We start from the raw sequence: 143,009 nt of genomic DNA, 5'->3' as shown, positions 1-143,009 counted from the left end.
ATTGCAAAAAAGTGCAATAAACTACAAAACAATTGAAAATCGTTTTTGTTTTTTTAACATATATTTCTAGTTAGAGAAATTTAAGAGGCTTATCCCTCAAAACTGTAAATACAAAAAAGTTACACAAACTAGTTTCCCACCACAGGAAATTTATTTTGAGTGTCTTCATAGTTTTATTTTTGAAATACACCAATTTTTATATACTGCAGGAAAAACGAAAATAAATATTATAGTGCAAATTTGCAAAATAACAGCATATGCATCAAAATAAACTATTTCCAGCAGTGCAATAGGAGTCCTAAGCATCCCAGAAACGACACAGAAAGTCATAAACTCAAACATAACTTTTTAAAACACATAACAAGTAAAACACAAGCTCATAAGGCCCCGATCGTAAAAAACTACATTTCCGCAAAATGACGTCACTTCCGGTTTCGGGCAGGTCATGCGGTCATGTGATAGTTCGCGCTGATGGACGTAGGAAGTGTTACAAACAGCTGATGGATCGGCGAAGCGTGTTTCTGGAATATCATGTTTTTGTTGCTGCAAGTGATTTTTATGCAGTTTTTGCAAAGCTATATGTGGAAGGAAACTGTGACCTAGGACAAGCTGATGGCATAAGATGTAAGTACAACTCCTCCAGTTTCATATGCAAAAAAAATTATTGCGCTAGCTTACTTGGTTGCAGAGCTACCGGGATTTAAAAATAGTTACGCAAAACAGAGCGTGCCCGCTCCGATCGGCTGTAAAGGGTTAATACCCTGAGGACTATATCATTTGGCAATACGAGGAGTTTTTCTTCTTTGCATGTTTTGTAATTAACTTCTAATATCCTGTCACTTTTTAGAGCATCTGAACAGCAAAGCGGGCGCACAACAGGAAGAACAATGAAAGAAAGACTGAATTGGACAAAGAAGAAAATGTCAGAGTCACAGGATGTACTCTAATTGTTTTTGGCTAAATGAAAACTATCTTACCTTCAAGGATGACTTCTTTCCCGGTTTTTTTTAACGCTTGCACAGCCTCGTCATGCGTGGCCTCTCGTAAGTCGTAACCATTGACAGAGAGTATGGCATCACCAACATAAAGGGCCTCGGTCTGGTCAGCAGCCAGGCCTTTAAAAATTTTGGAGATGAGGATTGGCATCTTGTTTTCCTTGCCACCTGCATGATCAGACAAGAAAATCAAGTTAAAAATCATGTGGAAAAATCCAACTTTTACCACTAATTAGCTTCACAAAGCAGTTTGGTAGTTCCTATTTGAACGGCCTATTGGCAGTATATAAAGCAAATCAAATTATATGTTTTCTTGGACGCTGGTAAATAAAGCACTGATAAAAATGCCCTTAAATTCACTGTGACTTCACACCAGAAGGTATAAGTTAGAGCTGAGTCATAAAACTAAAAAAGTGTGTGGCTGGTTGGTAGTTATAAATATGAAATAAACAGTTTCTGTCCCTTATCACCTTAACATTAGTCACCTAAACTGCAGTTAAACGAGCACATAAAAACTGATGGAGACAGTGATCGGCCTACTGTACTATGGTCTGTGTCTCCGACTCTCCCTCCCTTTGTCTCTTTGTCACACAATGAAGGTCAACTAGTAAGCTGATGGATGCGCTGTAACTCTTGTGGTGGGCTTCCGCACTTCATGTGAAATATCATCGTTAATGTCAGCTTAAAGCTGGACTTTGGCCTTCAGGCTAGTGAGAAATAGTCTTAAAGACGATAAAATGCTTTTTGTGTTTTGGTTTTTTTTGCTATTTCTTCTGGGTGATCCCTCTGCGAGGATTTTTATCATGCAAATTTCTTTGGACACCCAATGTAGTATTCTTAAAAATATCAAAACTTCTACACACGCCACCAGGACGATGAACTTATCCACTATTCTGAGCACCATAGCATCATATAGATGTATAATCAGAGGCAATATGTGGCCCTCACTGACTCAGTCACTGAATTAACGAGGGTGTTCCAGAAAGCTTATAGAAAAGATAAGTTAATGTGGGTTTTAAAGCTTTGTTGGTGATGCTATCTTTTATGTATATCATCAAATGTTTAATAAAAAAACAACTAAACTTATAAACTTGAGTAATGACTTTAAATCTTAAAAAAAGATATGGGAATTTGTCACAGGACAGTTAAGTAACATGCATGACTATCAATACTGCTAGGTATATTTTTTAAGGTTTGTGTTTAATTAATGCCATTTTGAAAAGGAGCTGAAGAACCAACAACAAATACAGAAGCCAAAGTAGATGGATACCATGTTATCTGCCTATAAGCCTATAAGAGTCATTCTAAGAGAGCATTTTGTGGTTGTAAGTAGATACAACTAACTGGTAGAAATGATAGACTTCACTATACTACAATACAAAAAAAATCTGCAGTTCTTTCTTTAGTGGGTGACATTGTAAATGGATATTGCATATTGTATATGGAGTGTGAGAGAATTCTACTATCAACGTTGGAGATCTACAGGCCACAGTCAACAGGACCAGGAAGGTGCAGGAGATGTAACCTGGGACAGTGTACACTGAGAGACACAACCAAGTGGCTGGGATAGTGTGCAAGCACAGCTGTGCCTCATATGGGTTAGAAGTACCCAACTCCCAAATGGAGGACACCACAGAAGGTGGTTGAGAACAACAAGGCTAAGGTCCTGTGGGACTTCAAGCAGCTGCTGGCCAGCCAACCACACATAGTGGTGGTTGACACGGAGCAGAAGACCACAGTGGTCGTAGATGTGGCAGTCCCAGGGGACAGCAACATGAGAAAAGGGAGCACAAGAAAACAGAGAAGTAGCAGGGAACAACTGGAGCAGATGTGGAAGGTAAAGCCCATAATAGTCCCAGTGGTAACAGGAGCATTAGGAGATGTAACTGGAAGAGTGGCTCCAGCAGATTACAGGCACAACATTAGGGGTCTAAGTCCAGTGCAGTCCTAGGAACAGCTAAGATTCTGTGCAGTACCTCAGACTTTTGCAGAAGACCCAAGGAGGAACACACACACACACACATATCATGGCCTAGCATGTTATATACCACTAAATTAACATTTTATTCATGAGGTAACAGGCACAAGATAGCCCCAACTCATTACATTCTTTAAATAAGTAACTACACTCTTGTACAAAACTGAATAATAACAGTAAATAAGCTAATCCAACCACATAATTAATACTGGAAGATCTAACAGAATTGCTGTGAATGGACAGAGTTGCAACAACGACTGCAGACAATATGAGTGAACATACAATAAGGCTTCATTAAAGCTGATATGGATTGATATAGCTCAAGATGACACAGTGCATATAACAGAGGATTCAAATGTAGTACAGCAGTTGCACAGTAGGCAAGAGAGTTTCTAGGATATAGTGATACTGGTTTCTAAAGCCATTTTCAGACATGATGAATGTAACATTAATGGCTTCATTAGTCTGTTAAAGTGGCGGCATTCAAATATAGGTCACTATCACTTTAATGTTCCACACAGGTTCATTCAGACATGCCCAAGGCAATGACGGAGCCAGTGCTTTCTACCATAAAAAAAGGAGACAAGCATTGTCAGCATAAGCTCTACTCAAGTGTGGCAACACTTTTGAACATGCCATTGTCTACAAGAGCAACGTCTCAGTGTGTGCTGCTCAGCATACCAGCATGTGAGAGACAGCAGTGGCTGCAGTTCAAACTTGTGTCGTTAATAAAGTTATATTTAAATGTTACTCGGCCTGGCCTAGAAAGATAGAGATCATGACTTTTACAAAAAAAAGTGAAGCTCGTTTAGACATAAGGCCAACAAGTTTGGAGGTCATCGGTTTTATGGTAAAGAGTGTGAGTCTGAAAAAGGGCTAAAGTATCCAGGGGATGATGAGGAGGGTGTCAGAAACACTTAGCGTTGGCAGAGAAAAGGATGGGGGCACGTTTAGAGAGTAGACATTTGAATCAATGAGGAGACAAAACCTTTAAGGAACAGTTAAAAATATTTTTTTCCCACTTTCTTTACATTATAAAGCCTGACCTTGGAGGAGAGAGGAAATTCCCAAGAGAGTCTGAAGTTTCCCTCAAGTCTGAAATACCACTTACTGGAATGATTGCAGAATAAACATTTTTTGACATATTGTTCTAAAAAATAACCATTAATATGTCTGCCACTCCCACACAAACCTTTATTTCCTTCCTACCATTCTTGCAGGTGCATTTCATGTCAAATACAGTTCAGCACCTACAGCTGGGAATCTGTCAATCAAATATAAGGTGGGTGGCAGTGGTACAGACAGGGTGGAGCCACAGAAGCTTCTTATGGCAGATTAGTAAATGGTATAATAGTGCTGTGTATCTAATTTATTTATTATAATGCTTCTTCATCATCAAAAAATCTGCACGTCTGCACTTCAACTGTCATCAGCTTAATTCACACAATGCTGGAACAATATATAGAGTCAAAACAAAACTTCAAAGTATTGTGGATTCATATTCCTAATGCAATTTTATTAATATTTTTGTTATGCAATGTTGCACTTGAGTCTTGCTGACTGACAAAAATAATGTCTGGAAAAAGTATGAGTTGGTCTGTTATAAGAGTTTCAGGAACCAAAACATGGTTTCATAATATTTGGCCCACCCAACTGGAATTCAACACATAGGGACTATTCAAACAAAGTCTGGGATGGTTTTAAAGTGAAATAATTGTTTTATGGTACTGTTCACCAACTGCCTTCTCTCAAAGTAGCATTCCCTCTGACTGTCATTGTGGTTATATGCACGGACCGTGCACCTCAGTGGCTCCAAAGAAGGAAAAATGTCTGCAGAGACACGCAAACTTTTACCATTCTGCCTGTCCAGAGACCTGGAGTCTAGATTCCATGCCTCCCCTCTTAAATTTAGACGTGAGTTAAAGTTGCCTCCGTACTCTTCCTCAAGCTGGGGTGGGCTCCCTAAAATTAACACTAGTGGAGTACTCCACTCCCAGCCACATAGCTTTCATCTTTAGCCAATGACAACTGACTGCTGTGAGCTGCTTCTCTCAGCTGTTCGCAATGCGGTGTCAACTAGCCTACAAGTTTTTCTCTGTTCTTTCATTTGTTTCCCCCTGCGTTTCTGACACTTTTTTCTTCCTGCTTCTTTTTTCTTTTTACTCTTTTCACCTCTTTGACCTCTTGTCCCATATACCATTTCATGTTTGGCCTGCTCTTTCTGCCTGCACCTTTCACTTTCAATCTTGTATACCCTTCCTCCCAAAACTGCCTCTGAACATCCAGCATCGCAACAATGTCAAGCCAAAAGGCTTCTAGCTAGGATTTGGTTTTAATAACATGCTGTCTGATTTTCAAACCCACCCATTTCCACAGATGGACATCACAGTTATGTCATTAGGGTTTGGCTTTGTTTTGTTGTTGTTCGGAATTGCGGGGGGACTAAAAATTAAGATGTCACCAGCAGCTACAATGATGAGCCATCTTTGCAACATGACAATAATGCAAGTTTACAATTATCTATCAACTCGACACTTTACATCAACCAATCGCCAAGTGATTACCTGGGAAGACAAACTTGCCAGGAGGAAGCTACAGCTCACACACATGCAATTATACCCACACATGCTGCTTATAGATCCATGCCCGTTATTTATTACACCTTTTACTGCCTTGGCAGCCCATGCTTTACAACACAAGGTGACTTAAGGTTGTGAACTGACAATAATTCATTGATATGATACATGTCATCACACAGGGGTTATGATTAAAAAATATAATTAGATTTATTGAGACTGTGCAAGAAACCTAATGAGATTTTTATTTGTATATGTAATTCTAGGAAAACTCTTCCAGTACATATTTACAACACACCACCAGGAAAATCTGAATTTAGAAAGCTGACTTTTTAGGCGAGAATTGTGGGGTCTGCATTTGCATTTATCACGACCCAAGCAAAATAAGAAACACAGTATGTAATACATCAGTGTGCAACAAACAGTGTTTATTTAAGTTGCACAAAAGAATCATAAGTTCACCACAATAACCTCAAACAATTCTAGTTAAAGCCAAGGCGGCGGAACCCCACTGTGTGTGGCAAGAATATGAAAATGACCACCTAATTACTGTTTCAATTATAAAGACAATGTAAAGACACAAAGCAAGCTGTGTAAAAAGAAAAAGTGTAAATCTATCAGTTGCTACTAAATTTCAAGAACAAAAGCTGTAATATTTGTCCGTCTATAAAATATAATAATATCCAAAACATTCCTAAAACTTTGTTATCACATTCCTGTCCGTTTTATCTTTTATATTTACATAGCATCCCACTGCTCAACCTTCCTAATCATCTTCAGTTTGAGATCCCCACAGAGATAGGCTATTTTTGTGGAAGCAGGACAAGGAAAAGTCTTTTATCAGCTGCTGCAAAACACATGGCAGGTATGCAGGCTTTGCTGGTAAAATATGGAGAGATTACAACCTTTCTTCATTGAGAAGTCCCTGTAGAAACAATATTCTTGTGGCCACTATGTGCAGTAGAGGTCTCTGTGTCCATGTCTACTCCAGATTGCTTATTCAAAAGCAAAGTTCCACAGCCAAAAAGGTCTTTGAACCACCTAAAATACTCTGTAGAGCGTGGATTTTACTCTGTCACATATATTTATTGGTGTTACAGCTTCATAATCAGAAGTTAGATCTAATAAAACTAATGACACATTTGTGTATGTGAGTGTTGGTTGATAACGCATAATATTCAGGTTTATAACCTGCTTTGTTTGGTGTCTGTAGTCCATAAATAAATATGTTTAAATGAACTGCTGGTGTCGACACTGCTGGGTAATAAGCATCTACGGAAAGTATTCGGGGATTTGTGGAAACTTTTTAAAACCCAAATCGAGTTAAACAGAATCACGTGCCATTTCCTGATTTCTCTCAATTCAATTATCCAAGTTATTTAAACACGGTGGAACCCAACGTTACATGACAGTAGCGAACTAATTACCGTCTCCGGTGACTGTGGTGCACTGAAATGGTTCCCTGTTGAGGAGAGAAACAGCTTGAGAAAATCACAGCTGTCGTTTTTTCTGCGCTAACATCGGACCTATACGTGTGAGTTATAACACGAGCGGATATTTGTCATAGAGCAAATCGCGGAAAAGTTGCATTTTACGCACGTTTCTGAGAATTGTTGCACATTGTTGAAGTTAGGCAAGTTAACTGGCCGCTGTTTTCGCGGTGGGTGACAGAAGGTACGCTGTAGTCAAAACTTGTGTTAACTGACAGTAACTCGCCGTTCATGCAGTTAGCTATCTTTAAGATACTTTCGTAAACTACCTTACCTTTGATACTGATTCCGAGCCCGCCAACATCTTGCTTGGTAACTCGCACCGTGCGCTTCACGTTGGTGATGGTTTCCGGGACCGGGGACGAGCTGAGGTTCGGGGGGTCTCCGTTGATAGCACCGGCAGGACTCGGGTTTGGCTTCGCGGGTTCTTCGGTGCCCTCGCCGGGGTTTAACGTGAGACTATCTTCGGTAAGTGTAGCCAATACCCGGATCCAGCGGTCCACGGTCACTCGAAGTTCCAGCAGTCCCGTTTTCTGCGCCTTCATCGCGGCAGCCATGTTCAACGCATTCCTGGAATAACTCTAGACGGGCTGGCAGTCCTGTAAGAGGGGGTAGAGGGCTGTGGTAGGGGGCATGCAGACACACACATTGAACCCCCCTCCCTCTATTTTCTCCTCCTCCTCCAAAAGAGGTTTATCCAGTAGTAGGCTAAGTAAAGTTAATTGAGGGCGATGCGATTAGCAGCGGTGTTGACACACACTCAAAGTTCAAAGAGCTTCTTGTTCAGCCCATTCGTTAATCAGCAATGTGAGGTTGAGCCACGCATAATTAAGTTTTTGATTCATTATTTATTTCGAGTGTATTTCAACACCCAGCCTCAGATCACAGATCTCATTTCCAGTGTGCCCGAAACGCGCAAAATCACTGCGCATATATATATATATATATATATATATATATATATATATATATATATATATATATATATATATATATATATATATAAGTTCTGCAATAAGGAAAACAAAATCGATATGCTTTCAAGGCCAGAAACGTATTTCTAGTGAAGAGAGCTTATATCAGGAATGACACCCACTAAGCATCTTCGGCTTGAATTCTGCTGACAGAAAACAGTGGGTGTGATGTTACCATGAAGAAGCCTGCACGTTAATCAGAACAATTATATTTATTAGCTCTTATTCAAAATGGGTTTCAGGACAACAGGAACTGAAAGAGGCCATAATGCCCCTCAGTACCATGACACCGATGCCCTGTTGCAGCAGCTGAGGCATAGTTAAAGTTGGTCAGTAACCAAATAACCAAATAACCAGTAAATGTTGTTAAAACCAGACACGTGACCAGTAAGATGTTGTACAAAGCATGATTAGCCCAAAGCTCTTCTCCAGTAGGTACCAAATGAGTTGGCAGCGTGGTGTTTGAGCATCGCAAAGGATGAATCAATACTGGATACAGACCAAGACCAAACGACCTCATCTCCCAGACTGGGAATTCCATGACAGTGAAGAAATGGGCTAAAAAAATACATGAAAACTTTGTTGTTTGTGTTTGAAATTTTCTGCAGATAGAAGGTAGAATCGTGGTTTAGATTAGTAAACTGATTCCACCGGGGCTACTGCCAAAAATGCAAACCCATGGTGTTTCAGTTAAAAACCCAAAACAATCCTGCGTATGCTGAAGATGAGTGCCAGTAAGTGGAATTTCAGTTCTTTTCAGTCCACAATTTTCATGTTTAAATTTCCAGTTCAAACTAAAATATTTTTCAGATTTAATTTATTTCCTTCCTCATTTCTTCAGTTCAAACTGTTTAGCAATGCTTTCCATTTCTTTTGTAATTTGCAGAAATCTACTCTGGCTGTCAGTTTTCTTTTTCATTTAGTAATGAGTAGTAAATATGTAATGAAAAATGTGAAAAAAAAAATGCAATAACTATTTTGAACTATTTCCTCATATGCCATGATTTCAGGAGTAATAAGCCAAGCCGTTCAGTCTCGGTCTTGACAGAAACTCAACGTGGATAAGTACTGGACTGTTGTGGTGACTCAGCAGAGGTGCACTTAATTGTGCAGCATAGACATTAAGACCATGCAGGAGTCACTGAAACAAGCTGATGAAGCAGTCCTCATTTCCTATGCTCTGTTGCATCGGCAAGGTATCTGTCAGCCCTTCAGCTGTGTGTGTGGCAGCCTGTGTTGCATCTGCTTCACAGCAGGTGAAATAGCAAAGAAGTCCCAGCACTCAGGGTTGGAAAACACTCTTCTGGGTGGGCTGTTTAGAGGCAGTTGCTCCCTTAATGAAAACAAGTTTGGAGCTTTGACTGAAAATTCCTCTAAACCCACACAGATGCTCTAAATATTCTCATCTGTCAACAACATTTCTTTATAATTCTAAAGTAGCTAATCAACTCAAATATCAACGCTTACTTTATTCTAATTGGTTCATGTTTACTGTAGTGAATATTGATGTAACAACTTTATTTCTAACAACTTGTTTTTTAAGTCATAGACCATGGCTCAGCTTCACACTAAATATTCAACAGGGAATTTCAAAGCTTAGATTCAAATCTTTTGTCTCCCTCTAGTGATTAAATGGCTCTATTACCTCTACACTGGAAACCTAATCTGTTTAAATAACAAAGATTTCCCACATGTCCTATAGAGTACTTTAAAAAAAATCTAGGAACAGCTTCTGATTGTTATGCGATGAGGTTTTCACTGTGATAGAAATAAAATAAACAGTAAAAACAGCTGAATTAAGAGAAACTATTTCAGACTTTACTACAGTCTTGTTAAAGAAAACACATTTTGCAGTTATAAAGTATAGGCCATATGTATAAGGTTAAAATGCAATTACTGCGTCATTAACTGATATTAAACAAGCACAGCCTGTCCCAGGATTACCCTTTGATTATTTAGTTCATATCCAACCATATGTCTATTAGTATTCATGGATTTGTAGGCAATTAATGCCATATGGTACTCAAAGAGCAAAATAAATAAATACATTTAGATAATATAAACAAATATTGGACCAATCACAACTATCATTTGGACATTTCAGTTGCCCGGGGTGACACTTTAAAGTAAAGACAAAGGGTTTACTTGGAAATACTAAAGATACAACAATTATACTGTTTATGAACATACAAGATGGAGCTTGTTTTTATTGGCATCGTATCCATTAATATTATATAGATGTGATGGGGAACATAGTCTTGCAGTTAAAAATGTGGATTTTCAAATTTAAAGTGAAGTCAGATGATTCCTGTGTTTCCAAATAAGTCATACAAACTCAGCTATCACATCAACCCTGTTGTTTTCAGCAACAGCAAGCAACTGTTTTTTTTAAAAAAAGACACAACTATGATGAAACCACTCTATGGCAAGTGTACAATGTGGCATTTAATTAATTAATGGTTAATGAACGAATGGATTTATTGGCCAGTTGCTATGATTTTGTGAGGTAGAAATAAGGTCCAGTATCGGAGCTTGTTTTAGCCAAGCGGCAGTGTCCTGTTCTGTTCAACCTATGAGCGCACAAAAGAACAGCACCTGTAGCTCACCTGCACAGCAAAATCTCCAGTGTTAAATTAACACTAGAGAGTGTCTATATGGGTCCACACCTCTGAGTGTTAAATACAACACTGTTGAGTGTTAAATTAACACTTTTGACAGTGTTATATGTTTAAAAGTAACCTAGTCAGTTTTGAAGATTAACAATGGCTAACACTGAGCAGTGCTGATTTTCTAACACTGGAAAATAACTCAAAATGTTAGAAATATTCCAGTGTTAGCAAAACAGCACTGCTCAGTGTTAGCCATTGTTAATCTTCAAAACTGACTAGGTTACTTTTAAACATATAACACTGTCAAAAGTGTTAATTTAACACTCAACAGTGTTGTATTTAACACTCAGAGGTGTGGACCCATATAGACACTCTCTAGTGTTAATTTAACACTGGAGATTTTGCTGTGTGTCAGAGTGTGTACCGCATGTAGAAAAGTCTGTCCTCAGCTCAGAGGCCTGGGTTTGGTTCTGTTCCAGCTCACGTGTGCAGGTATGTAGGATTGTCATCCCAATCTTCCTGTTCTAGAAGGCGGAAAATCCCCAAAACAATAAACATGTCGCCTAAAGGAAATGGCTATTCAGTTTCTCCAGTAAGTATATTTTAAACCTGTTTTTCCAACATCTAAAATTAGCACCCCATTCAAAATCACAGTGAATTACAGATCCACCTGCCTAACCAAACTAGTTGGTGCTGGCATTAGGTAAAAATTACCCATCTTTTATACATAGCCAGTGTGGTTTGAGGTTCAGTTACCCTTGCTACATTTAACATAATTAATGAAACAAATAATTTATATGAAGTTTATTGTCACTTTTTCTCATTCCACCCATAAACCTTATCCTCCTTTGTCCACACTTTTGTTTAGAAAAGGATACGTCCTTGTACTAATTAGCACATGTATAGAAGCACACATATAAATAGCACAGCAAAAATGAATGGGAGACTTCAACAACAGTGCTTGACTTAAGAAGTGGGTCTACATGGTGATGTTTAGCATTATGACAAGTGGTTGGCCATCTGACCTCCAGTCTATGCATCTGTTGGTCTATTTGGGATGTGAGTGGCAGGTGGCCGGCCTCTCTTTCACAGTAGCACAGCTTAATATATTTGCAAAGCTTAGCTGAATGGAAGAGCAGGATTTGTAAGGATCTCTCACACACAAAAAACAAAACTGATTGGATTGTTTGGAGTGGATCTAGTCATCTATAGTATTAAAATTGTGCACATTAAAGTAGTGACTTGTTTGCTAGTGTGCTTGCATTTACAGTAGTGTAGGATGACATCATATTTCACCATTGTCCTTGCAGGATTTAACCAATACTGAGCACCGTCAAATTACACTAGAGCTTAAGTCAGCAAGAAGTCAAGGACCTGAAATTAAATCTGTTTTCTGTTGTGTACAGGAAAAACAACCAAAACGGTGAATGATGATTTGCACTAATAGAGTGCGTTGCGTGAATGTATGTCATTGCTGATAAACCTAATAGCAGTAAAAATCAAGAATGAATGAATAAAGGATATAAAACACAAGATTTTCATTTAAATATTAAAAAAAACCTTATTTAAATGCTTAAAATGACTATATGATATATTAAAAAACAAAAACAATATTAACTTTATCTATGATGGCTGTATGTGTAGTTGACAATGTATTTAATTTTATCTTTGCTAACATAAATTTAAAAAAACAAAAACAAACTAATATATAAATATATATGACTAAATGTAAGTTGAATAAAAGTTTAACATGTTAATGATCTATAAACGTCATTTCTGTCTAGGTCAAGGCAGACTGGTTTTCTGCTATGCTGAAGACAACTAACATTACCCTATACCACTTCTCAACAACATCAGACTGCTATTGTATCTCTTGTTGTTGTTTAAGTAATAAGACAATACGTTTGAATAATAATGACAACAAACTACAAACACAATTTGTATATACAGAACACATGTGCTCTGCCTCTCACCCAACGCCAGCTGGGACAGAATGCAGCCCCCTTCCCATGTCCACAGTTGGATAAACGGTTAAGAAAATGAATGGATGGATGTACACACACACTCAAGCAGACAAACAGACTACAACCCCCCAACTTATCATCTCTGCACCCTTAGTTCAGTCAGTCACATATATGCATATCTCAACTCCCCAAAGACAGTGGACAGTTGGGGAGCCCTACTGATTAGTTTCAACGTCCCCCTGCATCCTTCTGCCTTCTCCTGCCATCCTCCAAGCATCTTTGCTTCCCTCCCCTACTCTGCTAAGGGCAACAGCTCCAGAGGTCTACCATATGGACTAGTGTCTGAGCGGCTGACAGCCTGCCTCCCTGCAGCTTGCATGTGTGTGTGTTTTGTGTATGTGTTCATTTCAACCCTGTGCTGACTGTTTAGTCTGCCCCACCTGTTCCTCTGTAACAACAGACCAGACCTCTCATCAAGCCATCCATGACGGGCTGCTGGATGGATGGATGGATGGATGGATGGATGGATGGATGGATGGATGGATGGATGGATAGATAGATAGATAGATAGATAGATAGATAGATAGATAGATAGATAGATAGATAGATAGATAGATAGATAGATAGATAGATAGATAGATAGATAGAAATAAATAAATGGTAAATGGCCTGTATTTATATAGCGCTTTACTAGTCCCTAAGGACCCCAAAGCGCTTTACATATCCAGTCATCCACCCATTCACACACACATTCACACACTCATTCACACAGATAGATAGATAGATATCCTATCCTATCCTAAGGATATCTATATAGATAGACGAGTGATGATTGTGGCATTTTCATCTAGCAGAGCAACTGGGAATTATGTTATTTTTAAGCACCTGAAAGTCATTGAAAATGTTCTTAAATGAGCAAAAAAAGGAGAAAGGTTAAAAAAAATGGGGCAAAAGGCAGGAAAACAGATGGATAAGCTGAAGCAGACAGACAGATGAGGGGATAATAATAGATTAAAAATATGGAATAATTTATTCTTAAAAATGAATGACAGACTGTGCTGTGAACAGACAACAGTAGACAGACATACCGCCCTGCTTCCCGAACACCCAAGGACACAGGATAACAATGAATGAATTTGGGGGTGATAATGAGAGGTCAAACAGAAGAATAAGTCTCAGGCTTGTACACCTGTGGCCCACCTTCTGCCATCTAAACAACCCAGCAACCACAATCACCGCAATATTTAGTTACTCTCATTAAAACCTCCTGAATAATGTAAAGGTATATATGGATGAGACATTCATGCGGAGGAGAGGAGACCACACTGAGGGTTAGACGGATCTACATAATAGGAATATATCTCTCTCCATCTGCTCGTGTGTTTATAATCTTCCCCTCCTCCTTCTTAATGCTGATCTATCTATTTGATACCCCCACCCCATTCCCCCAATCAGCTTCTCTAACATCATGGTCTATATAGAGCCTGCCTTATTTTGCGTACTGAATGCGGTGCATGTGTGTCTATGCAAATGCATGTCTGTTTGTCTTTATCTGTGTATTTCAGTGTCTGTATGAGTTGACACAAGCACTTTGTGGTCTCAGAGGAATTAACCAAGCGTCTGCCACCTGACCCCGTTGACTCTGACCATCCTGGGCTCAGCTGATACGCGTGCCTTGTGGCCCTGACATGTGGATGACAAAAAAGCATGAAGAGTGGGAGGAGGCCAAGGACAGAAGGACCGGCAGGCAATGAATGATTATGATGACTAGGGCCATCTTGCTTGCCTCTGCAGCCTCCCCTCCACACCCCAGTAGAAATCCTGGACTTGGCCCTGGCTCTGGCTTACACATGGACAAGTGATCTGGCTTGGGTCGGCGTGGGTGAAGAGTCACCACCAGGCAGGGTCTGGCCTGTCAGCTGTCAGGGATGACAGGAGGAGACTAGAGGAGGTGTGTAAATAATAGAGGAAAATTGGTAAAGGTAAATAATCGCAAAAAGAAAATAGCTGAGGAGGGTGGATTTGTAAAAAGAAAGCTGAGGGAACAGACAAAAAAAGGAGATAATTTTGGAGGAGCTGACTAAAACAATGGATGAAAGGGAACAGGTTTTGCGGAGGTGTCATATCTGCCAGGCCTTATGCAACCTACAGTGCTCACACAGATGGCACGACTGCTGAGAAAGTAGGGTAAACAGTACCAGCTAATGACTTGCCCCCTCTTGACTTTGTACAGTGAGCTGAGAAAGCACATTATTGGAAAAAAGGGCAATCTCTCATGTGGATTAAGAATCTGTCAGGTCAACCATTGTACAGTGAAGAGTGAATAGGTAAATATGGGGGCTGGTGTAGTAATGGTCAAAGCTGGTTATAACTGAGCTCCACAGAGTTTGGAGAAGCCGTACCCAAAGGCTCGAGAATACTATGTCTCAACACTGAGAAGAAAAACACAAAAACCTCTAATCATTACCATGTCACAAAAATCAGATAAGAGCCAAATATCCTTGAGCAAAATATTAACCCCATGTTGCCCTCCAATGCATCCATCGGAGTGTGAATGCGAGTGAATGTTAGAAGCCCTAAAAACCTTAGATAAAGTGTTTGTGTGAATGGGCATGATTGGGTAAATGCACAAGTTGTATAAAGCGCTTTGAGTGCTCAGTGAGAGTAGAAAAGCGTTATATAAGAACCAGTCCACTTACCATTCTCTTTATACTTAAAAATGAAAATGCTCATGCATTAGGTCGCATGCTAATATTAGTCCTACAGTTTAACAGGGAGGGGGTTTACATATTGCTAAAACCTTGTAACAGCTCCAAATACATTTGGCTAGTCATCCAGTCAGCTCATAGTTCAGGTCAGTGTATTTGCTGTGTAACAGTCTTGGTTTGATTAAAGAGGCTGTGACAAAGAGGCTGAAAGAGGTTCAAGGGGGAGCAATGGCCAGCTGTCACATTGAGGGACCACAATGGCCACTGAAAATCCTACCACCATCTAAGCCTGTTTCTTCATTGACTCCAGTCTCCCGCCAACTGACTACTCACTTCTTTGTTAACCTGTCACAGGGCTAGTTGACAAGATGAGTTAGGACATTGTTGTCACTGTCAAAGATATTGTTTAAACTTATACATTTAAAGGGTGACTCACTGAATTAGTACTAGATTAGATCACAGTGACTGATGGAGTTCCCTACTGAAATAATAACAGATGTACTACAATACAGGGGCATTACAGTATTTCAGTGAAGCCTGTCTGAAGTAGTACTGCTAAGTAGTTAAGGTGTGCGCACAAGTGGTTTACAATTTGGGGTGTTTATTTTAAGTTTACAACCGCTGTCCAACTTAAACAATGAGTTGACTCATATAAATAGATTTGAATTCAATTCAATTTTATTTATATAGTGCCAAATCACAACAACAGTCACCTCAAGGCGCTCTATATTGTACAGTAGATCGTACAATAATAGATTTTTTGCATGCTCATGCGTGCTTATTTTTTGCATACTTCTTATATTGTTCAGTGCTGTGTTTAACTGTATGTTTTCCACGCCTGTCAGGCATAAAACCAACCCTATTTACCGGAACTATAAATAGGCTTCTTATGTTATTATAAAGAAAGTTAAAACTGTGTTACTCTCCTATAAGTGTAACTTAACTATTGAAAAATGCTATCTGAATGTGAACAGTAAGTGCTCTAGTGAGTGGCAAATGCAACTCTTGTAAAATCTGAAGATTCTGAACAGTTTTATCTTAAATAATAAGGAATGTGTTGTGAATGTGTATTCTTTCATTGTTATGTTGCTTGTGAGAACAGCACAGTCAATAACACCTGACTTGCACAGACACTGACTGACACAGCATATTGGCTCATGTGTCCCCAAACTGTAACTCCCCCTGATCTCCTGCTTCTCATTAAAACGATTAGTGTCCCTTACCCCTTCTTTGCACATGAAGGGGGGAGGCACACAGCGCCGGTAGCTGATAGCTCTTCAAGTCTTCCATGGCAGGAGTAGTAGGTAATGACTCCTGCCTGCCACGGTGGACCTTAATTTGTCATTGTAGCACAGCAGCTGTGCAGCATGCTGCAGAGAGCAGGTGGCAGCCTGGCAGGAGTGGAGGATGGGGAAGGGGGGGCGGTTGCTGGAAGGGAGAAGAGGCGGAGGAGGTGGTGGTGTGGGGTGGACAGGAGCGTGTGGCATATGTGGATGGGTGCGGGAGGGGTGGATGGAGAGCTGATGGTGGCTGGGTGTGTATATGCGTGTCTCGGGGGTGGTACAGTTGACAGCCTTCTCAGCCAGCATCCAAATATTATGCTGGTAAAGAAAAAAATAACACGTGAGACTCTGGATGCAATCCAAAACAATTTGTGGCTTCGACTCAACAGATGACACACAAAATATTCAACTTTGTTTTAACTTGCGTGCAAGTTTATTGTTCAAAGTTCAACATTAATTCATCCCTAAAGGGTAAATATCCACCATAGTTCTCTCGTCTTTGCTCGTTTCAGTGACAATTTGTGAAAGCTTTCCGAGCGATAGATTTAGGCTATGAAAAACAAAATCAATACACCAACAAGTTGAGGTCGTAAACGACTTTGCTCAAGGCAATGGAAGTGTGTCTGTCTGCTGTGAGGATTATGCGAGCTGAACTGGTGTCCTATTGTTGCCGCTGGGAGTTAATCATTACTGTTTCCCTGCTGCAAACGAGCGTTATTGGCTTTCTGCTTAAATGCTTACAATTAGTACCGCCCACTCAGATATTCTCTGTTGCGTTTGAGAAAACATACCTGATGCCTGGCGTTGGACTGGATCGATTGTCTCCGGCACATCGTGCTTCATTGTTTCTTCATTATTCTTAAGTGTTTAGAAGGTTTTTGGTTTGGAGGAAGGTCTGCCAAAAAATAAGCGAGAGAAAGTGCTTGAAAAGAAGCGCCAACCAACATTCCGCCAAGAGCAAGAAAACTCATAAAGACGAAGGGCATGGTCGGAATGCCGAGTGCTTTAACTTGTAAGTGAACCTTTAATGCATTTATTCCATATTGAAATGCATCCTGTGTGACTATGCGATCTTTTATCTGATATAGTGAATATTTACAGGTGTGTTCCTGATTTTTTTGCACCTGCGCTTTTATGCATACTGTTGAACAAATGGCCGGTATGTCCTATTCTCGCGTTACATAATTAAGAATCCAGGATCTCAGTTAAAGAGACGTCTTTGCCTCCTAATGAAAATAAAGCAGAACTTTATTTACTTAATATGTGAGGGAAAGAGTATTGTTATCAGAGTTTCTCTCAGAGGGGAGGCTGAGTCTTCGGAAAAACACCTTTTGAACGTGTTACTTCACATTACATCAAATCATTATGATGAGCAAACAAAAACTCGGTTATCCTTTTGTCTGGTAAGATCTTACGCTCATTACGATCCATTAAAGAGAGTGAATAAACTATGCATAACACATACTCTGTTGGATGCATTATCCCTTATATAGCCCCCACAACAAGGCTATTATGCTCCCATTTGATTGAATAGCAGCTTGTGGTCTATGTGTCTTTTCAGTGGAGGATTTGGAGCCCTTAATCCACCAGACTAAGTTTTTTTCCTCTCTTTCCACCATCTGGAGTTTACAGCTTTTCAAGACAAAAACACCAGGCGGTGTGAAGCCAGGCTGGAACTCCTGCTTTATGCCAGGAGGAGTTTTTTTTCCTCTTTGTCTGTAGTTTCTTCCTGCTGTACTGCTGACACTGAGGGTCAATAGTACAGCCATGCAAGGCAGCTTGACTGTGGTGTGACTGGATCCCACTTATGTGTGCTGCTAAGTGTGGATTTGATGGGAATGGATGTGTTTAAACGCTGGATTTATAGCATCACTTAGTTGTTCAGTAGTCCACATGTGAGAACCACAATAAAGAGTCTGGCATCTTCTGTTGAAACAATTGTGACCAACATATGATGCAAGTGGGGTCAGCAGAGCCTGAAGGCTTGACTCTGGACATGTGTTTCTGTGACCCCCTGCGAGGACTCCATTTGGCCTCTTTCTCACCACAGAATAACAGATAATCAGATGACAAACACATCAACTTAATAAGATGCTGATGTTTTGGTGGTGAGAGTGGTAATGATGATGACAGAGTTACAACGGCCACCAGGGAGCAGCAGAGTGTGTACTGTAATGCAAAACTACATACATGATGGATGCTGGATTTGAAAGTGATTATTGTTTTGGAAAATTTGGTTCCACTCTTAAATCAGAAAGGATAAAATGTGGGTACTCTTCTGTTTTACCGTAATTGCTGTTTAGTTAGAGTAATTTGATGCTATGCAGAAAGCTAAAAAGCCCTCTGGGAAGGATGGATGTTCTAAGTTCACTGGGAAAAAATGTACTGAAGAGCATTTGTTTCAACATTGCTACACCATAGTTGATCATTTCCATTCTCTCTTGATTTAATTAACTCTACTTGAAAACATATGGATAATCTTCAACTCAGATTATTCTCCTCCTTCTCTTGTTCTCTTTGGGCTGGGGTACAGAGTCAGATTCCAATCCTCTGACATTAAAAAAGGAAATAAACGACAAAGGGGCCCTGCAGGTTTGAATTAGAGACTTTTAATTGGTTTTGGCTTGAGTGGGTTGTTAGCATTGCCAGACGTGGGCCCTTAGTGTTTTGCCATGTGGGAGAATTTCCCCATCCTGGAGGTAGAGAAAGGTGCCTGCAGAGCTTTCGAGTCACCCCTGCACTGTTTCTTGTTCGTGTAGACTGATAGCTTACATGCAGTTGTGTCTGCATTATGTGTTATGTATCTTGTAATGTGTGAAAATATTTTTTTCCCAGTGTGTTATAAATGCTTGTAGCTTGTAAGGGTGTGTGTCATGCATGTGGTTGGCTGTGTTTTCATATAATGCATGTACTTGGGTGTGCGTGTGTGTTTTGTGTGTCAGGCTGTGAGCCCAGTATCCTTCTCACTCCCTCTGGTCTCTGCGTGGGTCTTTTCAACCAGCACTACCACCTGTTAGTGTTTTACTCAGGCCCCAAGGCTACAATGACTGCAGAACCTTGCAGATTTGCTCATCAAGCCCATCAGATCGACTCCATTGCCTTAAATCTGGCTCCCATTTCCTATCACAGGGCCGTTCTGAGCTGGATTGCTTGCGGTTCAGCTGAGTCAAGACTGTGGACAATTAAACAAGTTTGAGTTTAGTTGAGATTGATTAATTACTTGTGAGCGACAACATTTTATTCAGCATGTTCCACTGCTGGATCACACTGGAGTGTTTGCTAAGTGTGGTTTTAGTGGTTAAAGAGATGTTTAAAGTCTGCATTTATCGGGTTACTTTGTAGCCCGATTTGGCAAATGTGTCATACACAGCAAAGATTCTGGCACCATCTGTCTGAGTAATAATCTGAAAAGACAATTTGAATAGACTTTAATTGCAAGTGCCATATATCTAGTGCTAATCGTCATTTACAGTGAAAATTGTAGTCAAAGATGGAAATGAACTCTGACTGTAATAAACAGAATTTACTCCCTTCTTACAGGAAATGAAAATATATCATCTCTGCAGCCTAAACCGCTGCAAACTGCATCATCAGTCCATTTAAACAGATGGGATTTGTCATGTTTTATGTTTCGTGAGACCTCTGAGCTTTTCCGTCCCATTGTCTGTTTCCAATTCAATCCTCTGTGATCCCATGTCTATTACTTCAGACAGTGTGGCAACCTGAAGCAAAGGTTTGAAAAAAAAGGGGGGAAAGACAGAAGTGACCTAACAGTTAAAGGAACAAAACAGTGAGAGAATGGGAGTAGAAAGAGATTAACTGTCAGGGAGAATGTGAGGCTAATTGAAGCCAGTTTTGCACAGCTGTTTCTTGTTGCTGTGCGGTACTGCACAGAGCGGCGGAGACAATAGGATCCAGATGTGATCTTGCACTGAGGATCACCCGGCAATAACAATCCTCAGAAATAGAAGGCGTACAGGAGACGGGAGATATTAAGAGTGTCCGTGCTCGTCTACTCTTTTAACAAAACATCACTTCTCCACCTTTGAAAGATAACCCAGCTGTGCCTTTCAGTCTTGATTGCAGGTCTCAGCTTGGTTTCTGAGTGTTGTTAATACTCTCATTTTGTTATACTGCCAACCACCGCCATGACCTGTGTACTCAGGTGTCACTGGTAGCGTAAACATCGCTTTGACACATTTGACTATTCCAAAAAGGCGGCTTGCAGGATTTGAGAGTGGTTTTGCATACTTGTCATATGGCTTTTTAAGGACTCGGCCAAAAGGGACTAAAGCCTCTTTCCCTTTTGTGTGTTCATCTGTTAACAGTCTTTCCTTTAAATTGTCGTGTGAAAAAAAAAAACTCAACAAAAAAACCAAGCATCCTTTATCATTTTTGAGGAAGAAATGCAAGTCCTGCGGTTGTGCGCAGGCATTTATTTGTTTGTCGACTTTAAGTGGAGGGACACTGGCTAGGAACAAAAGTGTCCAGTCACTTCAGAGCAATTTGGCCGAGAAAAAAAAGAAAAAGCAAGTGAAAGAAATGGATTACCACATTATGCTTTCTTAATGCCTGTCTCTCTGTTCCCACTTCTCATGCCTTTCACCCCCTTCCATCATTTCCCACTTGGCTCAGACAAAGAGGAGTTAGCATTGGTTACCCTTTTCTCCACGCCTCCTTTCTCACCCCCTGTTTCTGTCTCATGTTTCTCTCTCCTTCCATCCATCCTTTCTTTGTTCCCTCTCTTCCCTCCCTATGTTTCTGTCCCCTTTTCCTCTATTTATTTGACCTTTTTTCCCCTCTTTCCATCCGCACTCATCTGTCTGGTCTACTGTGTTGAGTCCAGCTAAACACAGCTGCAGCTTGCCTGTCACTGGCCAGAAGAAAGCTGACATCCAGCTGTGTATGAGTTATTATTGAAGACTCATGTGAGAAAACACAGTGCAGGGTCTGACAAGATGAAAAAGCAATATCGCAGCTTTAAAACCAATCTCCTTTCCCCCTGTTGAATTTGTCACTTCTGAAACATTTTTTTAACATAAATAAATTCCTTAAGTCTTGTTTTGTTTGTTTGTATATTCAAGTAATACATCAAAATAATCATTAATTGTCAGCTGTAACATGTGTAGTGTTTATGGTAAGCATGTGCAACAAGCACAGCTTGTGTCTGACCCAGTATATCACTTCTTCCCATGACAAACAGTTGAATGGAGATGATGTAAAGCCTTGGCCCGATATTATTTTCATATTTGACGCACACACACGCATGCAGTGAATGCAACACTGAATGTGTGATTTTTGCCAAAGTCAATATAACTCTCAAGCTGTTCTTTTCCTCTGTGAATTTTATGAATTTTGTCAAGTTCACGTCATGTGTCCTCACTCTGATTCCTTGCCTGCTAATCGTAGACACATACACAAGCTTGCATTGTAGACTGCCTGTGCTTGCTCTCAACATGTTCTCGGTGCAACTGTTTATTATCTTGTCCTCAGCTGGTGTCTCTGCTTATTGTCTTTGCTTGTTTGTCCCAGCAGAGTACTGTAGCAAGATGTCATACCCGCAGTGAGTATGCAAAGCAACGGCAAAGCAGGTGATGCCACAGTCCCCTATTGTTCGCCGGGATATTTAGGGGACTTGGCTCACAAGATTAAGCATGACGGTTGGGAAAGCAGGAGGAGGTTTGGCTTTGTTTGTTATATCTTTAAAAGAAAAGGAATCACACCGAGCAAAACTGTAAATACTACCGTCATTCTATTAGTCTTCAGCAGACACATCTGAAAATTATACTGCAACATTGACAAGTCCAAACATCCCTGAGGCTTAACCTAGGGAAATGCCAACACATGCCCCTGAATGTGTGCGTGGGTGTGTGTTAGCAAAGCCAGCCGTTATCTTCCCTCAGCTTTAATTGAGCCCTTCAGAAATCCCAAACACTATTACGCACACACAAACACACACTGAAAGTAAAGCCTGGAGGCTCTATCTCAGCCAGGCCAGGTGTTCCCGGCTCCACTGCCAGATGAACCACCTGCAGATCACAGGTGTGGCCATCGCCAGGGAAGAGAACAACACAGCTGCTCCTGCAGCCTCGGGGAGAGAAAGAGAGATATAAGGTTCATAGAGAATGACCTGCTGGTAGCAGGGAACTTCACACATCAGGTACAAAAACAGTCTAAAGTAACATTGAATCATAGGTGTTGTTGTCATCATATTCCTTATAGAAAAAAACAACTGTTCAGCTCAGCTCACGGCAGTGTGCGTTTAACTGAATCAGTGATAGCACTGACGTGTGGGACTACTATACTGAAAACAGAGTGATAGTCATGCTATTTCTAGAGCTCAGTGAAATTGAGAGAAGGTTGCTAAAACTAAACCTTTGGACATTTTAATTCATCAAAAGAAAATCTTCTGTTATGACAGGTTTTTTTTGTGTATTAATGAGCAGAGAAGATGAACGGTTTGGAGGTTCAAGTTTGTCATCTTAAAGTGACGTCCTTTGCAAAGAAATAATTCCGTATTATATAAATTATGAATTTCAGATGTGGAAAAAACAAAACTTTTCTGTTATTCGTTCCCTGCTTTAAACAAAACTGCCACTAAAGTATATCCTGTTGTCCTTAAAGGAATGTGCAGAATGTAGTTACTCACTGTATATGTTACATCTGTGTGTGGGCTTGTCCAAGTTTTAGCAAGCACGCACTCTTTTAACACAAAACGTCTCCCAAACATGGAGTTGTTTATGAGAGCTATTCATGTTTATGTGCCGACAATTGGGTGAGGCTGGCAACGCAGAGCGACTTCTGATCTGCGGTATCATTTTCCAATTAGCAAAATTGCTGCATTTAAAGATTTAACTATAAGCGCCATAGATGGATATCCCCGACAGGGAATCTGCTACATAAGTTAAACAAGAGAGCAGCTGGAGAGACTTTGAAAAGTGTGTGGTTGTTGAATATCGTTTAAGCGGCGTTATTGGTGAGAAGGGTTTGGCGTCTGGCTATGCATTTGGCTTTGCTGTGTGGAAACTTTAGGAAGATGCAGCCAAGCGAGCGTGTGACCCGCCGCTCATAAATTTCAAGCACACATGCAGCCACTCTCTCACTCTCCCTCATACCAACACACAAGCGCTTTCTCACTTACTTTCCCTCTCGCTCATAAACACACACTTATGCATGAATCTCCCACTTCTTACACTTTCTCGTCTCTGTTCGTCTCCATCTTGTTTTGCTCTCTTAAACACACTTGTCGCACCCAAAGAGCAGCTTTGTGTCTCCCCTCCGTGCGTGGAGTGTAATAGGAGATGTGATGGTTTTCCGTGGGTGAGCAGGCGGGTCAGGCCTTACTTAAACTAATGGCTCCCAGCAGTGTTGAATAGCCAGACACAGTGGAGCCGAGGCCTGAGGTTTTGGAATGCCACTGCCGGCTCAATGCCTGCCTTTCATCGGCACTGAGTGAAGGAGAGAAAGAGAGCGAGTTAGAGAAAGGAAAAAAATAAAAGAAAGCGGGGGGAGAAGAGGAGGGGAAAGAAGAAAATACGGGGCTCATTTGTTATGGGTGATATGAGGATGACTGAAAAGGAGGGCACAATAGTCTTTGAATGGAAGGACAGAGTGGGGTGAGGGCAGGTCCGTAGACCGGGGGAAGAGGTGAAGGGAGAGGCGTGTTTGAGCTTGTGGGATGTCAGGAGGGGGTAAAGTACCAGTCGCTAGTTGTTTTGTGTAAGAGCAACGTGGGACCCCTCCTGACCAGTCACCCGTTTGTTCTTAATGTCTTGATGGATGAGCTTTGAACAAGTCTTGAGGGAGTCGGTATAGCCTTGTTCAAACTAATGCAGATAATTTAAACATTTCTCTTCTCTTTTGCCTTTCATCCCAACTGTGTGACCATAACTGACCGACAAATACATCCCGTTGGAAATTCCCTAAAAACTCAATACATTTGAAATGCAGACAATGTGTATGTCATATCTCATATGTTCAGACTGATTTGTTCCTATATTATGCTGTAAATGCACTCAGCATTTCACTCTTTACCACTTTAAACAATGCAGCATTTTTTAAAAGTTCACATTTTGTGGTTGTTCTCCTTCTTTATCAGGCAAAAAAGTCTGTAAAACTGTATCTGTGATGTAAGGAGCTAGGAAAGAAAAGTTGCTGGACATATTTAAGTCTCTAAGACTGGACTTAAAGTAGTCCAGTTGCTTTGTGTTTTCTTTCCAAGCTCCTTGGACAGACACCTCTTACACAGACGTACTGTATCTGTGCTTTGCATGTCTGCACATGATGCATCAGATAATTCGCTAAAGGGGTTCCCCTTTGTGCTGAAATATGACAGAGAGGGAGTTCTTGAGCAAGTTTCAGTAATGCCATGAGTTGGGAGTGAAAATCTGTTGGTACGGGAAGTTTTGAAGGGAACAGCTCTGTACGCAAACGCATCTGCAGCTCAGTCTAACTGAGCCATCTGTGTGCATAGCTTTTTTTGCAAGAGAGCCAGAGAGCATGCATGTGCCTTCCTTTCAGTGTGAGTTCAATTTAGTGTTAAATTTGAGCATTTACAGTTAGGAAAGACTTCCTGCTATCACTACCCAAAATTTAAGTCAATAGAATTATAAAACTGTCTCGTAGTAAAGTATTTATTAAGTCATGTTTGACGTTTTAGGTGGTAATGATTAAAGCATGATAAAGAAACACATCACTTACGCCTTCTTTTCTGAGGTTTAAGGGCCATACAATACTGCTGCGCAAATCAGACTACGTAATTTCTGGACAAATTGCAGTCAGACTGTTGCTTGGCCACAGGTGGCCCCAATAAAATGGTCAAGCTTAGATAACTGATTCACAAACAGTCGGGGACACCAACAGAAGGATAGATAAGTTTAGATAGGTTGGAAATGTGTACAGATTAGCCATTTGTCCAATTTTCTGAGAAGGAGACAAGGGACATATGGTAATATTCAAATGAATCAGTTCATCAACTGTCAATAGCTTGCACCTCAGCAGTTGGCTACTATGGGGATGGCATGTGTCTGTGTAACCAGAGAGGTCTGTGTAAAATTTCTCTCAGCTCTGCTGTTCAAGAAAAAGCTTATAAATTCAGAACCACAAGTTGTATCAACATGATTTAAAAAACCATAAGAGTCACAAGAAGTTGCTGTTTTTTGTGTTCCTAGTCTTAAAAATGTGGTAAGGGAAGTAAAATGGAAAAATAAAAAGCAGCTTGTTTATGCTTTTCCCCTAAACTCCTTGACTGAATCATAATGGGAGTCAATTTGGCATTTACATAGCCCTTCTCTTACTCAAATACATCTAAATCAAAGCGTGTACATGCGTTAGCTTGGAGGAATGCATTGTTTGAAAGAAGATAAATTTCCCTATGATCTGGTGTAAAATGATGCTTGTAAAGTGATCATTGTGGGTTTATTAGTAGATTGAAGACACATTTTTCATTAAAAATGAGTCCTTTTTAGCCTTCTAATTCACTTGAACAGGGAAGGATTTGAGGGATTTTGTGGAAATTTTCAGTTATTTGAAACTCAAAACATCAAGAAAGCCAAAAAACATCATCTCACTGCAGGGTGAGTCAGTTTGGTGTGTGAATGACCTTTCTGTGACAAACAAGGAAGAGATCAGCTTAACATAAACTGGCACTCTTTGGTTTGCAACCTTTGCACTTTGCACTTTTCGGGTGGCATCAGTTGTTAATTTTTGGTGAAAAAGTGTCTAATTATCATTCATCAACATTGCTTACAAGACACAGCTTTTAGATTGTGAACTTCCATTTAACTAATAATGGAAGAAAATAATGACTTCAGTGTTTTATTCAGTTTCCATAAAAATTAAGGACATTAAAACAGAAGTAAGAGTTTGTGTTTGGAAGATTCTGGGAATCTTACCATCCTCCAATACTTTCCCACCGTCAATAACCAACACATACGGTAAAAAGGAGCTTTGCACTGTCTGTTTTTTGTTTGCATGACCTATTGTTTATCTGATCCCAAAGACAGAGAGAAAATAGCCCTCACTTTACCCTTGATTACTACCGAGAAGCATCTTATTTGATCTCTATTTTTTGCCTCTATCTGTATTTTTTTCTTTTTTTTATTACAGTAAATGGTCCATCAGATAGCAGTAGACCTTAGATAAATGTGGTGTAGACAATGTAATGGAAAATGCATTCTTTCAAGATCAGACAGGGAAATCTATGGCTGTGTCAAATTAGCCAACATCAGGATTCTGAACAGTGATCAGATGGAGGTATAGAGGGAAAGGAAACCGAGGGGGGCTGGTCCATGCTGGTAAGATGCGTAAAGAGAAGAGGGGCAGCAATGATGAGATTTAGCGGGAAAAATAGCAACAATATGGAAAATTACCCATAATTCTTATCAGCTAGCCTGGCAACTACCTCCTTTCTTTGCTGGCCTGACTAGCCTGATTTACAAAAAGAGACATTTGAGTATGCCCGCACGAACTAACCGAGATCCACAGAGCAAGAGGAACTGTTTTTACATGATTTTAGGATAATGTCTAGTGAATTAGGTTACATGATTGCTGCCCTTTTCATGTTTCTGACATGAACACAGCAGGAGATGGTCAAATGGCATGTCACTGTGGGAAATAATCTATTTGGTTTAGGTGAAGCTTCTGCCTGGGTAGAGGTTGAAGCAGGCAAGTACAACAGACTGGAGTGCTGAGAGGTTAAAGGAGGTTAATGTAAGATATGACTGTGCCAGACTTTTGCATTTTCATATACACCTCACTGAAGCAGTGTTTAAGAAAGTTCAGGTCTGAGGTACATACGTAAAAATTACAAAATCTATATCTGCTAGGAAACTGATGGTGGAAATATTAAACATTTAGTGGGATTTCAATAAAAAGTTTTCATAATGAATATGGAATTCAGTGTGTGTGGGACCAGAATTATTATTATCTTGTAGTGTTGAATAGGGATGGGTATTGTTTAGGTTTTATCCGATACCAGTACCAAACCGGTACTTTTGAAACAGTGCCGGTGCTTAAACAGTGCTCGAACCGGTGCTTAAAGAATGGAGAACACAAAATTGGTCCAAAAACCTCTCATGTTTAGCTGTTTTTTTTGTAAAAAGATAACAATGTTAGCCTTTTCTGCAGCTATAGGGGATTTATGGCATCACTCTTGGCTGGAAGCAGTGCTTAAACAATGGAAAAAACACAAACTTTGTCCAAAAACCTCTCATGTTTAGCTGTTTTCCACTTTTTCTTTTGTCATTTTAGCCTTTTTGGCCAGGGTGAAGGGAGTATCTGCCATGACACAAGAAGACAGCCGCATGTAACTACGACGGTGTTTGCTAGTTCACCTTACATGCATTAATGTAATAATGTGGTTAGCCTACTCAACGCAAATTACACACGAACAACATTAAGCTACTCATGCAGAGTAGATGATGCTGCGGCCATCATCATCATTTCTGCTACACTGGCAGGGCTAGGGGCCAGGACTCTCCTCTTCGGGTTTTTGGGGGATGTTGCTAACTCCGGGTCCGATAACAGGCACCACACCCGCAGTAGATGTGTTCGGTGTGAGCTCTTGCAGCAAGCTATCAAATACGGCGCATTTCTCGGCTTTTAAGAAAACGCTATGCGTCGCCAGGTGTTTCATCAGATTCGAGGTGTTACCTCCTTTGCACAGTATCAGCTTAAAGCACTTGTTGCAGGCTGCTGAGTTTGCATCTTTTGCTGTGAAGTACAGCCAGACTTTGAACGCTTCGCCTTGGGCATTTTTAATCTGTAGCTCTGCTCTAAAAGAACGTACGTACCTGGGCCCGCCTACTACGCTTGCAAAGGTAAAATGATTGGCTGGCCTCAACATACAGTTGAAGTTCCTTAAACATTCAGCCACGTTACCCAGTAAATTATTTGCATGCACAATCAACATATGAGTAGCCTCTAGAACCACTAGTATATTTGGATTAATTCAATTTTGTTAATGTGTCGGATTATTATTTTCTTTACGTGAGGCATCATACTGGCAGATTCCATTGTTGTTGTATTTCTGCATTCCTGTTTTTTGTATGAGGACCAGCTATGTGAGTGTAAAAACACGGTATTCTACTTTCTGTACTTGCGCCACTTGTATATGCTGTAGAGCTATAAACGTATCTGTCATCACAATAATGACCCATTAGAAAACAGTTTTCACTAGAAACACATGCATTCAGTGATCCAACCGTGTAAAACTGTGTTAAAAATGATTGGATGGAATTAATTTCGGATTGGTCTCAAGTACTCAGCAGGGTATAATAAAGCAATCCAAATGAAGGGATAGACACATGATACGCTCAACTTTTTTTCTGTTCTTTCCCATCAACATTCAGCGGTCCTGAATGTGTACACACACACACAGGCACACACAGAGGACCTAATGTTCTGTCTTGTTTACCCAATCACCATATTCCCATATATTTCCCCTTTTCATCCATCTTCCACTAATTTTTTTCTGGCCTTTCTAAAAAATGTTGTTTACTTTTTCTAAAAGTAGAAGTTTGGCTCGGGAGCGTGTGAACAGTAACAGATGCTGCACAGTCTCTGGTTCTGTCTCTGTCTCACTCTTTATCTCTCACACATACACACAATGACAAACAGCTGCAAGAGGCTTGAGCAGCTACAGTAAAAAGAACGCATAAAATATATACATGCACCATGATAAGTTTTTATAGAACTAATACAGGCTAACGTAGAATATATTGTTTTCCTTATTTGGGACCCTTCTGGAAAGAGTTTTTGTGTAGTGAGTGTAGTGATCTCAAAATCTCAGCAGAGGGTTTGTTGTAAAAAGAAAAGTTGAACCATCACAGTGTGTAACAATGCATTTGACACTGTTATGTAAAACTTTTGAAGAGAGAAATGAAATTTAGGCACAATAAATACATTATAGGTGAACCTTTCAATGGTTGATTCAACAAAATAAAAATAAAGCACGTCTAAAAAGTGAACATAAAACAGAAATCCAAAAGGAGGTACTTGAGAAGAACTAGACAAAGATGGAGCTGGTTACAGAATATATACATATACACATATGCAGGGATGATTTGTGATTAGGCACTGGAGGTGGAAACAATCAAACGCAGGTGAAACTAAGGGGCGGGGCAGACGATAAGGATGGAAAGAAACAATATCAGTCAATCAAAACTTTATTTATAAATTTTGGATAAAACTAAGATCAGGTATAATAGATAGATAGATAGATAGATAGATAGATAGATAGATAGATAGATAGATAGATAGGACAGGGACATGGTTTCTTTCCAGTTGTCTGTCCAAAAACTGCATAAAGGGGATTGTGTGAGAACCACTTTCTAAAATGACACATTATAGTCTTGTTAAGCCTTCCTGTGCCACCATCCATACATCCATCCATGTAATCAATAGAATGGATGTATTCGCCTGTTTCATCTTCTGCCTACCTTACTTCTCCAAAGAGCTTTTTGGGTAATGTAGCACGCAGCTTTGTATATTTAGTATTTATATGCAAATCATTTATCCTTCAAATGTCCTATTATGCTCATTTTCAGCTCTGTATTTTTATTATACAACAGCTCAAATTAATAATTTTTCTTGCACTGAAACAAATCATTTCGCCTCTATTACTTTTAAGAACACTCTCACCTGAAGATAGCTGTCTTTTATTTGGCGAACCCTAGAAAAAGAATGTTTATAAAGCAAATGGCATACACTGACCAAGCTTTGGCTGTGTGTATTAACCTTAACATAACCTTTTTCTGAAAATATTTATGTTGGTCAAATGTGACGTTGCTTAAATTTGGGCTTTCAATGAGGACTTTCAAGCCAATATTGGTGGAAAAGACTAAAGACCATGCTTGTACATGTAAATCAGTTAGTATCTGATATCTATCACTGGCGTTAGCTCCTCCAGTATGTGCTGCCATCACGTACTGGTAACAGTATAGCTTCATATGCTTGGGCTTCCTAATTTCCCCACCTTTTCACCCCCTCTCTCTCCCTTTCTCACAACCACCTGGTCTTTCCTCTGAGCCTGCTGACTGACCAGATGCACCCTGAATAGAGCAGGCCTTCTACAACAGAGGAGCAGAGAAAGAGGTTATTAAGGGAGAATATTCAGTACAATTTAGGTTTTGACAGCCCACAGCAACATCAACACCCCCAGTGAAGTCTTTTATGACTGTATAGTTTACTATAGGTACATTTCTTTTCTGTGTTTACTTGATCTTAACAGAAACAACTGTGGATGATTGCTGTGTAATAATGTGGCTATATTAAAACTGGCTCTTGTGGCTGGTTTTGACTGCTATGTGTTTGTAGCAATTCTTTGATTCGAAAACTTCACAACAACTTCAATCAAAAAGCCTTAAAAATCTAACATTTGAACCATGTTTCACTGAGAACATTAAAATTTGTCCTTCAGGGTCCTGTTCACTCTTCTGTGGACCAGATAGATTGCAAATTGTTCTATATTTAGAAGTTGTTTGGGGAAAGTTTGGGGATAGTTCTATTAGAGTTCAACACATATTGTCTTTCTTTGTGTATGTGTGAACATCCTTGGCTGGATCGTTATGTTCACCTGTCTGGTTTAAATGCACATTCTCATTATTTTGCCTTGTCAAATTGATCCAAAACCCATAGAGTGGTTTAAAGTGGTCTCGAAAACAGAAGGTAGAGGATGTGTCTTTAGTTACATTAAAAGAGCACATTGATGAGCACCAGTTTTATGCTCATTACACTGACTTCCAGAACATTTTAGAATTCATTTTAAAATCTTAGTACTGATTTTTAAAGCTTTGAATTGTGACACTCCTCTCTATATTTCTGATCTTTTAGAACCTCACACTCAGCCTGAGATCATCTAATCAAAGGCTGTTGGTAGTCCCCCGAACACGTTTTAAAACCAGAGGTGATAGATCTTTTACAGCGATGGCCCCCAGGTTGTGGAATTCTCTCCCTCCATCTTTACGTTGCCTGGATTGTATTTATTCCTTTAAACATCATCTTAAGACTCATTTATTTAGACTAGCTTTTAACTAGATTTGTGCTGTATGTTTGATTGTGCTGTGTTATGTTTATCAGTTTTATATTATTGTGAAGCACTTTGTGGTTTTCATCCTGTGAAGAGTGCTATATAAATCAATCAAAGTACAGTAAAGTAAACAAAAACAAACAAACTTGATCTTTTATTTAACTGATCATAGTATTTCTGATCATAGTATTTCACATGAGAAAAAAAAATATTAAAATGAACTGAATCCAGGTCATATTTTCTCTGGGTATGTGTAGACTGCCCAGCCTCAGCTAGGCACAAATATCTTAACCTGCTACTTGTCTCGTGCATAAATCAGGCAGTGATTTAAGTTTAACTCAGTCAAAATGGAGAGCAGAGGACAAGAGAGTAGAAGAGGAAAGAAGAATAACTCATTCATGCTCATCAAGTGCTCCTCAGTCCATTTGCTGGCAAGGCGAGTTGAGCTGGCTGCATTAAGGAACTGAAGAAAAAAAAAAGAGGGCTACACCGAAAGGGTTGAAAAGGGGAGGGAGGGTTGTTAGTATAAAAACATTTTAAGGGGAGATCCCCACTCTCTTGAGGGGGTGGGAGAGAGTGTGCCCCCCACTTCTACACATACACACATGCATGTACTTTTGTCTTGCTTGGCACAGTCTCTTGTTTAGCCTTTAGGTGCCAAAGCAATTAGTTATGTTAATTGCAAGGTCCATTGCACTGAATGCAGGTTGAATGGGGCCAGTCAGCAGTGGATGATTGGCCAGGATCCACAGGGGAAGGGGAGTGGGGTTCGGGGAGTGGGGGTTGTGACGTTGCTGGAACACTCGACCCATGAAAACAGAGGATGGGACAGTGTGTGGGAAAATAGGGGAGGAGCTAGAGCTGGAAAAGAGAGATTGAGAGGGTGGGAGACAGAGCTTGAGAGAGCAAGCGTGAGAGAGGACGGAAATTCAGTCAGCAAAAGAGAGAGAATTAAGTAAAGCAGCCGTGGCGGAGTCGGTAGCAGAGATAGTAAGAGTGATAGAGAGAGCTTCACATGAGCGAAATAAAAGTAAGTAAGAGTGCGTGTAGTGCAGTGTTCGCTGGTCTGCTCGGTTATCTGTCTCCATCTGGGTGCCATCTGTGTCTTTGGCTCTGGCCTTCACCACACTGGGGCTCACATATGTGGGAATGCAAACACATGCCTGACATATGAAGGTGCGGAGTCACAAGAAGGGACAAAAAGCAAAGGATAAGAAAGCAAAACCCCAATACTGCAGCTGAGTTTCTCAAAGGACTGAGTGGACTCTACACTAGAGTGGAGGTAGGACTGAGCGTGTTCCATTATCAGTTTGTGTTTTTGGAGGATTTTTGTGTTTGTGTGTGAAAAATGCCTTGTTTTCACGAGTGAGTGAGTGTGGCAGATAGTCCACTTTATGTGCCTAGTTTGTGTGTTTCTGTGTGTGTTCCATCCTAAATCCCAGAGCTGCTCTGTGCTGTACAGATGGTGCCTCATCCTTATCTCTTCATCCTTGTTGAGTGAGGTAGAAGCCTCTTTTACCTGTGCACAGAAAATGTCTCCTGCCATATGGGCAAAATATTAATTGCCTTTTAAAAAATACTAATTTGTACTTATGTTTAGAAATATTTTAACATTTAACCAAGACTGTGTGGTTTGACTTTTCTTAGAGAAACTACAATAAACAGAACATTTTTGCTCTTCTGTTTCACATTCACCATTCTCTTTCCTTACCTTATTAGTGAAATGTATGTTTGTCCTATAGTTGCTTGTCTCAGTATGCAGGAAAAAAAAGATAACTACTATGAGAAAAAAGTTGCAGCATTCCCCAAAATTGGTGCAAAGGAGCCAAATGTGTTCTTCCACAAAGTTTAATCTAGCTGGATTGGCTGTGATATCTGGAGCATACTTTTTTTTTCCTCTGTGGGATTCATGTGTGAACAGCCAAAACGGCAACCTCAACCAGATTTCTTTTTAAAAAACTGAGCAATTAGAGTGACTTTGTGTGTGAAAGGGGCTTATCTCTCTCAGCTGTCATTTCCTCAGATAGTAATCAGTTTTTCCACATGGCAAGCAGAGCAGAAGAAACTAGGTAAAGAAGACGTGTGCATCTGCTGTACAGTATCCCAGACATATGGGAAGAGGAGGGAAACTGCTGTGTCTGTCTTTCACGCTGTGCCTGCATGTTACACTCTGACATCAGTGGAGACGTTGATACTAGTGCAAATGTCACATTGTTGCATTGCTGTATATTTTGTCTGAGTTGGCCTTTTACAGTGCCATGCAGGGGATGTGTTCATGTTTCTTGTGCGCGGGGAGGATCTGACTGGAGACGCAGAAAGAGAAAAGGCAGAGAGACCTGGCCAGTGTCACACCAGACCAGGCCAGTTCATCGGGGAGATAGGAGCGACTAATTGTCGGCTGCACAGACTCAAACCAGAGACCCTTGTCTCGTCTGCTGGACTGTGTCATATTCCTGACAACAGGCACCGTGCTGTATCTGTGAGTTAGTGTATGTGTTTGTGCAGAGGACATTCAAGCTTCTTTTATTCAGAAATTTGATCCCACTTACATTCATTCCTGTTGAGCAGTTATAGTTTTTGTCTTAAATTTATGTGGCTTTGAAGTTTTCGATTGCACACTTCACAAGCGTACAGTATTTTTGAGTCTAAGGAAGTGAACGTGTCTCCATGTGCGTGCCAGGTGTCTTGCAGACATTGTGTCTGCTGAACTACAAGGTTGCTTGCCTTACAGCTTTCTGAAGCTTTTTTTCTTCTGACCTCAAACCCAGCTGAGTTTCTCTGCCAGAAGCAAAGTAATACATAGAGAAACAGACCACCATGACCCTTGCGTACTACAGAGAATACCCCCTGTTTCACCATGCGTATATACACACAGAACAGAGCAGCTGCTTCAAGAGTTTGCTGCAGGAAGTGCTCTATTAGTTCCAGTGGCGAGGTCTGTGATATCTGGCCCCAGGGGTTCAGTGAGACCGTGTGCTTATGAATGAATTTGAATGTTCTTGCTTATATGTTTACGTGTGTGGACACGAAAGGGTCACATCATTTAATCAAGCGAGACTATGCAGTCAATACAAGTAACAACCCGGAGTGTTAGTGGGTATCGAGAGACATTTTAGCATCAGTAGGCACCCCCACTCTGGCCGTTCTTCCTGTTGCAGGCCAGTGATATTGTAACTTGTCTCACCTTGCAAAGTGCGTTATTAAGAGCTCTCCTCCAGTGGTTCACTGACCTGAGAAACCCAGTCGGTGACCCATGACAAAACCTTTATTCACTGGGCTGATGTGGAGAAGAAGTATCAACATATAATTAATACGCTGTAAAATTGCTTAAGTAGTAGTTTTGGGTTGATATATAGTGACTTTGAAAATAGAAGATTAACACTTGTATTTTCAGAGTTGATGAAAGAGGTGGCATGTTACCAATAGTCTGTACGTAGTGCAGAGGACTAAATCACTTGGCTCAACGTGACTAAAATAGGTGCCAGGTCAGGGTATGGCACAGACCTTGTTTTTTGTTCAGCAGCATTACCTTCCTTCTCACATTGCATTAAGTCATTTCAGTGTTAAGCTGAAATGTCCAAGACTTAAGCATGAGGGCACACAGACGGACACCACTTTTCTACCCGCCCTAAAAAAACGGCATTTAACTTGTGCAAATTTTATGGAAAGATTGTGTAATTTTCCAATTCTAAACCCAAAAGTCAAAAAGTGATACTCAAGAGAAAAAGAAGAAGAAATGCATTTGCTGTTTTGTTAGGTGTGTGGGTGGACAAGCAATGGGTGGCGTTGCCTCTCTCCATGAATTGTCTGTCATAGTCATTATTTTCTCCTTTCTCTGGCTTTCCACCCCCCATCTTTGCCTCAGTCTGAAGAAGTGTGGATGTAAATGAGAACATTTCACTAACAAAAACAGTCTTTTGCCTATTGCGATTTGGTTGAGACTTTAAATCACTCTAATCTACATTTTCCTTCCACAGCATTTTCTGTTGCAGCTACAGTACGCTGCGTATTTTCCCAAGATATATAATAAGGAATACATTGTGTTCTTACCCGTATGTTTGCTAAAACCATACAGTACTCATACACAACAATAACACTCATCAAAACACACCTCAGCTCACACGTTTACCCATCCTCCATTACTATCATTGTCTCATTCTCCACATTGTTTTGAGCACAGCCGGCCTCTTTGTTTGACTTATCTGTCTCTCTCAGCGGCTGTTGAGCTCTGGTCTTTTATACAGCTGGGCAAAGCCTGCCCACAGCTCCGTGTTGTTGTTGTTTTTCTTTTATGGTACTCAGCTTTGAGTGATTGGATCACCAAAATCCGAGTGTGACAGATTAGTCATCTTCATAGTCAAGGTTTAGAAAAAAGTAGATTTTTACTACAGTTGTGCTGCTTTCAAGCATGAACTCCAGAAAATGTTAAGAGAGTCAGGTTGGGACATGGTCCAGAGTTGTCCTTTCTCACATGTCCCACATTCACTAGCTGAGAAATCAGTGCACGGATACAATGTTAGCTTTGTTTTCTTGTGTCTAGAGCTTGTATTTTTGTTTTATGGATTACTGTAACTTACTAGTTCAATGTGTGCTTTATTGTGCACACGTGTGTGAATGTATGTTAATATGGATTTGAGATCTTCATCATGAAACATGTACAGCGGGTGAGAAAATGGGGGCTACGCAACTTAATTTTTATACTGTCATGCTTCCATGAATATTGCCACTGATTATATTCCACTTGCTGGTTTTGAGTTTGAAGACTCATCAGTCTCTTGATGATTGATGGGCAGGCTAACCAATTAGTTACAGAGAGGTGAGAAGGGTTGTAACCAGATAGGCAGATAATCCACTGGGCTCAGAGAAGGCTGGTGTGTGTGTGTGTGTGTGTGTGTGTGTGTGTGTGTGTGTGTGTGTGTGTGTGTGTGTGTGTGTGTGTGATTGACAGATATGAACTGTCCTTGTAGTGCCATTGTTGTTATTTGTGTGGCCATGTTTATATGCGCCCTGGGCAGGCAACACCTGGTGAACAGGGCTAATACGCACACACAACGCACGGACAGGATGACACAAATACACTTAGAGCTCTATACTTTGGCCCAGATGTGTGTCACATTCATTTAACCTATTGATTATGGAACAAAGCTCGGTGTGAGTCTTTCCCAGATATATTAGTATTACCCTTCATGCAAGAATCTTAAAGCAAAAATAACAATATTTGCATTCATTAGTGTCTTCAGTGTCTGAAATACCTGGGCATTAAATATTTGGGCTTTCTAAAAGAACTTAACACCAGTATAGGTTGAAGTAAATTATATTGCTCTGTAAAAGGTGTTTGCACCACATTAAGTCAAAGGAGCTTGGAAAGAAAAGCGTCTGGACTTCTTTAAGTTGCTTGAAGACGTTTCACCTCTCATCCGAGAAGCTTCTTCAGTTCTAAGGTCAAATGGTGGAGAGTCCCAGATTTACCAGAACCTTCACAGTCATATGCACCACATTAAGTTTCTGCCTTTCTGATCCACTGCTATGTTTTAAAAAAAATCTAACAGCAATCAGTGACTGCAATGTGGTGTGTGGTGTTTTCAAGTGTTTTTAAGGTCAGCAACTTCAGATCCCATCCAGTCAGTCTTCTCCCTGCGGTCTGACCTCATACACATGGACACTGTGCATATTGTTATCCAGCCTCTGCCAAACCGCCTCTGCTTCCAGCATCACGTCACTGTACCTCTTTTTACTGCTCATTCTTAGTTTTTATAGACAACTTCTGTCTGCCTTGCTGTCCCCTCTTTTTCGTTTTCCTTTTCAGTTTGCCACTAAGTATATTTCCATCCCAGAGTTCCTTTTTTCACTATGTGGCACGCTGGATTACGGTGGTGTTTTTGCAATTATCTCTCTGAGTGATGAGGATATGCGAGGGCTTCTCTCACCATCAGCCTGTCATAGGGACATGTGATAAATTCACTTCGGAGACATGTCTGTGCTTCTTCATATGTGAGAACGAGAGTACTTTTTTGTCCAAAGTCATACCTCTTCCTTCTCCTTACGTCTACAGCTTTCTTTGCTTTTTCCCTGTACTGTCAACCTTGCCACCTTCCTATCGTTCCCCTTCCTAGCAGAGTTGGAAGCAGAGTGTTGACATTGGGTTTTATCCAAATATGTAGTCTACGAGGCTGGAAGGTGGTAATGAAAGCCAAGAAAAACAGCCTGGCTCTGAGTCTAACAACCAGGCTTGTCCTTCTGATGAAACCAAAGGAAAACAGTATTTTCTGTCCTTGTTATTCCTTTCCTCCCATCCTACACCTCTTTCCTCGCTCTGCTTGCATCCTGTCCTTTTCTATCTCTGGTGCTTCTGATTCGCAGACTAATTCATTGTCTCCCTCTGTGCTTTATAAAACTCTGTGTGAAAATGTGACAAATATTACATTTTTAATGTGGGAGCCATTTTGTCAGATGCTAACTGTGATAAAGTCACGTTACTGTTATCGTAAAGGGCTATCCAGGCTTTGTTCTATAGTGGGAGTAAATTCAAATTTAAAAAGTCTTCTTTTTTTATAGATGTAAATTTTAATAGTCTAAAAAAATACATTTGTAACATGTGGGTCTGCAATTTGTTACATGGAAGCAAGGCATCTGTGTTGCTGCAACAGTTGAGGAGGTGTCAGTCCCAAGAGGGTAATAATGTAAATGAAGTTGATTAAAGCAGAGATGATGTCACCTGAGTTTCTTCATCTCTCAAACTGGATATTATAAAATACAAAGTCACGTAACTCGTTGTTTGGCAACAGTATGGCACTGAGAGGGACATGGACTATTATCTATTTTAAAAGTGGATGTGGCTGTGTGCGGGTGTGTATGTTGCTTCATGTATCCTTGTGCTGTGTGTGTGTGCTTGTGTTTGTGTGGGTGGAGGTCAGAACGGAGTGCAGGATAGAGGAACAGATGTGCGCTGTATTGTGGCTGTGTGCGCGGATGGACGGGGACCAGGTGCAGCCTTTGTCTCTCTAGCATTTAAGTCCACTCGCTCGCATTCAGCTGCCTCGTGCCTCCCCTCCCCTCTGTGCACCCTCCTCCTTCCTCCTCTCCTTGGAGGGAAGGCAGAGATGTGTGTGTGTGTGTTTGTGTGTGTGGGCCGGGCTGCCTTGGCTTAAAGGAAGGGTTTGCAGCAGTCCCTTCTGCCCCCCCTTCTCTCACAGGTGACTGTTGGAGGTCCCAGCTGGCCAGCTCTTGGCCGATTAGATCCATATGGTACAGGAGGAGGAGGAGGAGGAGGAGGAGAGGGAACCTGGTTAATTTTGAAATCAATTGCTTTCCTTTTTTCTTTTTTTTTCAAAGTGTTTCACTGGTTGAATACTAAGCCTCTGTCAGTTGTTTAAAGTATGTGTTATCCTTTCACTTCAGGACTTCGTAGACTAGAATTAGGATTGCAGAAATACGGCAGCATTTTGGAAGATATACTTGTGCGCTGTTTAATTAAGAGTTACAAATGTCATTTCGTGTAGTATTTTTTTTTTAGCCATGCTTGGGACAAAATGTAGAAAAGGTTAAAGGAAGCTAAGCACTGAAGTTAGAGGAAAATAGGGTTGTAGTTACTCCGGTTCTCTTGCATCTGTTAGATGTCACTGTCACCACAAAGGTTCTCACTTTGATGAGACTTATAAGTTGCTATATTTAAACTTTTTTTAGTCAGATGAGATGTGAGGCACTGTCGTGCAAAACTAGGGTAATAAGCTTGACTTTTTTTCTCATAGATAGTACGCACAGCTGGGCTAAACCTCCAAAAAACATCCTGTTGATGTCTTCTTGTCTGACTCATGATAAGAAAACTAAATATTTGACAGCATTTCTTGAAAAAAAGAATTCATAATGTTATTTTCATGTGCGTGTGTTTGCGTTAACATGTGTGTGTCTTGACCCCTACATACTTGTATCATTGCACATGCCACAAATTTTCTTTGTGCTCACTGATAAATTAGTTCGGTCCGTGTTACATCTTCTCTCACCTCATCTACGGTGACAAGACAGAGAGCAGTGTGGTTCGAGTACACACACCACCGCACAGCGGCACACACACACACATGCTTCACAGCTGCCAGCCTCTCACAGGGAGTTTAGACTTCAGAGTTAAAACATGAGCTTAATAAACCTTTACACTGAACCCATTTATTTATACACCACATCAAGTGTGATTTATTTCTGTGGACTCGTTATAGCTTATCCATCCCGTCTTTATGTAAGGAGGTCGATAAATGTTCTCGAAAGTGTATTTGTCTTTTCATTTGCAATTTCATTAGTTAATGGATTGCTTTTACAGCGGTGGCTCAACAGGAATAGTCACATTATGTTTCTCTATCCCTTTCCTCTCTTTCTGAGCCTCGTTCTGAATCATCACTTGCAGAGGCAGCAATTAAAGTCAGCTGAATGTTTTAATGCAGATGAGCGTCACCTGAAGCTGAACAAACAAGGAACACCTGGCTAGCAACAGCCATCACTGCAGATGCATTTTATTTTCCATCCCTGTGATAACAACTGTTGTAGAAAGCAAACACTTAAGGTCAGGAAACTTTCAAGATTGTAAAATTATGGATTATCTTATTTGTGCATGAAGACGTGAGACAGAAAAACAGCAGCACAATATGGTGTGAGTTTAACATGTAATCCTTTTTGGTTATATCCACCAGAAATGAGTTGATGGAGTACCCAGTTTTATATTTTAGTAAGCACTGGTAACAGTGCTATCTGCTTTTTTCAAAAGTATTGCCTATTCATTGTGGCATTTCTGTGTAATCCTGTTGATGTGTGGTGAGGAGCTTTGTGTACCTTCCCTTTGTTGCATTAAAGCAAGGATGACAGGTGGCATTTAGACCAGACAAACACCCCACATCCTCCTCTAAGCCAATATTCACCTGAGTTAACATTAGGCCACTTTGTGCACTCTGTGCATATGCGTTTTGTGGCTGCTGTGACAGCTGCCTCCTGAGACAGCCCTGTGACTATACCATGGACTCAGGTGCTCGCAAGCCAGATGAAGTCATCTAGCTATGTGTGCTGTCTAATTGACAAGCAGAGGCAATTCTCTAAGGGTTGTCAGGAGTACACGCGCACACACCTGATGTCTCCTGCTTTGGCTGTTACCTCTGGCATGGCTAACAGCAGACTGTGCCACATCTTAAGATTGCATGAACCCTGCTGCAGCTTTGTTTCTGTTGCATGCTCAAAGGTCATGCAGTAAGGAATATAAATACAATATGTTGCTATGTTTACATTCTGCAGAATTATGCATGCCTGCCAGTTAAAGTCAAACACAAAATGGTGCTTACAAGTATGGCAGTCAGTTTGGATCCAAACTACTGTTCACAACCAGTGGTTAATGGTTCATAATGTGTCAAAGAACTTGGGAATACACTTCAAGCTGAATTCTCCAATCCTGGCTTTTGTGTGCGTATGAAGTTGTTTACTTGGTAAGAGTGTTGACACTGAGGCCATATGCCCCGTTGATTCTGTTATTGAGATGTCAGTCTAATTTCCTGGCCATACGGATGGAGTGTGCGGAGCTTTGGAGCCGGTGTGTGTGTGTGCTGCAGGCTGCTTCCTACAGTGCACTGGCAGACCGCGTGTGTGGTGGGTACGGCAGTCCAAATGTCTGCATAGATCCCTCCTTCCTGCCCCCTATGTTCGTGAACAGGTGGAGTGATGGCAGGCAGGCCACGGGGGCTGAGAAAGAATGAAATGGTACGAGGGAGAGAGTTTTAAGAGGACTGCAAAACAGAAGGAAGAACACTCAAAGCTGTATAATGAGTTGCAGACATGACAGATGAGTTGCACAGGGCAGATTGAGAAAGTGCGAGCATAGGATGCAAAAGAGATTTGTTGCCAAAACTTGAGGAAATTTGCACTTTTGCATTCAGATCCATTTGTTTTTGTAATAATTCTGCATGTTTTCACATTTTTTGCACTCACAACAGTACCTTTTATTCATTCCGTGGGCTTCTTTTCAGTTTTCTTTGAGTTACCTACTGACAGCTTAAACCTTTTGACTTAAGCCTTTATAAACTCGGACCTCGTGGCTCAAGGCCATCCAGAGTTCATAGCTGTGAAAAAGAAATAAAGGGTGCTATTGAGTCCAAAGCCCTAAAACCATGAACCCACATTTAGAAGCTGCTTTCTGCTAACCTATGACCTGTGAGACCATGCTTGTCTATTAATTGTCAATTCTTGAAGCTGTTAGAAAAGTCTGATCCACTCTAAATGGAGACGGGATCCGGCCCTCATGGTTCTCGAAAAGACAAAGACAGCTTCTGATCCACATCTCCCCACCACTACACCCCCCATTACACTTTCTCCATAGCCCTTATCTGGTGGTCTCATTCAACGTCAATAGCATATTGAGAAGTTGCATTTAACATTCAAAAGCTTTGTCGATCTTGTTAGTAAAGCGTGAAATAGCCCGTCCCTTTTTCTCTGTCTCTCCTATTTCTTGGGGAGCTCAATGAGGAGGCATTCTACTCCCACACAATGGCCTTCTTCAGAATTTCTTCTGTTATTGATCTGAATGGGTGAGAGTGAGGGGCTAAACTTCAGACATCTGGCTCTTTGATGGGGGCAGGGTGGTTGGTGCCCTGGCAGTGTGTGTTGTATCATGCAAAGTGAGTTGAGGAGAGGGGGCTGGGCATTGTTGTTGTCTTTTGTAACAATAGGCATGACGCTTTTGAATTGATTTAAACAACTGAGCTAATGGGGGGTAAAGTTAAAGTAGTGCTTCTTTTTTTAATTTTTGTGGATGTCATAGCAAGTTACAGTTATTTAACTTTGGTTCACTCATATAGACCTGCTGGTTTCTGATGCCCTCACCTCACCTACCTTCTTTCCTCTTTGCAGACAGTAGAGAGAAGAAGAGCCCTGCCATGCCCGGTTCTCCTGTGGATGCTAAGACTCATTCCAGATCAGCCCCCAGCAGCAGCGCCAGCTCCACTATGCCACCCCTACCTTCTGTCAACCCCAGTGGCCCACGACCGGCCTCTTTTTCCACCACAGCATGTAAGAGTAATAATTAAATCTATACTTAAAGAATTTCTCTCATTCTTCCAGCTTGTCTTTTTGTTTCCTCTTCAGTCTTTGTTCCTTTTCACAAACCAAAGTTGTAGACAAGCTGGAGTTGTAACCACACTCAGCAGGGTTTATTTTGATTTCTCTTCTCTTCATGTTGGTTTTCCGTCCTTCCCCAGTGACCAATGGGAATCATCATTCCCCACCAACACTGAATGCAGTGCCATCTCCACCACAGCGTTACAGCAATGGACCGTCCTCTTCCTCTTCCTCATCGCTGGCTAACCAGCAGCTGCCAGCCACCTGTGGGGCACGCCAGCTGAGCAAGCTGAAACGTTTCTTGACCACACTGCAGCAGTTTGGCAACGACATTTCTCCTGAGATTGGAGACAGCGTCCGAAGCCTAGTTCTGGCCCTTGTGGTAAATTCTATGATGGCATACTGAAGAGAAAAACAAGTCAACATTTTATAGAAATGCATTTAAATTAAACCTTCCCTTTTCCTATCTTTTAGAATTCAACAGTTACCATTGAGGAGTTTCACTCACGGCTTCAGGAGGCTACCAACTTCCCCTTACGACCCTTTGTTATTCCTTTTCTCAAGGTAAACATGCCTCCACCCCCTCCTTTTCCCATCTTTCTGTATTTGCTTTGTGCAGTTCTGCATGGAATTACTTCCCTTTTCTTTTCACAGCACTAGTGTTCTTCCTCCGTTGAGTTAAATGGTTTTACTCCTTGTGGTGTAAAGTTGCCCATCAGATAGTTGCCTAAGTGTAGTTTTGTTAATTGAATTGGCCATTTCAGGTTCAAAGTAACCGTCAAGATTTACGTGTTGACTTGACAAGCAACAGATGACTGTGTGTTAACAGCCTCTTGAGCCCCTCTGTAACCAGGGAAGTCTGCAAGTGTATACTTTTAGTAGCTCCTTGCAGTAAAGCATCCCATAAATCTTGTATAACTGGACTTCAAGCTATAAAAAGCGGCTTTTTTTTACACTTACTTCTTGGTTATCTCTGGAGCCCTTCCGTCTGTCTAAATCCTTGATTATAGTCTCTTGTGGACAGCTATTCATTCCTTTTATACTTCTTTGAAGTCCGCTGCCTGGGGAGCATACATATTTCGTGCATTGTGATGTAAATTTTACACGGACGAGTCCGCACAGTCACGAAAAACAGGCAGGCATTTGGACATCTGCATGCACCATCGCACTCAATAGGTGATGATAAAAATGTACATTTCTCAGACGTTTGCGGACACTATCTTACTTGCGAATGGGGAAAAAGTTAAACAAGACTTTTGGTGGCTGAGACAAGAATGCTCTGTTTTTGTTGTTCTACTGATTTATTGCAATGATGTGGCGTTCTCACTATTTAATAGCAACTGCTGGAGTCTCTCTTAAGAGAGCAGTTGGGACAAGATCTATAGAAAAGACAGAGAAGTGGATGAGAAGGAGAGAGGGAAAAGTGGGAACTCGGAAGTGTGAAACATGCCTATAAAGTGTTCCCTTCCTTTTTTATGGTCTCCACTGCGCCATATGGAGCCGTTGTCCCGTTAAAAGAGCATTCAGCTGCCAAGGCGCCGCCAATCTAGCATCCGCCCTGCTGAAGCCCAGAGAACCCGATGCTCAACTGACACATAGCACATGTGTCCGCTAGCTGGGGCCCCAGGGAAAGAAGGGATGCAGAGGAGCATGGGAAACAGGAAAAAAAGGAGAGCCCAGGGATATTATAGAGAGGCGATCGTAAAGCAGAAGTGTCTGCGTCTATAGGGGAACTACAAGCGATACTGTAAGGATCAGCTCACTGAGGCATAGAGGAATGTTTGTTTCAATGGACAAAAAGAGGTCTTTGCAGAGTAGTAAAGTGATGTTTAACTAATACTATATGTAGTTTCAAATACTAAATAACAATAAGAGGTCAGTCACAAAATGAAAACGGCTGGTTATTTAGTTGGTTGCTCAAGAAGAGAGAGAGGAGGGAGCAAGGAAGTGGTGTAATTGCAAACACACTGAAGTCTGTTCCTAATTAGGGAAACGCAGGGAACAAAAGAGAGATGGAAAGATTGGATGGAGACAGTCCCAGATAAATACGAAAAAAAACTGAGGGGATGAGGAATTAGGGAGAAGTCTGTGTATCATTTGTTTTGAAATGTTTCTAAATTTCTAAGCCTCTGTATCATCACGCATACCTTTGCTGTGACCAACACATTATGCTCTGCACACATGCTGCTTGCAAGAGGTTCATAACCAACATCAGTTGCAGCTTAGAAAACTCTGATTTTCATTTGAATTAGGAAAGCCGCAGCCTCCTTGGAGGCAGCTGGAGAACAGCACCCAGACACAGATCTAGCCTTACAGCCAGACCCCAAGGAGTCACTGCCCCCCTTAAAACCAATTTTCTTCCAGCCAGGCGTCTTCCCCAGGAGGCAGATCTGCACTGTATCTGTTGGCTCTGTTGCAGCATGAACGTAGTCTGTCTAGGATAGTTCTGGTGTGTTTGGTCCAGATCTCCCCTCCTGTTTGTCACTATCAGGTTTTCTGGTGTTTCTCTCTTTCTGTCTGCGTTCGTCTTTGAATGAGTAAAATCAATGCTCATTGATATAGGAGCGAGTAGTGGCCAAAGTCTACTTATACATGGGTTCAATGTGCTCTATGAAAATAACTACCTGCAAATCATAATCAAACTTAACAAGTATAATTTCTTTCTTGTCAGGCAAACCTCCCTTTGCTGCAGAGGGAGTTGCTCCACTGTGCACGGGCAGCCAAGCAGACCCCAGCTCAGTACTTGTCCCAGCATGAGCACCTCCTGCTAAGCACCACTCTGGCATCTTCTCCAGACTCCTCTGAGCTCCTGATGGAGCCTCCAGAGCCTGGAACCAAGAGACACAGCCCAAGCAGGTTAGATAAATGCATAAAAAAGAGCTATAATACATAGAGTATATAGGTAAACAGTGAGAGAGCTACATTAAATCACTCCTGTCTCCCCCTCAGGGCTAAAGAGAACGGTTTCCGTGAACGCCCACCTGTAGCTATGGAGCCTGCCGCAAAGCGGATTTGCACCATCAGCCCAGCTCCCCGACACAGCCCTGCTCACCCATTGCCACTGACCGCCCAGCTTCACCCGACCCCTCCACCCTTGCAGCATTACGCCCTGGATGACATCGCAGCACCTCACATCCTGCACCGTGAGCACAGCCAACGTGTTTTGGAGATCCGCGAACTCAAAGACAGGCCACGACTTCCTGGTATGTGATGCAAACTCAGTGTAAGGATATTCCTGATGAACTTCATTTCTGAAGTTGTTTCCAGTCTACATTGTGGGTGATAAGGTGATGCATATTCAGTCTCATTTGTAGCCTTTGTGGCAGCAGTGAATAAGTGTTGTAGGCATCCTTGTGAACCAAATATACAAGTGTGTGGTGTCAAACTTGTTTGCACATTTCTGTAGAACATCCGTACAACAGAACTTTATTGGCTCTTTACAGTAGTTTGAATGCAAGTAGCTGCTAACCATATTTAGAAATGAACATACTTGCATGAAGACAGATGCACACAAATATCATATTCTATATGTGATAATGGGTGGTCTGTGTGTTTGTGTAGGCAAGACCCATATATCTCAGGAGTCCACGTATGTATATAAACAGAGCCATACTGTCCAGGCAGGGAGAGCTGGATGTACTCTGGTGTATATCTAGCCTTCATTTGGGGCTTGTCAGCACTCAGTGGAAACATCGGTAGCACACATACACACATACAGACACACACCTTGATATGTTCCTGGTAGAGGTGCTGTGTTTATGAGTCCTTAGTCCCCTGTCTGACAGCCTCCCGACCGCCTGCCGCCACTTAACTCATAGGCACACACACTCACGCATAAACACATCAGTCCACACACTGGTGGCTTTGAACTGATGGACACTGATGAGAACCAGAAGTAGCGAAGATGTTGAGAAGGCAGTGTGCATGAGGGTATCATTGCTCTCCTAAACAACCCTTGTGTGCTGGGTCTTGTTGGCTCTTTCTTACCAAATTTTTAAGAGATTGTGGTTTGCATCTTTGTAGACAGCGTGGGTCTACTTGCATGAACATGTGGATGTTTTTTAGCCTCTGTGTGAGTACAAACTTGTGTGCAAACGCTGATTACTGTTAAATGTATTTGGATATTGCTGATGTCACAGTGTAATGACTGGATTTGAATCAGATTAGCTTTGTTTTTGTGTGTGTGCGTGTAGCCGTAATAGTCTACAATGAGTGTCAGAACGGCTGGTTGTGTTTAGAAGTGGAGCCACTCCACTCAGCCTGAGTGTCTCCCTACTGGAATGCTGTGAGCTCCAGGAGGGGAGGTGCTAAGGGAGACGTTTTGGGTGTATGTGAGTGTGTGGTTGACAGCTGACTTCCAGATGTGTGCAAGCTCTGGAGCTCTGGGCGCTGGGAGTCTGTTTTATATCACAGGGGTCTCTTTTTCACTTTCGCTCAATCTTTGTTTCTCACTGTCCCTTTATCTTCTTGCCTCTGCATGTTCACTTGCCCTCAATCAAGACATGAACAAAAATAAAATAAATAAAACTCCTTTTGTCATCCTTAATTGTCGTGTGTTCGAGTTTTAGCTAATTGCCTCGATTTAGTACTTTTAAATTTGTTTAGTTTCTCATGGTGGGAAATGATAAAATTGTCTTTAAGTTTAATGTAAATATGTTTTTTGTAATTTTAACAGAAGCACTTATTTACCATATATAGACATGCGTAGGTGTTTTTGACTCACTGTCACTTGTGGCTTCTCTTGCATTAAGAAGAATGTTAATCATGATGGCCTGTGGTTTGTCTTGTGTGTGATTCAATCAGGCACTAATGGGGGCTACCGTGAGGAGCCAGTGGACCACAGACTGACAGACAGAGAGTGGGCTGATGAATGGAGGCATCTGGACCATGTAAGTCTGCGGACAGGCACCACTGGTGCTGTTGACTTTTGATACAGAAAGAATGTGATTTGTTTTACTGGGGTTTACCACTAAAGCAATCTATCACAGCTTAAAAGCACACATAATCGGCAGGCCAGAACTTTCTGATAAGACATCATTGGTTTATAAGCTGCAATTAATTTATTTGGTATGGGTTCAAACATGTTATTGGGGGTTCATTATTAAACTTATTATTATTATTATTATTAGCTGTTAAGGGGAACTTTTCATGATGTAGGAAATGCTCCCTCAGCAAGACACTTTTCTGTCATGAATCGCTGTGCGGCAGGCGGGAGTTGGACCCAAAATGCAGGACTCACAGACTCGAGGGAATGAACTCAAAACACAGCTTTATTTGCCGGTAGAACAAACATACAAACTAAACTAAACTGGGAAGCCACAAACTAAGAACTTACAGCGAGACACAGGGAGATCCACACACAGCATGAGGGACGACGTCACGCCGAACAGAGGGAGACGCAGACAGAAATACACAGAGGGTAAACGAGGAAAGTGGGAACACACGGGGAACACAGGTGACACTGATAATCATAACGAGACAGGGCGGGGTGAACTGAACATGACATGTACGGGCGTGAGAGTCACAAAGTAAACAGGAAGTGCACAGAGGTTCAGACAGGAGGAGAGAGAGCACGGGGAAAACACAGACATAACGGGCTGGGGAAACATGAAACAACCACAAAGGGAGACGAGGGCTCATAAATACACAGGGCACACAGGGGGGAGAGAGAGAGCACGGGGAGAACTTGGACATAATGGGCAGGGGAAACATGGAATAAAACATAAGGAGAGACGAGGGCTCACAGATACACAGAGGGGCACACAGGGGGTAAAAGCCATGAAGGGAAAACACTTAGGGAACAACACAACAGGGCAACTCAGAAAACATGGCCTAAATAAGGAACAAAATACAAACATACAAGAAAACTAAGAACACTGGGCCAACATGGCCCAGGACCATGACACTTTTCCATGGGTACCTATTGAAATAATAGACTGTATGATTGTGTGATTTATTGGCAAAAAAGGCTTGTAGGTAATTTGAAGTAAAATATAAATATAAAGTCAAGAAAGGGTTATGCAATAGGTCTGTGAATGTGGACGTTAATGAGTTTCTTAATGGATTGTGATTAAGACATCCTGAACTACCTTTCCAGGAGATAAATGGTCAGGTTATTGAAAAGGTTACAAGAAGAAGAAACATAGCAAAGACACAAAAGTTTGCTGGGAAATTACAATTATTAACATAAGTCAATGTGTTTTAGGCATTAAAACAAGGTATTTATGTTTAACTGCTTACTGGGATGAAATTCTATCAAGTCAAGGAGATGGTTTGTGAAACTGGCAGAGGTGGGACCAAGTCATTGTTTTGCAAGTCTCAAGTAAGTCTCAAGTCTTTATCCTCAAGTCTCAAGTCAAGTCTCAAGTAATGTCAGGCAAGTCAGAGTCGAGTCTCAAGTCACTGGTGTAAAAGTCCAAGTAAAGTCACAAGTCTGAAACTTTGAATTTCAAGTCCTTTCGAGTCTTTAAAAAAAAAAAACGAAAAAATAATGTTGCAGTTATGCTAAATGTAAATATTAGACCATGTAATTTTTTAATCTGTGTTTTTCTCAACACATGACAAAATAGTTAACTTAGAAAATATACACAAATTGTGAAATTGCACCTCTTTAAAATGCAGCTCAATTAAACCTAGCTCCAAGAATAATTTTCACCGACAGTTCTGAGATAAGCTGCATGTTATTCTTGGATGCGGTTGTAGGACCGGCTTTAAAATCGCATGACAAAAATATCATACATATTAAAAAAAACTGAATCACCAACGTAGCCTGGAAAACATTTGCTAGTTAGATGAAGTCAGCTATCTCATCTTAGCATATTTATATGCATATTTATAATTATACGGTTCTTGGAGTGAGTGCACACACTCATGAAGTTTAGTAACTTCCGGTCACTGCAACAAGCCCAGGTACAGTTTACCGACGGATGGGTGCAGGACCTTGAAATGCACCGTGTAGAAAGTAAAGACCATCGTACGTATCATAAGTTTACCAGTCTCACAAATCGTCGTCATAAATACACATTCCTTAACCGTTTATTAATAGGACCTTTGAGCTCAACGGTAATTAATTAGTAGTGGAAATAATTTCTGGTAGCATCACAGAAATGTAGCAGTGACAATAATACTGTATGCTGTAATCGTACTGGGCAATTAGTGATACAAAACAACTGTTTTACCCTGTGAATAAAAGTATATGTTTTTGTCAATGTACCATAATAACAGAAGCGAAACGCAATATTCTGTCAGGACAATTCACTATTTATGCACAATAAACAAAGGAGCATAGCGCGACAATTTCTGTTCAGCGCCAGACTTGCTTGTAACCTATATCACCAATTATGTTAAGAAAAATGACGCATTAACTACAACAGCAGACTGACCTTCGTGTAAATGTTTGGAGCAGACTAACCTGTGAGCTGGAGTGTTCTGGGACGTTATATTTGATCTTTGAATGGCTGCAATCCAGGCCATCCGTCGCATCTTTGTTACTTTGGAAACATGGCTCGAACAATTTCTCTTCAACGACGTAATCCGATAACAACCGATCTCTTTACCCGTCGGCTTCCCGTGGCTGTCATGCGACCGGCTATTGCAGTTAATAATACAACAGCTTCTTGACATTTTTGTGTTTCTTTTTATCGCTGTGTGACTGATTTCAATTGAAAGCCTGCGTGCGCTAGTACCGCTTGCCACGAGTTCCCAGAATCCTTTGCGGTTCTACCCGTGAATGACGTCACATTTTCAATCTCTATATAATATGCATGTTAAATTTTATATTTGGGGTAAAATATCAAGTCTTTTCAAGTAAACCGGTTCAAGTCCAATTCAAGTCCCAAGTCATTGGTGTAAAAGTCCAAGTCAAGTCACAAGTCTTAGAACATTATTTCAAGTCAAGTCTAAAGTCATAAAATTAATGACTCGAGTCTGACTCGAGTCCAAGTCATGTGACTCGAGTCCACACCTCTGGAAACTGGTTCTTGATTTGATGATATAAGTACTTTTTGAAACTTCAGACATAGCTATTAAATAGTTGCTTAATGATGTAAGATTTAAATAATTCCTCAAGTAGCTAAAAGCGATCTCAATTAATAAAATTTTGTTTGTCGTCATCAAGGTGTTGAACTGTATTGTGGACATGGTAGAAAAGACACGGCGGTCAGTGAGCGTTCTCAGACGATGCCAGGAGTCAGATCGTGAGGAGCTTAACTACTGGAGACGACGTTCGAGCGAGCAGGAAGACCCGCGCAAAGGAGGACCGGCATCTGCTCCATTCTCCAAGACGCACAGCCCTCACTCTTCTGAGTCAGGTGGGCACCGCTGTTTTTTGGGGTTTCGCTTTTGTCAGGGACCAATAACTTTTCATTGTTTACGCTTGCTGCTTTACTACAGTAAATGTTTCATGATTTTCAGAAAGAAGCCAAATTTATATAATGCTTGATGTTGCACATGCTCTAAACTTCATATTTAACCTGCTAGTAACATGTAACATGCAGAAGCCCAGTTTTTTGGGGGGTTAATTAATTAATTATCCCTTAACATCTACTATGTTTTGGGTGTTGGAAACTGCTTTAAGGATTAACAGTTCAATTCGGGTTAAAAGACTGATGTTTCCATTTCCTTTTAAAAGTGTTATTTATTGTGAGATCAGTTCATTAAATGAACTTTAGAATGGGTAAGCAAATGTCTTTTCTAAAGAAATATAACCATGGGTTGTTCACTCTGGGATAATGATGCTAGATAAACTACAAGCATTGTGAATAATAGCACATAATGATCTGGACATTCTGAGATTAATTTAGGCGATGCAAATGTCCAGTCATTTCTGTTTCATAGTCATTACATCATCTAGTGGTCATTAATAGAACTGCGCCGAAGTCACACGTCAGCGTGTTAGTGAGTCCATCCACAGTTAGTCCCTCAGTCTGCTGTGTACTGGCAGTGTTCTTTCTGCGTGCCAGCCTTGCCATCCCCCTGCTGCTCCATAGTCACAGACAGGTGCCAGGATTGGCCTCCGCCATATCGGCCACAGAAGGGCCGTCCTGCCGTCCTGCAGGCACAGAGACCCAGAGCTAGCTGACTCGCCAGAGCACCATCTGGGCTCCCAGTCGGAAAGCCTGCCTGCTTGCCCAGGCTTGGTCTGCTATAGTGGGGGTGTATAAAGGCTTGGTGAAAGAGAAGGGATGTAAATGAAGGCAAAAAGAGAAAGAGGTGGCGAGATCAGCTGTGAGTGATGGAGAAAGAAGCGGAAAAAGGAGATAAGAAAGGCAACAGTATTAGAGAGGCAGAGCCCAGTAGTGAGTTAGGAATGAATTACGATTCAGGGAGACAGATTTGAGGGAAGAAACAGAGTATTGACACAGCTTGATGGTCTGCATTTCTCTCCAAGCCAAACACATTCCTTTCTGAAGCTGTCAGATCGCAGATGCGTCCAGGACTCTGATAACTAACAATAACATTGGTTGTGTGGCCTAGATATTCGGAATTGTTTGCACCAGTGACAGAATAAATGTCAAGATGACAAAGAAACTATTACTGTCTGTCTATCAGGCCTTTTCTTTTATATGCCCCCATCACCTTCAAGGAGTGTCAGCCCCAGTATAAATAAATGAAAATAAATAAATATATGAAGTTTCAAAGCCCCGGCAGGTGCTAATTGCTTCCGTTTCTGCCTCCCCTGCAGACTCTCAGCGTGATTTTGCTCCACGGCCAGGCTCAGCATATGTTACAGATGAAATCTGGAGAAAAGCTGGTAAGAACATGAAACAAAATTAGTATAAAGACTCAACCAGTTGTTGCATTTACAAAGTAATATTTTGACACACTTAGCAGATTGCTGTGTGCTTTACTTATGCAAGTGTGCACAGTAAAAACAAGGTGAGCCCCACCTAAATCTCTTGTCTTCTCTATAGAAGAAGCGGTGAATGAAGTTAAGCGTCAGGCCATGGAAGAGGTTCAGAAAGCTGTAGCAGAGGCTGAGCAGAAAGCATTTGAGATGATTGCTGCTGAGAGGGCCAAGATGGAAAAGACTGTGGCTGAGGCCAAGCGGAAGGCTCAAGAAGATGCCATCATGGTCATTAATGAACAAGAGGACTCCAGTGAGGTGAGCAAGAACTGCAGAGAAACTACAGCAACAAGATGTGTGTGTGTGTATATATGTGTGTGTACATATATGTGTGTTTTATATGTATGTATGTATGTATGCATGCATGCATGCATTTTTAATAGCAATTACAGATTAATAGTGTAATAAAGCAATAACAGTGGTGCAAATGACTAGATTAAAGTGGAAAAAGGCACTGTGTTTATCGTGATGATTCCACACATAGATTTTTCTGAACATGTTGAAGGGCCTCACATGATTTAGTAAAGAGTCCATATGGGACTCGGTGGGAGGGCAGAAAAATTACTCAAAATGAATGCTTTAGTTGCTGAATCTGCTGAGACAGCTGTATGCATACAAGTTCACAATGATTACTCCAATTCATTGCTGCGTTTGCTTCTGCTGCCCCCAAATGGTCCAACAAATTACTGTAGTTTTGTTTTGTAAGGGGTTTATTTAAAAATGAAAGAATACAAATGCAGTTTGTACAAGTGAGAGATAGAAATGAACTATATCTTTCCTCTCTCATTAGTGTTGCTGGAACTGTGGTCGCAAAGCTAGCGAGACGTGCAGCGGCTGCAACGCCGCTCGCTACTGTGGGTCTTTCTGCCAGCACAAAGACTGGGAGAGGCATCACCTCATCTGCAGCCCAGGACTTCAGGCTCAACCCAAACCGGTACCTGCAAGCAGAGTGGCTGCCGTGGCTACAGCAGCACCGGCCGCCACCGTCGTGTCTCCTGTTGGTCTGGCTGGGGTCAAAGTTCCTGACAGTGTGCCTTCAGTCTGCAGTCCAGGTGGGGAGAAGGCTTCAGTCGCTTCGCGTTCATCCACTCCCTCCACCCCTGCCTCGGCCCCTGAGACGAACGGACACTAGGAGGCAAAGGACCTTGGCGGTGCATGTGTCACCTACCCTCTTCAAAAACCGGGAAGAACTGAAACAGCAGCATGAGGGAACTATTTGTGGGTTAAGTTAGGATAACAGATTTTTCAACATACTCTTTGGCAGATAAAAAAGGACAGATTATGGATGACTGTTTGAGTGATATGTCAACTGGGACTTTGGCTTTGGCAAAGAACAGAAGGACTCCTCTTGAATGCATTAATTGGATGAACAGATCTCCCTAGCAGATGGAAACGTGTTTCTCATCGTCCAAAAACCAAAATCTTGGATGTGTGAGGAGTGGAAAAAAACTGATTGATCTCCGTTTGTTCTCTGGTGGCAGCGTGGAAGTTATGAAAGGGAGGCATACGAGAACAAACACAGGAGATTAAAGAACAATGAGGTATAAAGATATTTCCCCCCATGTACCAATATCCTCACTTTGATGTGTATAAATCTAAGCTTGGGAGGAGGTGGTGGTAATTGTAAACAGTGTAATAGTACCAGCGCTAAAACATCTGTCTTCGTCCTGTAGGAAAAATCTGACCGTAGACCACGGAAGAGCCGTCTCCGCAGCTCCGGTGTATACATAAATATTTGCTCGCCAATCTTGTCAGATTATCATATGTGTGAATGTGTGTCAAAGAGTCGTGCTGTCGGTGAATATTGTAAAGCATATGATTATTTTTGTCAAAGCAATACTGAAATATTGTTCAGGTATTTCAAGACCTTTGCATCACCAAAGTCGCTAAAGAGAAAGTTATTGTAATTGCTTGTAACTGTGTTTGTGAAAAAGAGATAATACTACACTAACGCCCACACGTCATATTTACTTTAAAAAAAAAAGTTAAACTCTGGTCATTACTTTTTTTTTTTTTGCCATTTCCAATCATTAGAAGGAACACAGGCAAAGTGATGGTGGTGGATCCAGTAAGCACAGAAACATTCAGTTTGGGCGTTTCTCTGGCTGCAATTTCACTTTGGCACTTGTTCATATCACCAGCTGTGTATGGCAGGTCAGATGTTGCTCAGAACACCTCCACCACTGTAATATTTGCATCAGGGGACAGGAGTGGTATGCTTTCCAGCACCGTTTCCAACAAATACAGGTATTAAGCTATGAAAACGAAATCCGTTTCACTTCAGCTGAAATTTTCACTGATGCTGACAACGCCGTGGTGAAGGTGCAGAGCGCTGACTCTGTCCCACAGAGAATCTCAGGAGCTTAACTGTATTTGTATGTACAGACCGTTCTTGTTCTTTTGTAACAATGAAACCTTGTATAACTTGACGGTTAGGTGAAAGTCAGATGTTTAGTGTGGAAATTTGATTTATGGTACTCTGCTGTTACAACTGAAACTTGCTTGTTTCCATGTGTTGTAAGATGACTTTGTAAAGAATATTATGAGAGAATGCCTTTATTTTGTGAGCCACAATTTTTCCTCTTCATTCTTTGAACATGTTTTTTTTGTTATGAGACATAACTTCATATGGAAATCATATCTTGACATGAAGTATGAAATAAAGAAGTAGAGTTACTTCAAAGCGTTTCCCTGATGTTTGTGCTCATTTTTAGAAATATGCAAAAAAAAAAGGTCTTCCTGGTAATATGCGATAAAGTAAAATGTGTCTATTAATAGAGGTGTCATATATACTCGGTTGATACTGAATTAAGAAATTCTCCTTTTTTCACATAATCACAATCAGCTGCAAATGTTAATGTACGATATTAGAGAGTAGTAGTGAATAAAACGGCTCCTATGTATAAAATATGACTACATAAGTTATTTGGTCATGATATAAGGTATTTTTCTACAATTAGTCAAATAATAGATAATAATAGCAGTAATGAAAGTGCTAAACTGGAGTTCTGAGGTTCTTTCAAAAAGCTGCATGGCAGTGAATTTTATATCCTCTTTGTCTCTTTATTGAATCATTCAGTGAGTCCAGTTTAAAAATGCAAGACACATCTTTGAAGTCTGAAGGTACAAAGTAATGAAGTAAGCTCTTGGTGAGAACGGACTACTCTAAAGTGGGTTGAGTTAAAGTTCTGCCATGTATTATGTATAATGTTTTCCACCTTTGAATTCGATTAATATTCTAGTGATTTTACTGAAGAACAAATGTAGAAAAAAAAGTGATCACGGGAGATTGTGATTCAACGATTTTGTCATTGTCACGTTTAAAGAAATGCAACTCTAAAAAAAAAAAAAAAAGGAAAACTGAGATTGATGCAATAACACACATTACCACAAGGTGGCAGTGTAATCCCTATGTTGATAGTGAAGCCTCTTGATTTCGGTTTAGAAGATTCGGTATGTGGATGAGTCCATTGCAGAATTGTAGTTGTTACAAAAGTATCAAAAAAACTACTAAAAACATGCAAAATATTGTTCGATATATTGCATATTACTAGAAAATAATATTTAAGGCCTAGAAGACAAAATGTCAGTTGGTCACTGCTCTCTCATCTTGTAACTAAACTCACTATTTGCAAAGCAGCTAATAAGCAGAGTAGCTGCAAGGAACACTGAAAAGTAAACTAAAAAAGTATACTTTTACATTATATAAATCATATATTTCAAATCTAAAGCAATCGCTTGACTGATGCTATGATCCTTATTGTCAAAGTAGCTGCAAGAACTAAATTATAGGCACATGTTACGAACTTGTATGTCCATGTGTTTGTTTGTGCAGGTGTTGTTTTTTCTATGTTAATTTAGCTGTGCCAGGGCCCTGTTCCGATTGGTGCGTGGATATACTGCCCCGGCGTGATTGGATCCAGCTGGAGGACCCGCCCATTAAAAGGAGGCTGGAGTGCTACAGCGGTAGAGGTCCTCGCGTTTCTCCTCATCACCCAGCAGTAGTCCTGTGGTAGCCGCTGGCTGCAGTATACGCTTGAAAGTTGTGGAAGTGGAGTGGGTAGGGGTGAGCTGCCGTTTCTTTTGATCACCCGTTTTCTCCTGTTTTGAGTTAGTTAAGGAGGTCAGACTCAGTCTTTATTTTTGACTTTGTTTTGGTAAGGTCAGGGGTGCGGGATTTGTGTAGGTTTGTTTTGTTTATTGTTTTGGCCTTGGCTCACCCTGAAGTGTTGACACTCCCGTTTTGGTTCTCTTTATTCACATTGTAAATAAATCACCTCACATCTAACGGATTTGTTTCGTGTGACTGCTTGGGTCTTGGGGGGGAAGCGAGTGCCTCGCTCATGTTATGGCCTGGCCCTAGACGGGTCGTAACACACAATATAGACAGTCTTCTTAACTGCTGACCTTCCACTAAGCAGGGATTTCTGTTCGTTTGCCTTGTCCTACTGACTTTAAGTATTAGTAGTAATAGTATGATTATAAAGAGATTTTGTTGCTCATTAGTTGAAAGGAAAATTAAACATTACCTCATCTCTACATGTAACAGGATGCTCAGTATATTAATTCCCAGTATAACTGGGAATCAATAAAGACGTTTATGTGTACTGTGTAGGAGCACTCCCTATTTAGACATGAAACTGTTTCTGCTGCTTCTGTAAATACTATTCTTTTGTTCTGTTTTGCATATCCAATGTTATTTTTGGACTAATTTTCCATGAGTTTCTAGCTCTTGCACTACAAGTATGCTAGAAGAAAAAGTAGAATCAGCAAGCAATCACAGTAGTGATAGTGTCAGACTGTTTGTGTACATGTGCCAGTCTTTGTTGTGGATAGAGGGGCATCTCTGTGTGTGGTTAGCTTGCTTCTTGGCTCTCTCACCACACTGTTGTAGTGCTTGTGGGGAGATACTGGCTTAATTATGTGTCTGGTTTCTGTCCCAACTTTTTGCCTGAGGCATATTAATAGAAGTCACTTAGGATTCATCATCTTTTTCAGAACTTTCCTTAGAGACAACTCACATTCCCTCCATCATAGTCTGTCTGCCCTTTGATAAAATTTGCTAATGGTTTTTGACAGCACGCTATTATCAACACTTAGTATTGTTCAAGGTCAGCAGTGCTTTACAGTAATCTACTCGGAAACCCGTTTTTGTACTTTGCTAGTGCTGTGCTTGACCTGCATCAGCCGCTGCATGAAATTTAGCTTCATATCCTAATCTATGTAAATCTAACTGCATGGGCTAATAAATTCCACTCATAGCAGAACCCAAGTGAGTATGAGTCTTTAAGTCAACGAGGACAAGTGACTCAGTATTTCAGAGGCAAGATGCCCTCTGAACACGTTACCTCCCACACAATCAAGTCTCCAGCTCGAAAGAAATGGAGATACTGAGGCATGAAATGGGACAACAGCTGCTGCATTTTCAACTTTGTCCCCAAGCCTAGGTATTTCTGAGCAGGTTACAGCTCAAGACGGCAGACATACACAACAAATGTACAATGATTGATGTATAAATCTGTGAAGACAATATTTTTATTTTTATGTAGAGCTTTTGCTTGTCTGTTTATTTTTATTTATTTATTTTTATTTATTTATTTGGGGGGGGGGGGGGGGTTGGGTTCCTTGTTAGAGATCAGGTTTCTAAGAGAAGAAACATTGGCAGACAATATTTAAAATTTCTGACAGTCGTACCTTTATTATTTTGCGTTGACATTGTTTAAACTTTTCTGCTATCCACCATAAACCAGAAGGGAAAAATACAGAGAGGTGGCACAGGATTTGACTTTAGGTGCCTTTTGAGTGTTGCCTTCAGCAAAAGAACGTAACATAGGTGGGGAGGGGGGACTGAAAAGAGAACAATGAAACGGGACAACAGATGTCGTTTGGTCACCTTAGCCCTAGCCCTTGGCTTTTTGAAGTGATGAGCTGTGTTCGCACACATCAGAGCCAAGGGCACCTGCCTGAAAGAGCATAAAAAGACCCTTTATTCTATGCTGCTCTGAAGGAGATGAGCACAGAGAGGCGGCGGCAGCATTCTTCGGATTCAAAATAACAGTACAAGGTTTTAAATTTCACTTTGGCTATTCATTGGTGTCCCTTTCAACACAAAGAGAAACATGTTTCACAACCTGGAATTTAATTAAAGGAAACTAGTACTTTAGTAAAGAAATGATAGAGTACATAAATATGTTAGAGCTCACTGTCCATCTTTTTGTTTATTAAAACCATTGCAGTGAGTAATATTTCAAACCAGAAATATATATAAACTAAAACCTATTAAAATGAAAGAAGCACTCCCGAGCTCATGTTATTTCTGTATCATGCTGGCATATGTAGTGTGACTGCAAGGAGAAATCCCCTGATGCTCAAGGGTTGTATTCTGAATGAATAACACATACCCCTGTGGTTTCTGTATATACATTGCTCATCCACTGCGTCTGCTTGCACAGAATCCCAATTGTCTGTAAAAATGGCATAGACAATCCCTGCTGTACCTCAAAAATAGACAATAAATAAGGTGACCTACCTTATTTATTGTCTATTTTTGCATCCACTGTCTGTGCAGTGAAGAATCAGCAGAACTCATTTCTCTTGTGCTGCAGGAGTTAAAGAGGAGCTGGATATATTCTGTTGAAGACTGCAGAAGAAATGCGGATACTATCTTTAATAAACCTCAAAAAATGCACAAATCAAACCTCTTGCATATAGTGATCAGTTTGGCCAATTCAGTGTATTGACTTTTATTAATAAGTTAATTATTTCTACATCTAATATTTGCCATGGGTCTTCAATTAAACTAACACAGAATATCCAGGGGCTAAGGGGGACCTTTTCAGTCATGTTAAAGAAGAAAAACCCAGAAACCATCACTGCCTTCATCATCTGGATAGGGAACTTCCCAGACTGGAATTCCAGAATGACAGAGATGTTGCTGAATCTATTGTACCTGAAATAGCTGGGTCATGCCCTGGTCATGTCACACATGAAAAGGAGAGCTATTGAAGTTACGTTCCAAGCTCTAATCTGAGCAGCTATGACCCTTGTAGGAGTGAGGAAAACTCCACCCAGCTGACTACCCAGTACTCAGCTGGAATATCCTTTCATCAAAGGTTACTCCTGAAACAGGCAGGAAGGTGCTGTTTGCATAGCACAAGGCAAATTGGTAGCTGTCTTTTGTGTCCAGTTAGCTTTAGTTGTTTTTGGTCATTTCTGGTCTTTGTACTGTGAGAGCTTGGTTTGTATTGCCAGCAGTAAGTCAAACTGGGCAGAGGAGGATGCATTTTGTCACAACTTCTCTTCATAATATTTATGGATAGAATTTCTATGTGCTGTCACTGGGTAGAGGAAGGAGGCTTTGGTGGTTTCATCTCGGCTTTTTGGAGATCATGCAGTTAGCTTCATCAATTCATGACCTTCAGCTTGTACTGGGATGTTTTGCAGCTGAGTGTGTGGTTTTTGTCGCAGATGAGAATAAGCTCCTCCAAGTCCAAGATAATAGTTCTCAACTGGAAAAGGGTGGAGTGCCCAGTCCAGGTAAAGGATGAATTGCTGCCCAAAGTGGAAGAGTTTAAATATTTCCTTGTTCATGAATAAGGAGAGAGTCGAACAGGAGATTGACAGATGGGTGCTGTTTGCAGTAATGTGAACATTGTAATGGTCTGCTGTGTTGACCAAAGAGCTGAAACTGAAGCTGTCGATTTATATGTCAATCTGCATTCTGACTTTCAGTGATGGTCACAAGTTCTGGCCAGTGGCCGAGAACATAAGACTACTGATACAAGCAGTAAATGAGCTTCCTCTGGGTTATCGCTCAGCCATGAGGTGAGGAGCCAGAGTGAGGTGGTTTGGGTATGTGACCGGGATGCCTCCTGAGAGCTTGTCTTGTGTCTTGTCCTAGAAAGAGGTGGTGAAAAAGCCCCAGAGCAGACCCACAACATGCTAGGAAGATCTGTGTGTGTGTGTGTGTCACTCTCTCGCTATCTTTGTGAGGACCGAAATCTGCATTCTACTATACTTGTGAGAACCAACAGTCACTTGTGAGGACACACACACCGGTCCTCACAAGTTTGAAGGCCTTTTTGAGGCTCAAAATGCGGTTTTAGTGTCAGGGTTACAATTAGGTTATGGTTAGGGTAAGGGTTAGGGTTAGGCGTTAATTTTTAATGGTTAGGGTTAGGGTAAGGGGCTAGGGAAACCATTATGTCAATGAAGGTCCTCACTAAGATAGCTGAACGGGGTTGTGTGTGTGTGTGTGTTTATTTCAATTATTTTTTACCAGTATAAAAATTACCCTGACTAGTTTCATCATATAAATACAACACAGAAAAAAGTTTACTTGAAATTACTGAGAACTGAGTGATACCAGAATCAAAGAATGTTAAATAAGCTGATAGGCCAGCAGTCCATGAATATAAAATACGTTGGTACCACTTCAGTCATTCCAATTACTCTTTGCCCATGCTATATCATTTTCTTAACACCTGAAGAAAAGATACAGCACAGCATTTTATAACAGTTCTATTAAAGATGCATACAGAGGCTGCAGTTTTTGTGGGAGAATTTAAAACAAGGAAAAAATAATATTTGCAGATTATCTTTCACTATATGTAAAAAAACGTGTATTTTGTTTGGGCTGACACTGGGAAGATGGAAATGTTTCACTTCAAACATCAACTTGCTTTGTTTTCTGTCATAACAGCAATTTTTAAAAACACACCCTTCGCTTGCTAGTTGCTACCATAATAACAGTGGATGTAGTGGTGACACTCACCCCTCAGCATTTTGAAAAGCTGAAGTGGAATAGGGGGTGGGGGTGCGTATCCTCTGAGCCTACATATTCATTCTGCCTTAACAGCAGACAGCCTGCCTGAGAGGAGGCTTGGGATGAGATAGGGCTTCAGTTTGCCAGCATCAGTCTTGCAATCAAATATTACAGCCCAGCAATCAATGCATGGAACCTTTGAACACATTTGTGTTCACTTACAAGTATGGCACAAACATTTTCCACAGTTACACATTTGTGTTGTAAAAAGACACTGGCTGAAAGGAAGGTTCTGGACTTTGATTTTGATTTAGAGCTTATAATAATCTAATTACAAAGGAAAAGGAAGCATACACACTACATTTCTTTTAAACTTTCTGTGTGTTCTGTGTAGATTTAAAATACTTTGACCATTTTTCACATGTAAAAGTGCATTGCTGTTCACACCTTGATTAAACACAGTGTGATGCAAGCTGTGATGAAGTTACAACCACATGTAGTTGGAAACCACTGGAGTGAATTTTGTAGCTTAGACGTTTCACGTTTGGATGAACCGGGTCGGGCAAGTTTAAATTTCAAGTTCTGCCCTTATTTCAAATCACTGCAGGAAGTTCACGGTTCAGGGAACACTGATAGTAAAATTATTGCCAGAGGTAGAGGGAGAAGTTTGGATGCTCCCTATTTGTAAGCCTCACAATTTGCCCCTCTTCTTGTCAGATTGCCATATGGGTTATTTGAATTCACCCCAGTTATGTTCAGACATATCCCTATCTGTTGTCTGCAATCAATTCAGACACAGACACAATCACAGAGAATTTCTTAGCCAATTAAGCCACTGACCTTTTCTTTAGAGTAAGCAAAGTTTTGTGTGTTCAATAAGTTTGCTAACATGTCAGCGTGTGTTGTGTTCTTGTCATCTTGCTGGCTGCTATAAGCTGGTGAACCTAAAATACCACATCATCAGAAATCAATGTCATGAAAGTTCATGTAGTTATTTTTCACTCATTTTTTCCACTCTTTCAGCCAACATCAACTCCTGATGGATATATATACATACTGCTCTTTAGCTTGTTCAATATATTCCCTATAGGCTTCTTTCCACTGTTAAGCCAGTTTAAAGACCTTTCATATTGTTTTTGCTTATTTATTTTTGGTCTGGCACTTACATTCCCCCCCCCCCCCCTTTCCTCTGCAGATCTATGATCCAGCCATTTGAGAATTAATGAAAAAAAGCAGTTATCTTTCATTTTTATTAAAGTTGCTTTTCAGTCATTTAGCTGTGTACATTGCCAAACCAAAGCACAACATAAATATGAATATATGTAATTTCTATATGTACAGATGGTATAAACTCCACCATCATCAAAATAAATACATGATGCATTAAATACATTTTTTTCTTTTATAACTTAGTGATACAATGAAATCTTCTCACAAAGTATTATTTATTTTAAATATGCATGTTTTAAGATATTTTTACATTTGAGACTGATAATGTGTCTCAGACTGAAGAGATGCACTGCAACTAATAGCAGACCACTAGTACACTGTATCTAGCAATAGAGAAATGTCAGGGCAGGTGTGGTCATTTTAATAGCATTTTTGGCATTCTGTGCACATAATAGTAGGATAGCAAAATGAAAAAAAAAAATACACTGCTACACTATAATACAGCATGTACAGCCAGGATGCGGCCACATCAACATGCATGTTTAGGCTACAGTAACCTTTCATCTCCTCATCCTCTCCGCTTTTTCATCCTTATCAATTGTGCTCAACAGTAAACAACTCATCAAAATACACAAAACCCTACTGGTACTGTAATCTCATTCCAATTTGCGTGTGCTCTAGTAGCCTACATTAGTGTCTTTTTGGTTTCCATCCATTGGCATAATATCAGACAAACACTGCAAAAAAAGGGAGGCCATACCACAATTGAGACAAGGGGGAGAAAATTCATAGAACGGGTTTTGCGTTGCAGAGAATCAGTTACTTTCAGGTCAATAGTAGCTAGTGTGTGCAACTATCCCTTTTCATAAAGCGGCACAATAATGAGCAGTCCAAGACAGGAACATGAAAAGATGCTGCTGGAGAATGCTGGATGACGCCACTGTCTCGGTCTCCTGTTGATTTCAAACACGTGGATGTCTTTTGAAATGTTCTGTATGTGTGTGTGTGTGTTTGTGTGTTTGTATGCGTGCAAGAGTACATGTGGGTGGGTGGGTTGATGCGCCAGCGTGCCTTTGTCCGTGTGACAGTGTAGGCAGTAGATGTGACATTCTGGATTTAGTTGCTAGTTGTTAGTCATAATCCACCAGGAAGCTGGAGAAACACACATAAATCGAGAAAGTTTGGCCAACTCACACCAAAATGATATACAATGAAAGGTCAACAGTGTTCAACAATCAAACAGTCTACTCCAATTTTTGTGTGTGCGCAAAGGCTGTGTTGCTGTTTCAAACTGTCCACTGATTTTATGTTTCACCTGGTGAGCTTTTAAGTCTATAACTACTTAAGATGTAAATAGATACCTAGTTGTAAATCAATAAAGTCTGGCTTTCAGACAACTGACCAAAGAAAAAGAAGAAGAAAGAAAAGTGCAGAGAAAAAAAAACAGCTTTTAGGGTCAGCAGATTGTTTTGTTTTATATATTTTTAACTTTATTGATTCCTAGGTCGATCCCTTCCTCCTCTTCTTACATTTTATAAACTATCCTCTCTCTTCCTCTTATCATTGCCATCTGCCCTCACAAGAATCCCCCAGCAACCAACACCTTAGAAGCAGCTAACAGCTACTTGAATAAAAATACTTTTCTTAACCCAAACGCACCTCTTCGCATAGAGTTACATATGAAACAATTTCTTTTTCTCAAAAGTAATGAAACAACAGTAAAGAAAAGTTAAGTAAAAGAGTTTAATAAAGTGCAGTTATACACGTATTAAATACAATCTTATTGCTAACGTGTGAAGACACATTTCCCAATGGCCTCTTACTTCTCTTCATCTGAACCATTTTCAGTGTAAAGGATTTTACCTGTTTCCAAACCTCTGCTCTAGCCTCAAGGCATAACACAGTATTTGTACTGTCACCTCAAAGCAGGAAGGCCCTGGGTTCAAATTCACCAGCTACGGGGAGCTTAAGCCCCCTGTGATGCTTACCCACCAGGTTGCCCTAACAACCTGTAGATGTGTACTCTACCTCCTTCCCCATGACAACTGACTCAGGGGCCACAACAGTTTCTTTACGGTTGTGAACCTTAAATTCGAACCCATGCTTCCGAGCAGTGTCATTTTAAAACTGGTCTTGAGCTACAGTTCTTCAGGCTCTCTGAAGGTCGTTGAAAGTTTTTCTTTGGACATTGGCTGCTTTTTTCACTCATTTTCAGTCCAGTTCTTCTACCATTTACAGAGGAGTGTTTTTTTTCTTAACACTAACCTAAAAATCATCACACAGTTTGAGAGGCATAAAATAATACTTTTGCACCAATAGGAGATTCCCAACGAGCTTTAGCCAAAAAGCTGGCATATCTCAACATGGTGTGCAGAAGAAAAAGTGGCAGGCCTAAAAAAAAAGAGAAAATATCTACAGCAGATGAACAGTTACTGAACATCATGTCCTTAAGAAATTTTTTAACATGACAGTGATCATAAACTTACTGACAATCCAATTAAATAATACCTGAAAAACACACAATGGAACACTAGGACTCATTGACAGACCTCCCCAGAGCCTGGACCTCAACATTATTGAAGCAGCGTGAAATCATCTTGACAGAGAGCAGAACAAAAGGCAGCCCACATGCAAAAAAGAGCTTTGAATGTCCTTCTAGAAGTCTGGCGAACTGTTCCTGAAGACTACTTTAAGACATTGCCAGAAAGCTTACCTAAGAGAGTTCACACACTTTATACCAAATACTGACTTTTAAGCTTGTTAGAATCACTCTGTTTTTCCCTCATGTTTGGTATTTCCATGTACATTTGCACATTTCAATAAACTGCTGAACCTACTTTTCTTTTTCCTAGAAAAATTCAAAGAAATGAGGGGTGGCTCAAGATATTTGATCAGTACCGTATGCCTATAATAGTCAGCAAGCTTACGTGACATACCAGTCAGAGATGTGGATGTAAACAACTGTGTACGGTAACCTAGTAACAAGCACAACCCATACATCCCACACAGTTAAATCAGCACTGCAATGGAGCTAAGAGGCAAAAATAAATATTAACAGCATTGGCTTGATGGCTTCTGAAGAATTTTTATTTGTTTCCTGTAGCTAGTTATTCAAATGTGAAGACGAGAGAAATGAGATGAGACCCACTGCAGCCTCTGCTGGACTTTTCCATGTGTTGAGGAGTCAGCGATGTGATGACGAACAAAGTAAATATGTGCGTCACACAGAAAATCGCTTTTCTAAATGTGTTCATAATTGACTTTTTTAAAAATATTTATGCATGTGTCTGAAAGAAAACAGGCGTATGATAATAATGGATTGCATTTATATAGCGCTTCACAATTCCACTATTTATTCACTCTCACACACTGGTGGAGGTAAGCTACAGTTGTAGCCACAGCTGTCCTGGGGCAGACTGACAGAAGTGAGGCTGCCATATCGTGCCATCGGCACTTCACCGGTAGCCGAAGTGTCTTGCCCAAAGACACAACACAGAGCTGGGGATCGAACCAGCAATCTTTCAGTTACAAGATGAGCTTCCCAGCCCCCTGAACCACGGTCACCCATATATATCTCGCACTTACCTTACCCTGATTTCTGTGACTTGCAAACATGTTATCTAGTGTTTGTATCTCCTTTAGGCTAGTTAGAGAAATCCATTATTTTCCATTATTCAATCCATTATTTTGCACTGTAAATGAATTATTGCCTGGAATTATGAATGTGCTCACATATGCATAGTTTGACACTTTAGTGCACCTTAACACATCTAAACCTAATGTATTAACTTAGTAAACACCTTTAGAGTGATTAACACAGTAACTAAACTTACTTTCAGCTAATGTTAAATGACCACAGTACTAGTTACAGGGATACCAGATACAGGGGTGAATAGTTATCTAGTATGTGCACCTCGAAAAAATATTTTTATTAGTTAGTATCGTCTGTTTGCGCACAACAGTAGCGCTAGCACAGTGAAAATCATAAATAAAATGTAGGTTCACTTCTGATAAACACAACACCAGTAGCAACTATTTGAGTTTTGAGGGAAAAGGCTCCATTACTCCAAACACTATTAAGCTCCAATCACACTGGCCTTTGAAATGGTTAATAAAAAAAATCACATATATGTTGCTGTCTGCTGCTTATTTGTTGCCTTCTACATACACATAAATCCACATTAAACATCAATTAATATTAACTATTTAGATTCAGAGTCTAGCTATAACCTCCTTCACAAACATTGACATAGCTGCTGCAGGACAACAACTGAACTGCAAATTGACATAGAAGCTCAGCAACCTCGCTTTTATATATGAATATAACAAGAATACAACCAGTTGAGATGAGTCCCCAAGTGCAAAGAGACTCATCCTAGGTGTGTTGTTGGTGCAGACTAACACAGATTGCCTGCAGCGTGCACTCTGGAGGCAATTGTAAATTATTTCTAAGCCAATCTCTCTGAAAGTGATAGCAGTCTGTCCAAGCTGGCCTGCAGCTGTTTAAAGACTCCCATCAGGTCCTGCCTCCCTGAAAATTGTGTCCTAGTGATCAATGGTGTTGCACAATCAATGTCCAAGCAACCAGTTAGTCGCCACAATTACTTGTAATTGGTCGCTATATGCAAATAAATTCAGCGATACTAGGAGCACAATATATGATTTACATTTCTCATATCCAGGCAGGTTATTTTTCTAAAGAAATCACTAAAAAAAAGGGGAAATAGGGAAACTGTTTGAGTAACCTGGCCAAACAACTGCCATGAAATCATCAGAAGAATGACAGATCATAGAACCAGTGAGCAAATGGATATAAAGAAAAGCAAGAGCAGCTAGCACTCTCTCAGTTGGAAAAAGTCTAAAATGCATCTGCTTCGATGCCAACAATGGACTTATGAGTCATAAATGGACATCATCATCAAGCAGCTCAAACATATCTTGATGTATGTAGACTATAAATATCTTCAGGGTATTTTTCTAGGGACAAGCACACATATAAATCAGATTTAAACCGACAGCATAAATATATGTGGCTTTCATACAAATATTTTCACAATTTTGGAGGTTTGGCCACATTTTTCATGCACTGATTGCACATTAAGCAGAGATTGCAGGTTTTCTAGAATAGTATCATTTTAGTTTCACATACACTACAAATCCTGCTCTCCCAGTCACACATATACAAACCTGGGAGCAACATAGTGGATACTACTTCAGCATCCTCCAACATATCAATAATGCAGCGTTGGAAGTCTTTACTGCTGTTAGACTGAAGATAGCTGTGGACACAGACAACAACAGAACAAAACAGACCTGTGTGTCAATCAGCTGTTGATTTTGTTGAAATACATCGTAGCAGACTTGATATTATTTAAAATATAATTTTTAAAAAAAAATCTTGTACATCATGTACATATTAGCAGCAAATAAAACAACAGTTTATTGATTTTCTCTGCGACATCATGTTTTAAAGGTTTCAAAAACTGAATAAATATGAGCACGTACAAAGTTATATGTGCTCAGAAAAAAATCCCTTATTACCAAAAGTCTTTTGGATTTTTTTCTTGCAATGTTCCAACTGATAAATTAATATATTCATTGATATGTGTGCAGCACAGATACCCTTTAAAGCATTTAAGCTGCTTTCTTGTGTGTGTGTATGTTTTAGTGCGTCTGTGCGTCTGTGTTTGAGTATGCGAACTGAGAGCTCGGCCATCTGCTCATCTTCAGTGGTGGGGAACATTTCCATCAAAAAGTTAAGAGTGCCAAACCGTCTGCCAATATCTAACACACAAACGCACACGCATGCACACACAAACACACCATACTGACCTCATCCAGGAGAGGCGGTCTTGCCAGAACTCATGCATTATGTAACACGACTTTCCTGGGAGCTTCTGAACGGACACACTGACAGCAAGATCGAGAAGAAAAGTAGAGTGGGGCAAGAAGAGGATACAAAGTGAAACAGAGTTTGCACTCAGCAGGGATAAAGTACATGAAAACTTTGAATCTTTTGAGGGATGTCATTAAAATTAGGCAAGACAAAAGCACAACATCAAAACCAAGTTCCAAAGTGTTGTTTTAGTTATGTGAGCGATATAGTCACTTTTTGAACCAGTAAATCGTTATTACTTTAGATGTAATTTGTATTATGCTGCTCACAGTTATGGACCACGTATACTGGCAATTGCTCAGTACTCCAGGAGTTTTCACAGCAGCAGAGTCCCATGCTTTGATTCAAACATGCATTGCTTTTCCTGGAAACTAGCAAGACACTCACTGCAGGTTGTCAGAGTGAGCTGAGGTGGCGTCAATGTAGCTCTTTAGAACTTTCTGGAAATTGTCCAGATTGACATCAGTCACTGACATCTGCCTCTGAACCAGCAGGATATTCTGTTGGCAATAAGACATCAGACAGAGAAAGGGATAAAAAAAAAGAGATTAAATGACCAAAGATCTCACTCTGTGTGTTTGTGCCCTTGTATGTCTGTCTTTGTGAGGACCTTTTTGAGATTTGCACGTTTAGGATGATGACATTTGTTTAAAGTGGTCAGCTCTTTGCTGAGGACTTAGTGTTGGGGTTCACAATAGATTGTTAGAGGAGACGTTTATATTAGGTTAAGGGTAGGTTAGCATTTGGATATGGGGTTTAGATTATGCAGTATGTGATACATTTGGTTACAAAAATTAAAAGTCAATTCAGGCATGAGGATAGATGGCATCAAGATGGATACTTTCAGAGCAAATATGTACTGATATCACCATCCATCACATCAGATGACAAATAAATTCAAATAGATAAGTGTTATTTCACTTAGCATTACTCTCACTTCAGTAGATTTGGTTGTGATTGTGAATGTTACCGAAATCCTGGTTTTAATGAAATTCATAGACATTTCACAATTTAAAATACCAGAAAGTGATTACAGAATACTGATACTAGAGCTGGGCTACAATACCTATGTTGCCATGACTCCTCAGTTTTGATTTTCTCAGTACTTTGCCACTTTCTTTATATACTGACGACAATAGCTGAAGGCTTTTTATTCTGAAAACATATCTCAAGTTTCTTAAATGCTTTCCATGGCAGTCTATCGACTTTCAATAAGAAAGGAGAAAAAAGACAAAAAAATCATTTTTGTCACTACCCGAGTCAGATGGAGGTGGATGGTATTGCCTATTATATAAGTTACAGTGCTCGTAATATTTAAAAGCGGATGACGCATACAGAATCCTTGTAAAGTAATTTCACTGTATTATTTTCTACCAAATGCGATTACTGCATTTTTTCATCGTTCCAGAGAGCAAAAAATGCTCTACATTGTCAGGTGAAAAATTATATTCAGCTCTAAGAGTTAACACACTAAAAAAAATCTGTTTTACAAAACATGGGTGACAAACTTCTGTGATTTAGGACTAATGAGTAAGACTCTTTGAACTTGTTACAAGCAGAAGATCTAAACTCCAACACTAAAAGAAGTCAAAAAGGAGACAATCTGCCAATTATACATCTTACAACAGATGTTGTTCAGATGTTACCTTTTCAAATCAGACAATTTAGAAATGACTCTCTCTTATTCTTGATTCAATGAGAAAGTGTTGAGAAAACAAAGCATCACAACTTGCCTTTTTTCCTGTATAACATTTTATCAAATACACAAAACAAAATACACGATTAATTTGAATGACTGGTAGCAATTATTGTAGTGTTATAAACTTGATGAGATGAGATAGAGAAAAAAAAAACAAGAACATGATCCAATTCTGTATATCCATGTATTGTGTTTATGTTGAGTAATGCACATATGAGAAAAAATATTTGCTATTCAACTAGAGCTGTTTTAATGAGCAAAGGTCAATCAAGATACTGTAAGTATAGACAGAGTCGTCCTGTAAAGCTGCAGTGGCTTCAGCCACAAAAATATCATATTTCAGAATTTGTGGCCATAAACAGTATGCAAACTGTTTTTTTTATTGTTTGTGTGTTTTTTTAGTGACAAAAACGTGAAACTTCACCTTGAAGTCCTGTGCCAGCCTATAAGAAGGTCACAAGAAAAATACAAAAATTCTGCTTCAGTGCTGACTTACAGACTTGTATGTACTGGCCAGTGTGTCCTCCTTAAGTGGCTCCAACTTGGGACTCTGAAAGAAGAAGGTAACAGATAAGAGAAGAAGTTAATGTCTCTCAGTATCAAAGATCAGTTTAACTTAAAAAAAAAATCAGAGTGATACTTGAAACAAAGCTAAACTCCCATATTGCATTTACAATAAATTCCTAAAGGTTACTTTGGCATTTTTAATTATACTGTTATAGTTTTTAATTATATAACAATGCAGAAGTTATAAAATGAACAAAAACACACCGAATAACCTAATTTACACATTTATTTGCACAGGTGTCTAAGAACTGATAAATAGGATACATTTTTTTTTTTTCCACAGTGCACGATCTGATTTTTCTTTGGTTTTATGTAATTTGTCACAATCTTTCACAACAGCTACTTGTCCAAAGCAGGGTAATAAAGGTAACAAGTAGAGAATAGAAAATTTTCAATTTTTGGAACCATATCCTAGTGATGAATGTAGTCTATGAGAGTATTATGTTATTGATAATAAAATATAATAAATGAAAAAGAACAACAAGCTCTCTGTGATAAAGGTTACGGTTCTTGTGTGTGCACATTTACGAACACATAAAACATAACCTTTGAAGCACAAACTCATTCTGCTGCATTTGAGAGAGCAGTGAATATGAGGGAGATGGACAGAAGAAGTGTGTGATGCTGGCAGCACTGAGGTGTGGGGATGGATATTGCACTCAGTACATCCTGCAGGTTATGAATTGCTTTGATATTGCTCTCTGAGTCTCTCTGAGTTGACAAAACTGAGGAGAGAAAAATGGTCCAAGTGAAAGGATGAACATTAGAAACTGTGAAAAGCAGGAGTTAATAAACAAAAGAACAGACAGAAGAAAGGAGATGGAGCATAAGATGAGGCAGTAGAGCGTGAAAAAGGGTTTGGGATGATGTAGTGAGAATGGGTCACATGATGAGAGCGATGTGACTTTGTGTTTGACAGACAAAGATTGTAGAATTCCATTTAGAAAAGCAGTATTTTATCTTGCGAGTCTAACCATTTTCTTTTTGATCACACACACAATGAATATATAAAAATGTACAATAAACATCATAATCAACAATTCAGAGATGAAACATTTCTGATTGAAAATATACTCCATGTTTGGACTGTTTTTTTGCACCTGGTTGCATACTGATAAAAAAAACAATATTAAATGGTCTAGTTGTTGTGGATTTCTTTGATGATATGTATAATCTGAAATCATTTATACTTGTATATACCCATATACTAGGGGTGCAACGATACACAAAATTCACGGTTCGGTTCGGTTCGATACTTTGGTGTCACGGTTCGATATTTTTTCAATACAAAAAAAATGTTCATGCCTTTTTAATTTGTCATTTATTAAACTTATAAATATATATTTTAACTCAAAAGTACAGTTTTTAAATTTAATGTTGCTGAAACAAAAGTAATTAAAAAAATTAATATCTGATTGAGGAATCACTCATCTTTGGAAAAGAGAGTTTAATACAGAGAAATGGCTCTTTCCAAAATAAAAGCAATACTATACACTTCTTCTGGGCTATATTCTCAGCAGCATATTGTAGCGGGTCAGGGCTGTTCGGGGTTCTGTTTGTACAGTTATGTTTTGTTTATGTTGCCATAGTGATGGGTGACGCCCTCTCGCTGCGACGGTGTGTCCTTCCGGGGTCAGAGGGCGCCCTGTGTGTTGTTTTTTTTTTAACTTTATTTAACAAACAATGAGTATACAACATACAAAACAGATGAAGTATACAAAACAACAGAACATGAACACAAAAAGCCAAGGGTAAAAGAAAAAGGTAACAATTATAGGAATACACACAAAATTTCACATACATATATTGTTTTGAGAGCCTTTTTGTTGGTGGAGTCTGATATTGATTGTATGTACATTTCCACATGGGCGCCCTGTGTGTTGTTGTTGTTGCTGTGCGGTTGCCGCGCTGCGCCAAAAGAAGGCACCTGGGAATTTGTGTGGGGTAATGGGGTCGTCGGGGACGACTGACCCCTTAGGTGGGGGCTATGTAGCGGGTCAGGGCTGTTCGGGGTTCTGTTTGTACAGTTATGTTTTGTTTATGCTTGCCATAGTGACGGGTGACGCCCTCTCGCTGCGACGGTGTGTCCTTCCGGGGTCAGAGGGCGCCCTGTGTGTTGTTGTTGTTGTTGCTGTGCGGTTGCCGCGCTGAGCAGTTAGCTAGCGGCAGTGTTCTTCTGCAGATGTCAATAAACGGCTGTGCTCCCTGGCTAGCTCACGGGAAGCAAGACCAAACGACACCTCCGTCTCCTCCTTGTCTGAGCTCGCCACAATATTAAACATATCAGGTCCCCATAAGGAGAATCATGTGCTAACGGCTGTCTAAATGACTCGGGTAAAGTTTGTAGCATGCTTGTTGTTGTTTTTGTCTGCTTCCACTTGTCTTTGCACTAGGATGATGTCGGCGTAAATGTGCAGTCATATTCGTTGTGTTCCCACTAGTGCTGTCAGCGTTAATCTCGTTGAAATGATGTTAACGCCACAACACGGCAAATCTCCGTTAACGAGCTACCCTTGATCGCCCGTGCGTGGGGCTAGACGGGCTAGACGGCCAACACGTTAACGAGCTAACTGCGCTAACACACTAGTTCCCACCCATGTAATTGAGCATTGCGTGGCACATCCAACATACTGTTTTACTTTAGTCCATGACACGCTTACCTTCAGGGTCATACGTCACATGAAAACCAAAATAATTCCAAACGCCAGATCTGAATGAGGGTGGGGGAGGTTCAATTTGCCATGTTGCAAGGAGAGCTTAACTTCTGTCTCGCTAGCTTGCCCTGCGCTCTTCCTTCTGGCAATGCTGTCTGTGTTGAATGCTCAGTGGATCTGCGCTCGACAGTGCAACCTAGGCGGAGTAGTCGAACGCAGATTCACTGAGCGCTCAACACAGACAGCATAGTCAGAAGGAAAGTTGATAAAATAAATTACAAATTTTGTATTGTTCGATACATATGCGTACCGAACCGAAAGCACTGTATCGAACGGTTCAATATCGATACGAGTATTGTTGCACCCCTACTATATACCTATACCGTGTACAGCTGCCTTGAACCTGGCACTCGACGTGTTGTTTTTGGAATTCACTTTGGCCATAAAACTGTCAAAAGGACTAATTGAAATGATAGATGATAAAGGTCTGGGAAGAAAACCCAGAAAGTTATGTAAGACAAGTCCTGACGATCAAAAAGAGAACAAATATATGTAAGATCGACATATATGGATTGTTGAAAAACACTGACAAACATATTAAATTGATATTTGTAAAATTGGGAAAATACAAATAGTTTAAACTTAAAACCAAATAAGTGAAAAGTTACCCAGCAACAGGAGGAGGGGTTATGGTCACCTATAAAAGAAGGGTCAGATATATGCCTCCCTCCACCTTATTCTGTCTGTGTCTTTGTACTCTGTGGTTTTCTTTACTTGCTTTGCTATGTGTTCTGTTCTGTATACTGTGATGTACTGTTTTGCTGTTCATATGATTCTGTTCAATGAATTGTGCTTCAAGAATTCTACTCTTTTCTAGAGGATCTATTTGAGTGGTTTTATTTTAAAAAGCTGGATCTCCACGTCATTGGCTGGATAATGTTTTTCATGTTGGCTTTAAAGTCCTGTGAGTATTTTATAGATGATGCTACAGAGACAACCACAAATCTAAAGAGCCGTTTTATTTCTCATTATAAGGGCTAATATTCTGTGGCTCGAAGCAAAATTATGTTTGAAAAAGGAATGCATTAGGGATTTCTATTTTGTACATTCTCTGCATAATTCATCACCGGTTGTTTAGTATAAAACATGTTCAGAAAAAAAGGAGTGGGAAGGGCTTTATTGTCTGATATATTATTTTATTTCTTGGTTAATTCCATTACCGGTTCAACAAAGTTAATGGATTCAGTGCTGATGATTGCTCCATATTTGTATTCACAGGAAGGTTATGCATTCATTTCTTCTGTCGGTGAACACCAAGACCAGCATAGCACAGTATGAAGGCGTTTTAGTCTTATTTGTTTAACCTTCAGAGAATCAATATATTGTCATAACTAACAAAGTGTTATTGTTTTGTACAGTAATTTTTAAAACAATTATAAGCTGCTGTCCAAGTTAAAAGACTTTGTAATGAATATAAATAACTATAGAGATTATTTGGACAGTAAAAGACTTATTATGGTGGTATTATCTACATGCATGCTGCCTGTCTCCTACACTTCACTGTTTAGACTCTGTGTATCACAGTTCTTTGTTTTTCTCTTCAATTTTGTTGTCCAGTACAGATCACTGTGTACCTTACAGTCTCGTTCCTTGGTCTTTATTAAACCTAGGGAAACAATAGCACCGGTATATTTTTATGTATGATATATTCACTTTCTTGTGTGCCATTATTTGCATATTGTCCACCATGTTAGCTATGACTGCTTGAGAGAAATTTATAATAGACTCGATACAACCACTGGCCTCAAGGGAAAATTGACCAGTTGGTGAATGGTTTCTGGAGGTTGGTGGCTGTTGCTAGGTGATATATAAGGTGCTGCACCAAAAACTTCCTTGTGACTACAGTTTGCCACGGTCATCTGTAGTTTACATGTTAACTAATTAGCAAAACTAGCAAATTGTGATGCAGACCGGAAACAGAGAAGGTTCACCTTCAAAATAAAAGCTGTGGCACACAGCTGTAGGTATGTGTAGGTCCTCAGTCATCCAGGTCATGGTAATCTAAAGAGCTTGGAAAGGAAAGCGATTGGATTTGGAAGTTTCACAAAGACGTTTCGCCTCTCATGTGAGAAGCTTTTTCCAGTTCTATATCTGGGATCTCCTTAGATCACAGAGTTGTAGCCAACCACATTTCAAAAGGTGCAACTGTTCTTTAAAGGCAAACTGTCTTCATTTCTGGTTTGAGTCACACTTTAACAGTTCCACTCCCACTCGGAGAGAAGTTGGTGAGTGCTTGCAGCCAAATTGGCATCTTTAATGGTAATTACAAGTAACTGCAGCAATGAAGCAATTACTAAGAGGCTTTTGCTAACTGGTCAAGGAATACATGTTCTTCTTGTGTGACTGGCGGTTGTCAGGGTCTCTCTGACTTCCTGAAATGGACCTCTGTACTGTGTTGCTGGTGGTGCTTTAATCAAACCTGATAAAACTATTGTTAGCTGTGCAGACATTTTTATGAACAGAATTCCTAAAATGTTTTCTTGCAAACCAAGTTACCTTACAGTCTTATTGACCATGTGATCACATCCAGCTCATTAAAATGGAAAATGCAAATTTGAGGATTTAAAATAACAGTTATTAAACAAGTAAATGACATGACTGTGGCTATACAGACTTATAGTTTAAGGGCAGAAAACCATGAGGGCAGAAAATCATTAAAATGCTCAAAAGATCCATTGCACAGAATTGTAGAAACTCAAGTTTGTGTTACTGAGATTTTAGCAAAGAACTAGAACTAGTCACTGTGGGAGCAAATAACATACTTCAAAGTTTGAAAAGTGTTTTGCTGTCCACTCTAAAATATAGCCTACATAAGGAAAGTTCTCCTACCTGACACTCCAGTTTATCCAAAAGTTGCTGCAGCCTATTGATCTGAGAACACCAGTTCTCTCCATCTTCCATGTTGACACCTGGAAAAACACAGTGCTAAATCATCAGATTGGTTTTTGAGTAAGTGCATAGCTACATACAGTAACATATTTATCAAAACAGATTTGGATGGTCTGTTTGTACTATAAAATTGGGTTAGAATAGAGAATTCAACATTCTTTCTGTGTTCAAGCCTTTCATTCCTATAGGACAAAGACATCTTGTCAAAGCAAAAATAAAGCACCTTGAGGCAAGGTTGTTGTAAATTTGTCACCTCATAAATAAAATTGAATTATATAAAATTGAATTGAAATTCAAAAGGATGAAGGATTCAGGATGCAAGAACATTTGAAAGAAGGCATAATACACCCCTGACATTGAAAATACTGTATCTGAAAACAGAGTATTGAAAACTGATTTTAAATCTCATTCTGTCATTTCAGAATCACAAGTTTAGTCTATCAATAATAGTGAATAAGAAACAAATGAGGGCAAACCTAAAGCGTTTACCTCTAGAATTTGTTAATAGTATCATGGTCGGTGAAAACTTGAGGGAATACTCACTGTCTGCACTTATTATGCATAACACAAACAGCAGTAATGAGGATAATACTTTTCTACAACACAGAGCACAATGTACCTCAGGTACAAACGATACAAAGTGCACCTCTTTATTGTTAAACTTTTGTAAAAACTATAACATTTATACTGTTGCTAAATTACTGTACTCTGGCAGAGTTAGCAGATTTCAAGATAACCTTGATGTATTTACAGCATGTAGCAGATATTAAAGAAAAAAACAACAATATTTTCCAAGATGTTGTTTTTTCCAAATCCTGTGAATATGCATAAATTCAGCCTGATGACAAATGTGTTACAGTTAAACCCCGTTTGCAGCGTTTGCCAATATATTCCATCCTCCGCCCCGAAAAAGTATTAAAACACATCACTCTGTGTTTTGGTATTGTGATGAAAAATCTTTATATTGAATCAGTCATAATACTGAAATTCCAACTACTGTGCAAGTTTATTAGAAAATAATCTGTAGCAAATTATCTTCTTTTTGGGGCTGCTCCCATTAGTGGTCGTCACAGCGGATCATTTGTCTTCATCTCCCTCGCATCCACTTCTGTAACACCAACCCTCTGCATCTCCTCCTTGACTATATCCACGAGTCTTCTCTCTTTTCCTTCTCCCGGGCAGCTCCATATCCAAAGTGTCTACTGTTCCTCTGTGTACATGTTCAAACTATCTTTGCCATGTTTCCAAACCACTCAACCTGATCTGACCCTCTGATATATTCATTTTGAAAATCTTAGCATCTTCAGCTCTGCCATCTGCGGTTCTGACACCTGTGTTTTTGTTAGTGTCACCTTTTCCAAACCATACATCATGGCAGGTCTAACTACCTAACTTTGCCTTCCACTCTTACTGCTATCGTTCTGTCACATCTCCATCCACCCAGCCTGCCCTCTTGTGTATTCTGACCACAGGTATTTAAACTCACCCACCTTCAATACTTCTACTCCTTGTATTGTCACATTTTCTTCTCATTCACACTCTCATCTGACTTTCCAGTTCATACCTCCATCTCTTCAGGTCCTTTTCTACCTTCTCCCTAATCTCAATAAAGATCACAATGTCATCTACAAACATTATAGCACATGGAAACTCCTGCCAGTAGTCATCTGTCATCCTGTCCATCACCACTGCAAACAAGAAGGGTTCAGAGCTGATCCCTGATCTAATCTCACACTCTTCTTGAACTAAACTGTCACTCTTACCGCACATCTTACCACCGTCCTGCTGTTCTCATACATTCCTGGCACCACCCTCACAAACGTCTCTGTCACTCCTGACTTCCTTATGCAGTAGCCTACCACAGTTCCTCTCTGTGGCACCCTATTGTAAGCTTTCTCTAGATCCCAAGAGACAGAAAAGAAACTATTTCATGTTGTTTGAGGAACTACATAGTTTATAGGTTTTTGTTCTTTTGATTTTTTAAGCAATTCCACAAATACATGACAAGTTTCAGTTTTAAGTAAAACCAAATTGGCCTTGTGTTGATAGACATAACCAGAATAAATGAGAGCAATATTGTTATAACCCCAGCAGGACCTGCTGTAATATTGCCCCAGTGGGTGGGCCTTGCTGTCCAGCCTTAGGTGCCATCCTTGAGTGTAGCTGATTCTACTTGGCAATTAGGCCAGAGTGCTTAAGGCTGGCACTAGAGAGGAGAGCTCTAGTGACAGTCTGCCTTTTTGTTTTGCAGCTTGTGAGCTGTGTATTACTGCTGCTTGCTTCTGTTCTGTGAAGAGGAGAGTTATTGGTCATTTAACCTTTTTTTTACTTCTTTAATTAGTTACCAACATCTGGGTTTTGTAATTTTTTCTTTCCTTTGATGGTGCAAGAAGCTTGTCTGTCTCTTTTAGTTTAATTATTAATAAAATAATTTATTTTGTTGCCAATTTTGCCTCTTTGTCTCCTTTTTTCAATATGGTTACATTGTGTTACATTCTCACATCTCTTGGTCATTTATGGAAACATAAATGTCCAAGAGATTGTTCGGATCTTTCAGCTGACACTGAAAGATCACCTAATACTTTGTTGATTTTGTTCTATAAGAAATTGTTATCATTATTATTAAGTTACAAATACTGCACCTAAGCGCTGGTGGCAAATGACTGAGAAAAAAAGGAAGCCAATAAGTTGACGTCTGGTGTTCCCTTCTTTTGCTACAGACAACAAACAATTTAAAAAGACCATATTTCACTTTTAGCAATTTAAGTCTACAGGGTGGGCCATTTATATGGATACACAGTAATAACATGGGAATGATTGGTGATATTAAAGTCCTGTTTGTGGCACATTAGTATATGTGAGGGGGCAAACTCCTTAAGATGGGTGGTGACCATGGTGGCCATGGAGCGGATTGAAATCGTGTTGATATCTGGTGAACACAGTAACCGGGTCATTGCAGCAGATTTCAATGCAAGACACCCTACAAGACCACCCATCTCCCATGCTACAGTTAGCAAACTGCTTGCTAAGTTTCGTGAAACTGGTTCAGTGTTGGATTTGCCAAAATGTGGACGCAAGAAAACTGTCACTAATGAAGAAACATCAGTGGCTGTGTTAGCTTCATTCAGCAAGAGCCCACAGCGTAGCACTCGCCGCATGTCACTGGAGAGTGGCATTAGTCGAACATCCCTTCGGCGGATATTAGCTACTCACAAATGGCACCCTTACAAACTCCAGCTACTGCAGCATCTCAATGAGGATGACCCAGATCGGCGCACAGAATTTGCAGAATGGGCAAAACAAAAATTGGAACAGAACCCTTAGTTCACGCAGAAGATTTTGTTCAGTGATGAGGCAAACTTATGTGAATGGTGAAGTTAACAAACAAAGCCACCGCTATTGGTCTGACACTAACCTACATTGGATGGATCCCTCCAAGAAGTGGTTTGGTGTGGTATATGGGGTACAACAATAGTGGCTCCATTCTTCATCAATGGAAACCTCAATGCCACTGGATATTTGAAATTGCTACATGATGATGTGTTTCCCTCTCTATGCACTGAAGCTGGCACGTTCCCTGAGTTTTTCCAGCAAGATGGTGCACCACCACATTATGGGTGCCAGGTCCGAGCATTCCTAGATGAACACTTTCCTGGAAAGTGGATTGGTCGTCGTGGGCCAGTTGAATGGCCCCCAAGGTCTCCCGATCTGACCCCCTTAGACTTGTATCTTTGGGATCATCTGAAGGCAATTGTCTATGGTGTGAAGATACGAGATGTGCAGCACCTGAAACTACGGATACTGGATGCCTGTGCTGGCATTTCTCCTGCGGTGTTGCTATCAGTGTGTGAAGAGTGGGAGAAGAGGGTTGCATTGACAATCCAACACAATGGGCAGCACATTGAACACATTTTATAAGTGGTCAGAAACTTGTAAATAACTCATGAAAGAATAAAGTTACGTTGTAACCAAGCACACCATTGTTTTTCTTGTGACATTACCAATAAGTTTGATGTGTCACATGGCCCTCTTCCTATTGAAAAAACAAAAGTTGTATCCAAGATGGCCGACTTCTACATGGCCACCATAGTCACCACCCATCTTGAGGAGTTTGCCCCCTCACATATACTAATGTGCCACAAACAGGACTTTAATATCACCAATCATTCCCATTTTATTACGGTGTATCCATATAAATGGCCCACCCTGTACTTTGTTGTTCCTCTTACCCATGGTCAGGATGCCAGTGCAGGGATCTGATGGAGAGAGGCACAGGTTATTATGGACCCTGCGACCACAGCGCCTGCCATTTCTCTGTATTGCTGTCAGCTCTGGCGCCTTTACTTCTCTCCTGCCATGACAGCAGTGGAAATCCAGCGAGACAAACATCAGAGAGAAAGACAGCAACTGTCAGAGCAATGTGGAAAAAACCTCTTAAAATATAGCAAACAGGGGAAGTCACATGGGAAAATATGAAGCATATATAGAACGAAACATTGGAAGGAATAGAGGAGATTGAGGGGCCAGAGAATGCAAAGAGAGGAAGAAAAATATGTGGAGAATGATACATTAATAATTGATTCCAATCAGAAACTGAGATAGGTTAATGTATGATGCAAGAGACACAGCATAATCAATGGCACAAAGACACACAAAGAGACATCCAGAATAGAGGTGAAAACAGCTTATTATCCCACAGGGTAAAGATTTAAGGGGGACAGACACTTACACTTACTCCTTTCCTCAATCACACATATGCACACACACACACACACACACACACATACTATCTATATCTCTGTTATAGATGGAAAAGTGTTTGCTGTGCTAAATGCAGAGTGTCAAGGGCAGGATGTTAAGCACTCTGTAGTCATGAGGGTGTGACAATCGAGATAGTGTGTCTGTGTGTGTGTGGTGTGTGTGTGTGTGTGTGTGTGTGTGTGTGTGTGTCTGTGTGTGTGTGGTGTGTGTGTGTGTGTGTGTGTGTGTGTGTGTGTGTGTGTGTGTGAAGACTTTGATTTAGTTATGTATGTGTGTGTGGCTCTCTGTGTGTCTAAATGCTTCTGCGCGTTTGTTTGTACTTGGTAGTGTGAGCCAGTGTCTCCCTCCTTTTGTTGTGTTGTTATGTGTGCACGTTAATACGTGTGTCTGTGTATGTGTCTACGTGTGTGTGTGTGCAGGATCATGCTGACAGCGCAGAGGGAGTGCATTGCTAGGAGGTTATCATGCTGAGAACAGCCTGGAGCCCAAAGGCCACTGCAACCACCATAAATCTACTGCAGTGAAGCAAAGGAGAGAGAAATAAGCTGTTTGTTGTTTAACTCAATATGTCTCTAATTCTGTCACTCACACACACACACTCACTGTGTCTGTCCAAATCTATATCTGCTTGAGCAATATTAAAAGTGTCTGACCAAAAAGCTCCGTGTTATGTTCATTTGTACAGGCCTTCTTTCCTTTCTCCAATTCATCTTAGGCTCTCTGTATCATTCTGCTATCCATTTACTTCTTTTTTCTGCTTTGCTTTCTCTCTCTTAGTGAATTACTGTCTATATATGTCACTGCTACCAATATCATCCTTTAGCCTTGTTCCCTTGCTCTGCCTCCCCCAGTCAACTCTCAATAATTCACCCTGGCTATAATCACTCTATTATCTTCAATAATGCCAGCGTGGCACCCAGAGGTAAGAAAAGAGACAACCCAGGCTGCGATTAGTGCTACCAAATTATTTAGCCATGAAAAATGTAGAAAAGTATCCTTATTATTTTAAATGAGAACAGTTAGTGTTGCCAAAGCATTTAGTCATAATCTTGACCTGTGCTGACACAGACTTCTACTCATTAAATGCCTAGATGGATCGTGTTTGCCAAATTCTTAATTGGTGACAGCAGTTTATTTGTGTTTTTATTCCATGACCTTCATTTACATTTAATGAAAGCATTAAGGTCTTTGACAGAAATTCTGAATTTCAAACAGTCTACCTATTAGTGAGGCATCTGTTTGAAAGCCTGTGAGAATACAGTAAATTCAAAGCTTTCTGCTCAAAGGCATGTCTTGAAAGAAAGCTTCATGATACAGCATTGATTAAGTGAATTTCTTGCTTAAAAGTATTGCTTAGACCAATGCTAACTGTTTTTTTCATACCTGGTTGTGCTAATAATGAATTATGGAAGTTTTCTGTTGACACAATTAAAAAATAGTATGTGTGTATTTCTTGAAGCAGTTTGCATTAGCAGTAGTAGTCTTGAAATGCTGTGGTTGAATATTTTTTAAAGAGAGATTATAAAGTGAGATATTAGTAAAACATTGTTGAATGATTAAAGAGAGAAAAACATTCTGAGTTATTATGGTGCACTGTATATAAAAATATAGGATTATTATATTAAATTACACAGAGCATCATGGTACGACAGAATGCAAAGTCTAGCAGAGAAATCATCCCTCCAGCATGAGTCATTTTTCTCCTTCAGCTAACAAACACGCTGGCTTATACCACACCTCACTAAGCAGTATGAACATATATGCAGCATTTCCTCTGTTAGATCCATCATTACCACACTGTGTAGACTGGAATGAGTTCTTAGATGCGTTTTATTCATTTTAGTTTGGACTGTCTGCTGCACATCTCAGTTGGGCTGAACTTATTTAACCACTGCATTAAGAAAAACAAAACACAAACAAAAAAACCTTTAAATGTTCTCCTTTCCTTTAGTGTAAAAATCATTCTTAAAAAACAGCCGAGGAACATCATAAGAATGATGCAAGCGCAACAAATTCTAAAATCTGAAAAATCAAAGAGAAGCATCAGCACGTCCCCTCGGCTCAAGCAGCTTCTATGTGTTGTGGTAAGTGAGAGGAAAAAAGTAATGCGCTTTTATAACTAATGATGCTTCAGGCTTCTGGCTCACATGTAATTAACAGTTCAGACAACAATTCTCATAGTGTGATCCACTCTGCAATAAAGTACTTGGTACAAAATACAGTGTCACTCTCGAAAGTATGCACTGTGTTTCTACATACTTTGCAAGTCCATCCAGTGGGCAACAAAAGAGGACTAATTCTGACAACTCTGTCACACCTAAACCACTGACCATGTTCCAATCTACATATAAAAGTAGAAGCAGAAGCCTTAATTAACTGGAATTAAAGATTTACAACAGTGAAATTACATTTAAAATATATGCAGCATAGAAAAGCATGACTGTACTCCCTTTCTGTGCAGTGTTGCAGCAGAATTTTAAAGTTGTAAAGTAAAGTTGAGTTAAAAATTCTAAATTTTCATTAGAACAGCATCTATGAAAAAAACCCACAAGGTAATCCTTATACCTGAGTTTAGCATTACAGCACCAGTCATCAGAAATGCTGTTGCTCATAAGTTCTCTACTTAAATTACGACTAAGACTTTAATAGTATGTAAACAGTGTTGAATAAAATGTAACAAATAACAGAAAACACAAAATACTGTATCACATAGTGTACTAACGGGGCAGGGCTGCTCTGCTCTTCCACAGCCTCCATGGCACACTGCAGGGACCTCTGTAAAGAAAGCAGCTGACTGGATGTCTCCCTTAGCATGAATCTGGTGACAAACTGACCCAACACGCTGGCACCTTGGTACTCCTGAGAAAGAGAGCGACAAACAGAACAAAGGGTTAAAGGACAAACTGCTCAAACCAAAGCGCAAAGAAAGGAAAAGCAGCTCTGAGACAAGACACACCACAGAGAAGGAGAGAGAGCGATCATGTGATAACTTCTCCAAAACAACTGCAGGCACTTGTGAAATGTGTGACAGCTGCAATTAAATGGGCTAATTAATTCTCAGAACACATACATTATTCAGAAGTGCGTATTCAAATTCCAAGGTGGAAGAACTTTAATAGGAGACATAATTGCTGCTCATGTCCCCAAACACAAATGTGATTACGCATTCTCAAAGGAGACATAGTCACGCAATGTGCGAGTGAAGTAACATTGCATAGCTCATTGTCAAAACTTGCGATGACGAGCCTCTACTGAAAAAGCATCATGGGATTAGCAGTCCAAAGCACTGACAGACCACAGCTGCTAACCAGTGACTGCACAATCCTCTAGGGGTTTACCCACTTCAACAGCTTTAAAGAAGAGGCCAAATAGAGGAGGTAGGTGATCTAATTAAGGCAGGTTCCATAATTATTCAGAACACATTTCCTCCACTCTTCTCATTTATCAACTCCTATTAAACTTTAAATCCCTGATTCATAGCTGTTACCTCAAAAAATCCTCAAGCACTTTTAAAACATTTTGTCAGCTCTAGTTGAGCAACATAATAAACAGGTACAGAAATGCTAGGCTGTGCCAAACCGGTACATATTATTACATGAGGTTTTTGGGACACACACACCGTGGGACATCAGGAGTATCAAGAGAATATTTGTAGCAGTTAGGACTGAAAATTGCAGACTGAACAAGACTTAAGGTCATGGGATTGCACTGCACTGATAGTCCATTGGTGCTACTCAGGACTTTGCAAAGCTTCTTTTTGCATAATTTTGCAGTGTCACTTGGTGACACTACAAGAAACTGGTGCTGTGCATGATTCCTGATTATGGCATGTGTGGTTGTTTTACCTAATAAACACAGAACATCTCTGCAGTCAGGCCAAGTATTAAAAACAACAAAATCTCTCAAGTAAAGTCATGGCTTGTGCTTCTTCCTCTTCATGGAGAATTGCCTTCCTGCTCTATCTCTGTCTCTATCTCTTATTAATCTAGTATAACCAGAAAACTAAAAACCATCGCACACAACCAGACTACCTTCTTCCTGTTGCTCTAGTCTAAGCACTAAGGTACATCAAAACATCTTCTTCCTGCAGCAGTTTCTCATTAACCACTCACACAATTTACCAGTCTCCTCATTTAATGCTCAGGAAGAGAATGTGCATCCCACTTAAGGAAGCTACTTTCTTAAAATCAAGCATACTATAATTGTTAAAAATAAGACTGATTATGTGGATTGATTCTTCTGCTTGGACTGAACACAATCAAGGCCCATGGGACCCGCAGTACATAGGTGGGCAGACTGCTGGCTTAAATACTAATCAGTGGTTTTTTTCCATCTGCAGCTTTAGCAGTGGGAGCAGTAATTGCTGCAGCAAAAAGGACCAAAAGTGCTGTGCTGCTGGACAGGAACAGAAATGTTAAGAAGTTCCCTGGAGTAAAAAAAAGGGCAAGCAGTAACAAGGGGAAGTCAAGTCAACGATTTTAGTTACATGTTAATGCTGGTGCAGTACACGCTGTAGCTTTGACAGACAAGTTAATAAACAGAAACAGCATCACAGTTGTGTCCAAAGTATCGGGTAGATTATTGTGTTATATAGGATATCTGTGACTCATTTATAGTTAGGATATTGAGACAACACTGCTGTGTTTTGTGCAGAACGTATTAAGTCATTCTTGGGTCAAACTCCCCATCTGATTTATTTCCCAGCCCATCCCTGCCTGAAATATTTTTTTTTGTCCCTCTTTTGTTAATTCATCACTTCTGGGAGACTTAGTGCAGCAGTGGCTCCATCTGTGTACACGGGGGCTTCCTCTAATAGACAAGAATCAGCACAAAACTAAACACAGGAGATTTATAGCACAAAAAAACCTAACTTGGTGAGCGTGTCTGTGTCTACTTGTATTACTTACATTGTGGGGATTGGTTTGGATACTCACGTTATGTAGGCCCACCTCCTTTAAGGTAAAGAAATGTCCCCATAATGCAAATCAGTATATTATAAGGTGAAGACTCAGTTTGAGGTTTTAATAGGAGATAGGATAAACCCCGTCAAAGTGTCCTAACCTTGTTACATAAAATTTGGTAAGCGTTAACAGGTAAATATCCGTTCACCGACTCATTCAACATTTTTGTGTTTCGGGGTTTGGCGGTATTTTCCAAAGTGGGACCAAGGATAACGAGACCACAGGTGATGTAAGTCAGTGTGAATCATCTGAATTGATAAAAACTAACTGCTTTCAGCCCTCAGTTTTTCTTGCTATTACCTGCATGGTGCATGTATTACATTTGAGACTACATCCAACCTGCCAGCTCTCAAGTACAAAGTCTGTGTGAAGCCCAACTTCCAATTTGAGAATAGTGCAGTCATTTCAATAATCTGTTGAATTCAGAGCTAGCGAGTGGTGGCCATGTGGTCTGCCAAAATTAAGACAGATTCACATAAAACTAAATGGTTCATAGTATAGCTTTCAGAGTCTTCACGTGCTTTGGTGAATTCTTACCTCTTTAGTTTTATCCATTGCCTTTAAGATGGCAATATTCAGGCTCTCCAGAGCTGAAAGGACATTAAGATACTCTCCAAGGTGCTGAGAAAAATAGTCTAACAGGGAATAGCAAAAAAAACCTGTCAGTGTTATTGCAATCACGGACTATGAACATGAATAGTCATCAAACATTAATTTTAACGTTTAAAAGTTGGAGACAAGCTCTAATATGTTGCCATGACAGACTCCAATTAAGAGACGACGACGACTACAGGAGTGAGAATATAATGAATGCACAATATGTCAGCAACACTTAGCGCTCCCCGTTTCATGAAATTGAGGGTTTTTTCTTTACTAATTTTAATAAGGCAGTGTTATAAGATATCTCATTCACTCTTGTAGTGTTAATGATAGCAAGCGTGAAGATTCATTTCACACCAGACAGCACCGACTGCTATAAAGAAACTCCTACACATTTTAATGTTTATGTCACAAATGAGCTCACGTAACTGCAAAAGCAGTGTACCGAGGCTTATTTAAAGTGTCACGGTAAAAAGGCTGTGCGAGGAAGGTTCACCAAATTATATATGATAGAGCAAGAGTAAAGCAAAGAAAAAGCTCAATAGTAATTAGCTCTTGATTCTTAATTAAAAACTTGATTTTACACTAGCTAAGAGTACGAGTGACATGACACACAGTTAACAATGTGATCAAAGGTGAATGGATTGGTGGCAGCCTTTACACTCCCCTCAGTTACATTCATTTATGTTGCATTACTGAATTTTAAACCGTTAATCAGAAACAATTTGGTCTAAAGAACATAGAGCAGTGGCTGACAGATGTTCACTGAACTACATATGAGATAAAAGAAGCATTCTGTTATGGAAAAACAGTCAACTTCTGTTGATGTCAGATGCAAAAGATGCCATTCCCATTCAATAAATTATGCAGAAGTTTTATTCTGGGTACAAGTCATATTTACCGGTCTCTGTCCTAGTTCTTAACTTTATTCAGGTCATCTGACACACATGTATTTTTTAAAATGATTAAAAAAATAGGCCAATAGATCACTACTATATATATCACTACTACTGTGTATACTATATAACAATATCGATATGACTCTTACTGTATGTCTGTAAATTTTAGGAAACCAGCACCTGGTTGACTTTCCACACAAGAAGTCTACCAATAGGGAAACATGACTTTTTACCAGATTTTGCTCAGCAGTACCTAAACATGTCAGACGACACATTCAAATCAAACTAAATCACAAATGCTTTTGATATATAATTTAGTTGTGTTGCTTGTTTGGCGTGCGCAGAAAACACAGCAAAACCTGCTGCCTCTAACTTTATACAATGCTTTCATTTGAAAATGCAAATTTCCCAGAGTTTTTAAACTGTTGCTATGAAGTTACTCATGAACACTAATAATAATTAAAAAAAGAATCTAAGGATAGGGTAACACAAGCACTTATGACAGTAACTTTTATGATAGGAGTTATACAGAAATCAGAGTAAGCACACTCCAACCAACCTGATAGCTTGTCAGTGTCCAGATTGCTGCAGAGCAGAACATAAGAGAGAAGCAGGGAAGATACTGAGAGTTAATTAGGAAAATTCAAAGTTATGTAGCTCTTCATTTCTGCTTGAGAGGTTTGGTGTGACTATGTGTGAATATAGTTAATATGATAACAGTGTTGTCATATAAAGACATACACAAGACTTGTTAAAGTGTTAAAACCATATAAATCACACTTGTGCGCAGCATGTTAACCTGAAATGTTTATTCTCCTTAGAAATGATGTCTTCTGCATTTTATCATTATTTAAAATGTTAGACCATTGTCTGTTTTACTTCTCCCACAGTGGTAAAAACATTGCAATAAATACGTCTTTGTTTACTTTTCGTAGCAGAAGGGTTTACATTTGATGAGAAATTATTCTCTTTGATAAAGACCATTACTACTACCATTACTATGTGAAAAATTCCCCTGTTGTTTTAATGACATTTTAAAGACTGAATCAAACTGGAAGTGAAGCTGGTAAATAGCTGCATTATTATAATGCTCACACAGCTCCTGCAGACAACAAAAACAAATGCCTTTTTGGCAGTTGCTGTTACAAATCTGCATTTGGATGGTGACAATGAGCTCCCACATATCTCTCTTTTAGGCTATTAAGATATAGCTAATGTGATCATTCTTTTCCCTTTGCTTTCAGTTCCAGCATTTTCTGCATAACTTTAAGCATTATCAAGCATATACAGGTAAAACACGTTCTTCCTATCACCACTCCATTAACTGTATTGTTATATTGAGAATAAGAAAAACCTTTAATTAGACATCAGAGCACAGTTCATGCCAACTGCCTCAAAGCTTGGAGGGTGGTTAGAGAGGTCTCGAGGCTATTGTTTCTCATCACAGCGGCAATACTAGCCTAGCAGCATGTTCAAAAGCAATTTATCACACAGTGATGGAAGAACTGGCACCACAACAAAAATAAATACAGAGTGGTTACTGTAGCCAAACTAGTTAGATGCAAAAAAGGAAGAAACCCCCCCCCCCCAAAACACATATGCATCTATTCCAGTCTGCTTTTGTGTGTGAGACTGGGCCTACTGATGCATTTCAGTGATTTACCAATCATGGTTAATTTGTTATATCACCTGAGCTTATACAAAGATTTTGAAACCTTGTTAAGCCTCAGTGTTGGCACAGAAGAAAAGTTGCAAAATGCCTCATGAATACAAATACCTGATCTGCCAAAGGCAATAAAACACACTGGCTTTAGGTAAGGATCAGACTTAGATACATTAAATACAACATGGCAGGGGAGAAATGGTCTTTTCCTCTGTGGCTAAAAGAGTTAAGCGTTCACTGCAGTGCGGTGATTTCAGCAGCTATCCTGAGGCTGATTTCCTTGATTGTAATTTCAGGGAAGTAGTCTAGGTTTTGAAGTAGCTGGTTTAGCCCACAGTATTTTATGTCCAAAGGAGGGGGTAAACATCAATTCTGCTTGAGTTGAGTTTACCGAGGACCTCCCTCCAGCTGTGAGACATTTAATCTGTGGCTGGTGACTTGAAAAGAACACATTAACACTGCCTTTAAGCATGCTTTTATTTTGCCCTCTTTAAAAGGTAAAAGCACAAAGTTTACGAGAGAGAATCTATTAAATATAACACTAGGTCAAAAACTCACTTATTCTGTTGGCCATCTATGGAATAGAAAAGCTCCTGTAGCTCCTCAGTAGTCAGGATCCCATCAGCAAAGTAAGTATTAAACTCTTCAAATGACAACTTGCCATCATCTGAAACAGAAAGAAAGTTTACTGCACAAAGTCGACAGGCAGCCTTGTATCAACAGTTATAAGATGATAGGCTCACTAGTGGTTACGTGTATAACATGTATATTACATTTTTTTTCTTCTTGCTTGAATGATTTCTTGTTTCTGTGCTCTTGCTTCTACCAAATCTTAGTTTCAGTAATACTAAACTCAGGAGAAACATCTTGCCTAACATTAAAGAGAAAATTGAGCCACCTGATTGCATCGTACTTGGATGTGTTTACATGCTGGATAAGACACTACCACCTATCTTAGCTTGGACTTTTTACATAACTCATTACACATGTGGTACTTAGTTCTGGAAACTATTCCATTTAATTCCCTTTTAATCTCAGTGTAAAGGCTCAAGAGCTTCTGTAGCCCTTTTCTGCTTTTCTGCTATGCTGGAAAGTCAGTATTGTTTTGTAACTACCACAGCTGCAACCTTTCATATTAATGATAATATGCATAAAGAAAACAAAAAAAATGAACTGAATGACTAAAAAGTAATAAAACATCTTATTTTCTTGGAATTAACTGACAAAATATTTCAATATCTATCTATCTATCTATCTATCTATCTATCTATCTATCTATATTAGGGGTGCAACGATATTCGTATCGATATTGAACCGTTCGATACAGTGCTTTCGGTTCGGTACGCATATGTATCGAACAATACAAAATTTGTAATTTATTTTATCAACTTTCCTTCTGACTATGCTGTCTGTGTTGAGCGCTCAGTGAATCTGCGTTTGACTACTCCGCCTAGGGTCGACAGTGCAGCCTAGGCGGAGTAGTCGAACGCAGATTCACTGAGCGCTCAACACAGACAGCATCGTCAGAAGGAAGAGCGCAGGGCAAGCTAGCGAGACAGAAGTTAAGCTCTCCTTACAACATGGACCTCCCCCACCCTCATTCAGATCTGGCGTTTGGAATTATTTTGGTTTTCATGTGACGTATGACCCTGAAGGTAAGCAGTCATGGACTAAAGTAAAACAGTATGTTGGATGTGCCATGCAATGCTTAATTACATGGGTGGGAACTAGTGTGTTAGCGCAGTTAGCTCGTTAACGTGTTGGCCGTCTAGCCCCATGCATGGGCGTTAACGGAGATTTGCCGTGTTGTGGCGTTAAGGTCATTTCAACGAGATTAACCTGAAAGCACTAGTGGGAACACAACGAATATGACTGCACATTTACGCCGACATCATCCTAGTGCAAAGACAAGTGGAAGCAGAAAAAAAACAAGCAAGCATGCTGCTAACTTTAGCCGAGTCATTTAGACAGCTGTTTAATATGCTGCTGAGAATATAGCCCAGAAGAAGCGGATAGTATAGCTTTTATTTTGGAAAGAGACATTTCTCTGTAATAAACTCTCTTTTCCAAAGATGAGTGATTCCTCAATCAGATACAGGGCTCGCAATATCGCTAGCCCAACGTCCTGGAGCTAGCGATTTTTTTCAGTCGGGGTACCAAAATCTATCTCTGCCCTGCCCGTCGGGCTATTGTAGGAAGGAAAAATTTATGTCAATGCTTTTGCATTCTTTCAGAAATGTAGCTGGGTAATTATGTCATTGGCATCGGTGAGCCACTGTCAATATGTGACATATTGAAATCGCGTTTGAATTTGCGCTTGTTTTTTTGCTTTCACTTTGCAATCGCGCGAACTGTGTATAGAGAGCGACAGCACTGATCTGTGAGTGATGATAATTTGTGCACCAATTCCTCTGACATCGTCTTATTAATCGTTAGCTTACTATGCAAACATGACAAGTGAAATCTCCCGCAGCTTAAACATGTGAGAGGTTGATCGCGCAGAGAATCGCTGAGCTTATGTGAGTCCGTGTGTAAAAGCAGCAGGATTTATATTTGACTACGATGACCTGGATGACTGAGAACCTTCACAGACAGATATATATTTTAGTTCTGCTGAGCCAAATAAGACAGGTCAGGGTGAAGAAGTGACAGCCAAAGAAAAGCTTACCACAAAACGGAGAAGTTATGACAAATCAGACTATAAGGCAAAAAGAAAGTGCAGCTTTATGGTTTCATGGACAAAAGAATTTCTGTGGCAGCAATATGACGAGCTAAATAACCAGGGCTGCACATAAGTGGTCCGCAGGTGCGCATTCGCTGTCAAAATAAAAAACACGCACAAGGGTTAGGGTTAAATTTAAAAACTGTACTTTTGAGTTAAAATATATATTTATAATTTTAATAAATGACAAATTAAAAAGGCATGAACATTTTTTGTATCGAAAAAATATCGAACCGTGACACCAAAGCATCGAACCGTGAATTTTGTGTATCGTTGCACCCCTAATATATATATATATATATATATATATATATATATATAATGGCTTGAATTGTTGATAAAGTAATAAGTCATATTTGAAAAGAATTGTCACTTATTTAAACATGTAAATATGACGCGTGTCTGTAAAAAGCAAAAAAACAAAACAAATATGAATGTTCTAACAGATAAAAACTAAATTCTAATACTATGCATAAGTGTTCCACAAAATATAAATGTAAAAGCACTACAGATGGTGAGCACATTGAATTTTTTCTCATTCTGCTCAGACTAGTTAACAGTGAGCACAGATTTTTGTGACAATGCACAGGAAAATCAATAGCAGATGATAAATAGCTTGGTTGTCATCTGTGAAGAAGTGTTCCTTCGTGAGCCTATTATAAATCAGTCTGCAAGCACAGATTACACAGATCAGTCAGCAGTTAGCCTGCCAGAAAGAAGCTGCTAGATGTTTTTAAGTGCAGCTGAATAAATAGACTAGGCATATTTACCTAAAAAGGGAAGCAAAAGTATACTCGAAGGAGTTGGAGACATAATTAATCAATGCAACTGAGTAACATTACAATAAAGAATGATGAAATACAGCTAAGACAGTCATATGCACAAATAAGTATGGATATGAGGTTGGTAAATCCACCAAATAGACAGTTTTTTGCACAGAGAGTCATATCAGGGCAAAATCAGGGCAGCTACGAAACTCACACTTTCACACTTTTAAAATTTGGCTTCTAACCCCCTGAGTAATCAAACCCTGTCTATGCAAAGACAAGGCAAAAGGAGAGTGGTTTAATATGCCATTCCACTTGGTTGGCTCAGCAAAGCTGGCAATTCAAGGGCAAGCTGGAAGACCATCTGTTCAAGTGGACCCATACTGACACTGTTCAACATTACCTCTGACCAGAATGTGTAATGTGTTGGTCCAGACAACAAGCTGCTCTCGCCACTTTGGCCCACATTTTTTTTCGAATAAAAATCAAATCTTCTTTGTCACACAAAAAGTGTCTTTTGTTTTTTCCAGTCTCTTTCACTGCCTTTGTTTTCTCTGTCAAAATACAAAGAACTCTTACGTACTATAAATCATTTGGATCACCACACATGTACTAGTATCTTGGACAATTTTTAATTCATATTAAAAATCACATTTTAGTTGATGTGCATGTTGAAAGAGTGATTGATGTTTTCTTGGTTAGAAAAAAAGCATGACATATTAAAAGCTGGCCTTCTTTTAATAGATTTTAATAGACATATGTGCTGTTCCACTTATATATACTTTATGCAATTTCCTTATAATTTAATGCCGTCTGTGCTCAGTATGTTGACCCAGAGACTGTAGATCCTGCCACATGTCACAGCGCTGTACTCGGAAAGATTCCTCTTCATGGAGTGCCAAACAAGACACACAGCAACAAGGATCAGCAGCAACACTTCTCCATTTGATTGCCAATTGACAGCAAGTAGCAGTCTCCTCTGTTCATTTTGACATTTCTGGGTTAAATGTCTCTATCATAAAGGAAAAAACCCAGACAAATACACAAGCCTGAACATCATCATTTTTCAAAGGCTTTGAGTTGATGTCAATGACATCCTGACCCAGGGAACAGCACTACCTTGACTTTTTGACCTGTCTTAGGAGACATAAGGAGTATAAGTTGTAAAAACATGCAGATTTGCATGTTTACATTACAGCTATGTTTGCAGCATTAAATTAATTAAAAAATCCGTAATAATCCTGACAGAAGACATCAAAAGATTAAAAAAATATGTCTAAGCGTCAGGAAACATCTGGTTCCATCCTCATATCTGACACATCCATCTCCTCTGATGGATGTAAAGATGAGAACAGTGGATGCTGGAGCACTTATTTCTAAAATGGGAAATTCTTGTACAGCCAAGTGTTACTCTAAAATGATGTTGATCAATTATGATACATTATACAGTTGCATTGTTTGCCTTGAGATCACTTAAAGAGCAGGAAGTATTGAAGGAAATGTCTTCTCTTCCCCTCCTCGTGGGAGAATAAACTATGTGAACTGCATTTTACATGAGTACATACAGTATAACCTAGTTTAAATTAGCATCACCACTAAAATGAATGAAGTCTTCCAGCCATTAATCAGTGTTGAGTTTTATATAACAGAAAGGGGTGCACTAAAATGCCACTGACTTCCATTTGCTCTTTTCATCCTCTACAGTCCTATTAGATCAAATCAAATCAAATTCAAGTTTTATTTGTCACATACACAGTCATACACAGTACGATATGCAGTGAAAGGCTTACACAACTGCTCGTGACCTAAAGGAAAAAAAAGGCTATGAATAAGAGAGGAAATAAATATGAAAATTAAAAAGGGTAAATTTAACTAGGAAGGAATAAAATAAAATATAAAAATTAAAGTTAAAAATGAAATAACTGTACAACAACAGATTAGAATGAAGGGTAAATTTAACTGGGAAAGAATAAGATAAAATATATAAATTAAAGTTGAAAATAAAATAACTGTACAGCAAAATACACAAATACACAGTATAGAAATATATAAGAATGTATGAAGAAATATAAACATATATATACAATAACAGCAGCTGTACAAGTATTAAATGGAAATGAAGAAATATAATGTCCAGTGTTGTGCAATCCACATTTGTAAGCGTCTTGTGCAGTGCAAATATGCTTAAAGTGATTTAGTGATGAAGTGATTCGATTAGATGACCACGCATCTAATCGAATTAGTGTAAACAAAGTCCAGAATGTCCAGTGTGTGTGTAAGAACCATATGTGTGGGTCAGTACTATGTGATGGTGTGTCTGTCCTGCATGGTGCTGTTCCCGAACCAGGTTGAGATGTTTCCCGTCAGGATGCTCTCTATGGTGCACGAGTAAAAGTTCCTGAGCACCTTGGAGTTCAGTCGGAAGTCTCTCAAGCGTCTGAGGTGGTAGAGACGCTGTCGGGCCTTTTTCATCACAGTGTTGATGTGACAGGACCATGACAGGTCCTGTGTGATGTGAACGCCGAGGTATTTGAAGCTGTCCACTCTCTCCACTGGGCACTCGTTGATGACAGGGGTCTGGTAGTTCCTCTCCTGCTTAGTGCTGAAGTCCACTATCAACTCCTTTGTCTTACTGACGTTTAGAAGGAGGTTGTTCCTAGATCAGCTACAGTCTCTAGCTACTAAACATTCACAAACCAAGTATCAGCTGATGTCCTTAAATTAATAAATCACGCATGGCCCACTGGCATATACGGTGTCTAAGCAGATCTCCCTTCCTAAAAAACATGACTTCTGAGGCTTTGTAATGGTCATGTTTCCAGATAATGTGAAGTTAATGCGATTTTACAGCAGCCAGTCCAGAAATGCTTTCAGAGAACAAACTTTCAGAGAACAAACAATGACTTTGATGTTGAATAATTGAAACCACAGTCTGCAAAATGAATCACTGTCTGCGTGTTTTTTGACCTGGTTTTAAAGAACACACGAGCTGCCTGAAACAGACAAAATACCTTCGATGCATTTTACATGAGGCATGATACTTTTAACTTTTTATTCGTGTAGTCAGGGTAAGACATTTCTGTTCAGAAAGTAAGGACAAAAAGACTACATGGAAACTATGCAAGGATTACAACTTGCTGACAAGGGAGAATCGTAAAAAGGATGGGCATTACCCGACCCGAACCCACACTCTAACCATTTATCACCGAAGCAGTTGTCAGTGCAGCTGTTTCATTTGAAAACAACAAATGTGTTGAACAGAGATGTGGAGGGGAATATTTGAAGCTGAGCGTGTAAAACAACCCTTTAAAGTGAACCAAAATTTAAATAGCCAAAGCCTCCATTTAACACTCCGTCGTAGAGAAAATTCCATTATAAAAGGAAGCGGCTTTAAATCATGCTGACGGTTGGGGCAAAAGCAATATGCATATATTGTTCTTCATTAGAAAGAAAAATCACTTAGGAGTTTCAAGATGTAAAAAAAAACATGTTTCCAAAGAAAGAAAGTGCTGCTTTAAAAAAAAAAAAAAAAAAAAGCTAATGGGACACGGCCTGATCATATATAACATTTTCTCTTTACTTTAGTTTATAAAAGTCAGATTACTATAACAAAGTGTTCACAAGGCAAGAGTAAACAAGAACATGAAAGTGAGTACGTCCTGTAAAGTAGGGCACAAAGTAGGGCACATTCATATCTTTCCAAAGGTTAGTCCCATTGCAGACTCTGCTAAGAGGTTTATAAATTCCCCATGAATGCATCACTTCAATAGCAACAAGCATTACGAGGAAAGATGGGTCTTGATTCCTTTTGGTAAACTTCTATGCACTAAAATGCCCGCATCGTTACAGATTCTGGTATTCTTAGCACAAATGCTCTACTTAGGATGTGTTCCACCTGGCCACCTGTGAGAAAGTCTAAAGCTGCTCTATATCTTCCATATTCCAACTTAAGTTGCTTTTAGAACAAACAACCTATTGATTCTCCACTTCAGTAATAACATAACGCTGACAGGTCTTATCCACCACAGAGCAGATGTTAGAAGAAAGATGAGGTTTCATCTTCAGTCATAACACTGCAAGTGTGATCTGCTGAATATGGAGAAATAACATTTTTTCATAAGAAAAGTTGGGGTTATTTAAATTATTCTTAGGATTTCATGCACATTGGTCTCAGAGTAGTCATTAAAAGCAGGATGCAGTTGCAGTATAAAACTTTTGAATCATGATTTTAACTTAAGTTAAAAACTATAAGATTTTATACTCTTATGGACCTTAATTTGGAATAGCTGTCTAAGCTATTCCAAATTAAGGTCCATAAATTATTCTTTTCCGGAGTAGTAATGGAGAGAAAGTTTTATTTATTTATATATATAGCTTCAAAGTCTTTACAGCATACTGTTTAACTAGGAGTAACTGCTTGAAATGTCGAGCTACTTTCGGATTTTGTTTTTCATTAAATCTGGTTTCTGTCTAACCAAAACGTGCCCAATATTCGGTCTCATTTTAGCTCTTTTTAACCATTTATTCTCATTTTCTATTATTCACTTCATATGCACAGAAACTAGTTTTTAACTTCCAGGAAAGATCATGGTGTGGGTTAAAATACACCTCAACTGTAAACAAATACATAACGCATAGTATATAAAAATATACTATATAAAAGGTTGTATCAGCAGGTGTGATCGAAATACAATTGTTATACCATATGAGCTATGACACAAGACACTATATATAAGTTATTGAATAATATTGTACATTTATTATACATCCAAGACAAAACTAAACATAAATTATAATATTGCTAATATTTTTTAGATATTTACACAGAGACATTCTAATAACTATTTACTCAAGTTTATTATCCATCATTGTTACTATAACCATAGTAACACTTTATAAGTTTTACCAAGACAGGACGTGCTTAGTAACTACCACGTTTCTATTATTCAGTGCATTCTGACGGTGTCATCATATTATATTCTTCGCCTAATTCCAGTGGGATTTATATTTCAATTACTAATGAAAAATAACTAGCAGGGGTTGTAGGAGAGAATATTTTCTTTGAGTTTTTCTGTCATTATAACGAAACAGAGAATACATTTGGCTGGAAGCAACAGAACAATTCATAATGTCAAATTCCTGTCATAGGAGATTGTTAAGAGCTGCTGAGAAGTAATTGTTGTGTGGAGGTAGACCCTGTATACGCAATAATGTCCTACTGATGTGCACTTCTTCTTGATTTGCTTTGGCATGTTATTTCATCTGATGTTAGAAATAAATATATCTCTCTTACAGAGCAGTAAGGGTGCTGAACCTGCTGTACATGTGTTTTTTTCCTCAATCATAGGGCTCTGGTGACAATCTATATGCCAAAAAGCATTTGATTCTGTTAGATGAATGGTATTATTTTACATTATGGATGGAATTATCCTAGCCTATCCTATCCTATGCTATACTGTACTATATTGAAAACAATAAAATACATACAATAAAAATGAATATATACCCAAGACTATTCAATTGATTTCATTTCAAAAACAGAAGAAGATGTTTGGAATTGAGGTAAAGAAAAAGAAAACCGAGTATGAGATGTTAACAGACAAGCAAAAGTTTACCTTTTGAACCTGATTATAGGTCAGACTAAATGTGCAGTCCTTAATGTTCAAAACCATTTAGTAAGTAGACATATTTCTGATAACAAAAATGTTTGAATAAGTAACTCCCTTGAAAAAGTTAAATGTAAAAAAACTACATAAAGTAGAAATGCATTTCAGTCACAACTGAGATAGAAATTCATGATAATTTTAAAGAGCTCTTTAAAAACTGAAAAGCAAAGCATGAAAATTAAAGTAAGATAGGAAGCCAAAGGTCCTTTCATAATAACACAAGAGAAACGAGATACAGTGGTTAACAGCATGCTTACTCTCGAGGAGAATCTTTAGCTGGAAATTAGTCATTTGTTTGTTATTATAATATTTATCTAATTTCTCTACCAAGGCTGACTGTTGGAGGTCCTGCATCAAATTACCTCAACATCCATGACAAATTTATTTAGAGCTTGGACTCCAAACTCTAAGCTACTCCCTGATTATTGGGCAATAATCAGGGAGTAGCTTAAGAAAGGGATATGAAATAACTAGATTGACCTAATTTACAAAATATATATTACTGAGATGACTCCATTGGTCTCAATGTTCTGTTTATTTAAAAACACAAAGATGATTTAACAAAAAGAAATAAAGCTTTGTTGGAGCATAAAAAGAGGACAGTTCTTCTTCTTCTTATTATTATTATTATTATTTATGTTTTCACTTTTAGGGCCTAAAAAATGTAAATGCTGACCCATCAGAACTTTGCCTTTCCTAAAATTATCGATTGTGCACTTAATACATGCCAAGATGCATCCCAGTATGGTAGATGTTGATGTGAGCCAGTCTTTTTACGTATTTTCTTCTGTAAATAAATCTTAAATCTAAAAGCGTTCTCTCTTTGCACACTAAGAAATGCGTGCCTTCTGTTGCACTGTCAAAAGCAATCACAAAATAAAAATGGATCATTTTGTGCCTCAATGAAAAAAAGAAAAATTGCATCTGACACAATGACAAATATCAGTTTAGCAAAATCACAAAATATTTTTTTCTCAACAAAACAAGTCTCTGGTGTAATACAAGAGACATACACACATACAAGAGACACGGCAGCCGCTTTTGCAGTCATCTTTGTCTGTTTACTTAATTTATTAATAATCCCAGAGCAAATACTGCATAAGCTACAGCTTCACTTCAATCTAATTTCCTGAAAATTGCTCATGAAAACTATAATGAACCAATCTGAGGGGGAAGTCTGTACAACAAAAAGTAATTTCATTAAAATTAGCTGAATGCATTAAACATCACGCACCAATAATATTGATGCATTAATGCTGGAGTCTCCCGGGGCTACTGGCACAAATAACAACTACAGTAAGCGCTTGCAATGCTTATATCTTCTCACTGCCAAATTTTACAAACCCAAGGTGCCCTTAAGAGCCCTATACAGTGTGACGTAGGAGGCATCTACAGGTGCATTCACTGTGCATTCAGACCAAACTGATCCGGCTAACCGACAGTGAGTATGGAGCTACAGTATCATTGTGAAGTAGCACAGTTCTTGGTAGACTGTGCCATTACCATGAGGTAAAATGAGTAAAACAAACAACTGATTATGACACAGACATAGGTATGTGTACAGATGTCCAACTCTTGAAATACGAAGTCTATCCTGTACGCATTTGGCAATAAATTTGTTGCTAGAAAAAATATCTTGGCTGCGGCTGTGTTAACATGACTCATAATAATTTGTAAACAGCACCCGCAGCACCCAAACAATGCAGTTTGACAGGAAGAAGCTTTATTTTGTGTGGCACGTTCTTCCAAGTTTGGGCTACAATCCAGAATCTCAGAATAATTTTAATTGGGTGGAAAAACTTATTCAAGCATGCAGAGGAAAGAAGATTCACTTGAAGAGTCATTCATGCAAATTCCCCCCCCCCCCCCCCCCCCTTTTTTTTTTTTTTTTTCTCCATCTAGATTGTTTGGGGCATAATAACAAGTGGAAGGATGTGGAGGAATAACAAGCATGCATTGTGACAAATTATTCATCACCAAGCATATTATGTACTGTTTACTCACCGTTTTTGTCTGCTCTGCGGAAAATCTGGAAAACAAAAAGAGGGGGGAGAGGATGGTTTTTATTTCTAGCATAGGATCACTGAAGGGATTCTTGCAATAAGCAGGTGTAAATTATTAAGAATCATGGCAGTTTGTCAAAAACACAATAGGATGTTTAACGCCTGCGGTTCGTTTATCCTGGTGCACAGACTAGAAAGATGACAAGAAGAAGGACATTTACAAAGGCTGTTATACTCTGCATGAGTGAGTCATGTTAGGTTGAAAGCAAATTGATAGTGTCAGTTCTAAAATAGGTTGAACAATTATCATTCTAAAGTAAACAGTCATTTACTTCAGAAGTGATAATTGTACGGTAACGCCACACTATGTTTATTGTCTATTTGTTTGACTCACTGATGCTTTTTCATTAATTTCTTAGGAGGGCCAATATGGTAGGTAGTAAGAAGGATAATCATTTGCTATATGTATTATACACAATTCTGTTAAATATACAGTATGCAATAATATGCAAGAGTAACAGTAAGTCACAAATAATGGGGACTCCAAACACAAGATACTATCTGATCCACTTGCAGCTTATTTTCTCTGGCATGCAGCTTTGTCTGCAAACAACACAGAAGTCCACCTTTCACTAAATCCTTTTTTCACTATGAGCATCTGAACATTTGACAGCAGGAAAAGCAGAAACAAAGCTCCTGCATTAGTTTACTGTTTTGCTTACTTCAACATAGCCATCGTATCAGTTTTATAACGCGGTAACAATGTTCGTTTGAAGCCATTTCATGGATTATCAGTCTAATCACAACGATGCTGCGCTGTATATAAACAATGCTGTGTAATCTTAATAGAATTGGTTTCCTCCATTCTGTTCCCCGTGGGGGACTCTCATGTACAAAACTGGCTTGAATTAACAGTAGCGGATGGAGCACTTACGTCAGTTGTATTATTTAATACACCAATGATGACTATACGAAGACAAAACTATGACTGCACACACCACATCACTCAGCTGCAGCAAAAAAACACCAAAACAAATACAGATTTTGTTTTATATATATATATATATAACTGGTCTGTGTTTGATAGTAGTTACTGTTGCAATTGTTATGGAGTTTAAAAAAAGATAGAATCTTCTTGTTTTTAGCTGAGTTTTGAACCACCAGTAATGGCAACTTATAAAAAGCCCACTTCTCAAGCTGAAAAAAACACCCATCAGATAAAATCAACAGTATAGATTATTCACTAAAAGTAGAAAAATCACTAAAACTGAGGAAAGCCATTTGTTTTCTGACACGCAAAAGACAAATGTCCACACAACAGGATAAAGCTCAGGGTTGATCCTGTAAAGCCTGTGCGACTGCTTTGAGAAAAAGAGTTGCTTTTTGGTCAACATGTAAAAATCTACTTGTTTCATTTTTTTTTTCTTTAGCTCAGTGAAAACATTATTGTCCAGAAAATAGAAAGTGGACTGTTTGGCTTCACCAAACAACATAAAATAGAAGCAAAACAGAAAGCTATACCAACACACCATCAATAAATAACAGCGGTAAAACAGGGCTTTAGATCTAGATTTAAAGATCACAGCCACAACACAGCGACTAAAGTAACTATTGTGAAGGCTAAATATATTTTTCAAAGCGTTTGAATACACAATCAAATAAAACTCAAGTCTACTGTGCACTGAGATGTGTTTCTTGAAAATATGAACATGAAACTTAGATTTTTAAACCAATTTTAGTTTAATCTGTGCACTATAATAAGAATTTCACAAATATTAATGCAGCCACACAAACAAACATATATGTGCATTTGTAGCTGTATGCAGCTTGGTTGTCATTCAGGGGAGCAGAAAACAATAGCTTCATTAAGCGAGTTTGAATGCAAGATCTGCAATGAAAACAACAGATTCGTAATTTGTTCTCTTTTATTGATTCTCTTTCACTCCCTGAGACATTTATGTCCAGTGTTAAGCAGCACAACTGCCGTGCTCATTGGTTTTGACCTACAGTTTATTAATCCTGCAGAATTTGGTCCTCGTTTTAATTTGCTATAGGTCAACAAGCTCAAGGTTTGCACTTGTGCCCTCAGTGTGTCTGTCTGTCTCTCCACTGCTTCAATCCTGACTTATAACAAGAGCCGGGTCATAACGACTCACTTCACGAAACACTGGCTGCTCTATTTTTGATTCCTCATCCTATTAAAAGCAACATTGCACTTGGATTGCACATAGAAAGGACAATCAGAACACTCTACTTATCTTACATGAATACAAATTTGATGTTGTACCGGCTTTAGGGTTCTGTCACTGCACAATCTCAGTCAGCAGCTTGTTCTTTTTCACTTTGGCACTGTGACCCATCTAGCCAACATTTTCCACTCCTCCTCTATTCCAGGAAGATCAGGTATAGCGTTAAATGTGTTTGTTGTTTGGCTGTGGCTTTTGACTCTCCGGTGTCAGGAGACGATAATGCATCATTTACAGCAAGCCCAGGAAAGGTCAGACCTGCTTCCCATTGTGTTGCTGTTCTGATGTCATGGTGGAGGGTATTAAGACGGTGGGTTATCTCAGGCTCTGCTTTCACACCACTTGGTGCAATGCTTAATAAAAAAGACATAACATCACCAAAACAACCCTAATAAATATGCTTTGTTGTTAGTAAATGCCAGATGATTTACTTTCTGTGACAATCCAAAATATCATATTTTTCTTTCTCAGTAGCAGCAAAAGAAGAGAAGAAGCAGAAATAAGTGCCAGGAATCAAGAAAGCCTAAGAAAAGCAGGCCTGCTGCATTCACAAAACAAAGACTCTAAGAAGAGTAGCCAACAATGTAAATGATGAAACAGCCTCATACAACCCTAGCACAATCAGTCACTTTTAAAGGTTTGCTTTTTCTTTGATTTGTTGCAATCTTTGCATCTCTAATGTTAGTGACTGGCTCAGTATCCTGCAATTGATGCACTGATGTGCAGATCTGTCTGCAAATTAAAGCTTATATGTTGCATGCAAAACCAAGCAACGTGCTTTTATAATAAATCAGTTTAATTGTTACAAACAATTACAAAATGTTCTGAATCAATTAGCATTTAGTCATTAATCCCCTGTCATTCTGTTGTGTATGTCTCGTAACCACTTGAAAATCAGTAGGTAGCACTGCAATAACAAAGGATTCACATTACTCGCTTTTACTTTAGGAACACAAAATCTTTATGCAGACTTAAACCTGTACTAATGGAAATGTCAAACCAACACAAAAGATTAAAATTCTTAAAATCTCTCAGCTGTCCCAGGGGAATATTTGGTCAATCTACAGCTAGGAATGTTTCCAGTCTTGGAACATGGTGCTTCTGCACCAAATAAAGGTGGAAAGCAATAAAAAGAAAGAATGAGGAGAAAAATGCAATGCACAGAGCAACATGGCACTTAAATTCAAGACAGCATGTCCGTTTCTGACTGAGACTGATTATTATTGTATTCAGTACCGTCTCCTACACACAGTGTTTTAAACAATTTAAGCATAATTATATTTTGAGCATAGAACCGTCAAGCTGAATGGTCTTTTTTGTGTGTTAGTGCTCAGTCAACAGAAAAGCTCAAGGCCGAAGACTGAATATGAGAAGCACTTCAATCACATACCCCATTCAGGGACAGTGCACACTTTTAAATAGACATTTCTGCAAAAGTAATGTCCTTGTCTACACAAGGTTGTAGTCAAAGGGAAATGGAAAGCTTCAAGCTAGTGAGAGCTCAGATTTGGAAACATCACTGGTCTGCTAACCTCTAACAAGATGACAAGCTGGATGGTGGTTTCTATGGCAGCATTGCAGGTTAATAAGGCTGTTACTGTTTTGAGCACAACTTAGGGTAAGCTGCGCATTATAAATCATAGCACCATTTTTGAGTTGATCACTTAGTTTGTTTGTTTGTTTGTTTAATACATATATATTGAATAGGTTCACTGTTATGCACGTATTGCCTCTGAAAGCCCAGAAGTGTTTGCATCTGTGCGTAACAAAAAGAGGAGAACCCCCAGCAGTCCCTAAACCTGTCAGACTGGGGGCTTAATTTATCATGCAGAGACAGCAGCTGCAGCTGCAGCTTTTCCTACTTTCCTACGCACACGCGCGTACATGGCGAAGCGCACACCACACAACATCTGATAAACAATACTGTAACGATGCAGTTTTCATTTCCACTAAATTCTCTAGAAAGTAATAAGTAAATAAAAGGGAGAGAGAAAAAACATTTAAATTTGCAGCACTATATCAACTCAGACCAGATCTTTTCTTTTCTTTTTTCTTTTTTTTTCATTCAATCTAATATTATTTGAACAATGAATATATTTAGATTTACAGTTAATATAAAAAATACAAGAAAAATGAATGAAAAGCAAAAGCGTCAACAATGTGTTGCATCAGTAACACTAATACATGAGTAAGAGAGCGGATCCACTCACATCATGAAAAATAGTAAGCCCCTGTCCGGCATTGTGCGGCGGCTGCTGTTGCTGCTGAGCCCGAAGATGCTTCTGTTTGGCCGACTGCAGGCACATAGTGATCATCTCTGTACAAGCCAGCATCTTCGACCGCAACGAAACACGTCTAAATCAAACTGTTGAAGTCTAGAAGGCTAAAGTAAAATGAAGATGTTGCTATGGACGAGATTAGGGCTCCAGGTGCGAGAGATGACAAGTGCAAGCAGGCAGGCGGGGACTCGGGGACGCTCTGCAACTTTGTGGTGCGCAGCTGAACAGACCCGCCAGCCCCTCCTGCTGGAGCCGCTGTGATTGGCTCGTTTATCAGCATCTGGATTAAACTGATCATCACTAAAGCTTCTTATCTTCCCATAACCCTTTGTATATCTTTTTTTTTCGGTTTGAACGCAAAGACACACTATTAAAACTAGAGCTGCAATATACGACCAACTTGCCCTCGGAGTGCTCATTCATCGCCAGAGATGTTAATACCGATAAAAAAGGGCTTATTTTAAAGGGCTTCCGTTGTTCTTAAGTTAAATATACAGCGAATGTAATTAATCTGAATTAAATATTAGGTCCAAAGTTGTAAAACCTGAATGTTAAAATGAGTTCAGCCTTTGACATACACTGCCATCTGCTGGATGCGAGAAGTCACCATTTCAGATGGGGGTTTTTTTGTTTGTTTTTTTAAAGGGGGTGAATGTATAATTAGATTTCATGCATCGGCTGTTATTTATTTTTGGACTTATTCGTGTGGTTTTTAGTTTTACAATAATGCATTTAACTGATTTAGATAGGAACAAAAAAGTGTCAACGAGGGGTGGAGCGAAATAAATTCCAAAGCGATCCTTTAAAAATATCTCTTCCTGGGCGTGAGTCAGTTTCACTTTCCGTTCTACCTGACAGGGACTGAGAAGTGAGAAAGCGACGCTAGAGTGGTACTTCTGACTTCTACTTGGCTCTCTTTGGCCCTATAGCTGCCTTTCTTAACCTTAAGCCGAACTTGGAAAGGCTCTGTCGGATGAGGACTGAGGAAGTATTGCCTGAAATAGTTTTAAAGGCAGCTGTGTTTCGTTACAGCTGCCAAGCAGCTTAATAATTTTATTACCTCCCGTGTAGTAATGGCTTCAGAGGTGGCACCGAGGGTCGATCTGACTGAGGGTAAGCAGCTCAATTAACTTTCGATTTTGTTATGAAGACTCCAAATACTTCTTGACAACTACGTTTTATAAGATCTCAGAGCTGTCCTAGTAAAACAGAAAGCGTTTTGTGTGTGTCACTGCTTGCTATCGATTTCTTAGTGTAGAGATTGTGAAAGTGTCACTGTTGTTTTGGTAAGACTCAACGCTTTATATTGTCAAAATCAACAGACAAGCCACTATCAATTTCGTAATGTTCATTTACCATCGCTACGTACGTGTATGTTGGCATAGAGGATAGAAAGAAATCAATTGATAATACGAAGAATTAAAGAAAAACGAGTTATGCTGACAATAAGTCACGTGACGCCCCTCTTCCTTTGCTCGCGAAGAAGCGGAGGAGCTTGCCCGGTCTCTGACTGAAGCCCTCAGCAGCGGGGACTCTGAAGAAGCAGCTAAACTGTGCCAGAGGCTGACTCAGCTCTCCGTCCGGGTGTCAGTCAACATCAACAGTCAGATCTACCCCCAGGAATCCATAAGGTGGGACACAGCAGTGTGTGGGGATATGCCTGTGTGTACTTCCCTGTTTCTTAAAATGCCTCCATGACAGTAATACCACAGACGCTGCTGTTTATGGGGGAAGAGTTCCCCTTTTTATTTTTAGATGGGCTCTGTTTTAATTTGGAAGCATGCAATGTAAACAAGAATTAAGGCCAAGTGCCAAAAAAACAAAACATGCATATATGACTGTTTGTCTGTGGTTACATGCTGGAAATACCAAAATAAGAACACGAATGAATGGACATGAATGTTCAAGTGAAAATAGTAGAGGGCTGACATGTTCTGTTGTTCCTGTTCTACAGGTTGAAGGTTGGAGTGGAGGATGGACAGTCAGAAGACAATATCCCTGTGATTCTTGAGGTTGCTACTGGCATGACAATTGCACAATTAAAAGACAAGGTACTGATGTGAAAGCACACGCAACACAAGAGGCAATTTTCTTCTGTTCTTTTATTATTATTTTTTTTTACGTAAATATTTTCTTACCAACCTATGATACATTACACATATAAAACCTAAAATGGAGCTGAGCTATGATCTATTAAAGGCTACTTGTGAAGTTTTCTTGTAACCAAAAATGTTTATGTATCACTCATAATAATGCAGTGAGTGTATCATGGAGTGTATCATTTGTCAGTAAAGCCTTGCCCCTAAATGCAATTCAGTATTGTTTATATCAGTGTTTATCAGCAAGCAGTCTTTTCTATTTTTATTTTAAATTCAGCTTTATTTCAGACTTCGTGTCCAAAGTGAGTTTGCTCATTTCAATTTTAGTCTTGTTTTTAGAAGTTTCACTGTTAGTTTTACTGTTTTATTGTCTAGCACGTATACACTAAAGGTAAAAGTTAGGAAAGTCATTATAAGTATTATAAAGATTGTAAGTATCCTATTACCTTAAAAACACAAAACGTTTTTCAAACAGTTGACTCATTCTTGTAGATATCCAAAGTCTTAATAAACATCTTCATCAAAGTCTCCTCAGCCAAGCTGTGATAACAAATTTTTTGTTACGGTTTGGAGGAGGACTCAAGCGCAGGACTCCGGTTCTGATGCTCACAAGGATTTATTTACAATTCACCTGGTGTATATACAAGAAGGTGCGGGGGGTGCTATATACAGCTGAGTGAGGGAAGAAGGGGTCTCCAGGGAAGTCCAGGGGGGAAGCACGCGTTCTTCAGATCATCCACACAAACGATCACAGGCTCACACTCCGACACTGCCACACAGAAATCACACAGGGGAAAATCCAGGGAGCTCTGTAGGCAGGGAGTCAGGGTTAAGTACGACACACAAAGGAAAATACTCTTAATTAGACTTGCTGTAGCTTGGCTTCACTAACGCATGGTAGACAACGATCCAGCGATGAACAGCAGTCGCCTCCTGGTTTAACTGCTGATCGTCTTAATGAGACCCAGGTGTCTTATCTGTCGAGGGCCTGGGCCAAGGGCGTGAACCCACAGTGAGTTTCGCGCCGGCGAGAGAGAGAGAGAGAGAGAGAGAGAGAGCTGATCAGCTGATCCGCCTGGCCTTGACATTTTTACCAAACGAATAAATACTAAAACTAAGGATGTTTCCTCTTTTCTATTTTTTTTATTTCATTTGAGTTCATGTTCCAAGTTCACAAAATCATTTCAGTTGGTTTTATTTTTCCAAAGTCTAGTATGTATTATTTTTTTTAAATGTTAGTTAAGTAAAAGTTTTTTCACATCTAGTTTTAGTTTTCAGTTTGGTGTTAGTTAACTATAGTAACCTTACCACATACACACAGTAGCAAAGTTGTGCACCGATTCATACAAAAACAGCCCCACAGTGCTACAAGAGATCAAAACCCTCCTGACCATTCTTGATGTCTTCTATGCATTAAAGTGTTTATTACCCTTTAGGAAGTGGTAGTACACCAGCTGGCTTATGTTATTGTCTTTAAAGTTTCACTGCATTTTGTTAAGCCACATTGAAATTCCAGTGGACGAGTTACTTTTTCTTTTCTTTTATATTCAAAGATCAGCCAAGATTTTGGGTTCCACCCACTGCTGCAGCGCTGGGTGATTGGGAAGCGGCTAGCTCAGGACCAGGAAACATTATATAGCCATGGGATTCGAAATAGTGGAGACCAGGCTTTCCTGTTTATCAGGTCTGCCCATGCTGCTCATCTCACACGGCATCAGCACAACCTGGACCAGGAGCAACAACGTATAGATGGTAAGTAGTAAACAGTTGTCTTACCTTTTGAACGATAAGAAGAAGTGCTTTGGCTATGATAAATACAGACAGCAAAGTATGCCGTATTGATGTTTAATAACACTGAAGTTTTATACAATTAAAATATATTATTAGGTATCATGGAGTCGATGCAACCACTGCAGCTGTTTCCCAGAGGTCTGGATGGAGGTGGTGGTGAGAAGATAGTTCCTCCTCCTCTTCCTCCTAGAGACCAAACTGCTACTGTACCCAAGCCTCCTGTGGCTCCTAAACCTCAGGTCAGAACACAACTAGACCCTGCTTTAGCAATGGGCCTGCACATATAATTGTTTAAATACAGTAGTGCATGTTTTAGAGATGTGTAAACATATTGTATGTCTTGCAGTTGGGATGGGCCTGTTCAGTGTGTACATATCTGAACAAGCCAACACGTCCTGGCTGTGAGATGTGCGGAGGGGAACGGCCAGCAGAATACACTGTGCCTGACATCTACCAGCCAGATGAGGAGGAGATTAAGAGGATCCAGCAGGAAACACTTGCCATGATGCAGTACGAACAGGTAAAAGTGCTGCTTGTTAAAAAACAGCTAAAATTAAATCCTTTTAACACGGTCTCACATTTATGTGTGAAATAACCCTAATCACCTGGGGTCATGGGAAAACCTGAAATATTATAGGAAATAAGATTTGTGCTTGACAGGTTTTAAAGAAAAATTTAATGTTTATATTAAAACATCGGTATATTTGTTATAAAAGAAACAGACAGAAAGAAAGAGAAAAACCATCAGTTTAATTAACTCATTAAATCTTGTTTTTGTGTCACTTTTTTGTTTAAATTCCACATTTTAAACTACGCATTGTTCCTAGATGATTTGCCACACATTACCATTAAAGAATAATGAGAGCTGACTTTCGGGCCACAATAAAACTTCTCAGCTTTCACTTTCTATCTTCGGGAAAAGCTAAATTACTATGTTTGTAATGAGTCATGCAGTTTATCTGAACCTCTGCTGCGCATGCTACTCTGTGATAAAGGCTCAGCGGATGGAACGAGAAGAGAACTATTTGCACTTGTTGGCAACAGAAGAACAGAACCTTATCCCAAATGCCAACGAGGCAGATTGTCCAATTTGCTTCAGTAATCTGCAGCCAGGAGAGGGCATCGTGCTCAGAGAATGTCTCCATACCTTCTGCAGGTATGACAGAAAATAGCTTTGTAACATGACAGAAAAATTATCAAATTCTGTCTGCTTTCTTGGTCACTTTCTGATTAGCTAACATTGACCTTTACACCACCCATACCATATCCCAACTTCCCTGCTGCTAGACCTTCGCAATAACGTCCTTTACCAAAGTGCATCTAATGTCATCATCAATTTGATACCTGTACAAATCTAGCCATTGCATTTACTACTGTTACTACTAACTGTACAGTGGAGTTACATGACACACTTGACTTACAACTGACTTTTGAAAAAGAGCCTTTATTTAAAAACAAAACAAAACAGAAAAGATTTGGCATTTTAGTAGTATGAGTCAGAGGGGAAATATGCAGGAAATGGTCTGGGCCCCTGCAATAGTCTTTCTCATATGGGCTGCCAGCTCGGCAAGATGGGCTACAGTGGTGAGTTTTCTTGCATGTACTGCCTGGTTCACTCACAACATTTCAGTGGGATTTAAATCTTTAGCTAATTTATTCTGTACCCCTCAAGCATCTTTTTGAACCATGTCTTGGTGCAAGTCTTGTTTTAGACCCGAAACACCTTCTTCTCCTATAATTTTAACTACATGTGTCATTTCTTTTGTGTATATCAACTTTATGCATATGCAGTGTTTCATATGTATGCTCGTTTTGAATAATAAGAGTCAGTGTATGCAAAATGTGCATTGTGCTTAATATTTTATGTATATAATGACGTGTATGTGATTACTCAGGGAGTGTCTAAAAGGGACAATAGTAAACAGTCAAGATGCTGAGGTGTCCTGTCCTGACAACTGTGACAGCAAATTACTGGACCGAGAGATCAAAGAGGTGAGTGTAAGCCACGGGGACACAACCTTAACCTTCACATGGTCTATGTTTGACAGTCATACATCACCTTTCCCAAAAATAACACAGACAATAACTTTAAGAGAAGCAAATATGTTGACAGCCACACAGTATGTAATCTCTTACTCTTCATATGTCTCTGTTATTGTTTATGGTATAATCCTGGGTCCAGCTGCTCACGGAAGAGGAACACCAGCGGTTTCTGGAGTTGCGTCTGAGCATTGCAGAGAGCCGCTCAGAGCACAGCTTCCACTGTCAGACTCCCAACTGTCGTGGGTGGTGCATCTATGAGGATGAAGTCAATGAATTTCACTGTGAACTCTGCGACGAAACCAACTGCATTCTCTGCAGGGTACCTTTGTTACGTTAATACCTTAACTGAACAAAGTTTCATTTCGTGTAATAGAGAGGGCGCCAGATGTAAAGGACGTATATTTTTCAGGCCATCCACAAAGACATGAATTGCAAGGACTACCAGGATGACCTGCGTGTAAGAGCAGAGAATGATGAAGCAGCTCAGAAAACTAAACAGATGCTGGAGGTAAGTCAACTTTAAAGTGCTTTGTTAATTACCCTGAACAGTGAAAATCTATGAATGCTGGCAAAGCAAAGCAATGTGGATCAAGAAGCAGAACACAAATGACATTACAAACAAAATAATACATTGTCTCTTATCAAGGACTATAATTTTTCTCTTATCCAGAGTGAAATAAACCAAATAGGCAATTTTGTAGAATCTTAACCCTGTAAAATAAATCATAGAACAATCAGTCATTTTTTTTACAATTAAATGTTCTTTCATTAATGGCTGCTTAAGGAGGCAGTTTCCAAATCCTCAGGTGTATCTTAGACTAGTGTCGTTATTAAGGGTGAAGCAAGCTTTGGGAAGCCTTTGTTTCTCTGTGGCGGAAACAAGGGCTGTGGTGATCTGTTGCGCTCTTAACACCTTCTGTCTAATAACCTTGTGGTATTCAACACATGCTGTAAATGTATCTGTTCTGTTTAGTTGTATGCAGTGGCTAGGTCCATCTTTTATATGCAGGCTATGGCAAGGATTTAGGCATTGGATTGATACGGGGCTTTACTTTATGGAATACAGCAAAGTTAGATCATATTATATTCAGATTTTGAGTCAAGTGGATAAATTGTATTATGTTGATGTTTTTCTGTACTTTTTAAAATCACCCTCTCAGGCATTTTCCTCTATGGCTACTTCACACTGTTTCACTGTATTCAACTACAGAGCCTGCTGCAGAATGGGGAAGCCATGAAATGCCCACGGTGTGACATCATTGTCCAGAAAAAAGATGGATGTGACTGGATCTGCTGCTTGATGTGCAAAACAGAAATCTGTTGGGTCACTAAACAAGCTCGATGGGGCCCAAATGTAAATATATATGCATTAAGATAGATAAACATATTCAGAAAGGTTTCTCTATTGTGTGTCTGAGACATGGTTCTCATTTCTTTCTTTTCTTTTTTACAGGGCAGCGGTGACATAACTGGTGGATGTAGATGTCGAGTCAATAATCAGCCCTGTCATCCTAACTGCCAAAACTGTCACTGAGGGAAGAACACTAATGAACTCATATTAGAACCTCCAGTGAAAGCGATTACACTGTCTGGATAAATTCAAACCACATCTCGTGCTCAGATCTCCGATTTAATGGTAGTTTGATTTATTTCACCCTCTCTTTCACTGGTATATGGACAAAACTCATCATCTATCTTGCTTGCAATGCATCCAGGTGTATTAAAAACTGTTGTTAGTACAGTGTGAGGGGGAAAACAGTTATACTTGGAGTTTTTTTGCCACAATACCTTCTTATCTCTAGCTATTGCTTTCTTCTAGTTCAATGAGCCAATTGTGATACTATTTACTTGAGTTTGGATTCGACTCAGAATTTATCAGAACACGCATACTGAGGTAACATTTTACTTTTCTGAACAAAGATGCAAAAGGTCTTTGTGCTTATACAGTATATAATATTAGCACTCCAAAGATGACGGTGCATGATAAGGGCTTTCTTGTTTATTTTGTCTATAAAGTCTGATGATAAATAGCAATATTTTTCATTAATTTATTTTACAACTAAGAATTTTATCTATCAAACACCAGGGCAGTTGTGGTTATAAGTACTATTAAGGTCTTACCAATATAAATGGTCAGCACTTTCTGTTTAAAGTTACTGTTTTTGTTTGATATGTTATTAAAATAAATGGCTGGTTATGGGATTGTTCAGTCGACAAATCAGACTTTTCTTTTTGTTTACATTGAATGAATGTACTCATAATGAAAAACAGATTGCTCTAATGCACTTAATGGCTATAAAGTATCATGTGTATAATGTCTTTCTCTGCAACTAATTCCTGTATTAATTCCTAAAGAATTACAGGAACTAAATTACTACACATAAATTATATGTGATGTTGCATTAAAGCTTGTTGTTAGGCTTTACATTCTATGTCTTGAGTCATGAAGCACCATGTATTTTAAATATGGACATTATGATGTAACTGTATATCTAAACAGATTTTAAAAATGAGCTTAAGATCAGCTCAAGCATCTGACGATGTTCAACTTTGTCATCTTCTGTATCCTTAATTATTATTTCTTATTAGAACCATAGCACTAATCTAAATATGTTAAGAAGCCTAAGGAACTGAAGTCACAAAGGACAATTGAGGCTAATGTGGTCTAGCAGAAGCCGTCAGAGGGCAGCTAAAACCTGAATTTGAGAAATCCTGAAAAACACACTATATAGTCATAGAAAATATTCTGAATAAAAACGTAAGCCTGAATCCAAATGCATAAAACCTTTTCACTCTAGTTTATTAGCATTCTCTTGTACAACTTTACATTAGTAGACAGTCCAATAGTAACAAAAATAAACATAAAAGGCAGATAAATCATTTAGTGCAATGAAAATAAATGAACACCGCTGAGTGCAGATACGTCCTGCATTACAATGCTCAACAACTAAGCTCTTAGGAGCATAAGAGCATCCTTGGACATGTGCCAGTCACCTTCATTTCAGTCAGCTTGCAGATCCCTTACCAGCTGAATGAGAGGCTCAATACAAGGCCAATAAACCAATCAAACACAGCACAGCACTGGAGCATCAAGCCTTCAGCTTCACATAGAAAAAAAGCATCAAATAAAATCACTTTGATGAGTTTCACCCAATTAAGAAGTTTTTAGAGGACTACCAGTTCTGTGTCCCGGTAGGGGGCAAGAACTCAAGGCTGATATTTGAAACAAGAAGTGTGGGTTTTCAAATGACTGACAATAAACGAAACCCTATTAAAATGAAATCTCTTATTTAAGGATGTGATTTTAATGTCAATGACTGGAACAATCTGGTACCGTGGACCAATTCTACACTCAAATCACTTTACAAAGGAGCATCTGCTCAAATCAAGCAAAAAAAAAAATCACGTATAAATCTAAAATATTAGACAGAATTAATATGAAGGCCCAGGCACTTCTCTAAAAGGAGCACCCTTCCAAACAAACTGAGTAAAAGCAACTATCAAATCAAAGTGATTTTACAAAACTAATGCAGTCAGTACAAGCCAGGTCTGCTATACTGCTAATAAGAAGACAACAATATCAACTTAATTTTACTTATTCCACCTCTGATATTTATGGTTACTAGGCATTTGGTGAATGACCATATTGTGGGAACTATTAGGATATGACCATCTTCTCTAGAATTTTTTTTTTTTTTTTTACATAAACTAGTTATTTGGGTACACAAAACACAAACTCATTTTCAGGTGTGTGTGTGTGTGCAAGCATTAAATAACTTAAAAGTTATCACTTAGCTACTCTTATACTATTTTCCTGGGCGATGAAAGCTATATTGTATTGCGAGGGCATATTCTCAAATATATGTTTAGGCAAACAAAAACTTCAAGTAAGCTACAATGTATTTACTTTTGTAAGACCAGTTTCATTTAACCAAGTCATGGGTAACAGCTGCTGATGTGTTAAAGATACTCGGTCCTTTAGAGAAGATACCTTTATACGCTTACTGAAAGGGTTAAACATAACTAATGAAATACACAAAATGATCTAAAAATAATGAAATGGTGACCCTTAAAGTGCCTGCGTGTCATGTTTCTATACAGTTACTTACCTTAAAATTAACAAACAGTAAATTTTACAAAGCGAGAATTCAGGAATTCCCTATTTGGTCCAGGTATCAAATAGATTACAAATGGTTTGTGACTGCGCACACACTCAACTACACACACAAACACACACATTCACTCAGGCGCTCGTAATTGGCAGCAGTTTCAAATGTAGTGAGTCTGCCAAGTTTTCTGCAAATCCCTGTGAGGATAATGCCTTCAAATTATTTTAATACTAAATATAAATAAGCTTTCGTGATGACCATCAATAATGGTTCTTATACATAGTCTCTTCATTATATTCTTCAATTCAGAACAACAGCAGCATTTACACTGGTGCCTATTCAGGAATTACAAAGCAAAAAGGCTTGACAAACCCTACACAGAGTAGAAAGACATCCTCGACTTTAGAGAGTGCACCCAGACAGTGTTGCCGACTCCGCGGTTTGTGGTTTAAACCATTAAAGGGTTCTTGATAGCAGACCCACCAGCTTGATTTAGTAGAGGACAGAATACATGGAGTGTTGGTGTAAAAGAAAAGCAGTTCAAGGAAATAAGTCTAGCTTGGGGGCCCACTCAAGAGCAGTATTGACCACAGCAAGAGCTGCTGCCCCTAAAGCCACTGTGAGACCCATGACTGCAAGTCGAACAAACCGCCGTGCTGCTGAAGGTTGGGCCACTGCAACTACAGAGCTCACTCCTGAGCTCTCCAGTGCAGCCTGCTTTTGTCTGCGTCTGCGACGGAGAACTGAGTCTGGTCGTTGCTGCGCAGATGCAAGTTCAAAGTCCTTAAAGGTAGAGCTTGCCATGCTTAAAGAGACAGAAAAAGGTTTTATTGAAAGTGAGTAACTGCAGTTTTTGAAGTAGAAGAAACTAAAATGTGAGTATTAGTATATAAGAAAAATCAGTGATGACAGTTTCATACAACTAAAATAACTATAAGAACTTACCTTTCATGTGAAGCAGCCTCTCTAGCCAATTCAGAGGGGGGAAACTGTACAAAGAGGTCTCCTGCTCGGCTGATGAGCGTCTCATAGGGTAGATCCTGGGGAATCTGGGATAGCAGGTGATGAACCATGGCCATATCACATTCACACTCCAATACCTCCTCCTCTCTGTACAGCACGATCTACAACATAAATACAATTTGCATACCAATATAAACATAGAGATGTAAACAGCATATTTGTCAAGGAAAACAATGATACATTCATACAGAAATAAGAAGCCATTCCCATTAGAGATGTAATCATTTAAAATAACACACCCGACTAAATTAAACTAAATAGGGGCAACTTAAAAAGAAGAACTGATCTGACATCACTGCATTGATCTAATAATAATAATAATACTAATAAAGGGATTGATTGATTAGCCACATATAATGTCAATAAATGCTCAACCATTACCAAATTGGTTTCCACAACCCTCATGAATACAACATTATCCATATCTTCAGCTGTCACAATGGCCTTTGCACAGTGAAAAAATATGAGCTTTCCATATGCACAAATGGAGATTATATAAATGGTTTATTCTTACACTGATTTAGAATATGTAATTCATGTAGTGTTAAAGTAACTTGATGTTTGGGGAGTGTCTCTGAGAGACAAACCAGGAAACAGGAAACTCACCACAGCAGCAAAATAGATGGGCATCAATGGATGGCAGGCCAGGAAGAAGTCATACAACCGGACAACATGGCGGAAGTCTGATAGGACATGGCCAAACCATGTGATGAGCCAACTGAGAGCAAAGACTGTACCCACCTCAGCCCTTAAAATGACAAGTGATGAGATCAGCTTACAATGACACACACAACTATTTAGTTTGCCAACTGCTCCACTTAAAGTACTCTATATAGCACCTACAACCAGAAATTTCTACAACTTTATATACTTTATATATTTATGATATAATCAGGAACTGAAAATCAAACATGAAGGCCAGCTGTAATGGTAACCTTTGGTTGCAGCCTTAATGACGTGGATGCCTTACAACTGAAACTTGAGCTATCATAATTGGATCAGTGTGATGTAAGAGCAGTCACCCTTCATTCCTTCACCTAAAGCAGCTTTCATTTTATAGTTGTACCTGTTTTAACATTAACCTTAGCTGTTTAAAGGAGACACCGCTGTAGATATGCCAAAGTAGTAAAGGGTCATACTAATGATCATCATTAGTATGATGATGTACTGTCATTACAACAGACGCTAAAAGATTTTCTGTCTAAAGGAAAAAAATTACTATTGCATGCACAATTCTTTACTGTAAATTTAAGAAGCTAATATTAAAAGTTGGGTATGCAATCTCAGGCTTGTCATTTAACACACTAAAAAATAAAAATGCAAGGTTTAACATCCTCTTGTATCCTAATGCAGAACAAAACCCATTTGGCCTACTTTCACTAGAATAGGAGTGAATCTTACTGTTGCATGAAGTCATGCACCTCAGGGTTGACCCTTTCAATGATGGGCATCAGATAGTTAAGAATGTGTTTTGTGTTGTCCATAGTGGGATCCATGAAGTCCCTGAGAAAGAGAATAAGACAGACAGCATTTTTTTAATACCTCACAGTATGATTTTTATTGAAGCATAAAGCAATAAGGACAGACTGTGCATACAAAAAAAAAAAAAGTGGAAGATTAAGTAGCAGAGAAAATAACCTGCTGTAGATTCATTTGTGTCTGTGATAAGTACCTGAGGTGATGTGTGGAGAGCTTCTCCACTAGAGCAGTTGCAAGACGCTCTCCCACAACTAATAAAAAGGTCACGACAATGTCATGGTATCCTTGGTAGTAGTGCAGCTGGGGATTACGTTGCAGAACTCTGAGGATGATGTCGATTAACTCTTCCTGGAGACCCTCTCTCTGCTCATCTGGCATACCTATGCATGCATAGCCAAAATAGCGCTATATGAATCGAAAGTGCATTGAGTGCTCAAAATTAAATAGACCAGCCCGTTCAGCATTTTTCAAATAAAATACAGCTGTTAGCTTACATTGGCATTCAAAATGTCTCCACAACTAAAAAAATAATAACTATGTAATTCAAATTTGGAGTTAGGCTAACCACCATAGTAGCTCTTTCAACTAAAGTTTATTTAGCTGAAAAAGATGGAAAAGCAATTTCAGTGCATGTCGTTTGAGTATATCCTATGAATTCTCAATTGTCTTGGTTTGAGAATTGGATTTGTAATGGGAAAAATCTAGTTAACCCTCACATTTATTGGGGCGATCGTGGCTCAAGAGTTGGCAGTTCGTCTTGTAATCAGAAGGTTGCCGGTTCGAGCCCCGGCTCGGACAGTCTCGGTCGTTGTGTCCTTGGGCAAGACACTTCACCTACCGCCTACTGGTGATGACCAGAGGGGTGATGGCGTGATATGGCAGCCTCGCTTCTGTCAGTCTGCCCCAGGGCAGCTGTGGCTACAACTGTAGCTTGCCTCCACCAGTGTGTGAATGAGAGTGAATGAATAGTGGAATTGTAAAGCGGTTTGGATGCCCAGAAAAGTGCTATATAAATGCAATCCATTATTATTACATTTAGATGTAGGTGGTTAGAATTTCACTGTATGATTTTTGTATAGCCTTTGTAGGCTTAGCCGAAGTATATGTGTCAGGATGACATGGTGAAAAACTGCTTTGCTTTGCTTAACAATGTTTCACTATGTTATCTGCTAACTGTTGGGGTGTAGAAGGACGAAATTCCCTAGCTGACCAGTGCCAGGAGCTTCCTGGGAAAAGATAGTGGGAGTTGCCCTCTCCCCAGTAACATCCCGTGGGACAGAAACCTGCTGTAACTAAAAGATACACAGAGTTGTGTGTGAGGGTATAAAAGAGGAGCTGAGATGTCCCAAGGTCAGAGCTGGAATGACTGAACTGTGATGTGTGTTGGCTCTCCTTCATGCAGTAATAAAATAGCTTGACCACAGCTCTGACCATGTTGCAGACATTCTTTTTTACAGAAAATACCACGACAGATTCCTGCAGTGGAGAGCAATAGATATAGCTGCAACGAAGCCAAGTGGCTACCAGCAAAGGCCACTATATCAGCTAGTAGCAGCAAAGCCATTTTCATATTGCATTGATAATTACAATATTAAATGCAGATTATTTTTCAGGTGGATAACTACCGAATTTAAAAGGTTACAATGGAAGAAACAGTGTTTTGTCAACAATGTATGGGCAAAACATTAAAACATTTCTCAACAAAACTTCTAGCCAATTATACCATAACCCACTACAAGGCCAATAATATATAAAGAACGATGGTGACCCTGTGCCCATGTCAGCAAAGGCAAGGCAAGGCAAGTTTATTTGTATAGCACAATTCAACAACAAGGTGATTCAAAGTGCTTTACAGAGACAAAGGTTAAAAATATACAAGATTTGCAAGTAGAATTTGCCAACCCAGTTCAGTTTTCCCATAACATCTGGGATATGCTTCAGCCCCCCCAAGCCATGAATTGGGAAAGCAGTTAAGAAACTGGAGGAATTTATAGTTGTATTAGAAATGATGACACAGTCACTCTATATCATGTCTACAGTGTGTGTATGTAGACACAATTGGCCATGGATTGGTCACTCACCAGGTGGGAACCTCCGTAGTGAACGCTGGACATCCAGCAACACCTGGTTGTAGTCTTTGTTATTTTCTCGGTCTACAGTGTCTGAAAAAATGAAAATGTTGCCACCAGCAATTACTGTATGATGCATTGACTGCTAGCCTTTGTATTAGGAGGTGCGAGACGCGCAACTGCATATCGTCAACAATTATAATACCTGGCTCTTGATCCAAGACATCAAGGGGGACGTTGAGGAGCTTAGGCCAGACCTGGCACCGTATCTCATCGGTCAGCAGTCCTCCTTCACTGATAGCCATCCTCCTCAGAGCTGCTACGTCCACTGGACTCACACTCAGTGCCTGTGTGATATCCGCTATTTTCCTCTTCCGTCTGGTGTCCCAGTCTGGAACAGACAACATCGTTTCACTGTTAGAAGCTATGCTCCCACATTTGTTTATTTATTTGTTAGCAAAGCGCCCCGAAGTATACTCAAACAGTTGACATGACACAGTTAGCGACCGTTACCTTGCTTTCCATTCACTGGCGACGATGTTCCAACATTTCTAGACTTCTTCATGGTGTCTGTACGTCTTGATGCGTCCTCGTTAGATAGCACTACTTTCCATTCTCCCTAGTTTTTGCTAACTCCGTTTTAGCCTTGCGTGGCTGTCAATGAAAACTGTTTAATTACCAATGCTAGCCCCATGAAAACACGGCCTGGTAGATAACTAGCTATTCAGTGTTAGCTATTTACTAAGCTCGCGCTACACTGCCCTGGTTCCATAGCGGCTATTTTTAGGAACACAGCCATCATTGCTGGGACCACTGACAAACAGGTTAACAACCGCCTACCAGCACTTGGATTAAATCGAAAAACCGGCTACATGTTTACATTGGCGGAAGCAACCAAGTATACAGCTGATACAGTTAGCCTAGCCGCTCATACGGAGTGATGACGTAGCAGGAAAGAAAAGCAGGAAGAGGAGGAGGAGGGGTAGGGTCGACCCAATTTTTACTGTAAAGAAACGAAACTTTAGAAACAGGAAAACACTAACAAAAAAAACAAAAAAAACATCAGGCAATACTTATCTACCGGGTTTATATAATACATAAACTAGAACTGTCTGCAAACTGTGTGGAACAGTATTTTCCTTGATATAAAATTATGACTCTACAACCAATTTATAATGATAATAATAAAAATTATAAACAATTCTGAGAGATTGTGGTGCTGTCTAAAATCTTTTTTTAAGTAAATGATAAACTTAAGCAGGCCTAATTTGGAATGGGATGCGTTTATAACAAATATAAGAATTAAATGTGATCAAAGATGAAAAAAATACAACGCTATAAAAACCCGCAGTCTATTCTAGCTACTTATTACTTAGGATGTTATTACTGTTAACTAGGCTAGACTTCCATAGTTATGCAATACAGTGCTTCCTGTTTCATTTATTTAAAAATAATAACATGTGTGTCCAATATCACATTAAAATAAACCTAAATTTTACGTGGTCCTAGATAGTCATGCTTTTCAATTAATTTAATGCTCGCTCTATCTTTAGTCAAGGATAAAAGGACAAATCCATTCTGTCTTCTAGGTGGGGTGTTAGTTCTGGAGAAACGAAAACGAAAATGACAAAGCACTTAAATAGCAGGTTGCTGAAGTCGACAGCCGGAGAAGAGGCTGCGATGAGCTTGCGCACAGACCGAATGAGAGACGGCTAGACAAAGTTTGACCAGGAAAATATTCATATTGGTCGGATGTCACGCTTGGTAAGTTCGCTCTTTTCTTAGGCTATCGCTTATCTAGGAAGTGTTTAGGATACAGAGTTATTTGTCTTATTGTATTTTCTTATTTAGTAAATAATAATAGCGTGTACACTGAGAACAGTGATGCGAACTGATAGCTAAAATTGCAAGTCATATAGCACACGACATGTAAAGTCATTGACAGACAGACAGACAGACAGACAGACACATAAAAGGCAATATGAATGGTATAGCTTGTTTGGAGGGCAGCCAGCCTGTGGAGTGTTATTATTGCCACATCCGTGACTAAGACTTGCGGTGTAAACCTCTGAATCATTTCTTGAAAAAGGAAACCTGTCGGGCAATATCCTGCAGAGGGAAGAATTTGCATTTCATACGAATACAGTGCAATGGACAACATTAGAATAAAACAAATATGGCACGTTTCGTTTATAGCGCACACCAACAAACCTACAACGATGGACATTGAAATATAGTCGCAAAACACGCGCGCGCGTGTTGCACACACACACACACACACACACACACACACACACACACACACACACACACACACACACACACACACACACACACACACATATATCCATTCATCCATGAACTCTATTAGCTTTGATTCCCCCAGATTTTACTGATGTAATCAATGAGAACATCCTTTCTATCTGAGGCTGACTCACTACAAGTTATGACCCAGTGATAGAGAGTGAAAGTAATCACTGTTCCTCAATCAGTGCTGTGTTGTGTTTTCTATTTTAATAGACTCGTGGCAAAATTTCTAAATCATTGTATTGTTGCATTGTGTTTAAATGTAGTTCTTCTCCTTCCTCTCACTATTAAATCATCAGTGTTACTGGTCTTAACTTCATCATCTACCACATGCACAACCATGGAAAGCTTGATGTTAATGACTGGGAGAAGCGGACCTAATAATGGTAATTATACAGTATGTGATGGCAGTCACATAACAAACTGAGAAAATCTGGCAACTAAAATTAGTTACTTTAGTCTCATTACATAAATGTTATTTTTCCCCTAGATACTGATACTGTCCAAAGTGAGAATGCTCGTCGAGGTGGAAGGAGAAGACAAAGGGGAGCACAAGGAGACAGAAAAAGAGCACAAAGTCATGGGAGTAGTCAAGGTGAAAGGGAGGAAAGGAAAAGAGATAGTGAAGAGCTGCGTGGGAGAGGAAGGGGAAGAGGTGGTGGAGCAGGAGGAGGTGCAGAGAGAGGTAGAAGAAGAGGAGCAACAGAGGTGGGCCGCAATACAGAAAGGGGAGGCAGACAAAGAGGTGCTGGAAGAGATAGAAATGAATGGGAAGGTGCAGCGAGATGGAGATCAGAAGTAGGAAGAAACCCAGAAGCAGGTCCAGTTGTTAGACAAGGAGCGAGAATAGGGATGGCAGGGAGAGAAGAACGTGGAGACAGAAGAGAAGGTTGGAGGGGTGAAAGAAGAGATGTTGAGGGAGACAGGCAAGATAGAAATGGAAGGAGATCAAATTCTGCCAGCACAGCTAGGCCACCACAGGGCCGAGGACTGGGCTTTAAAGCGCTGGAAGAACTCTCTCTAAAAGACCCATCTGTAGTGGCCATTACCATGTCCTCACATCCTTCTGTGAAAGATCTCCTCAGTGAGACCAAAATAAGGCAGGATCTTATTGAACTCATTTGCTTGGTGCTGAGTAAAGCCTTTAAATCAAGGACAGACAGAGGCACTCAGCAGCACCTGGCTGGCATTATAAAAGATTCAGGGTTCTTCTGCACCTCTCTACCCCACTATCTTGTGGGGATGGTGTCAGATAGCAAACCTGCTCGCAGAGCACAATACCCACAGCATCTGGAAAATATCCTGGTGATTCTCTCACAGGTAAATAAACTGATGAAACATAGAAAACTTGACAAAACATAGGAAATTCAGCTGAAGGATAATTGATTTTATATCTGAAAAACATATGAGGACATTGCTCAATAGATGAAGCAATAAAGTACAAGGGTAATTTTACTATGTACAAACAGTGTGTATACTGTAATGTACTTCATACACTAAAATACAGACCAGTGAGATTTTTTTATATGTACATACAGTGCAGTGGGAATGATAGTGTAATATATAAATCACATTTATTTTTATTTTTCCTGTGTGCAAAGAGAAAAAGGCATAATGAAAGATACAGTTATTGAGAAAATCAGATTACATAGATGTAAACAAACCTTATTTAGGCATTTCTGTTTTTATTTCCTGTGCTTTTTATTAACAGTTTTAAAGTAGCTAAATTCTTTTTTCCTTGTTATGTTTATTAGGTGCTTAACATCTTCCCTGCTAGTTCGGTTCATACAGTGAGTTTGTTACTGACACTGCTCCAAGCCTCCATTAACAGCCTGAGGGCATCAGGTGTGGACTTTCAGCCTCAAATTGAGGAAAGTGTGGAGCAACTTCAGGAGCTGATCACACACCTCCAGAATAGAGCAAGAGAGGGTACCCTGCGCTCAGACAGAGACACATATGCATTCCTGCCCTCTGGTGGTGGTAACCCAGGTAACTGGCTCTTGGAGATATTTCTACTGAATCACTTTGTTTTCACATATTTGGATAGACTGTCCTGAAGCAAATACCATGCAGTTGGCCAGAAGAAAAATCTTTTTGTAAGGTTTTGAAATGTTAGTATAGATCGGACAGTTATTAATACTTCCACATTTCTAACCTAGATGAAGAAGATCAACAGGATTTCAGGACCATACCAATCTACCCAACTCCACAGGAGTTCCGACAGGAGCATAGGCCTTTCCTTAGACCTAACATTACCTCCCAGAGCTACACAAACACCCACCTCTACCTTGATACACACTTCCGGCTGCTCAGAGAGGACTTTGTGCGACCACTGCGTGAGGGGATTCAGCAATTGCTCCAGAACCAAAAAGATATCGGAAGGACCAACAGCCCACTAAAGACAAAGCGCTTTGATGATATCAGAATATATTTTGACACACAGCTAGTGGTGCCCAAATGCACACACACTGGCATTGCCTACATTGTCCAGTTTGACGCACAGCCACTTAAGGTTAGCTTCTGGTTGTTGATGTCTTTGTAAAATGGCATTTGAATGATGCAGTAAAGTATATTCTGTGTCACTGATGTGTTAATACATACACTGGTCATTCACTATTTAAATGGCAAATGTAAAGACATATATAAACATGTATATTACTAACAGGTTGTCCATTTTACCCACAGTTTGTACGCTGGCAGAACTCCAAGAGATTGCTTTATGGCTCCCTGGTATGCCTGTCAAGTGATAACTTCGAGAGCTTCCTGTTTGCCACAGTGTCAGATCGAGACCCTGAACATCTGCAGGAAGGACAGGTCCAGATTACATTTACAGAGGAGAGCAGGTTAAAGCTGGCAAGAATTGAGGTAGAGTAATACATTGTTTGCACCATATGTTAAAATGGGCATGATGCATTCAGTTTCTTTGCATAAATGTAAGAAATATCTGTGGTCATTTGAAACAGAAATACAAAGAACAAAATGTGTTTTTTTAAAATCACAGAAAGATCGAGTGTTTCTGATGGTCGAGACCACTGCCTACTTTGAGGCTTATCGGTATGTTCTAGAGGGCTTACAGGAGCAGAGGGAGGATGATTTGCCCTTTCAAAGGTAAGGATATGTGTCAATGTGCTGCCCTGGACTTTCAGATTTTACTGTCAAGGTTTTTTTTTATATAATCCAAAAGTTATTTCAAAACAATTAACACCACAAATATTTTTAAAAGAGTTTTGAGTGAGAAAATAGTAGCAAGAAGGGTTTGACAGCGGTGTTTGGCGTAAAAGTGTCAAAGTAAGTTCTGCATTCACTTTAATTTATCATATCATCTCACAATTCCCCAAAAACTTTTACATATGGATCTTTTCAATACTTCAAATATTGACATCACCTTCAGTACCCTTAACAAATACTGAAAAAATATTGTTTTATATTTGTTGCCTAGCAGTATCTTTAAATGAAACTCCATTAAACCTTTTCTCTCAGAACTACAACATAAAAAGGGTGTCAAGGGTTTTGCCACACTTGACTAGTTTGACAAATAAACTAGGAAAACTCATGTAAGTGCCTGCAGTGAAGACCAAGAGACATAGAGTGTCTTTTGCTGCTGCTATTATCATGGTTAATACCACTAAACCATAAGGGTTGTTACCATTGCACACTGCACTTTGTTGATGATAAAATCTGGGCTGTTCTGTCTGGGCTTTTTTGGGGTGTTTTTTGCTTGTTTTTGTCTCTCTGTGTATGGACAGACTGCAAATCAATTTCCCATTGGGGACAATAAAGTTACCGTTGACAACTGAAAGTTCCCATTGAAACCTGATTTTAACAGCACAGTTTCTGTAGTTAAGCAAAAGTCCTTGCAATATTAAAATGCTGATTTAATTGTTTAGGGAGAGATTTTCTTTAAAGAAATATATTACTAAGGATCTTTAATTCTTTCAGGTACATCGTGGAATGCAAGACAGATGTCCAACCGCCAGCTTATCTTCGAAGAAATGATAATTATGACTTGTCATCTGTTGCTGACCCTGACTACAAGGCCAGAATACGGCCCTTTCACAGTCTGAAGGCAGAGGCCTGGCCAAGGATGGAGGAGTTGGGTCTGGATGAGTCTCAGATGAAAGCCTTCCAGCTGGCCCTCACAAAAGAACTGTCTATCATACAAGGACCTCCAGGCACAGGTAAGCAATTGAAAGACCATTGTTAGTGAGTTTTTCATTTTTATTTGTTGAATGACAGAATTTTAAGAAGTGCAAAGTTAAGTTTTCTCTAGCAAAAATCAACATGTTTTTTGGCCTCAGGAAAAACCTACGTTGGTCTAAAGATTGCTCAGGCACTCTTGACCAACCAGGAACGCTGGAGAGATCAACCTGACATGGCTCCGATGCTGGTTGTGTGTTACACCAACCACGCCCTGGATCAGTTCCTTGAGGGTAAGCACCGACAGCTGCTTCGTAATAACACGCTTGGTTTGCTCACTTGTCACGGAAGAGGATGTTTCAATTTCAGGTACAAAGAATCTTATGTGTCAAGTGTATTTGCATTCACTAAAAGGCCACAGACCTCTACTTCAGGTTATATTTAATTATTTATCCTTCTGGTCTGTTTCCTGGAATGGACAATGCAATGCAAAAAAAGCTTTCAGTGTTCTGGGATGTGACATGCATTTATTTTAACTCTGTATCTCAGGTATTCATAAATTTTTAAAAGATGGCATAGTGAGAGTTGGAGGTCGCAGCAACAGTGAGATCCTGAAGCGTTTCAATCTGAGGGAGCTGACCCATTCACCTAACTTCAGACGAACACTGCCCGGTCATCTGCGTAATGCATATAATCAGGTGAGCTCTTGCAGGTGAACTGCAGTTTGAATCTTATTTTAAAATGCTCCTTGTGTATTCCTTTTGTTCACAGAAAAGATGAAGAAAAAGACTCAGAATATATAAAAAGATGAAACAGGTTTAAGTAAATGCCTTTTGTTTCCTGTTAAACATCTTTTGTTTATCTAATAGGTTTTCTATTGCGCTTATTCGTTTTTTTTGTCAATGATCACACAATCATTCTTTTTGCTTTGTGTGGCTTGCTCACCTGCTTAACAGGTTTACAGGGAGCTGTGTGAAGAGGAGAAGGAGATCGAGGAACAGAGTATAAAGTTGGAATGTTCTTTGAAAGGTGTGTTGAGGGAAATCTTCTTACATAAGTTCATCTTGCGCCAACACTGGGACAGCCTGCATCGCCCCCCTGTGAGTCATTCTGAATAAGAAATTCACATTTTATGCATATGAAATGAGCTTGACAGAATGAGTCCAAACTCATGAGTTTGAAATGATTTGTAGGCAATGGATGAATTTCAGACCTGGAATGAGAAGAAGCCCAACCTGATGATGGAGTGGTTGGGTTTGGGTTCCACTGTCTTCCTGCAGAGGGAGACAGAGAATGCGAATGGAAATGATGGTAAGACTTTTACTCTAAGCAGTGCTCAACTGAACAAGTGAAAGATTATTTAATAACTGACTTTCATCTAATGTAAACACTTAAGGTTCCAAAACACCAACATGAGCATTAAATCTAAACTTAAAACTGCTGTCACAGTCATTTCAGATCAGCAATTGCTGTCAGTGAAGACTATAAACATTTTATCATGCACATACAGTATGTTGAATAGCATAAATACCATATGCTGAGCATGCTGAAAATAGAATTATTTCACTTTATGAGGTGTCAATAAAAAAAGAAATATGTGCATTTGTTGTGGTGTTTGAAAGAATTGTCATTCTGACCCATTCTGTTGCTCTGAATGGGTAACATATAGAAAAAGTATCAATGGAGGTGGATGAAGAAGAGGACCTCATTGAAATCGCTGAGGAGGCAGATCTGATCCAGGCAGAGCGGATTATTGAAGACAACTTTGGTCCCAGAGGCATTAGAGATGCCAGAAAGAAGGAAGAAATGCAGGATGCTGTCAGAGAAGTCGAGGATCTCATGCTTGCTATGAACCTGGATAAAGTTAAAATACAGGCTGGGCAGAGTGAAGAAGGATTTAAGGTAAATTTAATTGAAGGGTTTAGTGCAGTGATCGTAATGAGTTTATCATTTCTCTAAGAGCACATTGATGTAGAACCATAGCAGACTGAGTGGAGTCTGATGTAAGGATATGCTTACATTAAATCAACATCTGACCAATGGAAGTATATTTACATCTTAAGTCCACTGCATACAATATGTTATTTACATCCATGTTTGGTAGATGGCAGTTTCAGGTTTCCCTTTGTTGATGATAAGTATAGGACTTGGCATGTTACTGTGAATACTGTGTAAGTGTAATAACCAAAAGCTTCAGGAGAAAGATTTCTCAGGCATTGTAAAAGATGGACATAGTTACTATAAGTCACCCAGCAGTTTGGGCTTTTGGTTTAGGGTCTTGCATTTACAAGATTCAGTGGTAGTGTTTTTGTCTCCCGCATGCTGTTATTCTGGAGAGGCAGAAGTTACCATGTTTAGGTGAAAGGTTAGAGTACTAAATTATCGCCTAATGCTAGGAAGTTAGTTTAAATTTCCTATGTGCAGTGCTCAGGCACATCAGCTAATTAGTGCTCAACAAACTAATGAAACATTAGAATTTCACTCACCAAAACTGAAGCACAAACTTCTTAGATGGTCTGCCCTCAACAGCAAACCATAATATTAGTCAGAGACTTACATTAAAATGCTCCAAGAACAATCAACTGCATAAACTAAGTGTAGAAATCTAGTTCAGTGATTGTAGTTAGAAGAGGTGGGGTCTAAAAGATAACAATCAGCTCCAGATGCTTGTGTCAGAACATCTGTCAGTCAATGTAACCATGTCTCTAACTCCAGTATCCAGTATCTAGTGCACACTATGGCAACTTATTACAAAAAGAAAAAAGAAAACAACAAAAAATAATACAAAATCTACTTTATAATATGAATTCATCACTTAGTTAACTGAGGTTCAGAAGGTTATAATGTTTTTTACCATCCTGATCAATACAGTTCCAACGAGACCAGAGGAAAAAGATGAAGAAAAAAATCAGAAACGAACTTGGGAAGACCTCAGCTATGACTGAAAGAGAGGAAGATAACGTGTTTGATGTTTGGACTCTTAGTCAGCAAGACAGATGGAAGCTCTATCGGTATGTCTGCATCCGTGTTCAACGTTTCTTTTCTTTTATTACTATGTACCTTTTTTCTGGCTCTTTCCTTCTGTTGCATTCTCTGTACAGTTCTGTCCTCTTTCCTTCTTTCTTAATTCCCCTTTTATTTTACACTCTTTCTATTCCCTGACCTACCTTCGTATATTCCCACTGTGTATAATTAAATCAAGTAATCACTAAGAAAATGTATCTCTTAGGATTTTATCACAGCAGAAAGCCAAGATGTAAATCTAGTCTTCTATTACTGTAAAATCAGGACTGAAAGAACTGTGTACACAGTTTTATTTCTCATTTAAACTAACAAACAGGGAATTGAAGACACAAACAGTATATTGTTTAAATTGTTTAATTGTTTAAATATGCTGTATTAGTAATGAAGAGATATTAGTCAATCATACTATATATTTTTGCTCTTGCTCCATGTTATTTCAGATTAAAACAATAATAATCTTAGGGCTTCTGCATGGCTCTTTCAGTCAGTTCAGTGTTTTACTATTTCATATTGGCTTTGTGTTTTCAGGTTGTGGGTGGCACGCTACAGGACGGAGCTTCGCGAAAAAGCCCTGCTATCTGAACAAGCGTACCAGAATGCAGTGGACAGATTGGCTGATGTAAAACGGCATGAAAGTCTCTGTCTCCTCAAAAAAGCCACGGTACAGAATATATTAATTAGCATATTCCTTTTAAAAATCCTAACCATAAATTATATAGAATTTATCAGATTTATTATAAATTATTTTAACTAACATTAACAGATAAATTATTTTTGGTTTCATTTGCCCAGATTTTGTGGCAAGCATCTTTGTGCAAGAGAAAAAAAACTGTATATTATCCAAATTAAAATACTTTTTTCTTCTGTGCCTCCATTTAAAAATAGTAGAAGAGAGCAGAATTTCTCCTGGTAATCCAAGAAGTGACAGTAATGTTACAGTAATGTAACCTATTGGTTAGTTACAAAGTTTTAAAACTTTTCCCAATAGCACCTGTGGCCATATGAACAGACTGAGGCTACAGGCGATAAAGAATCCAAGTGTTAAACAACTACAGAAACAGACAAGCTGCTTCCCACTGTTTCCAGTCTTTATGTTAATCCAACAGACTCCAGCTTTACATTTGTATAGGATTGATATCTACCTTATGCACTAACAGTCAACAAAAATAAATAGCAAATTCAGGTCAACTTGTCTCTTTAAAAAAAACAAATATCCCGTCCACCAGGTTGTTGGCATGACAACAACAGGGGCAGCAAAGTTTCGTCAAACCCTGCAGGAAGTGCGTCCACGTCTGGTGATTGTAGAAGAGGCTGCAGAGGTTCTTGAAGCCCACACCATCACCACATTGAGCAGAGCATGCCAACACCTTATTCTGATTGGAGACCACCAACAGGTAAGACCTGACACAGACAAACAAGGCGATGTTTCCTGAGCACTTAGGAGACTTGCAAGGTTTATTAACTCTGCTTGACTATTTTTGGATCACTATATGTGTTTTTAACAAGGCACAGTTGTAACATGAAAATTTAAAGACAACATATTATGAGATGCTCTGTGCTTTTCTATATCTTTATGTGTGTTGCCTTGAAGGTAGCAAAAAAAAAAATACTAGCTATTACAAGAGATAGAGAAGAGTACGCAGTGATATCCTGGACATCAGGAGGCTATTATACAACAACTTGTCGGGGCCTGCCAAGGACATATGGCTAGGCAGCCTGTCTACCAATCTGCAGCATGTGATCACAGCTACACAAAACTCTATCACACATCTCAATATTCAGCTCTGGTATATTCTTGCTGTGCAACAACTACCAAAAACTAACATTTGCTTAGTGTCCCTGTTTATTCATGTTTATTTATGAATCTGCATACATAGGGTGTACATTTGACTATGCTAACAAGCGTGTGCTCCATGCAGTTGTACTAAAAGTTTAGTAATGGAATTTAAATGAAGTTGACTTAAAGAGTGACCTTCTTGCAACCCAGAGTTGGAAATAAATGGCAGTTTTTACACCTTATCATTATACTTCTTTATATCATGTACATCAGATTAACATAATAGTATGGAACCTCATGTGTAGCACATTAAATAGTATTTAATGTGCTACACATGATCAAAGTATATGGATAAAATTATTTGTGTAGTTATAGTATAGTTATATTTTCTAGTTTATTCATATTGTAATTTACCAAATTAAGTAAGTGGTGAAAAAGAACAAATGAACAAACTAGATAAGGTATCCTGGTGACACATATTAGTGTTAGTCGATAGCAGTTATTTTTACTCTAGAGGCAAGTATTAAAGCATTATATTTGTGGAACATAAACTTGAATCTGTGCAGGTAAGGTAGATGGATCACACTGTCCAAGTAAAATAAGGCCTGGCATTGTTGTGCTGGTCATTAATCGCAGGTTTGGTGTTGAATCGAGCAGAACACAATGCTTCACATTTATACTAGAATTTGTCTTGCCTCCCCCACACCACTCCCACATACATGCACAATCACGCTCTGTCCTCTAGCTAAATTAGGTTTGCACACACGCACACATACGTACACACACACATACACAAATACATACATACAAGCAAAACTAAAACGACAGCAAAAGAAAGTTAGAGTGCATTTGCATGCATTCTATACTCCCATCCAAATACACACCCATATAAGAATATTTATTTTATTCATTTATAGTTTCCCATATTTGTATTTATGGTGCTTACAAATGGCTAGGAACTATTTAACAGCTGTTCATTAGTAATTATGTCTGATGCTCCTGGTCCTATGACTAGGAAACTCAGTGCTCTTTTCTTCACTTAGATTGCATGATGTTGCTCTGTGCATTGCATTTAAAGTCTAGAAAAAGAAGTCGTAATGTTATTTTTGGAATAACAGAAGGCAATGCCTTGAAATAGGCAGGTATTTAACAGGTTTCATGTAAATATAGGCATTACCTGATGTCTAATGTTAACTTACCTTTCAATGCATATGATAAACAAGTGTTTTTTTTCCCTCTCCTTTAGCTGCGCCCTAGTGCCACAGTATATGAACTCGCTAAGAACTTCAACCTGGAGATGTCCATGTTTGAGAGATTAGTGAACATGGGACTGCCTTTTGTCAGACTGAACTACCAGGTTTGTTTTTCTGCATATATTAGCTCTCTCATCTTCTTGCAGGATCAGTCATTAAATTGTAGACATCTTTATGCAGTTAAAGACAGTAAGATATATATCTCAATATCTCTATGCGATTTGTTCATCTATGGTCCTTATTTTTGTTTGTTCTTAAGCATCGTATGAGGCCAGAAATTGCCCGTCTTCTGACCCCACACATCTACACAGAGTTAGAAAACCATCCTTCTGTGTTGGAGTACGAAAACATCAAGGTACATGTTTTTGTTTGCTCTCCTGCAGTGCCTCCTGCATGCAAGGATTTTTAAAAAAACTTTACTACTCTAGACTTTCAAATGCATCTTAAGTCTCAAATCTAATTTAGGCTGTGCATACAATATCTAGAATACAGGATAAAAAATATAATACGATGAATATAAAAGAATAATGTGGAATGTGTTTATTAAATGTTTATTTACAGGGCCTAAAGACCAATTTGTACTTTGTGGACCACAACCACCTAGAAGAAGAAATCAGAGATGGAAAAAGCCATCAGAACCGTCATGAGGCAATGTTTGTTGTAGCTCTTTGTCGCCACTTTCTCTTGCAAGACTACAAACCAGAGCAAATTACCATCCTCACGACCTATACTGGCCAACTCCACTGTCTGCGTAAACATATGCCAGCCAAGGAGTTTGCAGGTGTCAAAGTGCATGTAGTAGACAAGTACCAGGGAGAAGAGAATGACATTGTATTGTTGTCGCTTGTCCGTAGCAACCGACAGTCTAAAGTTGGCTTCTTGAACATTTCCAATCGTGTCTGTGTAGCGTTGTCACGTGCCAAGAAAGGTCTCTACTGTATTGGCAACAGCGTGATGCTGGACCAAGTCAAACTGTGGAGCAAAATCTTCCACACCTTGAGAGAGAAGGATCAGGTTGGAAAGGCTCTGACTCTGTGCTGTCAGAATCATCCAGATCGAGAGGTAAAAGTATCAAATGCTGACGATTTCAGCCAAGCACCCGAGGGAGGCTGCACCCAGCCTTGCCAGTTCCGTTTAGACTGTGGCCACGTTTGTACTAGGGTCTGTCATCCATATGACCCAGAGCACAAGAAGTATAAGTGTGTCAAAAAGTGTGAGAAGATTTTATGTGATATGGGACACAAATGCACACTTCTATGCCATATAGAATGCCCAAAGAACTGTCCAGTAAAGGTTGAGAAGATCATACCCAAGTGTCAACACACACAAATGATTCCTTGTCACCAGGACCCAAACACATTTACATGCCAGGAGCCTTGCCAGAAGTTGCTCAGCTGTGAACATCCATGTGAGTCAGTCTGTGGGTTACCATGCACCAGTAAGTGCAAGGTAAAGGTCATCTTAAAACTTAGGTGTGGACACACCCAGGAAGATGCATGCTTTTACAAAGATTGCATCGATAAGGCTGAATGTAAGGCCCCATGTGAGCACCAGCTAAAATGTGGACATGCTTGCCGTGGTACATGCGGCAAATGTTTTCAGGGACGCTTCCACTTTGCCTGTTATCACAAATGTGAACGTCTCCTCATCTGCTCTCACCAGTGCAAGGAACCTTGCACTGGTGATTGTCCCCCTTGTCAGAGACCTTGTGAGAATTGCTGTGTTCACAGTAAGTGCATGAAGCCATGTGGGCAGCCATGTGCTCCTTGTATAGAGCCCTGTGCATGGCAGTGTGCTCACCATCGCTGCAATAAGCTTTGCTATGAGCCATGTGATCGCCCACCATGCACTGAACCCTGCAACAAGACCCTAGATTGTGGCCACCCGTGCATTGGACTGTGCGGAGACAAATGTCCAAGTAAATGCCGCATCTGTCACCACGATGACGTCACAGAGATTTTCTTTGGCACTGAAAATGAGCCAGACGCTTACTTCATTCAGCTGGAGGATTGTAAACACATCATTGAGTACACAGCTATGGACATATACATGGGTATGGATGATAACAACCAGGCAAATGAAGTAGAGCAGGTGGCCATAAAACTAAAGGAATGCCCCAAGTGTCGTACTCCGATCAGAAATAATCTGCGCTACGGATCTCAGATCAACCGCAGTCTGGAAGAGATAGAGATGGTAAAGGAGAAGATAAATGGACAGCAGTCAGATATTGAAAAAAAGACGAAAGCACTTCGAACTCAGTGGCGTGAAAACCTTCGAACCTATGAAATGGATGACCAAAAGGAATATATGCTTATCAAAGAAAGTCTGAAAAAACCCTACCTCACAGCAAATGATCTATGGGTAGTGGAAAACAAGATGGATTTCTTAATAAGAGTTCAGAAGCTTCTGAAGATTGAGAAGAAAGACATGATGGACATGGATCGCGACAAGTTCTCGAAGAATGTTGCAGAGTTTGTGTGTTGGCTCAATAGCTACCACCAAAAATTCACAGACCAGCAGGTCTTTGATTTGCAGAGAGAGCTACAGAGACTCAGTCTCCTGGCTGAACTGAATGTTCGTTGCCATTTGGCAAATGAGAGGAGACAAATAGATCAAATTCAATCAGACGTACAAAAAATAAGAGATATTTTGGAAACGTGGGGTCAATTCACTGAGCAAGATGAGCAAAAAGTGAAGGAAGCCATGAAGAAACTAGATGAGATGTTTCCACTCAGTGGCTTGGGGATCAGTGACGAGGAAAGAAAGATGATTGTCTCAGCCATGAAAATGCGACCTGGACACTGGTACAAATGTCCAAATGGCCATGTCTATCTTATCACAGAGTGTGGAGGGGCTATGGAGAGCAGACATTGTCCTGATTGTAATGCTACTATTGGTGGGCAAAGCCATAAACTTGCAAGTGACAACCAAGTTGCCTCAGAGATGGATGGGGCACAGCACCCTGCTTGGTCTGAAGCCAATAACCTTCTAAACTTTAATCCACTTGACTTCTAAAAGCCATTTTAGAAAAGCCTGTTGTTTTCTTTCCACCCTTGACTCTTAGCTGGAACATGTATGAGTGACAAAAGTTTGTGGATTTACTTAAACAAGGGCCTCAACTAAAGTCAGTGTACTCAGTGTAAATAACTTGGCAAAGGGAAATAGCATAATTTTACTTTTTACTGTTTTATTTCATGGCACCTATGAGATGGATTAGGCAGAGAGCTTTTAATAAGACCATATTTTCTTGCATGAACTGTACTTTTGAAATGTTTTTCTTGAAAATGTAGATTTTATGTTGGCAAATATTTTATGCTTGTATGTCAACATGTGTCTTGCCACCTTCAGTTATGAACATATATCATGCAGTATTGCTATTCTAAACATGATGAGTAGTAGTTTATTTTTAAATGCTTTGTAAATTACAGATTAAATAATAGATGGTAGTTCATAATGCTAAACTTGGTGAGTCTTTGGTTGCTCAGGACTCCATTAAGTACCAGTTGCATTATGGCTTAACAACAGGTGGCAGTAAAACACTGTAAAATAACAGTGAATAGTGACTTGATAGTTATTATGGTTAATGCTTGTTCATATGAGATTAAAATGTCTGTAAATACAAGCGTGTTCTTGTTGTCTTTATTTTTATATAGGTCTCCATAGGCTCAGAGAAATAAGCTCAGCAAATGTGATTAACAAGTGTACTTGTTATGCTACATAAAAAGACACATTCAAGTAAAAATATATGAAAAAAAATGTTCTTAGTCACTTTCAGTTGCCATCCTGCAAAAATATCATTTAACTATTACCTAACTGATGCATGAAAGGAAAACAACAAAACGTTTCTCCTCATCATTAAAACAAACATACAACCGTTAAACATTTGCGTCTATAACAGGACATCATTGGCAGCGAAGGTGATAAAAACAACCCTGAAATAGCTGCAATTCCTTTTCACTACTATACAAGACTCACAGTTGCTGAGTTTCAATTTGATGTTTTGTAACAGCTTGCATCACTTTATTACATGATGAATGCGTCCTTGTCACAAAAACAGCTCCAATGCAAACTGCTGTCTGCAGGGTGAAAAAAACAACAAAAATCTGCTGTCAAGACAAGTGTTAAAATTGAGCAAACTTTAAAAGCTTGCCACTCTTTCCGTATTTATAGTATTCAAGCATCAGGATGAGAGAGAGCTGGATGGCAAGGCAGCACCTGAGAAAAATGGTAATATCCTACAGGGTGGACTGCCTCATCTATCATTTCAGGTGGCCTTAAAATATGTTATTGTCAGAGTTCCAGGTAGTCTGCCCATGCAATAGACACTACCGAGTTCCCTACCACTCCTTCCAACATACAATTTGTGGTTTGATCACTGAGAAGAGAAAAAAAACTGCAGAGTTTAACGACTTGGTAAAGCAGCAAAGGTGCCACGAATGATAATGTGTCAGTTCATGTAAAGCCTTGAATTTGAGCACTTGAACTAGAATGGGTCAAGATTGACGGCACTGACATAGCATCTTTTTTAATGCCTGAATAAATTGGAAAGCCACTTGTGAACATGTGAACTAGACACAGAAGAAATCAGTGACAAGGATGTGACCACAGCATCTGGTCAAAATTAACTGTTGAATACATTGTAAAAGATTAGTGATTGACATGGTGTATTTTAACAAGAGCTTAAATGTATACTGAATGACAAGGAAAATTCAATACAGAAAGGCTATTTTAAATAGTGGTTTTCAAAGAATCCCCAAGGCCAAAGATAAAGAGTGTCTGAAGTCTTTGTAAGAGCAGTTAAAAATTAAGAGTCCATGTGAGAAATAAGGAAAAGTTCTCCTAAGATAATATTACATTTGTATAGTCTTAATGTTATATGAAACATTCGGCAGCTTTTTAAATAAATCACTTTTCATTTATTTAGTAATTTTAGTTTATTTATTTTCTGTGTTGGATTATTTTCTATGATACATTTTTCATGACAGCTTGGATAGACTTCAGCTCCCCAAACCCCACCACCCTGAATTGGATAAATGGTTAAAAAACAGAGTAAAGAAAGTGAATAAATGAATCTGGTATTTGTATTCCATATGCAACCTTTGTCTTAACTCAACAAAATATAAATATTTATTTTTAAATAAATGGCTGGCATGTGAGTATACATTTTTACCTCCTTGCATTTAAAATGCAAACAGAGAGGAAAAAAACACTCGGTATTAATCTACTTCTGAGAAAATGCAACAAGGTTTACGTTCACAGAATGAACTGTTGGTATTATGCTGGCTAAGGGTAATGGGTTTGTATTATCAGAAAATTGCTCATTAATGTTCCCTTGCAGGCATTTCATCAGTAAAGCAGGTTGTGGTCCAAAGTTCCCACCAGACAGAAATAGTGTGTGATGAAGTGTCATAGATAGAGTATACAACGAACGTAGTCCTTTGGTTAAAGATCTAAAGCAAATTTACTAAAATGCTGGTCTTTGGTGTCATGCATTAACCTCCAAGCTTTTCTATCTGCTGTGAACCATGTCTCTGTGTTAAATAATAAATGAGCGGCTGTTTACATGCTTGTCCTCCAAAGAAGTTGTCTTTTAATTTTGCTAATGCACTGCATAATTCCGACATATTTCTTCATTGAAATTATTACACATATCTTACAAAGCCGGGGAATTACTCAGACATTTTCTTTAAATAATTGCAGTTTTCTGTAACACTGTATATTTTTTTTGAAAAGTGCTGCACTTTGATTTCTGTCCGATAACATTCCATTTAATTTATTTCTGACTTGTGCAGAAGGTCATAATCCGCAGAGTCCATCTGGCCTCCAGCCCTTACAAGTTGGTTCAACACAGGTTGTTGCAAAATAAAAGACAGTAGTCACAACTTTATTAAATATCGCCTTACCTTCCTTGCCTCTACACTTCCACTGGCTCTAATTTCTTCAACATTTATCTGCAACCAAAAGTAAGAGATTACAAGACCTTTTTTCTCTAGTTTGCAGTGGTAGACAGACTTAGTCTTTTGGCTCTGTTAACAAACTATTCCTTTCCCACTGGATTTGAATGATATCCATCTAAGTCCAGAGAGTAAGCCACACAAAGAGAGAAACTAAGTTACATAAACATTCATACAGAAATTAGAAGCACAGATGAAGATAAAAATCAAAAGGAATAACATGATATTAGATGAGGTTGCACTGGACTGATTGACTGATCTGCTTCCAGTCCACCAGAGACTCTGCTGATATAGGGAAGAAGACAGTGAGCACAAATGAGAGAGACAGAAAGCGGGAGGATATGGAGGGAGAATAGGCATGATTTGATAAGAAGGGAGCTGACTATTTCTGAGTGATCCTCCACTCCACTGGACCAGCGAATGTGATTGGGAGAAAGATATTTAGGCAGACAGAAAGGAATAGAAAAAATAAACAAAAGGAACCAAAAAACGAGGATACATGGTGAAGGGACAGAAAATATGAATAAATGTTTCTGTTTTAGCGCTAGATTGACAAGCTATCTTTATACTTTGCCAGTCTTGACTTAAGGCTCTTAAATGTAATACCATCAGGAAGTACATTTTCATTGTGGAAACATATACAGAGCTGCAAAAGCCAAGTCATTTAAATTCAGATTTCCGCCCAAGCACCTCATCAGTTACGGCAAATCTAAATGCAGCTCTTTATGATTATGATTCATTTAAACCAACCAGCTACAGCATGCTTAATTTCTATTAAGTTTGAGAGAAAATTATAAATCTTGCAACTAAAATTTACAAAGCAGATGTTGGGTGTTGGGTTTTGAGATGCACAAGCTTGCTTAGCATTTTGCAAAGTTATCCACAAAGGAGACAGATTGTTTTCTTACCAGAAAAATGATCATACTTGCAGTGAAGACCTGCTTCTATTCTAGAAGAATGTCAGCTAACAAAAAATGCTGAAAGCCTTAAAGCAGTGGGTCTAATTCAGCAGAATGTTATGTATCATTCACAAACGTGATAATCTGCCAGTCATAAAATATATACCAAAATATGTGTTGCTGCATGGCAATACAGCAGCAAATATTAATACTGTATTCTTGTCCAGTTTACTTGTTATCTCACAAAAAATGATTAATGCACTTCACACAAGTAAAAAGCTAAAATGTTCCAAGCAGCTGTATTATCCTGTTAAAATCTTGTTGTTTTTTAACCTTGAATATGTCATTGTATGTACTATTTAATAGTTTTTTTGAATCCTAGGCATGGCTACCATTCAATTTTCTGCACCATAACCAGGAAACGAAATGACTTTCTCCGATTCAGAACTGAGTGAGAAGTCTGGGAGAGGTTTAAAAGCTTTTGAGCCCAGTAATGTGTCAGAAACACAACCTGTGGTTTTAATTGATGCTTAATTGCAGCGTGGGCAGTACATTAATAAGTTATTACCGTGGTCCTCTCTTGAGATACTAGGCAGGCTACTCCACATGGGGGTGTGTGTCATTACATCAAAACTTTGATTAAGGCAGTGGGAAAAGCGCAGACCCTGATCACATTTTTGTGCACCTTCCAGGCTGATTTAAATGTCAATTTATTTTTATTTCAGCTCCTCCCATCTTGACAGTGTCTTGCTATGGGAGGAAAGTAGAGAGTTAAAGGGAAGAGGACAATTCTGCCCAGGTAAGCATATTTAGTTTGTGGGGGTTTGATTCTAAACTAATTTGAATAACTGTATGAAAGCCAATTTGGTTTAATTGAGCTCTGCTCTTCTGAACACCTGCAACTAGATTAGCGACTGACATTAAGTTGTTTTGCTGCATTGGGCCTCCAAGTGTTGTTCCAGCTGCTTCATAACTCCGTATTTACCTCCAAATTTTTAATACAAGACCATATGTGCTTTGCAGAATATGCAATGAGCTTGGCTTAGTGTTTCACAGAGCAGCAGTGAAATATGGCAAAGAAAGTGAAAATAAAACCCAGGCTAATCCATTCTACTCTCCTATGCCTGAGTGCTGTGACAAAGGTGGTTTATTACCATTACCATCAGTGTATTATTATCAATATGTATTAGGGAATCTCACCATCCAGCAAAATCCCAACAGGCCATGACAGGACTAAAACAAACTATGTTTCTGCACCATTGAGGGAAAACATTAAGCAAAGATGCACATCCCCCTCGGCACCCCGGTATGACTGAATCTGCCTGAGAACTTAATGGAAATGTGTATTTGCATGATTTGTGAACTCCCAATCTCATTGATCCACTTGTGTACAGAACAACTGTTGGCAAGCTCCTCGTTTTTAGTGCCCTGGATTAACGTGGTTGTCAGTACATCTCTTTATGTCAGGATGAATGAAACATTAAACTGAATGGACATTAACAGAACAATAAACCTTATAGCTGTTAGTTTTACCCCAGAATGCACATATCGTCTATATTTTAACACTGTAGCATCAGCATGTGCATTCACTCCAACGCACAGGCAGTGTAGTTTCTGGCCATTTGTCCCATGTCGTTTATGATATAAAGATATGCTTGTTCGATTATTTGGTGATTCTAAATTGGTCTGAATGTGAGTGTGGATGATTATCTGTCTGTCTGTGTTAGACTAGTGACCTGTCCAGGGTGTACTCCGCCTCTCGCCCCATGAAAGTTGGTGTAGGCTCCATCCTGCTGACGATGAGAAATGCTGACATTAACTCAATGTCAGCATTTCTGACACTGAGTTAATGTCAGAAATGCTAAAAATAGTATTTTATGCATATGCATGGAATTAAATGTGTTTGGGTTCTTATTTCAAACTCAGTCTGTATCACAGTGGAAATAGACAGACAATGTAGAGCATGGGGAAATAAAGGCCGTTAATGTTCAGCATAATTCTAGTGGATGCATCCAGCAGCAATCAAAAAGTCCTGTCTGCTCAATGAGGGATTTGCTCACCCCTTAACCCTGAACAAACCACATGCTCCTTATTGCACCTTGCTAAGAAAACACAACACTGAAACAAGATAGCTTGGTGATCCCAGAAGACATTTCCCAGGTTGTTCATTAAGCCAAGGTAACCACCCTTTTTCTTCAACGCTTGTTCTAAGCTAATGACTTCTGGATCTGATGAAATTGTTGAACCCCTTCTCTTCAGTTTGCTTCTCTTAAATTTAGTAAAGTTAACTCACAATGTTTTACTGTATTAAATAAACACCAAATGACAAAAACCTCACAATACATGTTAAAAACATAGGAAATTTTGATTTTATTTTAGATCATGCATTAATGCTTAACAGTGTTCTTGTAAAAAGGCTACAGTGGGAAAAAATAATAAAACTCAACAAATTGAAAAGATACATAATTGCAAGATTTTAGGCCCAATGACAAGGTAATTATCTCCTCAAAGTTGTCTTTGTCTCACCTGGAAAAACATATACTGTATCATTGTTGACTCCTCCCACTGAGACTCGCAAAATGATGATCCTGTAACCTGCAATTTTGAACACACACACGAAAAAGCATGCTGATCAGGAAGTTTTACCTGAAATTATTATTGGATAATCACTGGTGGCTTTACCGTTGCATCTTGAAAAATGCAGTAATGTCTTTTTCCATCCACACTAACGGTTTACTTGCACGCAGAAAAACCTGTGCAGTACAACAAGACTACAAAATAAAAAACAAACAATTGCCAGTACCAAAAATCTTGGCCCTTTTTTAAGGATTCTGCACATTCATATGCAAATATTGGTTCACTGAGATTAAATGACATGGTAATTTAGTACTGGGGCTGAAGGAAATAGTTGTTTCTGCTAGCTAGATGGATGGGTTAACCAAGCGGAGTAAGCCTAAAGATTTTACAGCACCATAGCATGGGATTGTGGCCTCATTCAGTGTAGGCTGACTCACTTGGCTAGTACTAACCAAATGTTAATCTGTACGTGAAAGAGTGTCATCGACAGAGACACTAGTAACACATGATACTTTAAGAAAAATAAATAAATAAATCAATCACGAATGGCATGAACAACAGAAGTAGGAATATATTACATTTTGATGCATCAATTCAAGGTGCCAAGTCTGTGTCCTCAAAGAAAAAGTAACAAAATAATTTCTTTAGAAAATCAAGACTTAAAAATAATTTAATATAATTGAATTAATTAATTCAAAAGTTTAAAGCTATCAGGATTTTCTGATGCATGTGACTCCTCTTTCTCTGAGTTGGGTGTTCACAGAATTCGATGTGAGATTTTTCTTACACTGTGTGTGAATGTTACAAATTATTTGGACACAGCAATGAATCACAATGACTTCAAATACTGAGGCTGGCAAAAGCTTTGACTTTAATTATCCTTAGAAATGAGCAACATACAAAACATTCAGGTTAATAGCTTTTCCTCTTTAGCTAGTGAGGACTGCCACTTTCATTGCTTAAAATGACAAATATTGCCAGGAGCAGATCAAATCAACTTGTGCTAATTAAAGGTAATTCCATGAGCGGGTTGATAACAGGCAGGTAGTAAACTGGTCTGCTGTGTGGTTAATGTGCTCTCTGCACACACTGTCTGTTCTCTGTCAATGATCCTAGTGATGTAAGAACCTGTAATCAGAATGGTCAGTGGGGGTTTTTCTCCATTTAAAAAAAAAACCCCAATTGCAGCTATATGGCATACCTATAGCTCAACATGAAACATTAATTTTGGAGTGGCACCCTCCCAGCTAATCTTTCATTTATAACTCATGAGTAATTTATGATGATAAACTTTTTATTTTTTATTCAGACTTTTGGTACTTGGCAAACTAAGTAGGTATGTCTACCAACTGTTACTGCAACATGTCAGATATATAACAGATACAGATGTAATATACATTTAGGTAATGAGTGTCAGACTGAACTCTGCATTGGCAAATTAATGAGCTTTGTATGAGATAATATATAAATAAATAATAGGTGGATATCTACTAGGTTTAAAGAACTCTGATTCACTTGAATTCATTTTCACACTACTTAATGATCCTTGTGCTTAAAAAAAATAAGGTCCGGCTCTTCTTCTTAGGAAGCAAATAAAGCGCACATTAGAAAAAACTCTGACTATATTTGCATGTTCTAATTCATGAGTAGGTTTTGTTGGGTTTATGTGAA

At 39.4% G+C, this 143,009-nt stretch overlaps 6 protein-coding genes across 13 annotated transcripts; 3 read left to right on the top strand and 3 right to left on the bottom strand.

Moving 5' to 3' along the window:
- Nucleotides 1-843: 843 nt before the first annotated feature.
- On the bottom strand, nt 844-7,782 carry LOC147331277 (alpha-1-syntrophin-like). Its single transcript, XM_086294095.1, has 3 exons — nt 7,314-7,782; nt 978-1,163; nt 844-899 (listed from the first exon to the last, which is right to left on the bottom strand). The coding sequence occupies exons 1-3, from the start codon at nt 7,594-7,596 to the stop codon at nt 844-846; spliced, it is 525 nt and encodes a 174-aa protein (XP_086150221.1). The 5' UTR covers nt 7,597-7,782.
- A 9,581-nt stretch (nt 7,783-17,363) lies between these two features.
- On the top strand, nt 17,364-55,214 carry LOC147331276 (protein CBFA2T2-like). 7 transcript variants are annotated; one of them, XM_086293477.1, is made up of 11 exons: nt 17,364-17,589; nt 42,481-42,639; nt 42,828-43,069; nt 43,162-43,251; nt 45,359-45,543; nt 45,637-45,890; nt 47,491-47,576; nt 50,804-50,996; nt 52,370-52,438; nt 52,602-52,789; nt 53,322-55,214. In XM_086293477.1, the coding sequence occupies exons 1-11, from the start codon at nt 17,562-17,564 to the stop codon at nt 53,661-53,663; spliced, it is 1,836 nt and encodes a 611-aa protein (XP_086149603.1). In that variant the 5' UTR covers nt 17,364-17,561; the 3' UTR covers nt 53,664-55,214. The 7 variants fall into 7 exon arrangements, with proteins under 7 accessions (XP_086149603.1, XP_086149602.1, XP_086149604.1 ...); XM_086293476.1 differs by having other exon boundaries at nt 52,599-52,789; XM_086293478.1 differs by lacking the exon at nt 17,364-17,589 and adding an exon at nt 32,514-32,887 and having other exon boundaries at nt 52,599-52,789.
- Nucleotides 55,215-62,541: 7,327 nt separating this feature from the next.
- Nucleotides 62,542-105,015, bottom strand: necab3 (N-terminal EF-hand calcium binding protein 3). Its single transcript, XM_086293474.1, has 13 exons — nt 104,729-105,015; nt 100,274-100,298; nt 89,673-89,781; nt 88,011-88,036; nt 86,490-86,587; nt 83,714-83,850; nt 80,460-80,581; nt 76,171-76,250; nt 70,557-70,610; nt 68,749-68,861; nt 68,298-68,375; nt 67,653-67,744; nt 62,542-63,617 (listed from the first exon to the last, which is right to left on the bottom strand). The coding sequence occupies exons 1-13, from the start codon at nt 104,849-104,851 to the stop codon at nt 63,589-63,591; spliced, it is 1,086 nt and encodes a 361-aa protein (XP_086149600.1). The 5' UTR covers nt 104,852-105,015; the 3' UTR covers nt 62,542-63,588.
- Nucleotides 105,016-105,635: 620 nt separating this feature from the next.
- rbck1 (RanBP-type and C3HC4-type zinc finger containing 1) lies at nt 105,636-112,951 on the top strand. 2 transcript variants are annotated; one of them, XM_086293470.1, is made up of 12 exons: nt 105,636-105,910; nt 106,284-106,428; nt 106,752-106,848; nt 108,450-108,648; nt 108,784-108,926; nt 109,034-109,207; nt 109,683-109,843; nt 110,583-110,679; nt 110,870-111,049; nt 111,140-111,238; nt 111,941-112,084; nt 112,184-112,951. In XM_086293470.1, exons 1-12 carry the CDS (start codon nt 105,871-105,873, stop codon nt 112,262-112,264), a joined length of 1,560 nt encoding a protein of 519 aa, XP_086149596.1. In that variant the 5' UTR covers nt 105,636-105,870; the 3' UTR covers nt 112,265-112,951. The 2 variants fall into 2 exon arrangements, with proteins under 2 accessions (XP_086149596.1, XP_086149595.1); XM_086293469.1 differs by having other exon boundaries at nt 106,281-106,428.
- A 548-nt stretch (nt 112,952-113,499) lies between these two features.
- tbc1d20 (TBC1 domain family, member 20) lies at nt 113,500-120,379 on the bottom strand. Its single transcript, XM_086293471.1, has 8 exons — nt 119,924-120,379; nt 119,616-119,801; nt 119,423-119,503; nt 117,535-117,721; nt 117,264-117,365; nt 116,469-116,610; nt 115,785-115,963; nt 113,500-115,644 (listed from the first exon to the last, which is right to left on the bottom strand). The coding sequence occupies exons 1-8, from the start codon at nt 119,973-119,975 to the stop codon at nt 115,380-115,382; spliced, it is 1,194 nt and encodes a 397-aa protein (XP_086149597.1). The 5' UTR covers nt 119,976-120,379; the 3' UTR covers nt 113,500-115,379.
- On the top strand, nt 119,932-135,520 carry znfx1 (zinc finger, NFX1-type containing 1). The gene is made up of 20 exons (XM_086293468.1): nt 119,932-120,392; nt 121,000-121,174; nt 122,017-122,103; nt 122,208-123,037; nt 123,472-123,706; nt 123,877-124,229; nt 124,403-124,582; nt 124,719-124,825; nt 125,657-125,895; nt 126,016-126,147; nt 126,404-126,552; nt 126,811-126,954; nt 127,048-127,165; nt 127,524-127,756; nt 128,726-128,865; nt 129,407-129,539; nt 130,105-130,272; nt 131,902-132,012; nt 132,168-132,263; nt 132,470-135,520. The coding sequence occupies exons 3-20, from the start codon at nt 122,058-122,060 to the stop codon at nt 134,921-134,923; spliced, it is 5,868 nt and encodes a 1,955-aa protein (XP_086149594.1). The 5' UTR covers nt 119,932-120,392; nt 121,000-121,174; nt 122,017-122,057; the 3' UTR covers nt 134,924-135,520.
- Nucleotides 135,521-143,009: the final 7,489 nt, after the last annotated feature.

The sequence above is a fragment of the Aulonocara sp. 'chitande type north' Nkhata Bay genome, linkage group LG5, assembly GCF_057382095.1.
Source record: "Aulonocara sp. 'chitande type north' Nkhata Bay isolate Kocher_YH1m ecotype deep benthic linkage group LG5, A_spYH_male_GT1.1, whole genome shotgun sequence".
NCBI classification, from domain to species: Eukaryota; Metazoa; Chordata; class Actinopteri; order Cichliformes; family Cichlidae; genus Aulonocara; species Aulonocara sp. 'chitande type north' Nkhata Bay.
This window is presented reverse-complemented; position numbering and strand designations above follow the sequence as displayed.

What these genes read in the sequence shown, in the direction of transcription:
- znfx1 (XM_086293468.1), top strand. Translation starts at nt 122,058, where the DNA reads ATGGAAAGCTTGATGTTAATGACTGGGAGAAGCGGACCTAATAATG. An exon ending in TAAAGCTGGCAAGAATTGAG is followed by an intron (nt 124,583 to 124,718) that starts GTAGAGTAATAC and finishes TTAAAATCACAG; the next exon opens with AAAGATCGAGTGTTTCTGAT. An exon ending in TTGTCAGACTGAACTACCAG is followed by an intron (nt 132,013 to 132,167) that starts GTTTGTTTTTCT and finishes TTTGTTCTTAAG; the next exon opens with CATCGTATGAGGCCAGAAAT.
- necab3 (XM_086293474.1), bottom strand. Translation starts at nt 104,851, where the DNA reads ATGCTGGCTTGTACAGAGATGATCACTATGTGCCTGCAGTCGGCCAAA. An exon ending in GGACACTGACAAGCTATCAG is followed by an intron (nt 86,588 to 88,010) that starts GTTGGTTGGAGT and finishes ATTCCCTGTTAG; the next exon opens with ACTATTTTTCTCAGCACCTT. An exon ending in CAATGGATAAAACTAAAGAG is followed by an intron (nt 83,851 to 86,489) that starts GTAAGAATTCAC and finishes TCTCTTTCTCAG; the next exon opens with GAGTACCAAGGTGCCAGCGT.
- LOC147331277 (XM_086294095.1), bottom strand. Translation starts at nt 7,596, where the DNA reads ATGGCTGCCGCGATGAAGGCGCAGAAAACGGGACTGCTGGAACTTCGA. An exon ending in GCTCGGAATCAGTATCAAAG is followed by an intron (nt 1,164 to 7,313) that starts GTAAGGTAGTTT and finishes CTGATCATGCAG; the next exon opens with GTGGCAAGGAAAACAAGATG. An exon ending in GAAAGAAGTCATCCTTGAAG is followed by an intron (nt 900 to 977) that starts GTAAGATAGTTT and finishes TGTCCAATTCAG; the next exon opens with TCTTTCTTTCATTGTTCTTC.
- tbc1d20 (XM_086293471.1), bottom strand. Translation starts at nt 119,975, where the DNA reads ATGAAGAAGTCTAGAAATGTTGGAACATCGTCGCCAGTGAATGGAAAG. An exon ending in ACTACGGAGGTTCCCACCTG is followed by an intron (nt 117,722 to 119,422) that starts GTGAGTGACCAA and finishes ATGCATGCATAG; the next exon opens with GTATGCCAGATGAGCAGAGA. An exon ending in CTCTCCACACATCACCTCAG is followed by an intron (nt 117,366 to 117,534) that starts GTACTTATCACA and finishes TCTCTTTCTCAG; the next exon opens with GGACTTCATGGATCCCACTA.
- rbck1 (XM_086293469.1), top strand. Translation starts at nt 105,871, where the DNA reads ATGGCTTCAGAGGTGGCACCGAGGGTCGATCTGACTGAGG. An exon ending in GAGGGTCGATCTGACTGAGG is followed by an intron (nt 105,911 to 106,280) that starts GTAAGCAGCTCA and finishes TTGCTCGCGAAG; the next exon opens with AAGCGGAGGAGCTTGCCCGG. An exon ending in AAACTAAACAGATGCTGGAG is followed by an intron (nt 111,239 to 111,940) that starts GTAAGTCAACTT and finishes ATTCAACTACAG; the next exon opens with AGCCTGCTGCAGAATGGGGA.
- LOC147331276 (XM_086293476.1), top strand. Translation starts at nt 17,562, where the DNA reads ATGGTCGGAATGCCGAGTGCTTTAACTT. An exon ending in AATGCCGAGTGCTTTAACTT is followed by an intron (nt 17,590 to 42,480) that starts GTAAGTGAACCT and finishes TCCTCTTTGCAG; the next exon opens with ACAGTAGAGAGAAGAAGAGC. An exon ending in TTGTTATTCCTTTTCTCAAG is followed by an intron (nt 43,252 to 45,358) that starts GTAAACATGCCT and finishes CTTTCTTGTCAG; the next exon opens with GCAAACCTCCCTTTGCTGCA.